The 140,000-nt window shown below is 41.2% G+C and overlaps 6 protein-coding genes across 14 annotated transcripts in view; 2 read left to right on the forward strand and 4 right to left on the reverse strand.

Annotated features, from left to right (window-relative positions):
* The first annotated feature begins 23,902 nt into the window (after positions 1–23,902).
* Positions 23,903–28,679, forward strand: d2hgdh (D-2-hydroxyglutarate dehydrogenase). Of its 5 annotated transcripts, none has more exons than XM_069152580.1 (11): positions 23,903–24,031; positions 24,421–24,490; positions 24,591–24,944; positions 25,060–25,117; positions 25,203–25,342; positions 25,469–25,662; positions 25,805–25,973; positions 26,062–26,205; positions 26,299–26,441; positions 27,262–27,427; positions 27,542–28,679. In XM_069152580.1, the coding sequence occupies exons 2-11, from the start codon at positions 24,457–24,459 to the stop codon at positions 27,814–27,816; spliced, it is 1,677 nt and encodes a 558-aa protein (XP_069008681.1). In that variant the 5' UTR covers positions 23,903–24,031; positions 24,421–24,456; the 3' UTR covers positions 27,817–28,679. The 5 variants fall into 5 exon arrangements, with proteins under 5 accessions (XP_069008681.1, XP_069008682.1, XP_069008684.1 ...); XM_069152581.1 differs by having other exon boundaries at positions 24,424–24,490; XM_069152583.1 differs by having other exon boundaries at positions 23,904–24,031; positions 24,421–24,482.
* Positions 28,520–35,893, reverse strand: acvr1l (activin A receptor, type 1 like). Of its 2 annotated transcripts, none has more exons than XM_069152586.1 (10): positions 35,739–35,893; positions 34,964–35,047; positions 34,037–34,288; positions 33,710–33,921; positions 33,337–33,436; positions 32,421–32,567; positions 31,742–32,017; positions 30,877–31,074; positions 30,492–30,622; positions 28,520–29,980 (listed from the first exon to the last, which is right to left on the reverse strand). In XM_069152586.1, the coding sequence occupies exons 2-10, from the start codon at positions 35,034–35,036 to the stop codon at positions 29,849–29,851; spliced, it is 1,521 nt and encodes a 506-aa protein (XP_069008687.1). In that variant the 5' UTR covers positions 35,037–35,047; positions 35,739–35,893; the 3' UTR covers positions 28,520–29,848. The 2 variants fall into 2 exon arrangements, with proteins under 2 accessions (XP_069008687.1, XP_069008688.1); XM_069152587.1 differs by lacking the exon at positions 35,739–35,893 and adding an exon at positions 35,161–35,358.
* A 2,191-nt stretch (positions 35,894–38,084) lies between these two features.
* LOC138200117 (RNA polymerase II elongation factor ELL-like) lies at positions 38,085–46,818 on the reverse strand. Its single transcript, XM_069152589.1, has 12 exons — positions 46,559–46,818; positions 44,394–44,438; positions 44,145–44,266; positions 43,354–43,514; positions 41,969–42,273; positions 41,555–41,679; positions 40,784–41,261; positions 40,601–40,688; positions 40,449–40,515; positions 40,139–40,310; positions 39,185–39,226; positions 38,085–39,065 (listed from the first exon to the last, which is right to left on the reverse strand). Exons 1-12 carry the CDS (start codon positions 46,691–46,693, stop codon positions 38,937–38,939), a joined length of 1,869 nt encoding a protein of 622 aa, XP_069008690.1. The 5' UTR covers positions 46,694–46,818; the 3' UTR covers positions 38,085–38,936.
* A 2,583-nt stretch (positions 46,819–49,401) lies between these two features.
* On the forward strand, positions 49,402–54,070 carry LOC138200280 (ankyrin repeat domain-containing protein 34C). Its single transcript, XM_069152860.1, has 5 exons — positions 49,402–49,482; positions 50,015–50,238; positions 50,726–50,908; positions 51,492–51,708; positions 52,905–54,070. The coding sequence occupies exons 2-5, from the start codon at positions 50,026–50,028 to the stop codon at positions 53,741–53,743; spliced, it is 1,452 nt and encodes a 483-aa protein (XP_069008961.1). The 5' UTR covers positions 49,402–49,482; positions 50,015–50,025; the 3' UTR covers positions 53,744–54,070.
* A 705-nt stretch (positions 54,071–54,775) lies between these two features.
* Positions 54,776–93,675, reverse strand: LOC138200118 (single-stranded DNA-binding protein 3). Of its 3 annotated transcripts, none has more exons than XM_069152591.1 (18): positions 93,393–93,675; positions 85,645–85,717; positions 84,823–84,884; positions 81,335–81,419; positions 68,695–68,784; positions 64,678–64,761; positions 63,240–63,299; positions 63,052–63,118; positions 62,396–62,460; positions 62,107–62,168; positions 61,598–61,643; positions 61,065–61,100; positions 60,895–60,946; positions 60,588–60,658; positions 60,100–60,178; positions 59,964–59,992; positions 59,693–59,794; positions 54,776–58,096 (listed from the first exon to the last, which is right to left on the reverse strand). In XM_069152591.1, the coding sequence occupies exons 1-18, from the start codon at positions 93,446–93,448 to the stop codon at positions 58,067–58,069; spliced, it is 1,149 nt and encodes a 382-aa protein (XP_069008692.1). In that variant the 5' UTR covers positions 93,449–93,675; the 3' UTR covers positions 54,776–58,066. The 3 variants fall into 3 exon arrangements, with proteins under 3 accessions (XP_069008692.1, XP_069008691.1, XP_069008693.1); XM_069152590.1 differs by having other exon boundaries at positions 60,892–60,946; XM_069152592.1 differs by lacking the exon at positions 64,678–64,761 and having other exon boundaries at positions 60,892–60,946.
* Positions 93,676–118,333: 24,658 nt separating this feature from the next.
* keap1a (kelch-like ECH-associated protein 1a) overlaps positions 118,334–140,000 on the reverse strand; it is a 21,699-nt gene continuing 32 nt past the window's right edge. Inside the window, exons 1-13 of one of the 2 annotated variants that reach the window (XM_069152593.1) lie at positions 139,945–140,000; positions 135,187–135,815; positions 128,069–128,955; positions 127,068–127,267; positions 126,763–126,919; positions 125,839–125,931; positions 125,254–125,400; positions 124,926–125,032; positions 123,963–124,092; positions 123,059–123,255; positions 120,477–120,682; positions 119,880–120,056; positions 118,334–119,087 (exon numbers count right to left, since the gene is read on the reverse strand). The exon at positions 139,945–140,000 is cut by the window's right edge and continues 32 nt beyond it. In XM_069152593.1, coding sequence (XP_069008694.1) covers positions 118,906–119,087; positions 119,880–120,056; positions 120,477–120,682; positions 123,059–123,255; positions 123,963–124,092; positions 124,926–125,032; positions 125,254–125,400; positions 125,839–125,931; positions 126,763–126,919; positions 127,068–127,267; positions 128,069–128,281 — 1,809 coding nt within the window. In that variant the 5' untranslated portion in view covers positions 128,282–128,955; positions 135,187–135,815; positions 139,945–140,000 and the 3' untranslated portion in view covers positions 118,334–118,905. Of the gene's footprint in view, positions 119,088–119,879; positions 120,057–120,476; positions 122,911–123,058; positions 123,256–123,962; positions 124,093–124,925; positions 125,033–125,253; positions 125,401–125,838; positions 125,932–126,762; positions 126,920–127,067; positions 127,268–128,068; positions 128,956–135,186; positions 135,816–139,944 lie in introns of those variants that run through there. The other variant, XM_069152594.1, reaches the window with a different exon arrangement.

Here is a 140,000-nt window from a genome sequence, read left to right on the forward strand (position 1 = left end):
GAATGACTTTTTGGCCATTTTTGGGACGACATGCTATAGTATGACATTTTGGCCATTTTTGGGACGACATGCTATAGTATGACTTTTTGGCCATATTTCGGACGACATGCTATAGTATGACTTTTTGGCCATTTTTGGGACGACATGCTATAGTATGACTTTTTGGCCATATTTCGGACGACATGCTATAGTATGACTTTTTGGCCATTTTTGGGACGACATGCTATAGAATGACTTTTTGGCCATTTTTGGGACGACATGCTATAGTATGACATTTTGGCCATATTTCGGACGACATGCTATAGAATGACTTTTTGGCCATTTTTGGGACGACATGCTATAGTATGACATTTTGGCCATTTTTGGGACGACATGCTATAGTATGACTTTTTGGCCATTTTTGGGACGACATGCTATAGTATGACTTTTTGGCCATATTTCGGACGACATGCTACAGTATGACTTTTTGGCCATTTTTGGGACGACATGCTATAGTATGACATTTTGGCAATTTTTGGGACGACATGCTATAGTATGACTTTTTGGCCATTTTTGGGACGACATGCTATATAGTATGACTTTTTGGCCATATTTCGGACGACATGCTATAGTCTGACTTTTTGGCCATTTTTGGGACGACATGCTATACAGTATGACTTTTTGGCCATTTTTGGGACGACATGCTATATAGTATGACTTTTTGGCCATATTTCGGACGACATGCTATAGTATGACTTTTTGGCCATTTTTGGGACGACATGCTATAGTATGACTTTTTGGCCATTTTTCGGACGACATGCTATAGTATGACTTTTTGGCCATATTTCGGACGACATGCTATAGTATGACTTTTTGGCCATATTTCGGACGACATGCTATAGTATGACTTTTTGGCCATATTTTAGACGACATGCTATAGTATGACTTTTTGGCCATATTTCGGACGACATGCTATAGTATGACTTTTTGGCCATATTTCGGACGACATGCTATAGATTGACATTTTGGCCATATTTCGGACGACATGCTATAGTATGACTTTTTGGCCATTTTTGGGACGACATGCTATAGTCTGACTTTTTGGCCATATTTCGGACGACATGCTATAGTATGACTTTTTGGCCATTTTTGGGACGACATGCTATAGTATGACTTTTTGGCCATTTTTGGGACGACATGCTATAGTATGACTTTTTGGCCATTTTTGGGACGACATGCTATAGTATGACATTTTGGCCATTTTTGGGACGACATGCTATAGTATGACATTTTGGCCATTTTTGGGACGACATGCTAAAGTATGACTTTTTGGCCATTTTTGGGACGACATGCTATAGTATGACTTTTTGGCCATTTTTGGGACGACATGCTATAGTGTGACTTTTTGGCCATATTTCGGACGACATGCTATAGTATGACTTTTTGGCCATTTTTCGGACGACATGCTATAGTATGACTCTTTTTATCACTTTTGGGACGACATGCCATAAGTATGACTTCCGTTTAAATTATTTCAGGCAACACAACAGTGCAGTTGTCAGCGTTGTCGTCTTACAGTCTAAAGGTCCGTGGTTCGATCCCCGCCTGGGACTTTCTATGTGGAATTTGCATGTTCCTGCATAGGTAATATGTAAATTAAAATATGTCATCCATAATATGGATGACTATCTTATGCATGTTATCATGCATATAGTCCATGATGTAAAACAAACATCATGTAGTCGTAATTGTGACAAAGTCACACTCCAAGCAAGAACATGCAATCCTCCACAGACAGAGTTCCAAGCCCCTGATCGAACCGAGTACTTCCTGACTGTGAGATGACAACGCTAGCAACTGCAAAGTTGTGCTGCCTCTATTGCATTTTCGTCTGATTTATATTACTTATATGACTTTTAAAAATTTTCTTGAAGGAAGCACAGTGGTGCAGCGGTTAGTGTTGTTGACTCCCACTCAGAGAGTTCCAGGTTCAATTCTTGCCCTTGACATGGCTTTTCATCAGAGATGTTGAATTCATCCTTTCCAGGACGGGTCTTGAACCTGCAACCTTCTGACTGGAAGGCAACAAAGCCAACCACTGCACCGTTGATTGCTCTTCCCTAAAATGTTTAAAAGTTATATAAGTCAGACAAGAATGCAATAAAGACATCAAAATGGTTGTCATTTCACAATCAGGAGCTTCTCGGTTTGATAGTGGGCCTGAAACTTAGTATGGAGGATTGCATGTTCTTGATTGAATGTAATGTTTTACATTATGGACAACGTGCATAAGTTAGTCATCATTATTATTATGGATGACAAACTTTACTTTTAGGTTATTAGTTTTGCACATGGAAAGTCAAAGGCAGGACTCGAACCCTGGACCTTTAGACTGGGAGACAACAACGCTGACAGCTGCACCACTGTGTTAGCTTCCATAAATTGAACGGAAGTCATACTTGTTAAATGTTTTGAAAAACGAAAAAAATAGATCATGCTATAGTATGACTTTTTTTTTTTCACTTTTGGGACGACATGTTATAGTATGACTTTTTTGTCACATTTTGGACGACATTCACTTTTCGGACGACATGCTATAGTATGACTTTTTTGGCCAGTTTTCCGACGACATGCTATAGTATGACTTTTTGGCCATTTTTGGGACGACATGCTATAGTATGACATTTTGGCCATATTTCGGACGACATGCTATAGTATGACTTTTTGGCCATATTTCGTACGACATGCTATAGTATGACTTTTTGGCCATTTTTGGGACGACATGCTATAGTATGACTTTTTGGCCATTTTTGGGACGACATGCTATAGTATGACTTTTTGGCCATATTTCGGACGACATGCTATAGTATGACTTTTTGGCCATTTTTGGGACGACATGCTATAGTATGACTTTTTGGCCATTTTTGGGACGACATGCTATAGTATGACTTTTTGGCCATATTTCGGACGACATGCTATAGTATGACATTTTGGCCATTTTTGGGACGACATGCTATAGTATGACATTTTGGCCATTTTTGGGACGACATGCTATAGTATGACTTTTTGGCCATTTTTGGGACGACATGCTATAGTCTGACTTTTTGGCCATTTTTGGGACGACATGCTATAGAATGACTTTTTGGCCATATTTCGGACGACATGCTATAGTATGACTTTTTGGCCATTTTTGGGACGACATGCTATAGTATGACTTTTTGGCCATATTTCGGACGACATGCTATAGTATGACTTTTTGGCCATTTTTGGGACGACATGCTATAGTATGACTTTTTGGCCATATTTCGGACGACATGCTATAGTATGACTTTTTGGCCATTTTTGGGACGACATGCTATAGTATGACTTTTTGGCCATTTTTGGGACGACATGCTATAGTATGACATTTTGGCCATATTTCGGACGACATGCTATAGTATGACTTTTTGGCCATATTTCGGACGACATGCTATAGTATGACTTTTTGGCCATTTTTGGGACGACATGCTATAGTATGACTTTTTGGCCATTTTTCGGACGACATGCTATAGTATGACATTTTGGCCATATTTCGGACGACATGCTATAGTATGACTCTTTTTATCACTTTTGGGACGACATGCCATAAGTATGACTTCCGTTTAAATTATTTCAGGCAACACAACAGTGCAGTTGTCAGCGTTGTCGTCTTACAGTCTAAAGGTCCGTGGTTCGATCCCCGCCTGGGACTTTCTATGTGGAATTTGCATGTTCCTGCATAGGTAATATGTAAATTAAAATATGTCATCCATAATATGGATGACTATCTTATGCATGTTATCATGCATATAGTCCATGATGTAAAACAAACATCATGTAGTCGTAATTGTGACAAAGTCACACTCCAAGCAAGAACATGCAATCCTCCACAGACAGAGTTCCAAGCCCCTGATCGAACCGAGTACTTCCTGACTGTGAGATGACAACGCTAGCAACTGCAAAGTTGTGCTGCCTCTATTGCATTTTCGTCTGATTTATATTACTTATATGACTTTTAAAAATTTTCTTGAAGGAAGCACAGTGGTGCAGCGGTTAGTGTTGTTGACTCCCACTCAGAGAGTTCCAGGTTCAATTCTTGCCCTTGACATGGCTTTTCATCAGAGATGTTGAATTCATCCTTTCCAGGACGGGTCTTGAACCTGCAACCTTCTGACTGGAAGGCAACAAAGCCAACCACTGCACCGTTGATTGCTCTTCCCTAAAATGTTTAAAAGTTATATAAGTCAGACAAGAATGCAATAAAGACATCAAAATGGTTGTCATTTCACAATCAGGAGCTTCTCGGTTTGATAGTGGGCCTGAAACTTAGTATGGAGGATTGCATGTTATTGATTGAATGTAATGTTTTATATTATGGACAACGTGCATAAGTTAGTCATCATTATTATTATGGATGACAAACTTTACTTTTAGGTTATTAGTTTTGCACATGGAAAGTCAAAGGGAGGACTCGAACCCTGGACCTTTAGACTGGGAGACAACAACGCTGACAGCTGCACCACTGTGTTAGCTTCCATAAATTGAACGGAAGTCATACTTGTTAAATGTTTTGAAAAACGAAAAAAATAGATCATGCTATAGTATGACTTTTTTTTTATCACATTTCGGACGACATGCTATAGTATGACTTCTTTATCACTTTTGGGACGACATGTTATAGTATGACTTTTTTGTCAAATTTTGGACGACATTCACTTTTCGGACGACATGCTATAGTATGACTTTTTTGGCCAGTTTTCCGACGACATGCTATAGTATGACTTTTTGGCCATTTTTGGGACGACATGCTATAGTATGACTTTTTGGCCATTTTTGGGACGACATGCTATAGTATGACTTTTTGGCCATTTTTGGGACGACATGCTATAGTATGACATTTTGGCCATATTTCGGACGACATGCTATAGTATGACTTTTTGGCCATATTTCGGACGACATGCTATAGTATGACTTTTTGGCCATTTTTGGGACGACATGCTATAGTATGACTTTTTGGCCATTTTTCGGACGACATGCTATAGTATGACATTTTGGCCATATTTCGGACGACATGCTATAGTATGACTCTTTTTATCACTTTTGGGACGACATGCCATAAGTATGACTTCCGTTTAAATTATTTCAGGCAACACAACAGTGCAGTTGTCAGCGTTGTCGTCTTACAGTCTAAAGGTCCGTGGTTCGATCCCCGCCTGGGACTTTCTATGTGGAATTTGCATGTTCCTGCATAGGTAATATGTAAATTAAAATATGTCATCCATAATATGGATGACTATCTTATGCATGTTATCATGCATATAGTCCATGATGTAAAACAAACATCATGTAGTCGTAATTGTGACAAAGTCACACTCCAAGCAAGAACATGCAATCCTCCACAGACAGAGTTCCAAGCCCCTGATCGAACCGAGTACTTCCTGACTGTGAGATGACAACGCTAGCAACTGCAAAGTTGTGCTGCCTCTATTGCATTTTCGTCTGATTTATATTACTTATATGACTTTTAAAAATTTTCTTGAAGGAAGCACAGTGGTGCAGCGGTTAGTGTTGTTGACTCCCACTCAGAGAGTTCCAGGTTCAATTCTTGCCCTTGACATGGCTTTTCATCAGAGATGTTGAATTCATCCTTTCCAGGACGGGTCTTGAACCTGCAACCTTCTGACTGGAAGGCAACAAAGCCAACCACTGCACCGTTGATTGCTCTTCCCTAAAATGTTTAAAAGTTATATAAGTCAGACAAGAATGCAATAAAGACATCAAATGGTTGTCATTTCACAATCAGGAGCTTCTCGGTTTGATAGTGGGCCTGAAACTTAGTATGGAGGATTGCATGTTATTGATTGAATGTAATGTTTTATATTATGGACAACGTGCATAAGTTAGTCATCATTATTATTATGGATGACAAACTTTACTTTTAGGTTATTAGTTTTGCACATGGAAAGTCAAAGGGAGGACTCGAACCCTGGACCTTTAGACTGGGAGACAACAACGCTGACAGCTGCACCACTGTGTTAGCTTCCATAAATTGAACGGAAGTCATACTTGTTAAATGTTTTGGAAAACGAAAAAAATAGATCATGCTATAGTATGACTTTTTTTTTTTATCACATTTCGGACGACATGCTATAGTATGACTTCTTTATCACTTTTGGGACGACATGTTATAGTATGACTTTTTTGTCAAATTTTGGACGACATTCACTTTTCGGACGACATGCTATAGTATGACATTTTTGGCCAGTTTTCCGACGACATGCTATAGTATGACTTTTTGGCCATTTTTGGGACGACATGCTATAGTATGACTTTTTGGCCATTTTTGGGACGACATGCTATAGTATGACATTTTGGCCATTTTTGGGACGACATGCTATAGTATGACTTTTTGGCCATTTTTGGGACGACATGCTATATAGTATGACATTTTGGCAATTTTTGGGACGACATGCTATAGTATGACTTTTTGGCCATTTTTGGGACGACATGCTACAGTATGACTTTTTGGCCATTTTTCGGACGACATGCTATAGTATGACTTTTTGGCCATATTTCGGACGACATGCTATAGTATGACTTTTTGGCCATTTTTGGGACGACATGCTATAGTATGACATTTTGGCCATTTTTGGGACGACATGCTATAGTATGACTTTTTGGCCATATTTCGGACGACATGCTATAGTATGACTTTTTGGCCATTTTTGGGACGACATGCTATAGAATGACTTTTTGGCCATTTTTGGGACGACATGCTATAGTATGACTTTTTGGCCATTTTTGGGACGACATGCTATAGTATGACTTTTTGGCCATTTTTGGGACGACATGCTATAGAATGACTTTTTGGCCATTTTTGGGACGACATGCTATAGTATGACATTTTGGCCATTTTTGGGACGACATGCTATAGTATGACTTTTTGGCCATATTTCGGACGACATGCTATAGTATGACTTTTTGGCCATTTTTGGGACGACATGCTATAGTATGACTTTTTGGCCATATTTCGGACGACATGCTATAGTATGACTTTTTGGCCATTTTTGGGACGACATGCTATAGAATGACTTTTTGGCCATTTTTGGGACGACATGCTATAGTATGACATTTTGGCCATATTTCGGACGACATGCTATAGTATGACTTTTTGGCCATTTTTGGGACGACATGCTATAGAATGACTTTTTGGCCATTTTTGGGACGACATGCTATAGTATGACATTTTGGCCATTTTTGGGACGACATGCTATAGTATGACTTTTTGGCCATATTTCGGACGACATGCTACAGTATGACTTTTTGGCCATTTTTGGGACGACATGCTATAGTATGACTTTTTGGCCATTTTTGGGACGACATGCTACAGTATGACTTTTTGGCCATTTTTGGGACGACATGCTATAGTATGACATTTTGGCAATTTTTGGGACGACATGCTATAGTATGACTTTTTGGCCATTTTTGGGACGACATGCTATATAGTATGACTTTTTGGCCATATTTCGGACGACATGCTATAGTCTGACTTTTTGGCCATTTTTGGGGACGACATGCTATAGTATGACATTTTGGCAATTTTTGGGACGACATGCTATAGTATGACTTTTTGGCCATTTTTGGTACGACATGCTATAGTATGACTTTTTGGCCATATTTCGGACGACATGCTATAGTATGACTTTTTGGCCATATTTCGGACGACATGCTATAGTCTGACTTTTTGGCCATATTTCGGACGACATGCTATAGTATGACTTTTTGGCCATTTTTGGGACGACATGCTATAGTATGACTTTTTGGCCATTTTTGGGACGACATGCTATAGTATGACTTTTTGGCCATTTTTGGGACGACATGCTATATAGTATGAGTTTTTGGCCATATTTCGGACGACATGCTATAGTCTGACTTTTTGGCCATTTTTGGGACGACATGCTATAGTATGACTTTTTGGCCATTTTTCGGACGACATGATGATGAACCAAATGTCCTCATCAAACAAAAACAGTTTCTATTTATAGTCACCATGTTTTGTGTCAACACAGACAGCATCTCTCTTTATAACAAGGAAGGACACTGCGCTGACAGATACTTAATAATTACGGGCTTTTAAGTGCTGTTGAATGATAATCTTGTATCTCCACAAACACCAGCTATTTGAATGTTTTAACCGCAGTTTGTTTATTTGGCCTATTTGGTTTTATTTTATCACTTTTGGGACGACATGCCATAAGTATGACTTTTTGGCCATTTTTGGGACGACATGCTATAGTATGACATTTTGGCCATTTTTGGGACGACATGCTATAGTATGACATTTTGGCCATTTTTGGGACGACATGCTAAAGTATGACTTTTTGGCCATTTTTGGGACGACATGCTATAGTATGACTTTTTATCACTTTTGGGACGACATGCCATAAGTATGACTTCCGTTTAAATTATTTCAGGCAACACAACAGTGCAGTTGTCAGCGTTGTCGTCTTACAGTCTAAAGGTCCGTGGTTCGATCCCCGCCTGGGACTTTCTATGTGGAATTTGCATGTTCCTGCATAGGTAATATGTAAATTAAAATATGTCATCCATAATATGGATGACTATCTTATGCATGTTATCATGCATATAGTCCATGATGTAAAACAAACATCATGTAGTCGTAATTGTGACAAAGTCACACTCCAAGCAAGAACATGCAATCCTCCACAGACAGAGTTCCAAGCCCCTGATCGAACCGAGTACTTCCTGACTGTGAGATGACAACGCTAGCAACTGCAAAGTTGTGCTGCCTCTATTGCATTTTCGTCTGATTTATATTACTTATATGACTTTTAAAAATTTTCTTGAAGGAAGCACAGTGGTGCAGCGGTTAGTGTTGTTGACTCCCACTCAGAGAGTTCCAGGTTCAATTCTTGCCCTTGACATGGCTTTTCATCAGAGATGTTGAATTCATCCTTTCCAGGACGGGTCTTGAACCTGCAACCTTCTGACTGGAAGGCAACAAAGCCAACCACTGCACCGTTGATTGCTCTTCCCTAAAATGTTTAAAAGTTATATAAGTCAGACAAGAATGCAATAAAGACATCAAAATGGTTGTCATTTCACAATCAGGAGCTTCTCGGTTTGATAGTGGGCCTGAAACTTAGTATGGAGGATTGCATGTTCTTGATTGAATGTAATGTTTTACATTATGGACAACGTGCATAAGTTAGTCATCATTATTATTATGGATGACAAACTTTACTTTTAGGTTATTAGTTTTGCACATGGAAAGTCAAAGGCAGGACTCGAACCCTGGACCTTTAGACTGGGAGACAACAACGCTGACAGCTGCACCACTGTGTTAGCTTCCATAAATTGAACGGAAGTCATACTTGTTAAATGTTTTGAAAAACGAAAAAAATAGATCATGCTATAGTATGACTTTTTTTTTATCACTTTTGGGACGACATGTTATAGTATGACTTTTTTGTCACATTTTGGACGACATTCACTTTTCGGACGACATGCTATAGTATGACTTTTTTGGCCAGTTTTCCGACGACATGCTATAGTATGACTTTTTGGCCATTTTTGGGACGACATGCTATAGTATGACATTTTGGCCATATTTCGGACGACATGCTATAGTATGACTTTTTGGCCATATTTCGTACGACATGCTATAGTATGACTTTTTGGCCATATTTCGGACGACATGCTATAGTATGACTTTTTGGCCATTTTTGGGACGACATGCTATAGTATGACTTTTTGGCCATTTTTGGGACGACATGCTACAGTATGACTTTTTGGCCATTTTTGGGACGACATGCTACAGTATGACTTTTTGGCCATTTTTGGGACGACATGCTATAGTATGACTTTTTGGCCATTTTTGGGACGACATGCTATAGTATGACTTTTTGGCCATATTTCGGACGACATGCTATAGTATGACTTTTTGGCCATTTTTGGGACGACATGCTATAGTATGACTTTTTGGCCATTTTTGGGACGACATGCTATCGTATGACTTTTTTATCACTTTTGGGACGACATGCTATAGTATGACTTTTTTGTCATATTTTGGACGACATGCTATCGTATGACTTTTTTATCACTTTTCGGACGACATGCTATAGTATGACTTTTTTATCACTTTTTGGACGACATGCTATCGTATGACTTTTTTATCACTTTTTGGACGACATGCTATAGTATGACTTTTTTGTCATATTTTGGACGACATGCTATAGTATGACTTTTTTATCACTTTTGGGACGACATGCTATAGTATGACTTTTTTGTCATATTTTGGACGACATGCTATAGTATGACTTCTTTATCACTTTTGGGACGACATGCTATAGTATGACTTTTTTGTCATATTTTGGACGACATGCTATTGTATGACTTTTTTATCACGTTTCGGACGACATGCTATAGTATGACTTTTTTGTCATATTTTGGACGACATGCTATAGTATGACTTCTTTATCACTTTTGGGACGACATGCTATAGTATGACTTTTTTATCACTTTTGGGACGACATGCTATAGTATGACTTTTTTATCACTTTTGGGACGACATGCTATTGTATGACTTTTTTGTCATATTTTGGACGACATGCTATAGTATGACTTCTTTATCACTTTTGGGACGACATGCTATAGTATGACTTTTTTGTCATATTTTGGACAACATGCTATAGTATGACTTTTTTATCACTTTTTGGACGACATGCTATAGTATGACTTTTTTGTCACTTTTTGGACGACATGCTATAGTATGACTTTTTTATCACTTTTTGGACGACATGCTATAGTATGACTTTTTTATCACTTTTGGGACGACATGCTATAGTATGACTTTTTTATCACTTTTGGGACGACATGCTATAGTATGACTTTTTTGTCATATTTTGGACGACATGCTATAGTATGACTTTTTTGTCATATTTTGGACGACATGCTATAGTATGACTTCTTTATCACTTTTGGGACGACATGCTATAGTATGACTTTTTTGTCATATTTTGGACGACATGCTATCGTATGACTTTTTTATCACGTTTCGGACGACATGCTATAGTATGACTTCTTTATCACTTTTGGGACGACATGCTATAGTATGACTTCTTTATCACTTTTGGGACGACATGCTATAGTATGACTTTTTTGTCATATTTTGGACGACATGCTATCGTATGACTTTTTTATCACTTTCGGACGACATGCTATAGTATGACTTTTTTATCACTTTTTGGACGACATGCTATCGTATGACTTTTTTATCACTTTTCGGACGACATGCTATAGTATGACTTCTTTATCACTTTTGGGACGACATGCTATAGTATGACTTTTTTATCACTTTTGGGACGACATGCTATAGTATGACTTTTTTGTCATATTTTGGACGACATGCTATAGTATGACTTTTTTGTCATATTTTGGACGACATGCTATAGTATGACTTCTTTATCACTTTTGGGACGACATGCTATCGTATGACTTTTTTATCACTTTTCGGACGACATGCTATAGTATGACTTTTTTATCACTTTTCGGACGACATGCTATAGTATGACTTCTTTAATCACTTTTGGACGACATGCTATAGTATGACTTTTTTATCACTTTTGGGACGACATGCTATAGTATGACTTTTTTGTCATATTTTGGACGACATGCTATAGTATGACTTCTTTATCACTTTTGGGACGACATGCTATAGTATGACTTTTTTATCACTTTTTGGACGACATGCTATAGTATGACTTTTTTGTCATATTTTGGACGACATGCTATCGTATGACTTTTTTATCACGTTTCGGACGACATGCTATAGTAATGACTTTTTTGTCATATTTTGGACGACATGCTATAGTATGACTTTTTTATCACTTTTGGGACGACATGCTATAGTATGACTTTTTTGTCATATTTTGGACGACATGCTATAGTATGGACTTCTTTATCACTTTTGGGACGACATGCTATAGTATGACTTTTTTTGTCATATTTTGGACAACATGCTATAGTATGACTTTTTTATCACTTTTTGGACGACATGCTATAGTATGACTTTTTTATCACTTTTCGGACGACATGCTATAGTATGACTTTTTTATCACTTTTTGGACGACATGCTATAGTATGACTTCTTTTTCACTTTTGGGACGACATGCTATAGTATGACTTTTTTGTCATATTTTGGACGACATGCTATCGTATGACTTTTTTATCACTTTTCGGACGACATGCTATAGTATGACTTTTTTATCACTTTTCGGACGACATGCTATAGTATGACTTCTTTATCACTTTTGGGACGACATGCTATAGTATGACTTTTTTGTCATATTTTGGACGACATGCTGTAGTATGACTTCTTATCACTTTTGGGACGACATGCTATAGTATGACTTCTTTATCACTTTTGGGACGACATGCTATAGTATGACTTTTTTGTCATATTTTGGACGACATGCTATCGTATGACTTTTTTATCACTTTTCGGACGACATGCTATAGTATGACTTTTTTGTCATATTTTGGACGACATGCTGTAGTATGACTTCTTTATCACTTTTGGGACGACATGCTATAGTATGACTTCTTTATCACTTTTGGGACGACATGCTATAGTATGACTTTTTTGTCATATTTTGGACAACATGCTATAGTATGACTTTTTTATCACTTTTTGGACGACATGCTATAGTATGACTTTTTTATCACTTTTCGGACGACATGCTATAGTATGACTTTTTTATCACTTTTTGGACGACATGCTATAGTATGATTTCTTTTTCACTTTTGGGACGACATGCTATAGTATGACTTTTTTTGTCATATTTTGGACGACATGCTATCGTATGACTTTTTTATCACTTTTCGGACGACATGCTATAGTATGACTTTTTTATCACTTTTCGGACGACATGCTATAGTATGACTTCTTTATCACTTTTGGGACGACATGCTATAGTATGACTTTTTTGTCATATTTTGGACGACATGCTGTAGTATGACTTCTTTATCACTTTTGGGACGACATGCTGTAGTATGACTTCTTTATCACTTTTGGGACGACATGCTATAGTATGACTTTTTTGTCATATTTTGGACGACATGCTATCGTATGACTTTTTTATCACTTTTCGGACGACATGCTATAGTATGACTTTTTTATCACTTTTGGGACGACATGCTATAGTATGACTTTTTTGTCATATTTTGGACGACATGCTATAGTATGACTTCTTTATCACTTTTGGGACGACATGCTATAGTATGACTTTTTTGTCATATTTTGGACGACATGCTATAGTATGACTTCTTTATCACTTTTGGGACGACATGCTATAGTATGACTTTTTTATCACTTTTTGGACGACATGCTATAGTATGACTTTTTTGTCATATTTCGGACGACATGCTATAGTATGACTTCTTTATCACTTTTGGGACGACATGCTATAGTATGACTTTTTTGTCATATTTTGGACGACATGCTATCGTATGACTTTTTTATCACGTTTCGGACGACATGCTATAGTATGACTTTTTTGTCATATTTTGGACGACATGCTATAGTATGACTTCTTTATCACTTTTGGGACGACATGCTATAGTATGACTTTTTTATCACTTTTGGGACGACATGCTATAGTATGACTTTTTTATCACTTTTGGGACGACATGCTATAGTATGACTTTTTTGTCATATTTTGGACGACATGCTATAGTATGACTTCTTTATCACTTTTGGGACGACATGCTATAGTATGACTTTTTTGTCATATTTTGGACAACATGCTATAGTATGACTTTTTTATCACTTTTTGGACGACATGCTATAGTATGACTTTTTTGTCACTTTTTGGACGACATGCTATAGTATGACTTTTTTATCACTTTTTGGACGACATGCTATAGTATGACTTTTTTATCACTTTTGGGACGACATGCTATAGTATGACTTTTTTATCACTTTTGGGACGACATGCTATAGTATGACTTTTTTGTCATATTTTGGACGACATGCTATAGTATGACTTTTTTGTCATATTTTGGACGACATGCTATAGTATGACTTCTTTATCACTTTTGGGACGACATGCTATAGTATGACTTTTTTGTCATATTTTGGACGACATGCTATCGTATGACTTTTTTATCACGTTTCGGACGACATGCTATAGTATGACTTCTTTATCACTTTTGGGACGACATGCTATAGTATGACTTCTTTATCACTTTTGGGACGACATGCTATAGTATGACTTTTTTGTCATATTTTGGACGACATGCTATCGTATGACTTTTTTATCACTTTTCGGACGACATGCTATAGTATGACTTTTTTATCACTTTTTGGACGACATGCTATCGTATGACTTTTTTATCACTTTTCGGACGACATGCTATAGTATGACTTCTTTATCACTTTTGGGACGACATGCTATAGTATGACTTTTTTATCACTTTTGGGACGACATGCTATAGTATGACTTTTTTGTCATATTTTGGACGACATGCTATAGTATGACTTTTTTGTCATATTTTGGACGACATGCTATAGTATGACTTCTTTATCACTTTTGGGACGACATGCTATCGTATGACTTTTTTATCACTTTTCGGACGACATGCTATAGTATGACTTTTTTATCACTTTTCGGACGACATGCTATAGTATGACTTCTTTATCACTTTTGGACGACATGCTATAGTATGACTTTTTTATCACTTTTGGGACGACATGCTATAGTATGACTTTTTTGTCATATTTTGGACGACATGCTATAGTATGACTTCTTTATCACTTTTGGGACGACATGCTATAGTATGACTTTTTTATCACTTTTTGGACGACATGCTATAGTATGACTTTTTTGTCATATTTTGGACGACATGCTATCGTATGACTTTTTTATCACGTTTCGGACGACATGCTATAGTATGACTTTTTTGTCATATTTTGGACGACATGCTATAGTATGACTTCTTTATCACTTTTGGGACGACATGCTATAGTATGACTTTTTTATCACTTTTGGGACGACATGCTATAGTATGACTTTTTTATCACTTTTGGGACGACATGCTATAGTATGACTTTTTTGTCATATTTTGGACGACATGCTATAGTATGACTTCTTTATCACTTTTGGGACGACATGCTATAGTATGACTTTTTTGTCATATTTTGGACAACATGCTATAGTATGACTTTTTTATCACTTTTTGGACGACATGCTATAGTATGACTTTTTTATCACTTTTCGGACGACATGCTATAGTATGACTTTTTTATCACTTTTTGGACGACATGCTATAGTATGACTTCTTTTTCACTTTTGGGACGACATGCTATAGTATGACTTTTTTGTCATATTTTGGACGACATGCTATCGTATGACTTTTTTATCACTTTTCGGACGACATGCTATAGTATGACTTCTTTATCACTTTTGGGACGACATGCTATAGTATGACTTTTTTGTCATATTTTGGACGACATGCTGTAGTATGACTTCTTTATCACTTTTGGGACGACATGCTATAGTATGACTTCTTTATCACTTTTGGGACGACATGCTATAGTATGACTTTTTTGTCATATTTTGGACGACATGCTATCGTATGACTTTTTTATCACTTTTCGGACGACATGCTATAGTATGACTTTTTTGTCATATTTTGGACAACATGCTATAGTATGACTTTTTTGTCATATTTTGGACGACATGCTGTAGTATGACTTCTTTATCACTTTTGGGACGACATGCTATAGTATGACTTCTTTATCACTTTTGGGACGACATGCTATAGTATGACTTTTTTGTCATATTTTGGACAACATGCTATAGTATGACTTTTTTATCACTTTTTGGACGACATGCTATAGTATGACTTTTTTATCACTTTTCGGACGACATGCTATAGTATGACTTTTTTATCACTTTTTGGACGACATGCTATAGTATGACTTCTTTTTCACTTTTGGGACGACATGCTATAGTATGACTTTTTTGTCATATTTTGGACGACATGCTATCGTATGACTTTTTTATCACTTTTCGGACGACATGCTATAGTATGACTTTTTTATCACTTTTCGGACGACATGCTATAGTATGACTTCTTTATCACTTTTGGGACGACATGCTATAGTATGACTTTTTTGTCATATTTTGGACGACATGCTGTAGTATGACTTCTTTATCACTTTTGGGACGACATGCTGTAGTATGACTTCTTTATCACTTTTGGGACGACATGCTATAGTATGACTTTTTTGTCATATTTTGGACGACATGCTATCGTATGACTTTTTTATCACTTTTCGGACGACATGCTATAGTATGACTTTTTTATCACTTTTCGGACGACATGCTATAGTATGACTTCTTTATCACTTTTGGGACGACATGCTATAGTATGACTTTTTTGTCATATTTTGGACGACATGCTATAGTATGACTTCTTTATCACTTTTGGGACGACATGCTATAGTATGACTTTTTTGTCATATTTTGGACGACATGCTATAGTATGACTTCTTTATCACTTTTGGGACGACATGCTATAGTATGACTTTTTTATCACTTTTTGGACGACATGCTATAGTATGACTTTTTTGTCATATTTCGGACGACATGCTATAGTATGACTTCTTTATCACTTTTGGGACGACATGCTATAGTATGACTTTTTTGTCATATTTTGGACGACATGCTATAGTATGACTTTTTTATCACTTTTGGGACGACATGCTATAGTATGACTTTTTTATCACTTTTTGGACGACATGCTATAGTATGACTTTTTTATCACTTTTTGGACGACATGCTATAGTATGACTTTTTTATCACTTTTGGGACGACATGCTATAGTATGACTTCTTTATCACTTTTGGGACGACATGCTATAGTATGACTTTTTTGTCATATTTTGGACGACATGCTATCGTATGACTTTTTTATCACGTTTCGGACGACATGCTATAGTATGACTTCTTTATCACTTTTGGGACGACATGCTATAGTATGACTTCTTTATCACTTTTGGGACGACATGCTATAGTATGACTTTTTTGTCATATTTCGGACGACATGCTATAGTATGACTTCTTTATCACTTTTGGGACGACATGCTATAGTATGACTTTTTTGTCATATTTTGGACGACATGCTATAGTATGACTTTTTTGTCATATTTTAGACGACATGCTATAGTATGACTTTTTTGTCATATTTTAGACGACATGCTATAGTATGACTTTTTTATCACTTTTTGGACGACATGCTATAGTATGACTTTTTTATCACTTTTTGGACGACATGCTATAGTATGACTTTTTTGTCATATTTCGGACGACATGCTATAGTATGACTTCTTTATCACTTTTGGGACGACATGCTATAGTATGACTTTTTTGTCATATTTTGGACGACATGCTATAGTATGACTTTTTTATCACTTTTGGGACGACATGCTATAGTATGACTTCTTTATCACTTTTGGGACGACATGCTATAGTATGACTTTTTTATCACTTTTTGGACGACATGCTATAGTATGACTTCTTTATCACTTTTGGGACGACATGCTATAGTATGACTTTTTTATCACTTTTTGGACGACATGCTATAGTATGACTTTTTTGTCATATTTCGGACGACATGCTATAGTATGACTTTTTTATCACTTTTGGGACGACATGCTATAGTATGACTTTTTTGTCATATTTTGGACGACATGCTATAGTATGACTTTTTTATCACTTTTGGGACGACATGCTATAGTATGACTTTTTTGTCATATTTTGGACGACATGCTATAGTATGACTTTTTTGTCATATTTTGGACGACATGCTATAGTATGACTTTTTTATCACTTTTGGGACGACATGCTATAGTATGACTTTTTTATCACTTTTGGGACGACATGCTATAGTATGACTTTTTTGTCATATTTTGGACGACATGCTATAGTATGACTTTTTTATCACTTTTTGGACGACATGCTATAGTATGACTTTTTTATCACTTTTTGGACGACATGCTATAGTATGACTTTTTTGTCATATTTCGGACGACATGCTATAGTATGACTTCTTTATCACTTTTGGGACGACATGCTATAGTATGACTTTTTTATCACTTTTTGGACGACATGCTATAGTATGACTTTTTTGTCATATTTCGGACGACATGCTATAGTATGACTTCTTTATCACTTTTGGGACGACATGCTATAGTATGACTTTTTTGTCATATTTCGGACGACATGCTATAGTATGACTTTTTTGTCATATTTTGGACGACATGCTATAGTATGACTTTTTTATCACTTTTTGGACGACATGCTATAGTATGACTTCTTTATCACTTTTGGGACGACATGCTATAGTATGACTTTTTTATCACTTTTGGGACGACATGCTATAGTATGACTTCTTTATCACTTTTGGGACGACATGGTGCTATATTTACAGATGAGAGCCCCAAAGTCCCATTTGTTCCAAGTACTGACTAAAGATCTGACTCAGCAGGACATAAGTGGTACAATCACTGTTTGACGCTAGGGGGCAGCATATTCCAATCTCTTGCAACAGTAAAGCACAGCGGACTCTCTGGGAAAGAAAATACAGCACTTACTCTTTGTAAAATGCAAAAATGAGGACTTAAGAAAATTAAGACCCACACCATTAATATCAAATTCAAATGACTCCAGAACTTTTCAAAAAGCAAATTTTGAAATAAGCATCTCATCTATCAGAATCCATTTTCTTGTCTCCCACACAGTCCTGCAGGATATTCAGTGACTTTGGTAAGTCCTTCCCAGGTCTCCATCAGTCTTTACAATCATGTCAACGACGTCCCTCCTCGTTCTTCAACAGTACCTGCTGTCCCATTTCTCATCTCCATGGGACGAATAAATAAAATAATTAGAAACACAATACCACAGTTAAAGTAAGACCAAGACAGATATTGCACCATTGATGGCACGTACCAAATGTAATATCTTGGCAAAAGTATCAATGATGCGTACAATACCTGGAAATAAGAAATTTAGCAACACCAATATTCACAAATACAAATCCAACAGATACAGATTGAACAGAATTAGTCAGACGGAACAAATACTTTCGAGGTTGTCTGTAATTGTACCCATCAATAATGCAAAATATATATATGACTCATGCCCTTTGCTCCTGAGTGGTTAAGTGCAATGTGCATTATATATGCTTCCTTTGTTTAAAGAGGAATAGTGTACAACGTTAAGATTATTGGCGTTGGCTTTAGAGTTGGTGCAGTCAGTATTTAGAGTTTTTAATGGCTGAAATACGACCTTCGACTGGCAGCAGCTGTGATTTGTGGTCAGATCCGATTGTTCTTCTTCAGTATCTCCAAGTATTGCTGCGTGGCCCTGCTGACGGGGCCATATTCATATTTCGGACGACATGCTATAGTATGACTTTTTTATCACTTTTTGGACGACATGCTATAGTATGACTTCTTTATCACTTTTGGGACGACATGCTATAGTATGACTTCTTTATCACTTTTGGGACGACATGCTATAGTATGACTTTTTTGTCATATTTTGGACGACATGCTGTAGTATGACTTCTTTATCACTTTTGGGACGACATGCTATAGTATGACTTTTTTATCACTTTTTGGACGACATGCTATAGTATGACTTCTTTATCACTTTTGGGACGACATGCTATAGTATGACTTTTTTATCACTTTTTGGACGACATGCTATAGTATGACTTTTTTGTCATATTTCGGACGACATGCTATAGTATGACTTCTTTATCACTTTTGGGACGACATGCTATAGTATGACTTTTTTGTCATATTTTGGACGACATGCTATAGTATGACTTTTTTGTCATATTTTGGACGACATGCTATAGTATGACTTCTTTATCACTTTTGGGACGACATGCTATAGTATGACTTTTTTGTCATATTTTGGACGACATGCTATAGTATGACTTTTTTGTCATATTTTGGACGACATGCTATAGTATGACTTTTTTGTCATATTTTGGACGACATGCTATAGTATGACTTTTTTGTCATATTTTGGACGACATGCTATAGTATGACTTCTTTATCACTTTTGGGACGACATGCTATAGTATGACTTTTTTATCACTTTTGGGACGACATGCTATAGTATGACTTTTTTGTCATATTTTGGACGACATGCTATAGTATGACTTTTTTATCACTTTTTGGACGACATGCTATAGTATGACTTTTTTATCACTTTTTGGACGACATGCTATAGTATGACTTTTTTGTCATATTTCGGACGACATGCTATAGTATGACTTCTTTATCACTTTTGGGACGACATGCTATAGTATGACTTTTTTATCACTTTTTGGACGACATGCTATAGTATGACTTTTTTGTCATATTTCGGACGACATGCTATAGTATGACTTCTTTATCACTTTTGGGACGACATGCTATAGTATGACTTTTTTGTCATATTTCGGACGACATGCTATAGTATGACTTTTTTGTCATATTTTGGACGACATGCTATAGTATGACTTTTTTATCACTTTTTGGACGACATGCTATAGTATGACTTCTTTATCACTTTTGGGACGACATGCTATAGTATGACTTTTTTATCACTTTTGGGACGACATGCTATAGTATGACTTCTTTATCACTTTTGGGACGACATGGTGCTAAAGAAATTTAGCAACACCAATATTCACAAATACAAATCCAACAGATACAGATTGAACAGAATTAGTCAGCCCCAAAGTCCCATTTGTTCCAAGTACTGACTAAAGATCTGACTCAGCAGGACATAAGTGGTACAATCACTGTTTGACGCTAGGGGGCAGCATATTCCAATCTCTTGCAACAGTAAAGCACAGCGGACTCTCTGGGAAAGAAAATACAGCACTTACTCTTTGTAAAATGCAAAAATGAGGACTTAAGAAAATTAAGACCCACACCATTAATATCAAATTCAAATGACTCCAGAACTTTTCAAAAAGCAAATTTTGAAATAAGCATCTCATCTATCAGAATCCATTTTCTTGTCTCCCACACAGTCCTGCAGGATATTCAGTGACTTTGGTAAGTCCTTCCCAGGTCTCCATCAGTCTTTACAATCATGTCAACGACGTCCCTCCTCGTTCTTCAACAGTACCTGCTGTCCCATTTCTCATCTCCATGGGACGAATAAATAAAATAATTAGAAACACAATACCACAGTTAAAGTAAGACCAAGACAGATATTGCACCATTGATGGCACGTACCAAATGTAATATCTTGGCAAAAGTATCAATGATGCGTACAATACCTGGAAATAAGAAATTTAGCAACACCAATATTCACAAATACAAATCCAACAGATACAGATTGAACAGAATTAGTCAGACGGAACAAATACTTTCGAGGTTGTCTGTAATTGTACCCATCAATAATGCAAAATATATATATGACTCATGCCCTTTGCTCCTGAGTGGTTAAGTGCAATGTGCATTATATATGCTTCCTTTGTTTAAAGAGGAATAGTGTACAACGTTAAGATTATTGGCGTTGGCTTTAGAGTTGGTGCAGTCAGTATTTAGAGTTTTTAATGGCTGAAATACGACCTTCGACTGGCAGCAGCTGTGATTTGTGGTCAGATCCGATTGTTCTTCTTCAGTATCTCCAAGTATTGCTGCGTGGCCCTGCTGACGGGGCCATATTCATATTTCGGACGACATGCTATAGTATGACTTTTTTATCACTTTTTGGACGACATGCTATAGTATGACTTCTTTATCACTTTTGGGACGACATGCTATAGTATGACTTCTTTATCACTTTTGGGACGACATGCTATAGTATGACTTTTTTGTCATATTTTGGACGACATGCTGTAGTATGACTTCTTTATCACTTTTGGGACGACATGCTATAGTATGACTTTTTTATCACTTTTTGGACGACATGCTATAGTATGACTTCTTTGTCATATTTCGGACGACATGCTATAGTATGACTTCTTTATCACTTTTGGGACGACATGCTATAGTATGACTTTTTTGTCATATTTTGGACGACATGCTATAGTATGACTTTTTTGTCATATTTTGGACGACATGCTATAGTATGACTTCTTTATCACTTTTGGGACGACATGCCCCATATTTCATATTTGGTTTCCAGATGTGTTCTTTTTTTTGTTTGTTTTTTTGTCTCATTAGTTGAATTGTTAAAGGGAACTCCCTGTGTACAGTTTGTTTTATGCCTGGAGCATTTTGTATAATTTTTTGTCATATTTTGGACGACATGCTATAGTATGACTTTTTTGTCATATTTTGGACGACATGCTATAGTATGACTTTTTTGTCATATTTTGGACGACATGCTATAGTATGACTTTTTTGTCATATTTTGGACGACATGCTATAGTATGACTTCTTTATCACTTTTTGGACGACATGCTATAGTATGACTTTTTTGTCATATTTTGGACGACATGCTATAGTATGACTTTTTTGTCATATTTTGGACGACATGCTATAGTATGACTTTTTTGTCATATTTTGGACGACATGCTATAGTATGACTTTTTTGTCATATTTTGGACGACATGCTATAGTATGACTTTTTTGTCATATTTTGGACGACATGCTATAGTATGACTTTTTTATCACTTTTGGGACGACATGCTATAGTATGACTTTTTTATCACTTTTGGGACGACATGCTATAGTATGACTTTTTTATCACTTTTGGGACGACATGCTATAGTATGACTTTTTTGTCATATTTTGGACGACATGCTATAGTATGACTTTTTTGTCATATTTTGGACGACATGCTATAGTATGACTTTTTTGTCATATTTTGGACGACATGCTATAGTATGACTTTTTTGTCATATTTTGGACGACATGCTATAGTATGACTTTTTTGTCATATTTTGGACGACATGCTATAGTATGACTTTTTTATCACTTTTTGGACGACATGCTATAGTATGACTTTTTTGTCATATTTTGGACGACATGCTATAGTATGACTTTTTTGTCATATTTTAGACGACATGCTATAGTATGACTTTTTTGTCATATTTTAGACGACATGCTATAGTATGAATTTTTTCAGTCATTTTCGACCACACGGAATAGCTTGTCATCAGCATGGCAAGTCATCTAAAATGTCAAAAAAAATTCCAAAGCATGTAGTGAAATGTTTTAAAAATATTTCCAGTTAGCATTTATGGTCCAAAATGTCCAAATATGTCACAGTACACATGCTGTACTGCGTTGTCTAACGTGTGTACTGTAAGTTTCTTCATGTTACGCCACATACTAATATTGATTAGCATTCGCAAACTCAAGTATTAAACTCCATCTCAAATTCATTTTGCATCTTTTTTTTTTCACCAATTAGAGGTCACTTCCACGAGAGCCTTAAAAGTGTCAATCAGTGCACATATTAAAAATACCTCACACTTATTGAACATCATAAGTTGAATTATTATTAAGTGTGCTGGTTTTCTGACGGAAACACTTCCAGCATCGCTGCATCACGTGACGGGTCACATTTTTCCGTTCACTTTAAGAATTCTGTCCCAATTTAACGAACCATATTACAAGGGAACTTTCCAGTGAAAAAAAATAATATTTTCAGTCAAAATCTACAGTCTGTGGTTTAAAAATCGTCATTTGAGTTTCATTCATTATTCATCAGTCACCTTTGGCTGTTCAAAGATCCAAGAACGGCTGATATCCATCGGGTTGATCTGCAAGCAAGACTTCTGATTGGCCCGCCGTCCTCGCCGTGAACTTTTACCCCTTGACGTCATTAGCTTCCGGCACTAGCCGACAAGCTGTGGTAAACACGGAGGAGCGTGTCGTCCTGAAGTGTCCGAGCTGCCCTTGAACTTCGTGACAGACGTCGCGCTGAATTATGACACGAAAAAGCACACGTGGAACAGAGACACGCGCGACTTAGTGGACGTTCACGGTGAGTTTAAAAAAAAAAAAAAAAAAAAAAAAAAAGATGCACGTCCTGCTAAAATATGATACGTGGTAAACAGGGTAGCTGGGCTCACAGAAATTGCAGCTTCATCGCGTGTTGCGGATTGTTTGGCCGTAAAACGGCTTTAAAACGAGTCTGTTCTTCCTTAATTGCAAGAAGATGTCGTGAGAATAATGAGCCGTATTGTGAAGGCGAGAGATACGTAAATATTCAGCTTTTAGAAAGTGAAAGAGTGTTTCGAGGTTTGTGCTTTATTCTAATTTTCTGGCATCCTTGATGCATAGCTGGATAATTCAACGCCTAATTTTCTTTCCATAACTTTTCAGTATCTAATAAAATACATTTTCTATAAACTAATATTTTTTACTTTATAGCAGGACTGGCTCATTTGAGACTACAGTGGCTCACACATGAACTACAGAGCTGAAGGACAAGAGTTGAGATGTTGGACACACACACACACACACACTTTCCACATACTTCACTTGCAAATCCACTACCAGAAGGCATCTGACCTTTTTATGATCCCTCTTCTCTTCTGCAGCGACCTCTGCAGTCATGGTGGGAATATTCCTGAGGACACTCGGGCTGAGGGCGTCTCCGAGACGCCCGTGGCCCCGCGGCGCCCCGTCGTCCACGACGTCCAGACTTTCACCCGCGGGCTCCCGGAGCCCGTTTCTCGCCCGCCGCCCGGGGCCGTCGGTCGCCTCCGCTCGTAAGCTGCGCGCCGGGGCGGACGGGCCCAGGTCGTCCCCCGCCGGAGCCCCGGAGAGGCTGCCTTTCTCCAGAGTAACCGAGGACGATTTGGCCTTTTTCAGGGAGATCCTGCCAGGCAGAGCCATCACTGACCCCGACCTGATGGAGTCCGGTAACGTGGATTGGCTCAAGTCCGTGAGAGGTGAGCGCCTCACCGGTGACTTAAAACACTTTTTTTTTTTTTTGCTCGATGTATTTCATTGCACTTACTTAGTTTCGCTTTTATCTCAATTCTTCTGTCCGCAAACCTCCTGCAGGTTCGAGTGAACTGTTGCTGAGGCCTCAGACAACGGGGGAAGTTTCTCAAATTCTCAGGTAAACAGCAAGCGGTAAATAAACGGACACAAAGTGGTTTGTCCGGCCCTGCAGCTGCTGAAGTCGTTTCATCTTCCTCCTGCAGGTACTGTCACGGTCGTAACCTGGCCGTGAACCCTCAGGGAGGCAACACCGGGCTGGTTGGCGGCAGTGTGCCAGTTTATGATGAGATCATCCTCTCCACCTCTCTTATGAACAACATCATTAACTTTGATCATATTTCTGGTAAGTTTCATCCTAAACGAGTCGTTTCATAAAATGCTGCAAGACAAATTCTTTTTTTTTTTTTTTTATCCAAAATGTGTGTACATCTTAGCCGAATTATTCTCAAAGACCCGGTCCTCTTCTCAGGTATTCTGACGTGTCAGGCAGGTTGTGTCTTGGAGAACTTGTCCCTCTACGCGGAGGAGCGAGACTACATCATGCCACTGGACCTCGGCGCGAAAGGCAGCTGCCAAATTGGGGGTAACGTAGCAACGAATGCAGGCGGGCTGCGGCTGCTGCGATATGGATCCTTGCACGGGACTGTGCTGGGTCTGGAAGTGGTGAGTGGAGTCATAAATTGACCTCGGCCATCTTCGACAAGTTAAAAAAAAAACAACACGGGAGGGATAGCTTTGCGACTCTTGCGAGAAGAGTTCAAATCACTGACTTTGATACTCGTGTTTACGCGTGTGCCGGGCGTAGGTGTTGGCAGACGGAGAGGCGCTGGACTGCTTGGCCACCCTGCGGAAAGACAATACAGGATATGACCTCAAACAGCTCTTCATAGGTTCAGAGGGGACTTTAGGGGTCATTACTACCGTGTCCATCCTTTGTCCACGGAAACCCAGCTCTGTGAACGTGGTTTTCCTGGGTAGGATTTTCTCCCATCCTTCTCACGTCAAGTTGACAAAGTTGTATTTACCTCTACAACCCTTAATCGTTCACGTTTCTGCTCTCAGGCTGTGAGACTTTCGAGCAGCTGCTGAAGACGTTTCAGCTCTGCAAAGGCATGCTGGGAGAAATTCTGTCGGCCTTCGAGTTCCTGGACAGTGAATGCATGAGGCTGCTGAACACGCACCTAAAACTACCCAATCCCATCTCGGGTATATGTACACACACACGCACGCAATTACTATATGAAACAAGTAAACACACTCTCTCACACACACTTGTACCCTCTTCCCTCTCCTCCGCAGATTGTCCGTTCTACATCGTCATAGAAACATCCGGATCCGACCTGACCCACGACGCAGAGAAACTCCACAACTTTCTGGAGGAGGCGATGACATCATCACTGGTCACTGATGGAACTGTGGCAACGGAGGACTCCAAAATAAAGGTAGCTTGACATTGTTGTGCCTTATTGTCGTATAAAATCTTTGCTGAGAAAGAAAGTGTTTGCACAAACCAGATTCTGTAAAACATCAAAAATGGATGCGCTCCTCAGTTAAAATGCGAAGCCTTGAATGACTCAACCGAGACCAGCAGTCGTGTCTCACAAAATCATAGTTCAGTAGTTTTGAAGATTTATTGAGCCTTTTTTTTTTATATATATATATATTATAAAGTAAACATTTACAAGCATTTTTTATGCTACATATCTCATATCTGTTCCATGTTGCATCGACGTGAAATCTTAGAAATGCCTCGAGAGGATTTCTTTAAATTTAACACAAACATTCATCGAACTTAGTAGTTTAAGTTAGAAGCCATAACTGAAGAAGTCATAAACTACTTATTTCACACAAATGTCTAATAGGATAAAATTATGAAGTGGTGTTATTTTATATCCAAAATATCAAAGCATATATTTACAACTCGTTTTTTTTTTTTTTTTTAAAGATTTACATCTTTCGTGGAAACAAATATGCTGCAGACAGATTAGGGACTTTGTAAAGTTTTGAGAGAGTACCGACATTGCTGGATTGTTTGGTATGTTCGACCACATAAAAAAAATAAATATATATATATATATAGAACGTCACCAGACTCGTTCTTTTGAAATATTTCACTTAAACTTTGTTAAGTCTAAATTACGGTTTGTTAATGAACAATTCTGCATGGGATCATTTCTAACTCTTGTGCAGGTAGAGGGGGGGGGGAAGTTCGCGCAAACAATAATGAAGCAAATCGACCTTTCCATTCCCGCACCTCCTCAGGCTCTGTGGTCGATGCGCGAGCGCGTGACCGAGGCGCTGACTCACGATGGTTTCGTCTACAAGTACGACATCTCGCTTCCGGTGGAGCGGATCTACCGGCTGGTGACGGACATGAGGGAGCGCCTGGGGGACCGGGCCAAGAGCGTGGTGGGATACGGACACGTAGGTAAGACGCGGTGCTAAAAGCATCTGCATCAGGAGACTTGATTTCATAACGCACTTCGAAACATTTTTTTTTTTTTTTAATCAAGTGTTAAAATATGTCCTCTTCGCCCCGGAGGCGACGGTAACCTCCACCTCAACATCACGTCCCCCGCTGAAGATCCCGCGCTCCTGGCCGCCGTCGAGCCGTTCGTCTACGAATGGACAGCCGGCTGTCAGGGCAGCGTCAGCGCAGAGCACGGGCTGGGCCTGAAGAAGAGGAACTACATCTACTACAGCAAACCGAGCCGGGCTGTGGCCCTGATGGGCAACATCAAGGCCATGCTGGACCCCAAAGGCATCCTCAACCCGTACAAGACTTTACCAGATGATCTGAAGAGACTGGCGAGGTAGTGGACACGGATCTCGTGCAGGAGCTGCGCTTTAGCTACGGCCTTGTCGCCACACGGCTCGCCCGGCAGCTTCGCGGGTCTTTTTCACACGAGCAACACCGTTTTCCAGGCAACACGCGAACCCCCCGTGTGACATCTGTTGTGATTCCAGAACGGTGCGCACGAAGCATTAAAACAAGCTGCTGAGGCGAAGTTCCCATTTGAATATTTTCTCTACCTCTGCTACTTGCGCCGACAGAGTAGCCTTCGTCTGACGCGGTCTGTATTCTTAAGAAAATTCAACAAATTAATTACGGACACTTTGAAAAGCACAAAACACATTTTTTTCAGTGTTACTCGAGAGAAAGCAAGAGAGTGATCATGACTATCCTCCGGAGGTACTGTTGTACCTCCTGGTTGCCACTAGAGGGCAGACAGGAAATAAGCAAGTTAATGTCTGGGTATACTGTGAAGATTTGTGTCAATATTTCAAGCGACAACTTGCGATTGTTGGTCAGCCCTGTTTCTGTCGGAGTCCAGATGTTCTGCATTTAAACGCAGTAGAATTGTCATTTGAATACAAACAAATATTGAGTTAACGTCTGGAAAAAGGTAGCTCTACACAGCTGCATTGGAAACACATTTCATCAGCAGCAAATTAAACCTTCAAAATTCAATTTGTATAAAATAATTAAAATCACAACACTCGCTGGCTAATCAGTAGGCAAGAGTGCAGTAAATGTTTTATTACATATAAAAAAAAAAAAGACAAAGCAAAACATTTTTTCCAAAACAAAACCAGCATTTGTGAACAAATTCCTTTGTACAACTAGGCGAGTTTTTAGTTTTAAAACTAATCTTCAGTAAAACAAGTTTCCAAACAAACGTGGAGTGTTTTTGTTTTTCATTATTCAGGCAACTCGTACAGTCAGTCATGACTGGAGACGAGAAGAGCAAAATGGAGGCAACGTTGCCACAAACAAGTCCTCCTCGATTCCTTCTCTGCTTGGCCAAATCTTTTCAAAATCGGCCACGGTGAGTTTATGACGTATGCCAGGCAGAGAGGATCAGTTAATTTCATATTCTTATTATAAGATACAGGCTAATTCCTATTGGCAGGTACTTGGTGTGTCTCTACTCCGCAAACCAGCAGTAGAAACAGTCCTTAGTGTTTTATCCTGGGTTTCTTTTCATACAACAAACAAGCTCAGCGGGAACAGTTTTCCTACCTTTTCCCAATGTTTCTCAACAAATGATTTTTTTTTTTTTTTTTTCCTACTAGATCCAATAATGACAATAAGAGGTACAGAAAGTCCAGTAGAGTAAATTCCTATATATGTGTACAGTCAGTTTCACGCACCATCAGTCTTGCATATCCTCAGTAGTGTGGTAGCAGTGGAGATTCAATACATAAATATCAAGGATTGAAAAGAATTTTGATTCTATTGGCTCTTTTCCTTTTGTGAGTGAACGTATTGTGTGTCTGTGGCGATAGTTGGCATGTTAGAATAAAGCTAAATGAGTGAAATATTTCTTGATTGTCTCTGAGCAGAATGCCACAACCGCATGCCAAAAACGCTTGCCGGAGATCAGAAACCGAATTGCAAGAGACACTCGTGATGTAGTATTTGGTGTGTGTGTGTGTGTGTAGGAAGGCCAAACCCAGAGCAGTCTTGGGCATTAAAGCATTGGGAGAGGGGGGGGGGGGGGGCACTGCAATATGCCAGCCACTCGCACTCAGTAACAGTTCATGTCAGTGGGAACACACTGGCAGAAGGGTTTGTGTCCCGTCGCAGAGGCTGACTTATTCAAGACGGGACAGGTCCGAACGTCTGTGTGGGCTTCAAGTCAAACAGAGGGAAGTCAGTGGAAGGCGACCACAGAGAAAGGAAAGAGAAGGAGGAGGCTGGATGACAAGTTCTTCGAGCCCTCTGTCCGTCCCCCTAATCGCCCTCCCCTCTCGTTTTAACAAAAAAAAAAAAAAAAAAACTGAGCTCTCGCGTTGAAGCCAGTCGCTTGACGTCGGGCGGCTGCTTCTGAAACGTCTCACCTTCTCACGACTCCTTGCCCTTCTCCAGAGAGCTGTGAATCTTGTCCAGGGTCTTCTTGATGCGCAGCGCCGTGAGCCTGGCAGATGGGTTCTGGTACCAACACTCCTTCATCAGTTTCACCAAAGCAGAGAGAGTCTGAGGCGGAAAGAAACAGAATATTAAAAGAGGAGTCCTGCGGTGATGCGCCCACTGAGAAAGGGAACTCGGCAATCAATGTGACTGCAAGAGCTTTCAGATGTAGAAGGCCGTTCTCGGTACAGGCGGTGTTCGGCGAGCTCACGAGCATCGGTGTCGATCTCTCGCGTGTTTATTTTACAGTTTCTGCTGCAAATAAATACAAGGCTGAACTTAAGACACTTTTTTTTTTTTTATCGAATACCTGAATATTTCAGTTGGCATGGATTGTTCTCCAGAGCATCAACAGCTTGCTTGAAAAGGTTTCCATTCCGAATATACTATGAACATTTTTATGTCAAAATGTTTTTTGTTTTTTTTGTAATACCGTCCCTTTAATCACCTTGTACTCACTACGTAGTCTTAAGGATCTTTTTGGAACGCAGCTGGCCATGTTTCTGCAGCACATTTTGACATCACGAAGTGAAATGACTAAATGTACTCGATGACCAAATAAAGATTATTTACTCACGGGATCAGAGAACCAGCGATTAGGAATGAAAGGCCTCTGCTGCTCCACGCACACCACTTTCCTCATGTCCTCGAAGCTGGGGTCGTTTGGCACCTGATCGTAAAACGGAGGCTTGTACTCTTCGACGATACCTGCGGAGTGAAATTTGGATGACCGAAATCAGCGAAAAGAACGGAAGGAACTGTGTTAACCCTGGAAAGACCGCAACACCCTAATGAACCCAGGAGCCACCACCGATCACCACAATGCAAAAAGTCCAGCTGACTCGTTCACGTTGACGTTTAGGCGTTTATCGCGAGACTATCTGGACGCGCGACACCGTTGGCGCGGCGACCGTCACACCGTCGCGCGCCGACAGCAATCCGCTACGCGCGGTGGCACTCACCGTTGCTGTATGTGCGTCTCGCTATCTCCCACAGCACCAGTCCGAAGGCCCATATGTCCACCCTCTTGTAGGCGTCGAAGCAGTCCGTCTGAATGGTTTCGTCCAGCACCTCGGGTGCCATGTAGCGTTTGGTGCCAACCTTCGGATTGTTGCCCACGTCCAGCAGGTTGTCTGCCTGAGAGTGGGTCACAGCCAGCCCTGCAACACGCAGTCACGCAGCATTACGCAACCGTCTGTTCTGAAATGCAAACCGTGTCGCGCGCGACCCTGAATATGCACCGGGCTCAGAGGTCTGACGGGCGGCGACGCCATCGATTTGGGAGGCGTGCAAGAACACTGCAATCCATTACAAACAACGCGGGTTTCAAAGCATTTAAATTGGCCTTGAATACGTTTGCGAGACCTCAGCAACAACAACAACAACGCAGTGCATTTCGGTGCTAAACAAAGATGTGCTTGTTTACAAAGAAACTCACACAGGACACATTTAAAAAAAAAAAAAAGGGGGGGGGCTAGAGTTTGGGAAAAACGCTCTTTAAGAAATAAATGATTACTAATTAATACTTATTATTAAGTGTTATTTACTGAAACACTAAATATTACTTGACACGAGTACCGATTCAAAATAACTTTTTTAAAAACAGGACAAATGTAAATATACAGTCCCTGATGTTGCTTTAAAGTGCACCACTGAAGTGATGTTGGTGTGAAGCAGTGGTTTGAGCAGGCAGCACCTGTCCTTCATGTTGGCCAACGTTGGTCTGAAAACCTGCAGAAAATGTCGAACGAAAGGACCTGAAGCACAACAAGCCGAGAACAACGATAAATAGTTAAAGGGAGACAAAGCAGCAGAAAAGTGACCGACCGAGGTCCGCAATGCAGCAGCGCAGCTCCTTAGTCACGAGGATATTTTTGCTCTTCAGGTCGCGGTGCGCGATTGCCGGTTTCCCCTCCGTGCCGAAGATCTCCGTGTGCAGGTGGACCAGGCCGCACGCTACCGACGCGGCCATCGCCAGGCCCTCCGACGTCTCCACGGCAACCCGCTGCAAGTAGTCATAGAGCGAACCGTTTTCGTGGTAATGGGTGATGAGCCACAGCTGAGTGCTGGAGTTTCGAGAAGTCATGTCAGAGGCCATGAACCCTGAGAGGAAAGACGGGATGAAATCACTTCTTCAGATGCTAGTCAAGTTTCTCTTGCGTGGATATTATTTATTACCGCCCGTTTTTGTTGTACTGCATTGAAATAAACTACACAAGCTGCTTTATTGTTATATTTTCTCTCTGTCAATGCTTTCTACCATAAATATGAGAAGAACTCGGGGGACATTAAAAAAAAAAAAACGAGGTTAAAATAAATTGAAGATGCATTTAGCTGTGCAAAGAAATGATTTCACAAATTTCAAACAATAAAACTTGTTTGATGTTCGGATAACTTCATCCATGTTGTTGTTTTTTTTTTTTTCTCCCAAGTGAAAAAAATAAATTCATTTTCTTTTCATTCTTTTCTTTTGCGCCCACCGGCCAACAAGACCCCACAGACTCACCCAGGATATTGTCGTGTCTCAGCAGCACAGTATTGTAGATCTCTGTTTCTCTGAACCAGGACTTCTCGTCCCTCGAGGAGAAGATTTTCACAGCCACGTTCTCCCCCTGCCACTGGCCTCGCCACACCTCTCCATACCTTCCCTTGCCTGGGAAAAAAAAAAAAAAAGAAATGAGAGAGGAGAAATGAAACGGGAGGTCAGAAAAGGGAATGTACTGATAAAATGTGTTTTAAAAAGGTAATTGCCGTCTGTATTTTGAAATTCATGGGACTACTTTTTGAGAGCAGGTTCCCCTCTACTCGGCTGGAAGAAGTCTGATGTTTGCCCCACAAAGCCCCAAACTTCCCGGTTCCAAACTGCCACCGACGGCACGGTTTGACACAAAACAAAAAAGGATCCCGGGACGTGTGACCGACACACTTTTATTTGAACGCTCAAATTGAATAGTAGCCGTGACGACAAGTAAATTCACATCACCAACGGAAGATAAGTTGCCGAGTTGTTTAACATGATCAACAACACGCAAGACCGGGTGGAAAAAAAGAACTGATGACTTTCTTCAAATAAGTCAGAAAGGATGTGACCCGCACTGTTTCACACCGCTGTCAAGATTTGTATGATAAAAAAAAGGATTACAGCCTAGAAGGCACACTTACAGTCATCCAAGAAGTGAACCGCAAGCTGAAACTGAGCATGACGGACTGCAGTCTGCTGTATGGATGACTCAGGCTTTCTAACACAGCATCCATTTTACTGGGAAACAGATGTCTGAATCGACTTCCTTTTCTTTTGATTATTACGACAGCAACGTTCCATTTGCTCAACTAATGCGCGACGTGCTTTTGGCAACTTTTTTTTTTTTTATCATCGAAGTAATACGAGTCCAACCTGCGCCCGCTCTGCGTGTTCCACCTACCGACGCACTCCATCAGACTAATCTGCCTGGCCACGGTACGCTGGACGAGGAAGGGAAGACCTGAACCGCTGCCCGACGTGCAAGAGTGATCCAACAGGTCCTGGAGACAGAGACGGATGCCGTTTTAGCCGTGGACGTCGTGATCGTTTAAAGGAGCAAAGTTACACACACACAATAAACGCAGGCGGAAGGTTATTGGAATTTTTGTTATTTTTAATACAAAAATGTGTGACTGCGCGACAGAAACTTGAGACCACGATAAAGCTGAAAACACTGAGAAATGCTTGCAAGTCTCTTCAATTAAATTCTCGGGCAATCGGACCCTGAGAATATCAATTGCGACGGTTCCGTCAGCTACGTCCCTTGCTCTTACCGCTAAAGTGCTGTCTCCCACATTGGAGGTGATGAGACCGTCTATGGCTCCCTGCTCGGTGTCAAACTCCTGCAGCCGCTGCAGCCGGCCGTGATGGAGCCTCCTGCAGGCCAACACCGACACCACGGACAGCAGCGCCAGAACCACCACGGGGCCGAGGACGAAGAGCGCCAACGTCTCCACACGATACCGAACGGGCTCGCCTTCTGGCGCTTTGGGCAAAGGAAGACATGGGTGAGGAGTTATTCTACTACTAAAAAAAAAAAAAAAAAAAAAAAAAAAGAATCCCCTTGCCGTCGTGAAGCACGTTTCCGAGCTGCTATCCACCTGATGGAAGCAGAGACATCAGAGAGATCCTGGTGGTGTTGCCGTTGCACCTGTCCTGGGAGCAGCAGAGGATGGCCTGGTGGAAGGACGGCGCCGTGGAGCACTGCAGTTGCATATTCTGCTGCCCCTCCAGGCAGCCGCGCTCAAACACAACCCCGCTGCTACCAACTTTGACAGAGGAGAAACACTGGGTGCCGTGGCACTGGGCGGCCTGGCATTTCGAGCCCTCGCACAGACACTCCAGCTGTCCATCTGTGAAAGACAGGTCGTGAGCTCACCGTACACACTGTGGGTATATTTAAGGCGAGCCGATAAGAGAGACTTCTCCCTCTCGCATTGAAACCGGCAAGTTGCCCCTTCTGCTGGTTTCAACTTCTCAAATGTGCAAATTTTGCTGGCATTCGTGACGGGAAACCGAATTTGTTCACGCTTCGGGCTTTTAACTCAAATAAACGCGCCTTTGACAACAACAACGCACATTGTCCTGTGATGTTTTTGCGCCGATGTTTTATACAGAGCAAATAATCAGTTCATCAAGAGCACAACTCGAAACCCGCCCGATGACGTGAACCGTTTACTGCAGCCCTACTTTAGTGTACATCGGTGGCAGGTTTATCCATTTCTGTGAAATGTTTTGTCCAATCTTCAGAGCTGCGCATTGCAAGGTAACAAAATATTGTATTGTCTCGACTACATTAGGAAACCCTGCTCATCTTCATCTCTTTTACTTTAGCGGTCCCGGGCATTGGTGACAGTTTCTCACTTAAAAAAAAAAAAAAAAAAAAAAAAAAAAATGAACAGCAATATCCAATATGGTGCTCAAGATCTTTTTTTTTTTTTTTTTTTGGCTTGAGTTTACAAGAATAGACAAAAAGGTATCCTAATCCTGACCCAAACTTTTACAACAATAGGTGAGACGACAAGTACCTGAGCCCTCAGCTGATGTCCGCAGAGCCCGCAGCAAGAGCAACAGAAGGACGTGGACACCGCAAGGACCCATGTTTCAGCGCACTGATGGGAGGAAGGACAAGAGGACAGAGTTCAAATGAGTGCTCTCCTGAAAAGTGGATAATTACATTTACCCCCCCCCCCAACAGATCCCGACAAGTGAATTAACACATTACCAACGAGCGAACGAGGTTCTCTTGTTTGTCACAATATTATTACGGATTAAACTGCGGCCATTACGAAAGATCTGGCGTTATTTCTGAATTTTTCTAAAAAAAAATAATAATAATAATTTTTTTTAAAAAAGGTCTACGTCTTGACATAATATAATCATAAGACTAATTACGTTACTAATTAGGCCCGCTGCACGCGTCCCTCTACAAACGCTCGCAAGCTAACACCTTCGGTATCAAAAGTCGCAGCCTTCCGGTTTTTGACGTTAAAAATCTCCGACGTGAAACACCCCGCCGACGACCCCTCCCCCCCCCCCTCCCCACCGAGGTTTGTTTGTTTGTTTGTTTGCCGTGGCTTTAACGGTCCATTAACAGGCGGGGTTGTTGTTGTTTTTTTTTTTTAATTATTATTTATTTTTTATTTTTTTTATCGGCCGTTCACAGGGCGCCTCGGAGGCGCCAGCCAGCTAAAAAAAAAAGCTAACTGCACAGCAAAAGCCGGGCAGCAGGGCGAGGACCGCCGAGAGTGAACGATTAAAAAAAACAACATAAAAACACACACACACACACACAAGGCTTACCTGGCGCACAGGAAACTACAGCTTCTAACTCATCGCGTGAGGGGGCTCTGCGTATCCGTAGATTGGGTTGAAACAACCGTGTCGGCGGCGGGTTTGCGATGTACAACAACAACAACAAAAAAAAAGCCGAAACCCAGCAGCCCACCCACCGCTGGACGCTTCCCCCCCCCGCACACTTCCAGCTACATGTGACGTCACCAAAACACGATGATTCCGAGGTGCATTGTGGGGCGGAAGGAGTCCTTCCTTCCCCCGACAGGTTGTTAAAAAAAAAAAAAATCACCACGAGCGGCATCAAAGTGTAAATTACGCAGGGAGTAACTGGCATTCAATGGGAAACAAAAAACGTTTGTGGGTTGTTTTTTTTTCTGGGTGTTTACTCAACGTTGTGTTTTCTTTATATTCTTTATATATATATATATATTTTTTTTATATCCCTAAACCACATTTACAACAGGATCAAGCACTTAATACTAATAATCAGTAGAGATGCAACGTAAGTAAATAAAGGTACTCGATTATACACTGCTCAAAGGGAACGCTTAAACGACACAACGTAACTCCCGAGTCAAATCAAAACTTCTGGGAAATCAACCTGTCCAGTTAGGAAGCGACACTTGACTGTGAATCAATTTCGCCTGCTGTTGTACAACTGGAACAGACAACAGGTGGAAATGAGGCAATTATCAAGACAACCCCTATAAAGGAACGGTTCTGCAGGTGGTGACCACAGACCATTTTCTCTGTCCTCGTCCTTTCTGGATGATTTTTGGTCACTTTTTGCATTTTGCCAGTGTCCTCACCACTAGAGGTAGCAGCATGAGACGGCGTCTACAACCCACAGAAGTTGCTCAGGTAGCGCAGCTCGTCCAGGATGGCACATCAATGCACGCTGTGGCAAGAAGGTTTGCTGTGTCTGTCGGCACGGTGTCAAGAGCACGGCGGAGATACCAGGAGACAGGCCGGTCCACCCAGGAGACGTGGAGGGGGGCCGTAGGAGGACAACAACCCAGCAGCAGGACCTCTATCTGCTCCTTTGTGCGAGGAGGAACAGGAGGAGCGCTGCCAGAGCCCTACAAAATGACCTCCAGCAGGCCGCTGATGTGCATGTTTCTGCTCAAACTGTCAGAAACAGACTCCATGAGGGTGGTACGAGGGCCCCACGTCCACAGCCCTCCATGTGCTGGCCAGAGGTACCCTGACTGCCATTAGGTACCGGGATGAGATCCTCAGACCCATTGTAAGACCAGATGCTGGTGCAGTGGGCCCCGGGTTCCTTCTGATGCAGGACAATGCTCGGCCTCGTGTGGCTGGAGTGTGTCAGCAGTTCCTGCACGATGAAGGCATTGATGCCCGTTCCCCAGACCTGAATCCAATCCAGCGCATCTGGGACATCGTGTCTCGTTCCGTCCACCGACGCCACGTCGCACCACAGACTGTCCAGGAGTGGACTGATGCTTTGATCCAGGTCTGGGAGGAGATCCCTCAGGAGGACATCCGTCGTCTCATCAGGAGCATGCTCAGGCGTTGTAGGGAGTGATACAGGCACGTGGAGGCCACACACACTACTGAGCCTCATTTTGACTTGTCTTGAGGAATCTCCACAGAAGTTGGATCAGCCTGTGATCTGATTTTTCCACTTTTATTTTGAGTATGATTCTGAATCCAGACCTCCATGGGATGATTTTGATTTCCATTGATCATTCTTATGTTTTTTTGTTCTCAACACATTCCACTATGTAATGAGTAAAGATTTTCAACTGGAATATTTCATTCATTGAGATCTGGGATGTGTTGTTTAAGTGTTCCCTTTTATTTTTTTTTGAGCAGTGTAGTTATGCACAATTGTGAGGCACTTGTTCTTTACTTGAGTATTTTAATTTTAGGCCACTTTATACTGCAGTAGGTACAAGTAAGAAGGAAATATATATTGGCCCTTTTATGACAAATTTCGGACGGTGCCCTTATGTCCTAAAAGCATGAAAAACGTAAGGGGGGACCCTTACGTCTGAAAAGCATGAAGAATGTAAAGAAAAAAAGTTATCAGAAGAAAGCCTTTCAAAATATATTTTAAAAAAAAAGGTCATACTATACCAGCTGGTCCTAAATACGGATAAGAATGTCATCCTAAAGGGTTTCGTCAAATGAGGAATGAAAAACGTCCGAAAATAAAGTCGTATCCAAAAAAAAAATCGTTCAACGTATGGAGGCAGCTCCTCCAAAATATGAAAAAAAAAAGTCCCACCAAAGCAGGTCGTCAAATGAGGCATAAAACACGAGTCCAAAAAAACTTGTGAAACTTGTAAAATGAACAGCACTGAAAATAAGGATAATCATTCCACAAAATCAGTAGAAATGATATTTATTTGAAAGTCAGACAAATTTTCTCAATTTATTCATCATGCTTTCTGTAAAGTACACAGCATGCAACAAAATCTTTTCATTATTTTACCATCTCAGCCCATAGTAACAATACCTTCGTAACTTTCTACCTCCTCCTGACAATCAAAACCCATTTTAATTAACACTTTGACAGAAGTGCACACTGTACATTCCCTGAATACAACATGAAGTTAATGTAACGTTCAACGTGACGGGAAAACCCAGAAGGACACATCCGTTTCCCGGCTGCTATCAAGAGGGAGCCGTCACGTGCCTTTCATACGAGTTGTACGGCGTGCAGTTTTCTCATGCTTCCAGCTTAAAACGTGGACACCGACATGGCAAACAGAACACATTGGCAAATACTAAAAATATTTAAGTCACACAAAAAAAAAAAAAAAAAAAAAAAAATGTCTGATGGGGAATCTACATGTGTTTTTAGGCTTAGCACCTTATCTCTACATCCGTTTTCAGTTTTAAGAGCTTGGTCTTGACCTTGTGAGCTTTTGCTAAGCTACAGCAGCTCTTCGCGCCCGTGGCAGCGTCTTGACGCTGCAGTCCCTTTGGTCAAACCAGTTTCACAGAAAATGTCTCGTCTTGGTAGAAAAAGTCTCATAATATAGGGCTGCGTCGTCCCTCACCGTACCAACTGCTGGCCTGCAACAAAGGACTCACAACTTTGCTGACATTCACAGCAGCTCTGAGGCGCTGTTTAGCCGTAGAGACCAAAGACTGCAGCTCGGTGGCGTCCAGGTCGGCAGCGTGAACCTCCCTTACCTCAGGATATTTTGTCACTCAACTCCCAAGTCGGGCTCTTCAGTTTGGAGAGGAAAGGACGACGCTGAGCTGCTGTCGGTCGTACTCCGATATGAGCTTCTTGATGTGGGCCAGTTTGTTGTGTAGATATTCACAGCGAACCTTGTCCTGGTTGTAGTTTGGGTTGGACTGTACGAACACACACACACACACACACAAAAATTCTTGATGCAACTGCAAGAGAGAGGAGTGGTGTCGTCCCCAAAGGTCTTGGAACAAATATAGGAATGTTTTAAGAAGGTCGTTACCTTTTTAATTTTGCGGTACTCTTGGAGAATTTTATTACGGACCTGGAAGAGAAAATAGAGACATACATATATATATTTTATATCATATTTGAATTTTGATCAAGTTTGTGCATCGTCTAATGTGACAACAATAATGAGGTGGTAGAAAACAAAAGCAAAATGTTTCGTTTAAATCTACTTTTATCACTACTGTGTAAAGCTTGAGAATGATAAAGAGGTCCTTACAGGATTTTACAGTGTTTTTTGGGGATTGTTGAGATAAAAAATGCTTCATTTTGCAGGCGATTTTCTCAAAAATTGCGATGTAGTTTGCAGAGTTTCATGCGGGTTTTTTTTTTGTGGTAACAGAAATTGGCAAAACATAGAAGTAGAGGAAGAAATATTCAAAAAAAAATGTTTAAACTACTATCTAATTAAGAGTCTACTACAATTATAATCTACTTCAACACGTACTGTACGAACGAGCTGATGCAGGGAAGCGAGACGACTGGTACCATAATTCTCATAATAAGAAACTTCCCATAAAGACAAAACCAAAAAACAAACAAATTGAATCCATGACCTTAAAAATTGCCCCAGAATTTTGATAGTTATTGAACTGCGGACTTTGTTCCCCCGCTCGGTATGTTTGAGAAGAGTCACTCTTCAAAAATATCACTGGGGGTTTCTACCTCTGAGGCAGCTTCAGAGCATCATGTAGGCTGATAGCACGAGCAAAAAATTAAAAAAAAAAAAAAATCAGTTGAACAAAGATTCAATCCACAGCAGAGAAGCTGAGAGCGCAGACTATCAGAGCTTCCGATCCCCCATAGAAACTAATTATTATTGGAATATTTTATAAGTGGCGTGAACTCAAGCTGACTTACGAGGCTACGGGACGGGACGGGGGTCTGTTTAAAAGTGCTCTGTGACTAAGCAGTATGGCTGCTGGGTGCAGCACCGCTTGAAGTCTACCTTGTATTTATGGGACTCGTGGTGAAGCTGTTTGAGCTGCGCGTCCAGGTCCATGAACTGCCGCGTCACGCCGTCGATGCGAGCGTGTAAATCTCGGTACTCGCTGTACTCGTTGTTGAAGTCCTGCTTGTAGCTCTGTCTCCGTTTGTGGCTGCAAATCTCTGTGTACTTCCTGTGCAGACAAAATAAAGAAAAACTATTGGTCAGACGCATGACTTCCTAATTCTGTTCTCGCTAAAAAAAAACAAAAAACGGAAGTGGATCCTCTCAGCATTCCTTCTGCAGAATACAACTATAAATGATCACTCACGATAAATAGTCTGCCGTGTCGTTGTCCAGTTGAAGCACATTAGAGTCGAACAAAATTTCGCTCGGCTCTGAAAGAGAGAACGACGTCAATCCGCTGAAAAATACAGAAAAATGCGCCCCTTCAGAATCCGTCACCACCTGTCCGGCCCTCACCTGCGCAGTCCAGGGAGACTTTTTTGTTTGAATCCTCCGAGCTGTGATCTTTTCTCTTTTCTTTCCGTTCTCTCCGCCGATCCTTCTCCTTCAAAAAAAAAAAAACAAGCACAAATCCAAATTACCGACGCATCGCCTGAAATGTAAGAACCGTAAACCAAATAAGGACGCCGTTTTCCTCACGTGGTCTCGGTGTTTGTGTTTGTGTTTCCTCTTCGCCCTTTTGACTGCGTGTCTGGTCCTATCCGGCACGATCGCAGAGGACGGAGGGCGATCAGCGTTAGGCCGAGGACGGTCTTCGGGCTCGTCCTGAGCAGCCCGAGTCGGCTCCAGCCTTTTAGCCACCTCTGCTTCCTGCCGACAGACCGCTGACAGGGAGTCAAAAAGTTTTTGAGGGTCAAGCGAGTTCATCGGCCCGTCATCCGCTCGCGCCTCGCGCCTCTGCGACGCCTGCTCGGATGGCCTCAACCTCGACTTGTCACCGGCTGCTTTGCCCGACAAGTGGGATATCCGGGGCTTCTTGTTGGACAGGGGGTCCGTGTATTCCTCTGGCAGGGGATGTTTTGGACGGTGTGCGGGTGAGGCGTTGGGGGTGTCTCGCAACGGGCTGACCTGGGCCTCGGGGACGGTGAGGAGGTTCTGTTGCGGTTGAAACAGTCTCCTGCAAAGAAAGCGCTGCATATTACCCAAAAAAAAAATTGTATTTCACCAGAATCTATATATTTCTTCTCGCGTATAGTGACTGGCAGAGGAGCCCTGCACATGAACACATACGGGAACAACCTAAGTTTTCTTTTTTGCTTAACACAATAATCTAATTGTTGTCATTTACTCACAAAAAGTGTCAAAATAAAGAAATCCCTTAATGGGTTTTGTCCAAACTTTGAACCGCACCAGTACGCAGACATTTTCACGATATGGATACGGTGGCCGGCACATCCTCATCTGTGTTACCTGACAAGGATGCGTTTAAGGAGCTGCTGGTCCCCTGAGGTGTAGCCCGGCCAGTCCTTCTGCAGATCCTTATACAGACCGTCCTGCAGGACAAAGGTGTTGTCTCTGCTGTTCTGCTGGCCAACCTGCACACACACAGGGGAGGGGAAAAAAAAATTATCTTCAGTGTTTAGAAACCTCATTTCAGCCGTTTTATTTTCTTTGGGGTGAATAAATGTTTGATCTACAAACTATCTGACATCCGTGTGTTTTAAGCGTGTAATTCTTTAGATTTAGACAAAAATGTAACTTGAAATTGAGTCAACAAAAGTGCATGTGCAAAATGGACATTTTAACAGCCTCTCACGCTTCACAATCTTCTATCCCGTGTAGGTAAAGTGTGTGTGTGTGTGTATCCGAGTAAAACAGAATTACCTCCAGCAGCACAGAGTCCAGCACGTCTTTGTCCCCTGCTGTCAGTCCGTCTCTCTGCAGCCTCAGGATCAATTCGGGCCTTTTGTACGGCCGCAGAGCCAGCAGGTGCGAGACCCTCTCCCTGAGCGGCCTCTCCTGCACGTCAACCACACTCTTCCTGCCTGACGTACAGGCACTCTTCTTCAGCCTGGACAAGCCGACCCCCCTCTTCCCGTTGCCGAGGAGGGACGGGGGTGAGGGCGAGGGTTTGGGCTTGGTCAGGCTGGCCAGCGCAGGGGCCGGCGCTCGCACCGTTACCTTCTTGCCTGTAAGGGAGCAGGAGATGTCACATGAAAGAAAGGCCCTCCAAAATAAAACACAAAAAAAACGTCTTCAGTAAGAGATCTTGTGAAGTTCAGAGGGGTTTTACTGAGGTTTCTATCATCAAAGCCTTGTGCTGTCGTCCTTGTTTTTTCTAAAATGTTGCTCATTAGGAAGTGACTGGGTTGGAAATGTGTTTTTAACTGTTGCTATTTCTGGCCAGATGAGGAGTTTCTCCCTCGACTGTCTTTACCAAAAGAAATGTTGATGCAAAGAGAAAAGACCTCATTTCACCCCTTCAGAAATCCGCATGTGGGTTATAAAGAGGCACACGCACACACTGGCACACACACACACACACACACACACACACACACACACACACACACACACACACACACACACACAGACGCCTCAGTGAGCAAAAGCTGCAGTCTAATTTAAGAAATAACCACACAGTTGCACAAACCTGTCCTGAGTAGGGAAGTTGTTTTTTTACGGCTTCCTCTGAATTTACAGAATCATCAAAACGTACGTGTATAAGTGTGTCAGTGTGTGCGCTCACAGAGAGAAGATGACGGTCGCTGACATATCTGTTTAGAGGGAAGTGGTTTGGTGGTTGAAAGTAGAAAAACAGCGGTGGCACCAAAAAAAAAAAAACATGACGCTAAATCATAGGTTTTATCCAGCGTACGTACGTTTTGGTGAGTCGATGTGGAACCCAGTCTGTGTATGTTTGTGGATTATAGAGAAACAGAATCTTTTAAAAACGCCACATTACATACAGTTCGGGTGTGTTCATTAACGTGTGCTGTTGAGTGTGTGTGGATGTACAGTTCCATTTCTTAAAACACAAGAAAACCACAAATGCAGGGGGAAAACAAGACACGCCATTACTGTGCCACCGGTCGCCACGCATGTTGCCAAGGCAACCAGCGCAATATGGCTGACTGTGTTTTCTGGATATTATCAGCACAGTGCACATTTTTGTGATCAGGCCAGTCTTCATCCCGCAGCTGGAGTTGTGTGTTGTGCGACCACGCGGACCCGGTGGACATGCGAGATGAGTTTTCGACTCTCCCTACCCTGGTAGCGCCCGCCGTGTTTGATGACAATGGCCCCCCGGCTGCGCGTCTCCTCCTCGGCTTGGGTCATGCTCTGACGGGCCTTATCGTACGAGTCATCAGTGGCGTTGACCGTCATCTTCTTCTGAATCACCCCGAGACATGACAGCTCCTCGGCAGCTCTGAGAGGAGGAAGGCAGAGCAGTGGGTACAGACGGCGACCCGACAGAGCTTCCAGGACTTCTTCTACACGTCGTACATTCAAATAAAAGATTGCTTTTCAGTACGTAGTTGCTCGACTGATTGTTGTGTTTTGGTCGTGTTCAGTTCGGTGTGTTCTTATGTCAGCCGGACTACTTTACTGCCGAGTGCGTCATCGTGTTTTGGCTTTTTGGCGTGTTTTTGCTTTTGTATGACTGTGTCAGGACTCAACAGCAGATTTGATCAATTATTACTAAACTTTTTCACAACTCCTGACATTTATCAAATTCACTTCTCTCTATTTCATCGATCTCCTCGATGTGTGCAGTCTGGACCACTGGGTTTCCTCTGGCATTTAAAGACGGAGGTGTTACGAGCAGGGTTACTTTCAAACAGACGGAGACATTTTAAAGTATTCAAACTCCATTTAATTCTGTATATAGAATTAAATATAGAAACATGTAATCACTGCGAATAAACAACATGCTTGTGGCATGAAAACTCGGATTTTCCTTGAAATCTTTACAGCTTTCTAGAAACTTTTGTAAAAACTTCAACCTACATTTAAAAAGTGCGGGATATTTGTGTGGTATAAATGAGGGTTTTTTTACCCAGTGCTGAGCTGTTTGACGCAGTCAAAGCTTCCATTTGGATTATCACGGGCAACATTAGTCACGCCAAAGGTGAAAACCCTCAGTTCATCTTTATTCTCTGAACACGGGATGGTGATTTTCTGTAATGTGAGAGAGAGGGAAAAAACAGAATTACAAAATATTTATAACATCATCTTAAAAAAAAAAAAAAGGAAAAGATGGTTTGAATGAATTTCTGTGTCAGCAGTTATGACTCATTTCTCTTACCCCTTGATTTCCACTAAAAGAGATGGTGGGATGGGATGACCAGCCCTGGATAAAAAAAACAAACAAACAAAAAAAACATTTGATTTGCATCCGTTTTGGATTCCTACAGGCGCAGGCGTTCGCACACGCACATGCAAATCTGATAACAGAGCAGCACAGACGTATGTAAAACATTCAACAAAGAGGATGTTTTGTGGTCAGTGCTCTTTGTCTCCAACTTCATTGTGGTTTTGTGACTGCTACAGGTACTTAAAGAACTGCAATGTTTTTGTTTTTTTTTCATAAAAAGATGACTCAAAAAGAGTAATTGATTATTATACAGCTGATAATCCATTTTTTTTTGTCAATCAACTAATTGATTACTTTGTTGCACCTCTATAGCTCATGATCTCATCTTGAGACTAGTGAGTCAGGGAAACATTAGCTGCTACCTCCATAACTCAGCCTAATCTCAAAGCACAAGTTGCTATATGGGTAATGAAGGCGCCAGGATTTCATGAGGATTAATATTACAGTGAATAAAAAGATTAATATCTCTGGTTCTGCTGCATTAAATTTGGATTGGAGTGCAGTGTTAAATCAGCGGAGTACTATTTTATAAGTCAAACTGGCCAAAAAAAACAAAAAAAAACTGTGTCCACTGTGGATTGCTCACATTGTAATCAATACTGAACCCCCTGAATAACCTCAGTTTATCCACACACAATATCAGATTGGTGCATCCAAAGTGGCGATAAATACATCAGAGCTTCTCACAAATTTGTGATCCCGCTGAAGTCCATTTTCCCTCCGGAAACACGTGTAATTTATGTTGGGTTTTTTTTCAAATTAATTGAGCTACTCTTACGATACATCTTTCCCCGTCTCCTATGACAACTGCAGAAGTGGGGGCACTTCAGGACACACGCCATCACATGCCCTTTAAATAAATCTAGCTCGATTTTAAAGAGGGCACCGGCTAAGGTCATTACACCCCGCTGTTCAAACACAGCCGAGGTGTAACGACGGCGGCGGCGGCGTGGTCATCTCTCGCAGGGCCGAGCGAGCCCGCGGGAAAGCACACAAGCGACAGGCCGAAGTGACACGTCCGCGGCACGGACGGGAAGTACGGCGCGACCGTGATCGAGCTGACCTTTTCGTGGAGAGGGTTTGTAAAGTCCACCTGTTGACCAGTGCACAGAGTGGCGAGGTGGCTGCCAGCTCGGCTAAATGTGGAGGTGTTTTCTTTTCATGCGTCCGTGATCAGGCCAAGTAGGTTCTGAATAGCCACACTTAAAGCTAAATAAAGACACTTGGATGTGTACACAGAAACACCGGGTCAGGGTGTTTTCCCCTTCTTCCTGTACCTCGTCAACGCTGAATGACTGAAAGTAGACATGACAGGAACAGTGTGGTTTTCACCTTTCATCGGAAACGAGGCCGCCGTAATTTCTTCAGTGAGGAGTTTCCTATCTATTTTACAAAGAACTACTGAATTGAGGAAGTGCACATGCTTGTTCTCTGCTTAGACTTCCTGCACCCGTCTTATTCATTTGTGACTAACGGGGGGGGTCAAAATGCTTGATTTTTTCATTGTCCATCTGCCTGGCGCTCTCCATCTGTCTCACGAAAACAAACCGGTTGAAAGTCGGTGTCTCGTTTAGCAAAACTGATCAGCACTCCAGTTCTTTAAATTCAATCCAAAATATCCTCCTACTACCAGCCTTATTCCCCCCCCCCCCACCCCCCCCACAAGCCTTTCCTTTCTTCTCTCCTCGACTCCGACACTGATTAGCATTCATAATACTTGCCAGCAGCTTGTAACGACTTGGCCAGGCAGCTTGTTCATCACACAGGGAAGCGTTTCCGCGTTGTTATTATGCAACATGTATTTCCATTTCACAGCTTAAAAAGAGGGGGGGGGGGGGCTTCGTTGGAGACAACAGCCGGGGGAAGGTACTGGTGAACTTCGGCCAAAAAAAAAAAAAAGCAAAGCAAAGCACAAACCCCTAAACCCTTCCAGTAGGCTTGTTTTATCACTTCGTTTGTAAAGTAAAGCCCCCTTCCCTCTCCTCCCCTTATCAAAGTGGTACAACAAATTTGACTCTCAGTGTACGTATTTGGTAAATATTTCAGGAGAAATTACTGGGGAAAAAAAATAAATAAATAAAAATAAAATGACCCACCTTGCCGTTTTGGAAGGTACCAATGGCTCTTGCCGCGCTGTCAGTGAGTTTGACATGAAAAACGGAGATGTTACCGCCGCGGCTCAGTTTACCGCCGGACAGTCCGTAACACTGGTTCTCCTTCAGCGCCGACATCCCGCCCAAAATTCGCCCCCCGCCAGCCTTATCGCGGACCGAACAAAACCGGACATAAATAAACAAAACATTTGGCGACACGACCCGGAGAAAGAGCTTCGGCGGTTCCGTGTGGCTGCTCCTCCGCCGCGCGCTATTCTGGAGTAGATCGCATTACGTCATCACGGCTGAACTCAGAGCAGATTTTTTATTGGCTCAGAGACATAAATAAACCCCTACGTAGGGGTTTACGTAACCACTTCCACTTTTTCTTATCTCCCCTCTCACTATGCTAATTTCCTTTCTCGTAGCAGGGGAATCACACTTCGGTGCGAGTGAACAGGTCCTCCAGTTTCCTCAGTGATTTCTCGGTGACTGAATGGAGGTCGTCTGAGGAACACTAATCCAACTTTTTGAACTAGATTTCTCCATGGAGAAATATTTTTTCATCCAGGGCCGTAAACCAGGATTTAGAACTCGACCCGAGTGCCCCCAATCAATCTCTAAAACAAAAAAATTCTCTCGGTTTTTAAATTTTTTTTTTTTAGTTTATCTCGATTTTTCAAACATTAAATACCAAGAATGAAAAAAAAAAAAAAAAAACGAATAAAAAAAGCCTAATCAATGTGGTTTGATTAAATCTAGACAGTCTGAACAAGATGTGAAGAAGTAGAAAAGAGTTTACCCAACATTTTTTTGTGAGGTGGAACCAGTCCAGGTTCACATGTTTTCTTAACCTGTAATGGATTGAGGACAATTCAGGGTGTGGTCAAAAAGGAAGTACCATTGTTTTTAATGATACTATAATTCTAGCATGAATACCTGCTATTATACTCTGCTGCAACAACAACTGAACATTTTATTGCCACACACTAAAGCGTGGAAAAATCCAACGCCATTCAAATTAAACTAATTATGAAAAAAATAATAAATGTATACACATGTATGCGGTGGTGGAATAAGTTCTTAAATAAATTGATTTAATTTTTTCAGATCTCAACAGAGCACAAAAGACCTCTGAGGTTTGCTCAGGTTAAGCACGATACGTTGCTCAGGTTGGTGTTTAAAAACAAAGTGTTTTGTTAACTTTAAAAGTCAGGCATTTAAAAAGTTACCTGAGTAAAAGCAGAAAAGTAAAAGCCTTAAAATATACTTAAAGTACCAAAAGTAAAAGTACTCATCATACCGAATAGGCCATTTCATATAAACGTACACCATTGAATTATAATTATAGAAGTTTAATGTACATATCACTTTAATATTGGAGCTCGTAAAGGTGAAGCTAATTTAACTACTATAATACTGCTCGGTAGTTTAATCTACATATATGGACAAAAATGTATTGGTGGCAAATTAAAATTAAAATGTTCAGTATACGTCTTTAACAAACACACTGGTTAATGGACACTGTAAATAGTTTACTCATGATCTCTCTACTGTGTCTGATTCTAATTTGCAGGCTGTGCCCCCGATAGCTTTATTACGTTGCTTTTTTTTAATTTGGTTAATTTGAGTTGGGGTTTGGGGAAGGTCCTTTGGCATCCTATGAGACAGCTTAGTTTGGTCAGGTCTGGTTAGTCTATGCACAGATTTATTAGATTCATTCCTGCTTTTGCCTCTTCGCTCGGAGACAGATATAATATGGTCCTAAAAATTCAGATCTTCATTTTGGATGTTAATGATTCATGAAAATATGACTAATTCTGCTTATTGTAGATCTGTACTTTTTGTTATGCTGTAGGTACTGTGTAAGATAGAAAATATATCACCTGCATTTTGCTTGAAAGGCTCTGTTGTGTTTTTTTCTCATTTAATGTTGCTACCTGTTGGTCTGTCCATCTCATATCGATGTAATAAAAGCTCTTCAAAGTGTGACCCCTGGGTTAAATATTGTTCGAAATGACTGGAAATGAGTAACATGACTAGGTTACTGGAATATCATACTTTACTCCCCCTCATTCCTTTGCTGTTGTGGATGTAGAAATTATTTTTTGCTTGTTGCTAATGCCCATTACTAATTTTATAAATTCCAGTAACCTAATTGTAGGTCAGGTATTTTGGGTCTGTTGAAACATTTTTCTGATCTCAGACAGAGATTCTGAGTCTCTCTTACTCTCTCTCGCTCTCTCTTTTTCACTTTGAAATCATTGTAGTCAAATGTATTTACGTAACAGGACACCTGCAGAAGGCTTTGCAGAGAACAAAACACATAAAACTAGAAAAATACAAGAGACAGAACAATTGCATTTGAAATTTTCAAATACAAATGAGCTGCTGTGAGCAAATGTTTGTACATTTAAATTTCAGTGTGTCTCATCTGCCTCTCCGTGCCAGTGTTTGAACACGGATGGTGGTCACAAGGCAGATGAGAACTGTTCAAAGCTGACTCATATCAAAGGGCCTCTGGCTCTTTGTAGTCCAGTGTTTGCAACAGGTGACATTTTGGGCTCAAAATCGCTTAGAACTTTGAACGTTCACCGTGGGCCGAACCTTCCCTCGACTCAGCAGGTAAGTAGGGGACAGATCAGGGCAGACGAGGTGGAGAGGGAGACAGACGGGGAGAGTAGATGAAAGTTCAAACAGCTTCACTTTATGTTCTGCAGCTTGCTGCAGGCCAGCAACATGAGGATGCTTCATCAAAAAAACAAAGCTAAATGGTTTTAAGGATTCGGATAAATTCTGTGGCAAAAATTACGTTTTTTTTTGTTTTTTTTTTTCTTTGCAAGTCTGATTAAATTCAAGATGAGGGCTTTGTTCCTCTTTTTGTAGAAGAGGAATAGGTGGACAACCACTGCAAAGGGAACATCAAGGTGAGTTTTACGGTGTACTGTGGCCGGGTATCCGTTCCTAAATGACTTAATGGCTATTATATATAATGTTTATGTCTATTTCTAACAATTTTGAATGACATTAGCAGTCTGTCAAATGTATATGTAATTTAAATCAACTTGAATGTACAATGAGTGACAAAAGCTGAAATCTCTCCAATTTTGTCTTATTTTTTTATGAAATAAACATTTTAGTGAGAGTTTGAAAAGACATAAAATTTCAAATTTAGTTTCCAGTTTATTTGAGCATCTGAGGCTTCATTTAACCGAATGTATTTTAGTTGGTAGAATTTTGATCAACTTTATGAGCAATAATTACGAAAGGGAAAGTGCTTATGTAAAGGTATGACCATAAGCATAGAAAAAAGACTCTTATTAGGAGAATATCATTAATATCAGAAAGATACCAGCTAAAAGATGTTGAGAACAGGAAGTAAAGGTGTTCTGCTGATTAAACTAAAATATTGTAGCATAGTTGATGACTATAAGTGTAAATAAATGTGACTTTACTTAGCTCTCCAGGTGATGGGCGACCCTCTGTCAGACTGCAGCCCCCTCATCAGCGCAGCATCCTCGGGGAAGCTGCGTCTGGTCCGTCTGCTGGTGGAAGGTGGAGCTCAGGTGAACGGGCGCAACCCCAGAGGAGAGACGGCTCTCCTGGCTGCCTGCAAGGCCCTGAGAGGGGAGCCATCTGGGCCTGAAATGGTTAAACTCCTCACATACCTGCTGCATAACAAGGTCAGTCTGCAGTGACAAATACTTCCCATTGCAAATTGAGAATACATAAACTTGAAAGTAATCTTCTGCATACAAGTTTGCATGGAAGTTCATCCGTTTATTGATTTGAGGTGTACTTCTAATGCATATAAAAAAATCTGTACTTGCTCTAACTTTTAATGCATAGTAAACAGGTTTCTGATGTATCCAGTGCTCCAGTCCACCTATGAAAGTTTTCTGCAATTTGGCCCTGCGGAACACAACACGGTGTACTCTGAGGGATTGGATGCATTGCAAGACTGTTTCATGAAGCGTGTCCTCACTTGAGAGCAACAACTTAAAAGAACAGTGCCACGTTTTACGTAGAGAACATTAAGCGAATTACATGTTTGGCTCTTAATTTGCACACACTGAGCTCTCTGACTGACTCCGAAATTTACCCCGGACCCATCTTAAATTGTCATTTTCTGTCTGAATCTATATCAACATCACCTTTTGTACCAATCAGGCAGATCCTAATGCACAAGACCGGGCTGGCCGTACAGCTCTGATGTACGCCTGTATGGAGCGAGCTGGAGCTCAGGTGGCATCCACCCTCCTGGCTGCAGGAGGTGACCCCGGCATGGAGGACTACTCAGGAGCCTCAGCTTTGGTCTACGCCATCAACGCACAGCACCAGCCCACACTGAAGGTCAGTCAGGGGAAAAGAAAAGAATGAGCCAAGAAAGTCTAATACATTTGGTTATTATGGTGTATAATGATACGCAAGGCAAAAAAATATTCCACTACAAATTAAGGATCTGCGTTTAAAACTTGACTTGAGTAATGTATTCCATTTAACATAAGGAGGTTTATCATTGTTTCTGTGTCATATCAGGGTGGAGCTCATTTCAATTGATTTACATACTTTTATTTACTTCATAAAAGTTACTCATTGGTTTAGTATGTGAAATATTAATTTGAAAGGAAATAGTCACTGTAGCTGTCAAATAACTACAGTGCTAAAGTAAAAATATCCCTCTGCAATAATACAGAGTAAAAGTATAAAGAAGTACAAAATGGAAATGAAAGCAGAAGTTTGTCAACGTTTAGTGAAAGGTTCTAAAAGCTCGTGATGTTTCAGATTTTCAACCAACATAGCAAAAACACTTTTTGTTTTTTTTTATATGATCATTATGACAGTCAAAATGTAAATGTACTGAAAATCAGTATGAAGCACCTTTTAAGATCTCCAGAAAACTAGTATATACCTCACCAGCATTTGGGTACCTCAGGTGCTGATGGATGCCTGCCAGGCCGGTGGTCGTGACATCATCATCATCGCCACGGAGATGGGTGTGAATGGAGGCCCGGTGACCAGGCGTTACTTGAATGTTCCTCCATCCCCGGACACCTCGCCAGTGTCCTGCATGTCGCCATCTGACATCGTCCTTAAGACGGGCCCACCAAACTCACCCGAGGGAGAAAACTTCTTCAACTTCAGAGGAACGAGTGAGTAAAGATGATTGTTTTGACTGACAGGAAGAGAAAAATAATCCCGTTTGGCTTAGTTTAGTTGTGTTAAGGAGGGCTTTACGCCAGCAGTATAAAAACTCAAGATATAAACACCTTGATGTCGTGATCATCACCATCAGCAGTCTTTTTTTTTTTTTTGCGGACACTGTGCTCCTCATGCATATGGCAGAGCAGTGTGTTTAACAAAGGCAAGTCTAGACGGATGAAAATAAATGCCTGGTGGCTGAAATCATTAGCTGCCTTCTCTTTCCTGAGGAGAGAAGATGAAAATGTGTTGCCAAGGTGAAGTCAAGCTCACTCTCGAGGTAGAAAGAAAGAAGCTATATTTCTTGCACAGGAACGGACACTTAATTGATACCATGGAAACAAAGCAAATTAAGTAAGATAGCTGTTGAACGACAGGGTTGATAACAGACTGGGATACACCTGGCTGTTCATTGTTCCATGGGGTCATTTTAGAATTTAAATCACAGGTTATCTACAACAAATATAAATGTGTAGCCTTATAAGGAAGGCTTTGTTGATCAACTTCAGACTGAAATATGTCAGCGCCTACTGGACAGATGGCAATGAAATTTGGTACAGACATGATCCCCAGAGGATGAACCCTAAAAATTTGGGGGATCCTATGATTTTTCCTCTGTATCAGCAAGCTAAAATTGTACTAATTTTGGTGATTCATTACCCAATCAAACTGCGAACTTAGAGTCTGCCAAATAAACGTATAAAACAGATGACAATAAAATGTTGAAGAGTATTTTTAATAGTTCGTTTTTTTCTTAAATGTTTTGTCTTTTTTTTTTACCCTCTGAAGTTCCTGTCCTTTTTCCTTTAAAAACTGTATTGTGGGAAAATCACATATCAATGGATTTTATGGTAAGGCTGTTTTAATAATACTTTCTTGGGAAGTTTCCTCACCACATACTAACAACCTGTTTCATCTTTTTTTTTTTATTATTAAGTATGGAACTGTCTTGTTGTGACATATGACAACTATGTAAGAGTCCAGTCAGTTGTGTACATAAGGGCCGAATCGCAAATAAATGGGAACACATTTTAGGAAACGTTGCAAAAAGCAACAGGGGAGGGATTCAACTCACCTCGGATGTAAAAAGCAATAGTATTTTCATAGGTAATTTTATCTCATGAACTGTCTAATTCACTTGCATCAGGCAAACGAGGGAGCAACAGCTGCAGGAAACATCCCTCCTCTGAGCTGCGCCCACTGAGTCAGTGCAGCACTCCACCTCCCAGACAGAGAATATCATCTGAACCCCGGCACGCCATTCACGACCTGGCCTGTCTGAACAGGGCTTACGAGGAGGGCATGAGGGAGGGAGGCCTGCGGGAGGTGGGAGACGGACAGGATTTAAGGAGGGAGAGAGGACGGAGAGAGGACGAGGAAGGAGAGGATGAAGACGAGGCGTCGCATTTTCATCCATCGAGGATGGAAAAGAGGAGGGAAAGCTTGGTTCAAAGGGGGGAGAGCAGATGTGGAGGAGAGAATTGCTGCCATGAGGGTTTCTCATTGAGAGCTTCTCAGTCAGTCCTGTCGCTCATCGAGATGAACTCATCGCATGCACAGTCAAGCAGTATTGCCCTCAGGAGGTGTCCGACTCCTGGAGGGTCAACCTCGGACTTGAAGCTCCCTCCCTGCACGTCCCCACGCTCTCAGCTCCGCAGGAATACCCTCCCCTCCGTCACGGTGGTCCCGCCTCTGCTTCACCTCCCACCATTAGCGATCCAATCCGACTCTCACCTCCAAGTTGCAGCGCAGGTTTCACCTTCCAAAAGACGGACCGCGGTGTTTCTGCCTCACCCACCCAGCTCTTTTCCTCGTCCTACCTTCTCCGAGGCATCAGCGAGACCAGCAGTACTCCCTCCACTGCCCCTCGCCTCCTCCGTCACCTCCCCGGTTGCTCCTTCTGCCTCCTGCTACGGTGAGAGAGGCAGGAGGCCTCAGCGTCGTCACTCTGTGCAGCTTGAACAGATCAGAGGAGAGCACAGATGAACCATTTAGACTCGTGAGACTTTATTCTACTTAAAGCACAATCGTCCCACCGTAATGTGTTTTTCTTTTTTAAAATGAGAATTCTGCATCAAGTTCAAGCAGGCGCCTGATTCCAGGTCTACAGTAGGGTTTGTTATCTTATTTGGGATGACATCTGGTCAAATCCTTCAACACAGACAAGCTATACATCATTTCAAAACTGTAAAACATTTTAAAATTGCAACTCCTCCATGAAAACAGAAACGTTGCTTGTTTGTAACAGGAATACAAAGCAAAACGGTAAAATACAAAGAATAAAATGAGGAAAAAATTTAAATGTTTTGCCATATTTGGGCCTTTATAAATTTGGTTCAAAATCACTTCGACCAATTCTGACCTCTTGTAAACTCCAGTTACCTTCAGAAAAGATCAATTTTGAGAATTGAAAAAGAGTCAAAAGTTCACCAGTTCCTGGTTTTCTTGTCTTCTGTGATTATGAACTGATGGACTTTGAGTTTTATGCTGACCTAAAAAAAGAAATGCAATTAAGAGATGTTATCTCAAACACACGTTCAATTATCAACTCATTATACAGCAAACAATCAAATAAAAAATTAAATGTAAAAACATATTTTTCAGACTTCTAGATTCACATTCTGCTCTTTTTAAAACGCGTGTGAGCTGTTAAAGCAAATAGAGTTATATATTAATACAAAAAAAATGCAAATATCAAAACATGGAAAAAAAAAATCCTTCTTCCCCCAACTTGATAATCATATTTGGACCCGTCAAAATTGTCATGTGACCTTCGACATGGACCCAAACACCATGCTGGAACCCACCAGATTCTCAGGATATGGACCAATAAATTCTGGAAGCCGTTTTCAAAAACTCTGTACAGAGCATTTTGTATATGAATCAACATTTTGCGCAATGTCACAAGGAATCGATTTCAGCGCAATCATCATCAGTGAAGTCTCACAAAACCAAAATATATTTGACGTTGTTTTGAAGCTCATCACAATCCTTCAGATCCAGAGAAACAAGTGCATGTTCATGGCAAAAGGAGTGAAGTCATTTTATTTGTTTTTAATATGTATCTACAACAAGGGGGACACAGGCAAAAAACGACTGACAACTTGATGAAAATTAAAACAAAACAAAACAAAAAAAATACATTAATTATCAATGCAGATTTCCCACCTTTTTTCCAATAAGCAACATTTTTTTGTCTAAAGAAACTTTACAATATAAAGAAACATACGAAGGAACCTCTTATTTTACTACACGAGACATTTAGGATCTGAAACTACCCTAACATGAGATACAAAGCAACTCCCCAAGGACAGACTGCCTCATATTCAATACTGCTTTGTCATCAAGAGGAAAAATGAGGAACTGAACAGAAAAATCTTTACTCCCACCCCCCAGAAGTCCTCTCTTAACCCTCCCTACCCCTGAATGTTACAGTATTATACATCAGCACAATAGAAATACAGAAATGATCAACGTCGTGACGGCTTTACTTACAGGACAGAAAGATAGAGAGAAGTTGGACTGCATTTTATACAACAGTATTTCATAGTACAGGGGAGGAACCACCTGTTCCTGCACTCTCTCTACCTCTTCTCAGCAACAAAATCTGTCCATGGGTTTCTTTTCTTTTTACTTTCCCAAACATTTCTCCTGCCCCATTTTAAATAGATAAAAAAAAAAAAAAAATTAAAAAAAAAAAAATCCTTCATAGTAAAGTATGTACTCTGGTCCCTGGTGCGTCGGATTGAGAGCCAGTGTCCCGTGTGCCCTGCTTTGTGTTTCACTTGGGTCAAGAGGGTAGAAGCTGAAATGCAGTGTGTCGGAGACGGACACAGAGGGGCAATTTTATTACTAAAAAAAAACCACACAAAAAAAAAACCAACGTCCTCTTTCACTCTGGTCTTGCAAATTCCCCGTCAATTCCAGAGTTTCCAAGAACAGAACCTAGAATGGTGTTTCATTTTAAGATGAGTTTTCCGGGAGATGTGTGTGACAGTGAGTTACCGTGTTCACACACACACACACACGCGCTGGATTACATACAATTTCCTCCCTTGTCCTGCTGGACTGCTCGACGCAGCAGCTCTGACGCACAGTAAAGCTCCACGTTTTTGTCTGTGATGAGGTGAAATAGCATAATAGTCTATAGCAGCTCCAGTTTCTGTTTCTTGCCATTCATATTATTTCTGAGTAAAACACACGCCATCTCCGAACAAATACACACAGTTGCCCGATTCAGCATGTTTCTGATCAACTGTTAAGTTGTGATTTGAAATATCAAAACATGTCAATGATATCAAAATGCATTTTACAGTATTTACAAAAAAAAAATCAAAAAAAAATCAAAATCAAAAGATGGAGAGTTGTACAAAAAAACCGGAGAGAGGGATGGTGTGTGTGTGTGTGTGTGTGTGTGTGTGTGTGTGTGCGCGCGTGTGTGTGTCAATGCTGGCCTGTTGGAAAGGTGAGAAAGGGGTAAAAGGACAGAGGTGAGCCGAGGGAGGGAGGCCACTCATTACAGTCAACAGAGCAGTGCCTTGCTGCTTCCTCACCTGCTGCTCCCCAACTTAAAAACACCAAAGGTCCGATCAGCAGATAGCCAGAAGTCCTTTCACCACAAAGCGACCGTAAAGAGGAAGCACTGCGTGTGTGACGACAAAAAATGTCTGGTGTGTGAAAGCAAGCGAGCACAGACATACATCACAGTGTGTTGAGAACTTATCAGCAAACAAAAACAATCCAAGTGTTCACTACAGGTCAGCAGACAGACGGTAACGCACCTTATGTACACGATGGAGTGAACAGTGACCTATAAGTGTGTGTGTGTGTGTGTGGAGGAGGGGGGGGGGGGGCATTTTGTGGAAGCAGCATGAGTGGGGGTCAAAATGGCCGACACTTGTGATGACTTCAGCACCTTTAGGGCTCGGATAGACGGGTCTAATGATGTCAGACGGAGATGAGGAGACGCTGCTGAGTGGATCTGCATATTTACACAGTTGCTACTAGTTCTGCAGTTGACAAAAAAAAAAAAAAAAAAAGATAACACTTAAAAAAAAAAAAAAAAGTAACAATGATTCATAAGACAAATTAAAAGTACATAAATAAATAGAGCTGTGCATTTCACTGCAGGGAAGCTACTAAAAGCAGGAGACGCTTCTTCTTCTGGTGTGGGTTATTGAGCAAGAAGTCAACATTTTTTTTGATCTTTTAAAAGGAAGTCGCTAACCTCCGAGAAAGTAAAAAAAAAAAATCAAAAAAAATCAAAAAAGGACCAATCAGTACCATGATGGATAAAATCTTGCCTGCAGGGGGCAGTGTGCTCACACAGAGCCACATGTTACACAGCAAACTATTTCTGATGTGCGTGCACATATGCTGTCTTCTTCATAATAATGTGCCCTTAAAAACAACAGAAATTAGAACCTAATCTTAAAATGATCATACCAATATCATTAATAACAATAATACAATAATAAAAATAGCAATGATATAATACATACACAAAAAAAGTGGAGAAAAAAAAAAACAAAAACATGTTCACTGATCATCACAACACCTCTGTTACAAATGTACACACACACAGAGAACAATGGTGGGGGGAGGGAGGGGGGGGAGGGGGCAGAGGGAGTCATTTCCTCTGACCCCTCTACTGAATCCAGCAACAACAACAAAAAAATGATGATTTTAAAAAAAGAAAAAAAGAAGAAAAGTCCAAAGTCGTGGTTGAGAAGCTTCCAGGCAGCTGCTAAGAGACCCGACACTGCGTCCCTGACACTGCGTCCATAGGGGAGGGCTGCGTTATCCAGTCTCCTCTCCCCCTCTCTCTGTTTGTCCTCCTTCCCTCGCTCATTGTCTAGACCCTGACAGGAAGCCAGGGAGGCCGGGGCCGGAGTCAGAGAGGAGGCTCTTCCTGTTGCTCTGTGACGGCTTCCTATTCACACCGGCAGCCATTTTGCATGCTCCGGGAGGGCCCGTCTTAATTAGAGTCCCAGCATGCTCGAGGGCTGTCCCAGAAGGCTGTGTGGCCGAAGAGTTCCCGAGTGAGAAGAGGAAAAAGGGGGGCAGGGGGGAGGTGGCCGGGTTGGGGTGGTGGCGGATCCCGTTTGGGGCGGGAGGGGGATGGGGGGGAGGAGGGGGGGGGGCACAGGGTGTGTGTGTGTGTGTGAGGAGGGGAGGTGGTCCAATCCGAGGTGAAGTAAGGATTGAATTGAAGGGGGGAAAAAAAAAAAAAAAAAAATCAGGTGCAGGGTTATAAAAATAGAGGGGGAAAATAAACAAAAAAATACAAAAAAAAAGGAAAAAATAAAATCACACACTCATCGTCATGTTGGGTGAATACTGAAAAGAGAGAGAGAGGGAAGGGGGAGGGAGGGCACAGATGAGTGGATATGTCACCGACAACATTTAAACACCAGAGGGCGCTCAAATCCAGCCCTGCAAAGCTAGAGGAAGCACAGACTTCGGTTCCAGCCAGGCTCTAATACACCAGACTCAAGCAATCAGGACCATAATAATTCAGATACATTTCCAACGTTTAGTATTTGGATAAGGACTGAAATTTGTCTGTCGAAAAAGCACTGAAAAGTGGCACGACACACTCGGATTTACAGACATAGGGTAGGTTTCTTGTTCGTGTACAATTTTAACCAGATATGTTGTGATTTAAAAGATAATTTTGCTCATATGAGTTTTATCCGCATGGATACCCAGCCCTGCTGCTGATTAGTTGAATCTAGTTATTTAGGGCTCGGCGACAATTCCAGCCTGCGCGACCCGTGGCTCTCCAGGCCGAGGGTAGGAGACCGTCAGTTTTACCCAACACAAAGAACAGTACCTCCCTTCACCTGCTGTAATCCTTACACAACAGATATTGTCCCACGTGTTTACTTTAGCGAGTGTTTAAAATATAAAAATCACGAATTATCTCGTTCGATATAACAATTAAAGTACAGTGGGCATTTATCTCAACTGACAGTAATCACATCACCGATACAGAGGGTATAGAATGAACTGCTAAGTGATTAGCAAGCGGCTACAATGCAAGCAGAACACAAGCTGTTGGTCCATTGTGGAAAATATGTTTTTGCTCTTCAAATTTAACAGTGCTGTGTCCCAAGTTAACGTGTATTTAATGATGTAGTATTCAACTTTATGAAGACTTTGTGTTTAAGCAAGAGCGCTGCACTTAAGACTGGTGGTTTTCACAGGTCTGCTTGGTTCTTCGTAACCAACACCTGATCGGGAAATCGAGTTGGGAAATGATGTGTTGCAACGAGCCTCCTGTTCTGTGTGTGTAATACCCGAGTGCATCTTGGCAGGTTTGCTCTAAGTGATGCATCATAACTGTCACAGTTATGAAGGTATAAAATGTGTTTTTTTGTTGCAATTCCTGGTATATTTTACTAAATTTCCCCACTGTGGGATTAATAAAGTCAAATTTAATCCAATATCACACTTCTTGTCATATTACTGATCTCTCCTCCATTAGGTCCATTTATAACCACATTTTGGATTGGGTCTCCTTATCCGTCTTGTTGGACTTGGGTAGGTTTGCCAAAAGTTATTAGTGGATCGGACCCGTGAAAACTTCCACTTCAAACTGCTATTTAACGATTGCTCTTATAAACATCTCTTTAATTCCTGGAAAACAAAGTAGGACCTTCAAAGTGAAGGTATCAGTTGAAAAGCAACACTACTACCTCTATATTCAAATAGTGTGATGTGTTTTACTATAACTAATACAGCAAAAATAAATAAATACAAAATATTTAAAATAGGGACAAAACACAAATTGTACCAGAACGTTCTCAATTATTTCAGCTCAATATTGAAAAACTAGGCCAACCCTCTGCTTGCATTCTCCCACTGGTTTATGTCGGGACGTCAAGGATAACTGTTAAGGGTTGTGAGATGTCATTCACGCACTCTACTTACACTTTCGCTTTGGAATGGGTTCAAGAAGTTGCCGCCCATTTCGCCGTCATCTCTCGGCGTTCCAGGAGGGTTGTTCATGCCCCCCATGTTATTAGGAGAGCTCTGCAGGGAGAGAGAGAGAGAGAGAGAGACAGGAAAATAAACAAACTATTAAACCTATCCTTCTTAGTCACAGCATCACTGAAGTGCAGACGGTTATAAATCAAATGTTTTCGTTTCCAAAAAACACTGAGCAAACGAGAGGTTTATAGAAAATCTGAAATTTCCTCACCTTTGGCAACCCATCCATATCTCCAGACCCTGAGGAAGTAAAAGGAAAGGTGAGCTTTATCCAAAATAATGCCTTGTTTATTAGTACTCATATCAGCCATCAATGATTTGCAGAGCCGCACTGTGTTTGAACGCACCTAGTGATCCATTCATGTGGTGTGGTTCCATGGCTCCCATAGCTCCCATCGGCCCGTCAGGACCAGGTCCCATAGGGAACTGGTGAAAAGATGTGGAACAAGTTTTATGAGCAATGGTAACATTCATCTCGACCTCTTTGATATAACTCATCTTTTCAGCTCGGGGTAAGGCTGAAATTATTTCATTTCTTCTCCGTGCTTCATTTCCAGTCAATTCCTATTGAGCTCAGTGTGGCAGCATTATGCTCCTCTAATGCCGAGTTGCACTGGTGCCCAGTGATGTGGTTATAAGCCCTATTTGAGCTGGGTTATATTTTGTGGGCAAGACTGTGTAATTTTAATCATTACAACCACATCCATTATTTTAACCTAGAATCAATCTGCAGCGTCCGAAACTGGAAAAAGCCTGGAAAGGAAAACTTTTTATAAAACAACACAAGAGCTTCTGGTTGAATAACGAAGTGAAGTCAAATCGTTCTGATACTCACATTGGGTCTGTTGCCTCCTGGTCCGATAGGATTCATCATTGTATAGATGTTTTCACTGGAGTTAGTTGAGTCTAAAGACAGGACAAAACAAAAACTTTAATAACACGATGTCAGAGAGATGACGTAAAACTCAATCATAAAGATATTATCAAGCAGTGAATTAAATACGACAATAAAAGGTGAACAATGAGAACACTTGGTTGGTGAGGGGACAAAGTCATGCTTGTTTAGTGAGGAAAAATGGGACAGACATCTATATCAGAGACACAAGTGTTAGTGCTGGGGACATAGTCAGGTGACGCACCACCTGGGCTGGGCATGATGGGAGTTCCAGGTGGACCTCCTCCGCCCGGAGGACCCTGCCGAACAATCGATGACGAAGATTTAAAACGGAACTCATCAGAACATAAACTGAGCATATAAAAACTATAACTGCATCTGGGAAGGTAGCCTTGCATCCGATAGATCTGAACTCACCACGTAGTTTCCTGGAGATGAGGAGGAGTAGGCTATCTGCAGGGGCGACGAGGAAACAAATGTTCAGCTATACAAGGTGGAATTCAATCAAAGGCATGCAGTCTAATAAAACCCAATGCAGCGGGCCATTTGTGAAGCTTATAAATGTCAAGTTTCTGTTGAGCCTGAGCCAGGGAGTTGTAGTTTAAAGTGCATAGAACGGTTTTGATTCACTGTCGAGCAAAAGACCTTCGAAACATCTATCATAGAAACGGACCAAGTCGCGAGAACCATTCGCCAAAACTGACTGTTGGAAAACAACGAATTACAACATCTCTCTGACGTCTCTCTTTTAACCAAAACTGGACGTCCTAACTGCTGTGAAGATCTTTGTAAAGCTATTGAGTACCATAGGAATGAAGTTGTTATTATTATAATACACTTAAATTATAAAACATAAAGCTGGCGTGACACAGATCGAGTGTTTCTTTTACTTTGCCCACCACCTACAGTGTATGTGTTCAGTGTGCACATAAAAAGGGCTTCTGACTCACAGAGTTAGCGTTAGGTCCTGGCCAAGGCCCTCTTCCTCCGGGACCCCTGAGGGAAAGACAAAGAGATAGAGCGTGAGAGTGACACACCAATGAAGGGAAACAGGAAAATATGGGAAGGTGACAACAGTGTGGAGATGGCACATAAATAACTTCAAGAAGATACAGCAAAAGATAAGAGATAAAGCTGCTTTGAGACAATGATAAAGTCCTTGCAAAGGTGGAAGCCGGGGGGGGGGGGGGGGGGGGGGATAGATTTTACATTCAAACCTATTTCTTAATACCTCTAAACGCTTAATAATGGATGGTTCTGTAGTTTGTCAAACAAACAAAAATCTAAATAAACAAAAACAACTTCAGCAGCTTGAACTTGAGATAAGAAGCAAAGCAGTGGAGACGACGGAACAACGTTTTTGACTGAGGAGGAGAAGTGTCGATGCCGGCTGCTGAAGCTACCTGTAAGCTAATGCCGGGACGCTAATGCTACGGATGAAGCAATTCACGGGACTTACATGTTCATTCCTGGCATGGGACCGCCCATTGAGTTGGGAGGAGGCCTCATGCCGCCATAATTCTGAAAAACAATACATTAAAGACCCGCTGTCAGAATATGCCAAGCGAAAGTTACTGATTCTCAAAAAGAGAACGGTTTGACTGGATTTCTGTGACTGCAAAAGCAGAAGTCGCAAGCATGACACGCACGTCATTGAACTGGAAAAAAAAAAAAATCTATCTTTATTCTAATATATCTACAAGATGTGTGTGTGTGTGTGTGTGTGTGTTTTGTTAATTTCATCGTACCTGTGGGCCCATGGCCATTCCTCGAGGAGGGTTCATTCTCATTGGTCCACCCATGTTAGGATGTCCTGCAAGAACAGACCCCGGGAGTCACACACGGACTGCGACGCACCTCACACTCATACCCGTGTAAATCCCCGTCTCGTCTCTTAAAGTCAGGAATTAAGACGGGCCACAGACAATGCTTCATCCTAATCCCATTAGTTGTAACCTTCTGGCCCCTGAAGCTGTAATCTGCTGCTAAACTCACCAAAGACCCCTCGTGAGCCGCGCACGTGTCCGGTGGACACCGGGGAAAGGAAATAATCACAGCAACAAAACTTTGTTGGTAGAGTTTAGTTTTTTGCATTACTCATTAATTTATTTACCAAAAAAAAAAGTCAATAAATGGTTAATATTTTTAGGTTCTGGATTCCCCAATATGAGGGTGTGTTACTTTTTGAAAACCTCTTATCACTACAGAATATATTCCTTCGGTGTTTTTTTTTTTTTTTTATGTCAAACTTACAGACTGACAAAATCATTGTTTAGCTGAAACTCTACTGAAAGATTCAGCAATCGCGAAAATAATAGTTACAGAATGAATGAGCAAAATGAGCATATTTTATACCAAGTCACCCAACTCGGGCCTCTGACTATGACCGTCACTCCAACCTTACCTTGCGGTCTTGTTGGGTCCAAACTGTTTGGCAGGAGAGGCTGAGATCCTGGTATTCCTCCAGGAGGCTGACAAGAAAACAAACATGGAGAGTGATCAAAATACTGGCGTACCATGGCAACATGGACTCTCAAGAGTTGTCAAAATTAACATAAAACTGAATAAACACTGAAAAATCAATATCGGTACCTGGTTTGGCATTCGGAGTGCGGGGCGCGGTCCACCTGGATACCGCGGTGACATGAAAGGCTGCAGAGAGAGAAATGGGGGAAGGAGGAAGAGAAGGAGGAATCGAGGGTGGCGGGAGAAATGGGGGAAAGAGGGACGCAGAGAAAACGACATTTCCATTATTGATGAGTCCAAAAGCACCCAAACACGGCCAGCGCTGAGGACACACAGATGGACACAGTGGGGTTGGAGAATGGAGGATGGCGCTGAAAAAACTGCAAATTCAGCAACATATCAGCTCGAAACCCCAAAAAATACACAAGCACAAGAGTCTGTGCATTATGATTTTTCACGGTATACCAACAATATGCACTCAAAGCATGGATTTGTGCGTATGCGTGCGCGCACGTTCTTCTGTGTGTAAAGGCAGTGCTCACACAGCTCCCTGCACGGCCTGCCTGCTCTCGCTGTGGTGTAAGCTGATTCGGCCTGTGGTCGGCCTGGCGTAGTTAGAAACACCTCAGGCCAACAACACCGTTCAAAACCGTACCGGAAGCATGTCCACACTCTCTCGCACACAAGACGGAAACCAGAAACCACAAGAATGAAGAGCTGAGCTGCCGCAGTTAATGGGCAAGGGTTAGCTTTACCTCCACAGTGGCATCTGTAGCTACCGTTCTGGATAAGTGCTGAAACACACAACGGACTGAGGACGAAAGTTTTACGGGCTGGATAGATGTGAACACGCCTCGTCGGCAATTTCAGCAACCCAAACCTCTGACTGTCATAAATGTGTGGAAAGTGTCACTGCATGGACGTACCCATGTGCTCTGTACGTATACGTGACGTGTTTATAGTACCTATCCCGTTTTATTTATAAGGTTCTCGAACAAGTAAGCAGGGGGGGGGAGGGAGGAGAGAGAGACAGAGAGTGAAGTGCGTGTGCGTTTGTGCAAGTGTGTGTGTGTGTGTGTGTGTGTGTGTGTTAAGAGTGGAGGAGAAGATAAGTGTGCAACCCCCCACAAGCTGCTCCGGGGGAGGGGCAAGGAGTGAATTATTCATCCCGCACAGGGACAGATGATTCTGGGCCTTGAAGAGGAGCGGGCCCTGCTGCCTCTGGATGCTCGGCTTTCATTAAAAAAAAAAAAAAAAAAAAAAAAAAAAAAAAAAGGAGCTGGCAACTGGAGGGGCCGACATCTACGGGGAGTTAGCCAGAACAAAACTAGAGCTCGCAGGGCTCAAGGGCAGGAGAGGAAGAAGAAGAAGATGGTGTTGCAAGTGGTGAATGGAAAGAACAAGCTTGTGTGTGGGTGAGGGGTCGGGTGTGTGTGTGTGTGTGTGTGTGTGTGTGTGTGTGTGTGTGTGTGTGTGTGTGTGTGTGTGTGTGCGTGTGGAGGGGGGGATTTAGAAGGGAATGGAAGAGGAGAGGGGTGTTTGAGAGAAAGTGTTTGTATCTTACCTGGCCATGGGGTCCCATCATGGGGTTGCTGGGGTTGTGTGGGGGGGGCTGTGCGTGAGGGGACTGCTGAGAGCCGGGTGGTCCCTTTAAGAAAGAAGAGCGATATCAGAGGGGAGGGGGGGCAAAATGGGGGTTTACACCTGGAGGAATTACCCAATCAAAATTATAAGAAAGAGGAAGACGATGGGGGAGGGGAGGGGGGGGGGCAGTGACGAGTCTTTAGTTCGAGGAGGAAGAAGAGAAGCAGGAAAGTGGAAAAAAACGCTGGACATTTTGGGCAAATCCTCTCAAATCTGCGGTTAAGTAAGGGACTCCTGAACAAAAAAACACAATTAAAAGTCCTTGAGTCCAACCGAGCTGCTAGAAATCATTGCTATCTTGCTGGACAGCCTTCATCATGTGTGGCTACACCAGGAGAGGTGATCCTCGGGACACTTTAGTCAGTGGATTAGATGTTTTCCTCTGAACCACATGGGGGCAGTGTTACCAAAGGCTCGCTGCAACAGAAGTGGCCGCAGCAGGACAGACACTAGAGGCAACTTCAAACCAGAGAGATGACAAAAACAAGTAAAGGTTGGAAGTTTTTCCTGCTCATTGTAAGCCGACTTCAACATAAAACCATGTTCCTGTGAGCAAACGCTCCGCTTCTCTGACACACTGCCGCCTTATTGCCGACTTTTCACCCCGGGACAAGAGGTTAACGACCTCTAATAAATAAGTTATTATGCAACAGTCTCTTTTCTGCTCTATCACCGGCCGCTGCCTTCATTGCTTTACATATTTCCTTTTCCAGTTGTCCGAAGAAAACAAAAGCTGGCTGATTTACAGATGGACAATGGAATTTTCCATGGATCCCTCTTAGGCATCCGGACACACACAAAGACTACACACATTGATTAGTGAGTCTGGGAGCATATGTACTTACAGTTAGCCAGTGAAAGCATGCGTGTGGTTCTGACAGCATAAACTATACTGACATTTGTCGGAAAAGGCCTTAATAATTAACACCATTGTTGTGGCAGCCAGGTAGAATCCAAGCACATGTCAAAAAGATCAAGTCTGAGCAGCCACATCTTTAATATTCAGCAATAATACTAAATATAAACACTTAATGTGTGAGTAGGGATGGCTATCGAATCTCAATACTTCCCTGGTAATGTGGTAATGTGTGTGGTAAGATTAGTCAATTAACCAATTAGCTGACCAAGAGAATATGAATGAGCTGCTGAAAAAGTGATCGCAACGATTACTCTTGTTGTCCAGAGTCACTCGTTCCACCAGAGTTTAGGCTGGTCGGACAACCAATTTTCTGATACTATGTAGATCTAATAATTGATAGACAAACTAAACGACAGATTAAACAGCAATCAAACGTATTGAAAGTATTGACAAGTTAACTGTCAAGTATCAAAAGCCCACATCAAATATCTATCTGGTTTGTAATAGGGATTCACCTAATATTTTCTTATGTCAACTGAATGGATGAAACCTTTAGCAATAGCTATCGGCCTATAGTCACACTGCTGTAGGCTTGGGTTGTTACTTTTTTTAATATTGTCATTTTTAATAAGGCTTCTCTCATGCTTCCTTGCTGCGTGTTCATTTATGACTGTAAAGTGTTTTGGGATCATGTCACATGGTGATTTTACAAATAAAATTGAATTGAATTCTAATCGGACTGATCTGATGTCAGTTCTCTCTTTTAACCACATGTAAAGTGTGCAGACTTTCTGTCCTGCTAAAAGTTGAGTCAGTTAAATTAATGACACTCTATGATGACAGAATTGAGGAAGAAACCGTTTTCAATGCTACTTGACTAACATAATAAGGTCAGTATCACAAAAGAAAACTCACCAAGAAAATATTAAATCAACAACTATTTTGAGTATCAAAAAATTCAGCTTTTTTTTTGGGGCCAAACCTTTGTTGATTCCAACGTCTTAACTGTGAGGACTTGCTGCCTCTTCTGAGGTATGATTAGAAATTGTAATATCTTTTGATTTTGAGCTGCTGGTCAGACAAAACAGGATATGTCCTCTGCATAACTGTCATGACGATTTGTCATTATTTTCTGACATTTTAAAGACAAAGCCACTCATTTGAATACAAAAAAAAAATAGAAAACAGATTTATTGGTAACAAAACAAATCTTTGCAGTGGCAGCTCTGATCTTGTTTTTTCATTCTTTGATCAGACAAGACGCTTGTGTTTCAATGGCACCTAACATTTGCGCATGTGGCCTCTGTTAAATGATAAAGAGTTTGTAAAAAAAAACAAAAAAAACCATACATTTTTCAGAGTGGAGCAACAGAAGAGGTATTGTTTAGGTGTCAGGTCTGACATTCACAACAGCATTGCTAGCAAAAATAATTCAAACAACACTGCCTTAAAGATGAGCACGAGCCATATTTGCAGCAAACAACCAAAGCTTTGTGTTACAATAAGGTCCCTTGAACACAACATGCACACAAACACACACACAAACCTTCGCCCAATCTCACTCCCCCACCAATGTTAAAAATAGCATTTCCATGTGTCTCTCGTCACTCCCCCCTCCCACCCCCCATCCCCTTGCTTATTCATAGTCGTATTCTCACTAGTCCCCCCCCCCCCACACCACCACTACCGTCCTCGCTCTCAGCCAGCAAACAATGGGGTGGTAGGTAGCCACAGACACAAACACTGGGCCACAATCCTGGTGGTACTGATCTTTCTCATTTCCCTCTCTTCTTCTACTTCTTCCTCCTCCTCCTCTTCCTCCACTCACCCCTCTTCCTCCCTCTCTCTTATAGTGTCACTCGCTTTTTTTGCCGCTACTCTTCTCCACTACCTTATCGTGCCGCCTGCCAAATGCCAGTGCTGTCCATCACACCACTGCCTCACGGAGCAGATGTGTGTGTGTGTGTGTGTGTGTGTGTGTGTGTGTGTGTGTGTGTGTGTGTGTGTGTGTGTGTGTGTGCGTGTTTGTTTGTTTGTGTACGTGTGCACGCATGCTTGTATGTGTATCTGTGTGCGTTTGTGTGTCTCATTCTCTTCATTCTCTTCAGACAGCCATCTCCCACACTAAAACCTTTCCCTTCACAGAGCCGGGACAGGTCAGAGACAGACGGAGATGGTGATGGAGGAGTGGAGAGAGGATGAATACGGGACGGCTGAATCACAAATGGGTTGAACAGCAGCTCGGCGAGAGCAGAGCCACAGATGAATGAACAGTGTGAGCTTCAGAAGCGCTGGTGGGTGTAAATATCAAGAGTGGTATAAACAGCGTTTGGGAAAATGTGGGGGAAAAAAGGGAAGAGAAGTGGCAGGGTCGGAGACCCAAACTGTAACTGTGGAATCATCTGATCAAACTCCATTATTGATTTTACAGTTAAAGACTTAATTAGTAGAGACCCAACTGATACTGGATTGTCTTATAACAATATATTAGCAAATATTATGGGTTGCTTTTCATTAATATGATAAAAATGTGTGATCAGTTGAACAATAAACTATTTTATCAGATCATAACAATCATATAATAGCACTGTGGTCCAGTGAGAGCCACATATCTCAAAATTCAGAAAACCTTCAGTTCTCGAAAAATTCTCTCTTCTCAAATTAAATAAATCATTTAAAACACAGGATTATTTAAAACATGCAAAGTCACTGAGGAAACAAAGCTGGTTTTCTTTGGTCGTTTTGGCTGTTTTCACAGAATATCAGTAAAGTGTGGTTCGAAAAAGATCGTAATTACAGTAATAACGATAAACATGAATGAAAAAGTATAAAGAAGAATCAGAATAACTACTCTAATTCTAGTGATTTTCATCTTAAAACCGAAGAACTAAGTGGTTATCGGTAGGAGGATGAATTCTCCACCATCTATTACTGCTGGAAATCAAATTGAAAGAATATTCAAAACTTTGGATTATTTGTTTTTTTGGGAGTCGGACATGGACGGATGAGAGACAGAGGCAAGGTAAGACATAAAGAGAAGTGTGTTTGGAGGTGAAGGACAGAGAGGGTGGGTCATACCTGGAAGAAGCCCGGGGGCATGGGACCGCCTGGCATGGCGTCGTTGGGGGGCATGTTGCCCATCACTGGGCTGGGCGCTGCTGCAGCGCTCTGAAACACACAGATAAAACAGTTAAAATATGGTGTTTTATGTGCGAATGCCAGTGTGTGCGTGTCGTACTGCTCTACAGTCATATTCATGTATAATGCACTGACCACCAGATTACTACAGGGGGCAGTGTCTGCACCGGCAATCATTGCAAACTAACCCCCTCTCACCCCACTCCATTTAAAGTTTAAATTGTTAATTCAAAGGAAGTATCTTCTATTGCAACCTTTAAACTGTTAACTCCACTCTCTTCTCCTCTCTCTACGCTACAGAGATGTGTTAGCCACCTCCTCTCTTTCTGTAGACAACGAAAGAGGTGAACAAGTGTTCAGGGAAAATACCACCAGAATGTTACTCACATACTCGGCAGAAGAAAAGTTTCAGTGTGAAGGGAGCAGACTGCATCGGTCCTGCGATCTACGCTATGATATAAATTACTGTGTATTGAGGAGTATTAGGGGTGTATTAGGGAGGCTGCAGCTCAGTCGGTAGAGTGGGTTGCACACTAATCGGAAGGTTGGTCGTTCGATCCCAGCTCCTCCTGTCCACACGCCTAAGTGTCCTTGAGCAAGACACTGAACACACACACAAAAAAAAATTGCTCCCGATGGTGTACCATCAGTGTGTTGTAAGTCCCTTTGGATAAAAGCGTCAGCGAAATGAAATGTAATGTCCTGACCAACATTGTACATTGATATGATGACTGATAGGATTATATTCAGTTTGCATTTTTTTCATTATTGCCCATCTCCTACAAAAAAAACGGTTATTTTTTCCATTTTATTGGTTATATAATGAACAACGGAAGTTTAACCTCTGAGATGTTATGTTTCCACCAAACTCTGGGATTGGTTACTTGTAAAAATATCGGATTAATATTGACAGACACCTTCCATGGACCTTGATAATATGGTAATGTATGGTTGATGACTCAGGAACACTACATTGGGAGTTTCCAGTTTGGTAGCATAGACTGTATGAAAAGGTGGACGACGTGCCTCCACTTCTACCCACCGTACAAAAGTAAAGCCAAAATATCCCAAACACTGGCGCAGCCACTCTGTGAGGGTGACATAATGTTTAACCGAAGTCTGCGCAGTAGTGATCGAGGGGTAACGCCAGTGTATCGAGTTCCAGCTCTTACCAAACTTGTCATAAAAATTAACACTTCAACAAACATCAATGTGATAAGAACTACCTAAAATTACAGAAACTATCTTGAGGAAAAATGTATTTGAGGTGTACTTTTTTGGGACAGACTTTTTGGTACAGAGTTTTTGGTTTGGCATGTCCCACTTATGAGGGGGCGGGGCTTATGACCTATACTACAATCAGCCACCAGGGGGTGATCAAAATGTTGTGTTTGTTTGTTACAGCTCAGCAATCATGGCAAAACACATCCAAAAATCTAAATTGTTGAAAATATTTTTCTTACTTGGTGTACATAAACATAAACAGGGATATATAATGCGTTGCGTAGCACTGGCTATATCAGAAAAAAAAAAAATCTGATTAGTACCAGGCTACCATTCAACATCGAAATATGATTTACATCGAGTTATTTAGAAAATAATCAGTTAAACTGCTCAAGAAACTCATCTATTAGAATTAAGTTGTCTAATAAGTATTAAATGTTTAAATATAGTAACAAGCCATCTGCAAATAAGTAGAGTTTGTACTGTTTCGTACCCATTAAATGCTGCTTTAAGAAAGAGGGACAGCATAGAGCTAATGCTTCTTTTGTTTTGCAAAGTAATGTCTAACCTATTACTGTATAATTAAAGACATCAAAATGTTTTATATTATCAATTAAAAATGACTAATTATTTACCATTACAGATCATTCACACAAAAAACCCCAATATATTTAGCTCTGAGTTCATAATGTCGAACAGTACGACATCAATTAATAGGTTTTCATTAAGTATCTGCTAATTTTATAATTAAGGAGATCAAAGGCAGAATTGTTTTAAAGCAACAAACATCTGTAAAAGTTGAACCTGATGAGAGCAGCTGCTTAATTAATGTTAATCCTACTACCACGTGCAACACCAGCACCGTCTCCAGCCTTCTGTGTGTCAGTCAAACAGTATGGAAGAACAAAACTAGAATCTAGGATAGAAAAGGGGGGGCGAATGATTCAGCCCGGGAGTTAAATATGATATAACTGTATTCTTGTCAACACACATAGAAGGAGACGCATGTTCAGAGTGCTTACATAAGCAAGCCGGAACAAACACACGCATGCACGCAACCGCATGGACGCGCTGTCTCGCACACGCAGACACACAAAGAGTTGCATCACAGACTCATAAAGTGCAGCCCTTCAGTACAGAACGGCAGACAGGGGAGAACCGCAGGCTACAGGACAGAACAGGGAGGGGGTTTAAGACCCAGAGGAGGGAGTCGCTCTCACAAATACACAAGACACACACACACACACACTCTTGCACATCCACCTATCCACCAGCACGCACACCTAACGAACACACTGCATCCATGTGACACATACTGTATGCTTGGACAACAACGACCAATTACACGCGTGTATACAAATACCCTCGCTGCCCTTCGTCTCCTATCTGAAACCAACATACATAAAAACTGGGGGGGAAAAAAAAAAAAAAAATCACACACCTCCCCCCATCTTTATGCTAATTCTGCTAGTGAACATGAGCAGGCCACCGAGTCCCTGGGGAAGAAGCAGGGTCGGCTGCCTCTTTTTCTCCTTCTCCATCCTCCCTCCCTTCTTCTGCACACTTTTCTCTCCATCTTCTCTTCTATCCGTGACCCTCCACGTTCATTTTCTTGGCACTGGCACACGCACAATCACGCGCACGCACGCAGACAGACGCACACACACACAGAAACACACACACACACACACACACACACACACACACACACACACACACACACACACACACACACACACACACACACACACACACACACACACACACACCTTCCCTGTGCCCCAACCCTTGTACTATTCCTCCCCAACACAACCTCTCCTCCCCTCAGTCCCCCCAGTAGGGTGTCAGCAGCTTGCAGAAGCTGTTGCTATGGAGACAGGTCCTATCTGCACTCTGTCCCCCTGGCATCCCCCGCTCCAGGAACGCAGAGAGAGAGAGAGGGAGAGAGAGAGAGAGAGAGAGAGAGAGAGAGAGAGAGAGAGAGAGAGAGAGAGAGAGAGAGAACAAGAAGATGTAAGAGAGAGAGAGAGAGAGAGAGAGAGAGAAGATGTAAGAGAGAGTGAGATCCAGAGAGTGAGTTAGAAGATACAAGAGTGAGACAGAAGAGAAACAAATTTAACAGAGAGATTTTTCTGTTTACAATTAATCACTCCGTTACATTATTGTTATGGACTATTAATGGATAATTTATCTGCTCCCATGTTCTTCAATTTGCTGATAGAAAATGAACGCAAGCTGAAGGCATGCAGACTGAGCAGTTGCCACCAGCAAAGAGGAAGGTAGATTTAGTATGCAGTTGGACTTTATTAAAACCAACTTGCCTGGGGAAATACAAAAAGATCCAACAGTGCTTTTTATTTTTTATTTTTTTTGTAGTGGCACACACAGCACTGTCTATATCTACCTTTCCATTTCAACTCCTGCCTCAGAAGTGTCGGAAAATCTTGCAAAATAAGAGTAACGTGATTGAAAAAAGTAAATCTACGGGATTTTTTTTTTTCTTTCTTCTTTGTGCAGGTAAACAATGACTGCTAATGCAGAAAGAACATGCAGGTATGTAAAGACACAAGTCCGAGAAGACAGAAGACTCCACGGCAGACACACATGCTGCACTAATTAGTGGATGTTTTAGTTCAGTTTCAGGCATGATGTATGGAAAAGTCTGTAAATAAGGGAGTGCGTAAAAGAAGCACTGGGTGGCAGCACAAATTGAAAGCGCTTTAGTGCCTGACATGCAGCAGAAAGGAGAAGAATATGTTTCTTTCATTGAAGCTGGCTGAAAGTTCAACAAAACCCACGGGACACATTTTCAAATGCCTGGGAATATTTACACTGTTTAAACTGTAAACTATATTTTAATGGCCTTCCTCGGCAGTGCAGCACAAACACTGTGCCAAAGCGTCCTGGAGCCACGTCTGCACAGAAAAAATATGAGGTATGTTTTTAATGTTACCTGGCTATCAATAAAAACAGTATCTGGACCACAGACCTGAACTGTAAGTCATCATTGTGGCTGCCGTAAGTTTGGATAGAGAACTGCTAACTTTAGCATATTTTACAGCGTCATATAACCGCCAGCCTCTTTGAATCACATTTAAAGATCTAATGACTGACTCAGTTTATGAAGAAAAACTACACAATAAACGGGTATAAAAAATAATCAATTACTCAAATTCAACCGCCTAACCATCCATGAATTATGATTTTCTTTGCCCACACAAAAATTGCAGCAAGACAGTTCAGTGAATTCATTAGTTCAACCTGTACAGGCAGAGATTGGAGTTTACAGTCAAGAAATCCACAACAATAATACTAATATACTATATAAATACAAAATATATGTAATTCTAGCAAATTAGAATGAAAATGTCTGACTGTGGGCTCCTCTGATGAGTACATGCACGGTTTATGGATATTTTGACAAGACAGCATCCACTGGTTTCCCGTTCTGTAACGACACCTCAGACCAACACATTGATTGGGCGCCTTGGTGGTCAGAGAGCTTTGTGGTGCTCTCCCACCGTCTGTCCTCATGCTTCCACCTTCCTACTGCACATCTACTCGTTATTAGGCATCCTGGTGGTTTTAATGTAAATGCAGCTTCCCTGTTTTGATGGTCCTTTGTTGCAAGTCTTTCTCTCTCCTGTGCTTCCTGTCACCTAATAATAATAATAACAATAATAATAATAATGTCACTGATCCCGTCTTCTAATCTATGAACATATTATGTACCAAGCGCCACCTGAAGATGCTATCTACGGCTCTGCAGTTTTCAGTGATTTCTAACATTTTGTAGACCAAGTAATTGAGCAAGGGAGAGAAAGCAGATTCATTGATGAAAATCTTGATAGGACACAGAAGCAGGTTTCAGTTGGCTGGTGGTAGCAAGCTCGGCTGATAATTTTACTGAAGCTACTTTGTCTGGGTCGGTCCGAGTGGCGTTATCTGCTTTAGTCTGTGGTTTAGATCTCACTTTGGGCAGAAAACTACAATCTTTGATTCCTATGATAAACATTAGCAACATGGCGTCTTTGTGGCAAAACATTTCAAACTCTGATGTCTTAATCCAGAGTTTGGATCCCCAAGAGGACACCATGTCCTGCTTGCTTTGCGTCCTCAGTACAAACCCACATTGTTGATGAATAATCCATCAGAGAACAAAAGACTAATGATCTGATTGGCTGCTATAGTACAGTATGTAGATGGCCTATACAGAATAGCATTGATCCCTCCCTCTCCGTTTCCCTCGCCCATAGGACCTACTGGACAGATCAATAGTGCTCAACACATTATTGACCTCTGCCTGATACCTTTCACAGGGATAAAGACAGAGACATAAACACTGGACGGAGAGAGGGGAACGGTAGGAAGAGACGGTGTATGTATCTGCACGCGTGCGTGTGTATACGCGTGTATGCGCGCACGTGTGTGTGTGTGTGTGTGTGTGTGTGTGTGTGTGTGTGTGTGTGTGTGCACGCGTGTGTGCGTGTGTCTGTATTTATGCGTGTCCCTGCCCGGAGAGGTACTAATCTACATTCTGGTTCACACTGATATGTACCTCATCACTGTCTCCTTGACCTGCTGTCCTTAGTGCACAGAGAGAGGTAGAGGAAAGAGATGGAAGTGGGGGTGGGGGGTGGGGGGTGGGGGGTGAAGGAGTGAGGACGGTGAGACGGTGTGGATGTGAAGGAAAAATAGCTGACTGTGGTGATCTGGCTAATTTATCAGCCCAGTCAAAACAGTGTGTTTTGCTCTAGAGCAACAGGATATGGCTGCTACTCTCACCGTCACATCTGACAAACAAATACACACACACACACACACACACACACACACACACACACACACACACACTGGAATTGCAGCTGGTCCTCAAAACTGGCACAAACACACACTACCCAAAAAGCTGATGCCAAGGTAGCAGTACTGAACCAGACAGGCAGACTTGCACGCGCGCGCGCGCACACACACACACACACACACACACACACACACACACACACACACACACACACACACACACACACACACACACACACACACACACCGGATGACAGCACTAATACACGCTGCAGACACAACATCCACTTAGCCGACGCTCCAGAGAGAAGGCAGAGGGATCAAAAGACAAGAAACATGAGGATGAAAACAACTGTGGACCCAGATATAGCCTGAAATCAAGGAGAGAGGAATTTATCAAACATGATTATGGATGTTTCTGGTTTATTTTCTGAATACAAAAATCCAGTGCCCCTTAGCTGATTTGAAATCAGTGTACCATTTATTTCCATTGGATAGCTATTGGTGGAAAAAGAGCACATATTTCTTTTTCTTCCGGGGACTCTGTCTTTTACATAGAAATGCAGCTACACAACTAATGTTTTACCGTGTTGGTTTATATTTAGGTATTAACAAAGGTGAGACCCGATGCAGGACCGTCCTAACTTGGGTCACTCAATTGTCAAACACACTTCTCTTGTTAGAAGGGATGTACATTCATTTTCTCTAACTTCTATAAAGTTTGAGGAGTTATGAGGTACAGATTTTCTAAATTTAGTCAAAAAAAAAAAAAGTTTCAAATTGCATTCACTTTCACAATAGATTAAGCTGTTGAATGTTTTATCTTGCATTTTGTTTTTAAAATGTCAGAAATGCCGATACAAAATTCAGAAGTTTTCAGTTTGTTTGTTTTATCTGACTAATAGAACCCAAAGATAGTCAGGTTGCTGATAATGCTGCAAGAAGAAGAGGCAAACCAGAAGCTAACGAGGAACGCGTTTTGCAGAACAGACGTTATTTGGAATCTAGTTTGCAGTTGAGAGGACTTCGACTTAAACTGATGAGACTAAAACACATCCCAGGTTGTTTAAAATGCTGGATGTGAGCTGGTTTGAATGGCTTTCTAAAGATAAAATGTAATTTTCTTAAAATAGCCAGCCTCAGAATTTCACATAAAGTGGTTTATAGTGTTGTGGTTTTAGATTTACATGGTGTAAAAAATTTTAAATAAACTACAGGCCCATCTTCCATTCCCCCTCAATCTCCATCCAGATTGACATTTGCACACCTAGCTCCATTTTCAAATACCTCAACTGTCTCTTGGTTGTGTCTTTATGCCGTCTACACTGCCCTCTCCTCCTCAGCGCTACTAGGCATTGTGGGTAAACAGCTAGATTAGCCAATCAATCTTCTCTCGGGAACACGGGTACTAGTGGTGGTGAGGGAGGAGGGGGTCAAGGAGGAGATATGGAAAGAGAGACGAAAAGAGGAGGGGAGTTGGAGAGAGGGAGTGAGCGATAAGCCGAGTGAGACGAGAAGGGGGGCGGACTGGTGTGTTGGGTGAAGGAGAGAGTGAGAGATATAGAAAAGAAGAATGGGAGGGGGAAAAAAAGAGGTGTGGGGATAATGGGGATGGAGAAGAAGGGGAGGGAGGGAAAAAAAAAAGATGCAGATGTGGGGGTGTCGCAGAAAAACCTCAAGCTGCAAGAAAACATGACGCAAATAGGCGGAAGTTGCACAGACAGAAGGAGAGCAGAGAAGGAGTGTGAGAAAAGTAACAGATGTAGGTAGATGTGTAAAGAAAGAGTGCAAAGAAAAATGGAGGAAGATCTTCCAGAGGGACTCAATAAGTAAATTGGAAACAACATACCTGCAGATTGACGCAGAGCATTTACTGTCGGCAGCACTGATTTGTACTTCCACACAGACTTTTTAAAAAAAAATTTTATATTGCTTCCATTTTATCCAGCCCTGGCACGTCACTGCTTTTTGTCATGCGATTGTTTATAGCCAAGCACTCGTGACCTCTCCCTCCCAGATCGAATTCACCCATAACCCTGTTCACACCTCGCATCAAGATGCATCTTGGATGATCCGATCAGAAGTGGACAGCTTAAAGTACGTCAGTTCACACCTGGTATGAGAACGCGTCTCCAGTGACCACTTGCGATCACACTTCTCCGCTCTATATGCAAACGAAAACTTATATATGACTTAAATGAATAAGTAAATAAACAGTTATGTGGAGAGGAGTGTCGAAGCAACAGGAATAATAATAATTAAAAAAAAAGATAAATCCTCACTTATCCGTGCCTCATTTTTAACGTGTCGTCAATTAGCCTACTTATGATGTATTTCACCTTTCCAAGTTATTACTGTCAATTATTCTACCATATTGTTGTCATAAATTTAAAGAGCCCTTAAAGAAGTACAGTAAATCCTCCCACATCCTGACTGCGCTTCTTTTACTTATTTCTACTTTGCTGTGAAGCAAGACAGGTTTTATTTGACGTTACGGTGACGTTGCCTGACCTGATCTATTACATAGGACAAATGCTCTCTAGTGAGTGAATAGTTGCACATTATTACACCGGCATGGTTGCAGCAAATGCATGTCGCACCGCAAATAATCTGATGAGAGTGAATTTGGCCCAGATTGTTTGCCTTTTTTAATTTGGTGCTCAAACAAAGTTAAAAACCATTCTTAAACTTTTGAAGGCCTGAACACTAGAGTTTGTAAATCTCAACCCGAACCTCGTCAGGCTCAAACAGATCACATTGGCTCAGGCTTATATTCATTATTCCAGCGAGGTTGAGAAGGTCTGGCTCTGCGCTGCAGTGGAAATCCAGCCAACTGCTAAAAGAATGTGACCGTACGAGTCCCAGAACATCTTCAAATTTGGCCTGAGTGGATCCGATCTCAATATATCCTCAATGCGCCTTGCGTGGTTTCACACCTGTACTTGGTTCTGTCCACTTGAGATCGGCTCATCTGGAATGTATATCAATGGCTGGTGTGAACAGAGCCTGTGGCCTCTGAGCAGTTCAACAAAGAGTGATGCTCCCACATCAGAAAGTGAAGGAAACTCATCTCAAATAAAAATTGCCTCCATAAAAGCCAGAAAAAAATGATTGCCACTTTTAGCAGAAATGTTAATTTACACTGCAACATATTTAAGAAGTGAGTCAACCATTTACACCACCTTCTACTAACTGATTGGATCCAGCATCTGGCTGGCAGCACTGACTTCTACCGCTAACTAAGTTCCTGGGGAAACCCTGTAAACTTTCTCGAATTTCACAACAAACAGCTGAAAATAGGACATGACAATTCACCGATCAAAATGTAAGAATTTCCAAAGCCTACACGGTGCTTTGACACTTTTACTTCTAATCAAACCAGCACATTAATTAATGTACAACATGATGTTTGAATAATGTAATGCATTGTATAATTAAAGCAGGAGATAACATGCATGCCAGTTGGAATTAATAGAGCATAAAAGAAGGCATCCAAGTAATACATCACAACTAAAACAGACAAAAGTAACACTACTCTTTGTCTAATTGACATGTTTTTATCAATGGATGTAATTCATACCGTTCCCACGTGTCAATATTACAGACGAATCACAATTGAATGCTAAGACTCTGTGTTTAAGAAACTCTGCATTTAAGATATATTAAGCCATTTAATCCTTAATTAAAAGCCTGTAAAAAGAGATCAATGAAAAACACATTAAAATAATGATATGAATCTCTACATGAGGGACAAGTTGCCTCAATCTATTCTCCAAATGCAAAGCCCAGTAAATCTGCCTCTTTGGTGAATCAGATATTGAAAAGAACTGGATATTTATAAGTATTGATAACACCAAAAACTTTCTTACAAAAACTAACAACCTATCAACAGTATCAACACCCCTACCAGGGTTTTCTATTCAGTGTCCGCACGTGTGCAAACGTTTCCTGGACAGTAACCAAAAACCTCTGCTGTGTCTCGGCATCCAGTGGAGAGAACTGTGATAATGTTTCTGAAATGCTGCCTTGCAATCTAGAAATCCTCAAAAGACTAAGAAACTCTTTTGAGGTAAGGTGAAATTTCTTTTTTGCTTCCGATGCCTCTAACCGGCTCATTCTTTTGAAAGCAGTAGAGAGGACCTGTGCTCAGAGACTAGCCTCAGGGGGCTGGAGCCAAAATTAAACCGGTCCCGTCTCCTCCGCTTTATCACTGTTAGGAGCAGACAGCAAGCAAGCATGCAGCACGCCCATCTACATTTATACACAGGGTTAACTAGAAGGAGGGTGTGAGCCCATCCACCCTCCTTCTATGGGCTGGTTGCCAAAGATGCCCCCCATCCGAACACACACACACACACACACACACACACACACACACACACACACACACACAAATCCCTGGCTTAGCCTCGGCCCAGTGCTGGGATTACCGGATTAGAACTCTATTCCATTATCTCCCCACACTATACAGTGCGCGCGCGCGCGCGCGCACACACACACACACACACCCACACACACACACACACACACACTGTCTTGACCAGAGAGGACAGGCTGAAGACAGACACACAGTGTCAATCACATCACAACAGATGACTTTTACACACAAGAGGCTACAGTTGCAGTTTTTTTTTTTGTTTGTTTGTTTTTTAATCTCACGGGGGGGAAAAAAACAACCCAACCTCTTTACATTATTGTTCGACAGAATGCTGGAAATGTTATTAACGCAGCAAAAGATGTAAACCTGTGACAACAAGCAGTCGCCCCTTTGAGCACAACACTGAATCCTTACAAACTCTGGAAAGGCACCTGACAATGACCTTTGACCTTCATGTGCAGAAAGACAAGAGCAGAGCTGAATTTCTTGTTTACCTCTCAAAGGGATCGCCTTGAGACTGCATACGATGTAAACACAATTTAGAGCTGCAAGATTCAGAATTGAAAAAAATCCCAATAGCCATAATTTTCGCAATTCACGTCAGGCCACTTTCATTTTATGTAGAGAAAAAAAAATATTTTACAAATTTTAAAATTCAATAGTCTCTCAAGATTCCTAGAGAAACAGTTGAGTTATGAAGTGGGAGGAGTGTTTTTGGGTCTCCCTGGTTCTGGAAGTCCCATTCATTTTCTCACTTGACTATTGTAGAGGCAGTACTTCCAAGGCTTTGATGGAAACGCTCCCAGCTGAATCATCAGTACAAAAGATGAAAAACTGTATTATAAAATGCTTGGTTCTTTGATAACAAGTGAAATAATTAAAATTGTGGGGCACTGCATAAACCTAAATAATCATTAAATTCCCAGTGGAGTCCTATGATTCTGTGTTAAGTAATATTAAATATATCATTAAAATAAAAAATAAAATAATAGAAATACAGAATGGTGGAAAACACTTCCAGAACTGGCGTCCTCCCACTGCACAGCTCAATCTTATTCTGTGTGCAGTAAGCTGGTCATTTTCATGGCATCGACAGCTTCAACATTTTTTCCTTTGATGACGTTTCAGGTGGTTGAAAAACGTAGTGCTGAACATCGTAACAAAAGAGAAACACTGATTGCAATGTAGCCACATTGGGTCCTCTTCACTGTCATCAGTGTCTTTGAATCAGCAAAACATAATAATAATAAGAATAAGAATTTTGGGTTTTTTTTTGTCGTTTCTCAAGCATTTCCCTTTTCTACTCTTCTGGAAGCTCTTCCAAGGAAGGTTTGGTTTGATACAGCACTTTGTCCTGCATTAAGCTGAACTGATGACTGATTTGAAGTCCTAAAACGCTTCACTCACCCTTTATCAGTTTAAGACATGTACAGAACATTCGACCATATGCGATATGGGAACTTAAAAAACCCACTGCAGATGGACTGAGAATGGACTTAGAGTAAAGCAGGTGAATCCTGTGTTCAACATTTTTGATGAAATTTCATGTAAATTTTTGAATTTTTCAACAAGCTAATTAAAAGATTTTATTCTTTCAAGGTTTTTGTTAGTCATTTTACCTGTATTCAATAGCATCGGTGGAGTAGGCAGAGCAATTTCATGTCTTGAAACATGTAGAGCTGGTGATTTTTAGTCTAAAAAAATGTGACTTTTTTTTTGTTTGTCAGAATAAAATTTCAGGGCAACTGACTAATCAAAAAAATAATCCATTGATTACTTGATAATTGAATAGTCCTTATTTAGAGCACTACACGCTGCGAACACAAATATGGACGATTTGTGAAAACAGAGTGAAATACAATTTAATAAAATATATAAACGATTATTTGTGCATTCAAAATAGCTTCTGATCAGCTGGTATCTTGAGTTGCTAGAGAAACAATCCCAATCACAAAAAATGATTATATTCCCTGTTCAGACGTCTTTGAACAAGACGCTTTTGTCTACCTGTCGTCGTGGTTTCCACTTCAAGATTCTTTTGAACACTTGACTTCACTATTAAAAAAAAAAAACATACAGTATTTACCCGTGTCTCGGCAGACAAATAAAAGATCAAATGCCTCCACAGTGTGCAAAGACAGTGATTGCTGCTGTGTTGGTAGCCCGTCTGTTACTTACATAGTCATGGAAGGCCTTTGCCTCACTGGAGTGTTCACATGTCTCCCTTCGGTCTGGTGCTGCACAATACAAATCCCAGAATACACTGAAATGGAAGGGGGGGGAGGGGGAGGGGAGAGAGAGAGCGAGAGAAGAGGTCAGAGGTTACCAAACAGAGCAATACAAGCGAATGTGTAACAGCTATTCATAACCCATTCACACACTCTCACTATCTCCCTAGCGCTCTTAAACTACCTCTCACACACTTGAGCATCGTTGTAAGAGGGACACAACGGCAGTGTTGGCCCCTCAATCAACCTCTCACTCACTCAAAATACGCACACACTTACATTACTATACTTACATGGACCTTTCATTACTTGCATCTATTTCTTGACCCTGCACTTTAAATGTCCCATATTGTATAAACGCAGATTTCCATTTCTTATGTGATTATATAGCAGGTTTAAGTGCTTTAGAAATACAGCGAAAGCGTCAAAATGCGCAGCCCACCGAGAATTGCTCACCGGTCGTATTCAGCAACCGCACCATTTGGATTTCAATAAGTTTGTGATGCCACAAACTCAAGTCATATAGCCGCACTTAACACAGTCCACCGTCCAACCTTTCATTAGGAAGACATTCTATCGCAGAGATAGCGAGCTACAAGCCTGGACGCGTGTCATTCAGAACGGAGTCCACCAATCAGAAGAGAGCGCAATTGATATCAATACGCTTCAAAGACAGACATAAAACAGCCTGGTCTTGAAGGAACTCTGGAGAGAAGCTCAAGAGAGGAAATGCGAAACTATACTGGAGGTAGTTTTTGATATTTAAAAACACAAAAATACAATCTTATGGATGCCCGATGGTGTAATTGTGAAGAAACTTGCTCATCATTTGATACTGATCGGTACGTGCAAAAACAGTCTTTCAAACAAATTTCTTTTAGGAGCCTATTTGGGCACCATAATCATACGCAAACACACAGATAACAAGCACGCTAACTGTCTGTGTGTTACCCGTCTGAGAGGTCCTGACTGAATCATTCATTGTGCATTGATTTCATGCGCGTGCTATAAACCCAGCGAAACAGCAACACAGCTAACGAGAGCACTAATCAAACAACCGCTTCACATGTCCTGGTAGACACGCTGAATCCCAAAGGTCTGGATGCTTTGACACACTCCTGTGCTTCTTAAGATAAAGTTAGAATTGTTGGCTACGGACGGTTCAATGTTGAAATCACAAGGTCATCTTGAGCTTCAGTATTTGATCAGAATGAAGTCGATTATGTTGATCCCATCTCTAATTTAACATCATTCCACGAGAAAGTCTGAGTGAGTGTGTGAGTTACAGAGATGTACATGATAAGAATGTCGGTGTGTTGCTGAAGGACACATCAACTGGGGAATGTTTTAAAGTCATAAATTTTTTTTGCTTCTGTCAATAAAAGCTGAAATAAGGAGAAGAACAACAAAAAGGACAAACTATGCTTCCAAAAATCCTGACTAGTTTACCCACAGTTAAAAGCTGAAGTGTGTATTCAAAGAATAAAATTCACTTTGCTTCTTGTCTACATAATTCTATACTTGCAGTTATTATTAAAAAAAAACAAAAAAAACCTCTAGATTTAAGTTAAGTTCCTATTTGAACAAAACAAAAATTTTATTATTTAGATTTATTGTGTTTTTATGCTTTCAAATTATTATTCTGTTCCTTCATTTTCTTATTAAAACATGTCCTTGGTCACATATTGGCCTGATGTTCCTTCTTCTGACTCAGTAGAGCCAGTGTGTTGTCATTAAGGTGAACAGGGACAGTGAACTTAATTTTAACTGAGGCCCACATTCACCATCCTGCTGCTGTAATAACTCAGTCGTGGACCAAATCCAACGCTCAATAGCCTCATCAAATTCACCATTTAGGTTAGGTTAGGTAGTTACTTTATTAATCCCCGAGGGGAATTTTTTTTAAAATTTAATACTGTTTGAACAACATTTGATTGAACTTTTCAATACAAACGGCTGACTTTAAGGATGTATGTCTTCAGTAAGAACTAATGTCACAGAAAACGATGGGGTAGAAAAACCTGAGGGACAGACTAATTCATTGTGGGTTCTGGTCTTTTCATGAGATTGGTTGACAATGAGAAAAATAAAGAATATTTCCATGCAAATAACTGTTAAACTGCTGAGAAAAAGCTGTCTAAGTCTGGTTAAAAAACAGCACCTGTTTGGTTTGAGTAAAGCCTTTCAGTAGCTCCCTTTTCTGCTTAGATTATCTTCTGACCTGGCTCAGACTTTTGCTCCCTCTCCAGCTCTGTAAGCTTAAGAATTGTTTCAGGGAAGTCCAAAAAGGATTGATTTACATCTCAGTAGTCTAAGACACAGAGTGGACCCTACTCATTTTAACCTTTATGATTTTACAATCTGCTAAAGGTAAAAAGGATTTAACACCATTACATTGGAACCATAAAATGTTCCCCAGCATTTACATCTATTGGGTCTGCAGAAAGCACGCATATCAATAACACATCTAGGATATGTCAGTCTGTGTTTAAAATCGTGCAGTAAGTAGAGGAGAAATCTGATTCATCTACATGTAAACTTGGGTTTTACAGTGATACATATTGTAGTGCCTGTAAACGTGAACCACGGGTGACAGAAACATTCAGAAACAAGTGAAACTGCTGATCAGTACTTAAGAGGTTGACCCTAAAGGTCAAACCTTAGCCAGGGGCAAAAATGACAGGGGGGGGGGGGAGGGGGGGGGGGCACGGACAGTGGAAGGAGAGGTGACACAAAGGAAGCTGGAATGCAACGGGTTAATCTGCTAAGAATCCCTCTCCCACGTGAACAAAGGGGGGAAAAAGTGGGAGGTGGGAGGGGACACACAAAGGGTGAGGAGGGGGTGGGGAGAGTGTGTATGTGTGCGTGAAGGAGGGGGTCCATTCCCTAACCATCTGGATCTATTGTTTCAGATACCGGGGTGAAGGTTGGAGAGCTGGAGGAGGGGAGAGGGGAGAAGACTGGGAGGGAGGGGTCACGCCCTCGGTGAGTCTGGTCAACCCCAGGGCTGTGACTCTCGGACCTCTCACCTACGGAAGTCATTTTGAATCACGAACAACGAGGAGCACCTTCGATTACATTAACATACGAGATTTTTCAAGCAGGCGAAACGTCTGAATGTTTATGAGTGTTATTAATTGAATACATTTAAAAACGGGATTAAGGCTCTTTCAGGCAAAGACAGCTCAAATGAAGCTACTGTTTGTGCGCATATTACAGTAATGAATTATGTAGGGTCAAGATAGACACCGGAGCCATATCAAGTGTGTGTATATATATGCAGGGAGGGGGGGGGAATACACAGCTTAAGACATGTACTGTAAAATGTGTTTACACAGCCAAGCAAATAAAATGGACACGCTTATCAAAACAAACATGGCTAAAAAAGAGAGAAGTAGCTGCTCATAGTGGGGGAAAAAAAGGGAAAGCAACACTTACCACCACCATGAATGGAGGAATCCGGGGGGCTCTCCTAATGTAATATTCTTCTCCCATCGAATCTGAAGAGAAGAGAAGAGAAGAGAAGAGAAGAGAAGAGAAGAGAAGAGAAGAGAAGAGAAGAGAAGAGAAGAGAAGAGAAGAGATGTCACTTGTGGCCTGTAGAGAGGATTATGTTTGCAGGTCCAGGGGTTAAGAACATATAATCAGTCAGTCTCAAACTGTCAATGGCCTCAGACGTGAAGATAGGCATCTTTCTAGCTCTGTCGATCTCCATCTTGCAAACTCTCTTCCTTCTATTACTCCCATTACTTTCCCCGTCATGTTCGCCCCCCTTTTTTTTTTTTTTTCTAAATGTGAAGTACATTTATGAATCCTCGGTGGAACTTCACCGTTTTGCTTTGCTTCACAACCGCACAAGGCTTACAAATGTCTTCAGTGTCCACAATGACATCAATTGGTTACCACCACTTCACTAAGATTCACCATGGTGGACAGTGAGCACGATCTGGTGTAACTTTATAGGATTTCCTCATGAAAAATGTATGTAACACCTTGCACTCTAATCATGTTTAGCATGTTTGCACTGACGATGTATGTGTGAGCGGGTTGCTGTAAGCATGAAGTACAGCAGGCATATATTTATGTAAAGGTTAGAAATAAAGAAAGTTGTTTTGCATTCATAAGTAATTAAGCCCGTTTCAGATAGCGTGTATTTCAACAAGAGCTGGTAGAAGTTGATCTGAACAGGATAATGAAGACGGTCTTTCAGTTTGAGCTCATTATTTTCTAGACTTGTTTGAGTCCTGGATGCCATCTTACCTCAGACAGGAAGGTCTGTGCTGACTTCTGTGCTCCCACATGTAGCAGGTACTCGTACACATATAACGCTAACCTGAAATCAAAAAGGAAAAAAAAACAAAAACATTTCAGAGACCAAATTCAGTATTTGTCAAGACAAATGTAATTTCAGACTCGTCCGTATTCCTTTTGCATCTTTGCCGCATCGCACAAGGACCATGAAGATCAGATATTAACACACCAGCGATGGATGGAAAAGGGGCATCATCGTTCGAACTTATAACAACAACAGAGTCACACAGTTTTTCTCAAACGTACCATAGTGTGCTACGATGTTGGAGTGAATGCAACTTGCAGAAGACGGGACGGGGACCAAGTACCAAAAGGCAAAATGTCCGTCTCCAAAGTCAGGAGGGTGAATCTATGTTCTTATGCACATGACCCACTGAAATGAATGAGTTGCCTTTGGTTCTTCATGCTTGTTCACTTGTTTACTCAGTCAATAGAAAAGTTTGCTACATAACTGTCATCTAAACATTTGTGACATTTCAAAACATTTTCATCCCTCTTCCTAATATTCATACTGGTAACTGCTGCTTGCTTGCAGACTGAATGAAGGCTTAGAGAAGTTGTTGCAGTATAAATGTTTGTGTTTAACCAGTAAGCAGCAGTATAAATGTTTGTGTTTAACCAGTAAGCAGCATCAGCTAAATTTCCACCGCTGGAACCAGGGCCCAAATTAGGTCCCAGGGACAGTATTTTACTCCTGAAATGTCCCTGTAGTGGGGCAGAACTTTCAAAAGGTTCAGGAATTTTTGGGGTGTGACTTGGATCACCGAACACTGTGGAATAATTAAATATGCCAGTATTTTCTGGAGCACTTTAAAGCCATCATTTTTAAAAAGTTAATTTGGCTAATATTAGTTATGCTTTGAGACAAAAACATCAAGCAACGAAAGACTGAATCAACAGTGAGGTCCAGTGGGAATCTGAGACGAGCACAACGATGAGAAGAACCACATTAAGATTTTGTAAAAAAAAAAAAAAAAAAAAAAAAAGAAGACAAAGTTAAAACGCTTTTAGAATCATCAGTTGACCAACTTGCTCAATCTTTGAGAGGCTTTGCATTGCAGGGGAAACGCTGCTAACAAGAGGGCTGAAGGAACCTTTAGTTCCTTGGAAAATTAGTGTACATTAGTTCCTGGAGCTAAACGTTCCGGAGACTTTTGGGGGGGGAAAGGCGGCTATTCAGCACCGTTACCTTCACTTTGATAGAACTACCTCAAGAACAGGAGCTTTTTTTTTTAGGAGGCAGAAACTATTAAAACAAAAACTACAATTGGATCAATATTTCTGTGACTGAAATGCAGGTGAAGCCTCAGAGTATCTCGGTTTGAATAAACCAAAAAAAAAAAAAAAACCAAAAAAAAAACCACTTAAAGGGTCTGGGTTCCAGGTGGCCTGGAAAGTTTTTTCCACCACTACTTCTGTACATCTTATCAAGCCTAATCCTCCAATGTGCTCTGACTAAAGGCACCACATACAAACAGAAATAGCTGCATTAGACAGGCATTCCCACCAATTCCAACAATATTTGAAAAGCTCTCATCAGACCTTTTTAAATCGCTGCTATTATAACAGGCCAGCAACACTTGAAAATGGCAATCCACCAGGGTCTATTAACAGACAGAAGAACCATGCTGTGGAGTGGGAAACCCCCATTGGCCCAACATTGTACTCCTAACTCCTTCACTTAGTCATGTTTAATAGGCTGTTAATGGACCATCAATCGACCGGCAGCGTGGATATGACAGTGCCCCGTGTGCCCAGAGCAGACAGTCCTCTGACAGGCCAATAAGGTCCTAATGAGAAGGACAGTAGCTCAGTGTCATAGTCCCCATCATTAGTCAATGAACTGATCAATGAAAGATGGTTTTGAGATAATCAGACTTGTGCAGTTTGTTTTTAAAAACACTGACCGCTCTTTTGCTTTTCCAATGTTGACTTGCTTTGAACGGAGAGATGGAATCAATGTCCGTTTAAACACTTGTGCACTTAAGCCTCGTGAGATGATACACAACTGGACAAGACAAAAAAAAAATGGACAGGAAGTTAATAAGCTTCATCAACATGGTTTAAAAAATTTTGGAAAATTAGGATGCAGTTTAATAATGACACTAAAGTTGCAAATGCTGAATTCATCATTACATATCAGCGTCACCGTGTTACCAAAGATCTCAGTGATGAGGTGCAACCTTCTACAACCACGCTATTCTCTATTAAATGTTTAAAGTGGACTTTTCTGGCAAATATGCCAAACCTGTAATGAATCCAGGTCAAAGTGGGACTTTGCTGCATCTCTTGGCCATGCAATATACCAAACTGAATATTTGCTCACACTAATCAAGACACTTCATTGTGTCACCCTTTTCTTTGGGATATTGGGATGACTAATTGATTGATCAATGAATATGACGAGCAGATTAATTGTTAATAAAAAACAATTATTAGCTGCGGAACTACTTGGCAAGATAGTGGAAATCTTTAGCAAGCTCACGATTTGATTTGAATCCAGTTCTCGTTGTCACAATTTCATTCAGAAGCAGAGTGCTCCATTGTGTTTCTGTTAATGTTTTGTCTCCAGCAGAGGAGAACAGCTTCTGTGCTGCAACGCTAGCAGAGGAAAGTCATTAAATCCAAAATCTGCCTGAACGCTTGCCTTTGCTTTTGAAGATGAGCTACAAGATAACGCCGGTGCGTGCATGTTTTACGCTATCTGGGTGCTGCCTCTGTATTTGACTTCAGTTCATCAATATAAAGTTATTGCCAAAAATTTAAAAAAAAAAAAAAAAAAGTTTACATTTGTGAGTGAATTCAGAATCTTGAAGCTAAAGGGAAGTGCAATTCCTTTGTGAATCAATTCTTTTCATCTTTCAAGACTCTGAAGCAACCCTACTTTTATTTTGATGTGCACATGTTTTTTTTTGTGTGTGTTTTTTTAGGAATGCCATTTTAGGAACAAGTTTTGCAAATCAACTAAGGCTATAAATGCCACACTTACTCTCCTGATGGGAAATAAATAAATGTGCAAAATGTAAATGTCCACACGGAGGTTCGTAAAGCAATGCATACTTTTCTGAGGATCAAGGCTAAAATGCATTCATGTTTAGCTACTATTTCTGCTGAGGGAGGGGGGGGGAGAGAGAAGAGAAATGACAACAACTGCCGTAGTGTGTTACGATAGAGATATGATCGGTGCCTGGCTTGTTCTTACTACTAATGGTATGCAAATGTTTAAAATATCCATTGTTGGTATGCAAATGTAGTCTGTAAAAGATATGAATAGGCAAATAGACAGTAACCGTAGTACGGAGCCGACGGTCCCTACATGATCTTACCCTGTCCTTCACACAGAAACACACATTTTCAAAGCCGGTCGGAACATCTTAATGCACGTTTCTTTTAGGATGGCACGTGATCAACGTGTTTTTAATATGAAATCAGAAGGAAACTGAGCTGTCATTTAGGTGTCCGACATGACCAGCGTGCAAATCACAGTCCTTAAAGTGGAACGTGGCACAATCTGACCTCCTCGTATTACTGAGCGCGCACTAATATAATGTAGTATTTCACACGTGTCGCCAAGAAAACACCACGACGCTAATAATTCAGACGCAGCTGAAGGCGAGCCACGATTGCATCCAATTTGCCAGCGTTGGGACGTTCCGCCACCCGAAAGCTTTCAAGACCGTTCACAACGTCGGATGCACCGCAGGCACCGAACGAGCCACCCGGGCTCCGTCCGGCCCGTAACTGTCGCCGCGCCTCCCGTGTCCACGTTCAGTTTGCACCCCCGAGACTGGAACGGAGCGTCTAACCGCGTCGACGCGAGGCACCGCACCCGCCCTCCTCCCGACCCAAACTGAACGGTGTTTTAAACGTTACGCGCGGGACATTTGAATTAAAGCCGTCGGCTTTTAAAATCGTTAAATGACTCGCCCGACTTGTCAAAAGAAGCTGGGGGTGCGACAACGAGGGGCCGAGCGATTCCTGCGTCTCTACGTGTACAGCAGCCGTCCTGCTCGGAGAGGCAACAAACAGCGGAGGGTGTTTCCGTCTCGCGGATAGTCGCCCGAGATAAGAAAACGTAGATGAGCAAGCAAGATGCGCCGACGGAACAAACAAACAGAGCGGCTTCCTGGAGTGATTTGCGCCGATTAGCGATATTTAACTGTAAATAAGTCCATCAATAGCATATCCAACAGCAAGGATTCCTCCTGGCCGGATCCATTTAATTAATCCAACGCAGACAGCGGGACAGATTGAGTGTTGTGCGAATGAGCGGTGCTCTTAAGAGGCTAAAAGTCTGCACTTCTGCTGAGACGCGCGCACGCTTGACCACTTTTAAGCCGGGGGGAATCTGACCACTTTCTGAGGCTCCTGGCAATTTGTAGGTCACAAAGCTCTCTGTGACCGCTGGTGTAGAGTGTAAGTCACTCTGCCACTTGCGGGTCGGTCAAAGTATTGGGCCACACACACACACACACACACACACACAACACACACCCTACCTACCTACCTACCTACCGACGAAGCACGCACGCGCAGCTTTTTCCTCCTGCACTTTGTCGTTTACCTGATCGCACCCGAACCGCCTATAGGTTTCCTCGGGTCTGAACTGATTGTTAAGACTTTTGAAACGACTGGCGACGGTTCACAGGAAGCTTCGGGATACAGCGAGTGCTTGAAATATTGATACGGTTTGCACCTCCCCTGTACACGGCGCGCTTTGCGGGCTCGCCTCGGCGCATGTGCGCGTCCTTACGTGGGAGTTTTGACCGGCGGTGAGAAATGGTTACGGGCTTGGTCTTGTGTCTGGGGATAGGAGGATCACGCTGCAGATTGCCGCCCCCCCCCCCCCCGTCCGAGAGGCACTTCAATGAAATTTGTATGTGTGGGTTCCAAAAGGGGCGGCCTGTGCGCGCACCTGGCCTACTGCATTATTAAAGCTCAGAGGCTAGCTCATAGAAAAGGAAGCGAAGTTTCAGGAGTGGAGCCGCGATTGGATGGTGGCGTGCGGGGTGGGGTGGGGGGGGGGGGGGAAGGTTCGCTTTGACTGGGACGTAAGCAGGGGCATACCCCGATTTTCTAAAGCGGAAGAAACAGTAGGTGGTGCAGGGGGATCAGAGGAGCAGTCAAGTTATGACTGGAGAGGTAAAGAGGGCGGCGGCGGCGGCGGCGGTCGGTCTCGACGGACCGAAAGTTCAATTATATTCACCAGGAAAGGTAAGAAAAGAGAAAAAAAAGAAAGGTTGAAAGATAGCCCCGGCAACCTTTACTCCCCAGTTCTTAAGGTCGCACGGCCCGGTGACACCCAACTTTGCGCGCGCTGTTGCCGAAACCGCACTCTTACTTGCTCGGGATTTCGGCACGTCCCCCCCCCCCCCCCCCCCCCATTCTCCTTCGTGCTCAAACAAAATCCTCCGTCGCGCCGCGCGAGGTGACCCCTGACCTCCCCGCCCTCCGTGTCCCCTTAAACGTTCCAAGTTGGGACATCGAGTGCGCGCGCGCTTACTTTTTTTAGACCGAGAAATGTCCCTGATGTACACCGTCGGCACACCTGACATCCTGCCCGAGGCTCCCGACAAAAACCCCCTCTTTAAACATGGATGAGTCGGCCCACCAAATCTCCCCTCTTCTCCCGTCTCTCCTGTCTCTCTCTCCGCTCTGACGCAAAGCCGAGAGCAGCTGCTTCAGTCTGTCTCAATAATTCAACACCGAAGTGAGGGATGAGGACTTTGAAGATGGGAAGCGAGAGTTGGGAGGCAGATGAAGGAAAGACATTAGAAGAGCCGCGCATAAAGGCAGACCAAAGACTATGGGGGGGAGTGGGGGGGGAGGGGGGGGGGTTCCCAAGCAGAAGCGAAAGGAGGTGCGAGGTCATGCGGTGCCTGCTGAGCTCCACGCAAACACTCACGTCAGTGCGAACAATACTGTCCCACTTCAAGTCCCCTAACAGGAGGACACGGTCCCGCAAAGTCAAGCTGGAGGGGATAAAGCCGTGAGCATTCACCTGTGCGGGGCGGGCGGGCGGGCGGGCTCTTACCGCTCCTTTTTACCTCTTTTAAGTTATGGGAACAGAAACTATTGTGAACACGGCAACGGCACTGTCAAACAGCTCAAATCCTACCAAGTTTTAATGAAAGCCTGTATCGGTCTGAGAAGGCTTTGTTTTAACTCTTTTGACTATCGGCGAAGGAAGTCGACTGAAGATAGCGGCTTTCCATTTCGAAACGAAAATGCACCGGGGGGGGCTCGTGAAATGAATACGTGAGGTTGATTTGAACGCTTCGTGGCTTGTTTAAAAAAGTGGAGGTATCCGCGCCGCACGTATCTCCTGAGCGAACAACAGGCAGCGAGACAGAGGCGTGCAGACAAAGGGACTGTGGAGGGCTACGGCTCTTCTCCCCCCCCCCCCCCCCCCCCCCCCCCCCCCCCCAAGCTAACACCATCGAAGTTTCCGGACAAATCCAACCACTGAAAAGCGTGTCTTTTTTGGGGGGGGGGGGCTCCAGGAGCGAGCGGTTGGGAGCAGTCTGTCCCCCCCTCCCTCCCCCCCCCCAAAAAAAAACCTCACACCCCCCCAACGATGGTTCGCACAGGCTCGGGGGTGACTGGGGGGTAGGTGGGAGGGGGGGAGGGAGGGGGGGGGGGAATCTGTACGGGCCACAAAAAGTTACGAGGCGCAAGCTCTCCTCGCTTCGCGCAAGACGCGCGCACCGCGCGAGCCGCTTCTCAAAAGCTGACCGAACGCGGATACAAATGTAGCGAGCGCGTTCGAGGTCCGGTCTGTATCCGTGCGGAACGTGGAACAATTCCGGAACGCGTTCACGGGCGCTATTTTGTAACAAAAGCCCCCCCCCACCTTCAAACAGCTGTATTCTATTTTTACCTGCTGCTGCCGCTTTCAGCGGGGCGACACGCGCACGCACGCGCGCGCGCGCACACACACCACACACACACACACGCGCGCGCCACAAAAATAAAGCCAGCTAAGCTACAACGCACGGCGTCGCTCCGAATGCATTGTTCCTCACACCGTAGGGGCGAGATACCGAGCTGAAAGTGGGGGACGGGGGACTGGGGACGGGGATCCCCCCCCACCCCCCCCCCCCCCAATCATCATCAATGCTCCTCGCAGACAAAACGCAGCCACGAGTACACATTTTACGCATTATTGCTGGAAAACACGTGCAAGAAAACGGTCCGCGCAAAGCGGGGCGCAACTTTCAGTCGCCCCCCCCCCCCCCACCCCCAAAAATAAAAACAAAACTCCCACTCGCTTTTTTCTTTTCGCGTTAGAAAAGAAACGAGAAAGAGTGAAACTGGCGGCGCGGCTAGCCGCTCGGGCTAACTTAGCAGCCATGCCTGTAGTTGGAAAGGGGGGGTTGGGGGAGGAGGAGGGGGGGTTGGGGATGCAGGAGAAGAAGAAGAAGAAAGGTAGAGAGAGGCAAAGCAGTAACACACAAAAGTGAGAGAACGCAACGGATAAAACTATCGCCGCATCACTTTTTTGCAAGCTCGTATGGTTAAAAAAAAAAAAAAAAAAACACAACAAAAACAAACGAAGAGCTCGGTTAACGTGCGTGACTCTGCTGAAGTGACTGAACTGCTTCACATCAGTTAGCAACTTTAGCCACCTAGCCCCCACCCCCCCCCCCTCCACTCTTTGCTGGATTTCTGTTGTGACAGTGCAATAATGTACTTACTTTTCTCTTGCTTGGCTATCGGAGGGGACCACAGCTCCTTTACCCTTGCCGTACATCTTGGAGGCTGTTCTTGATACTTTATTTTTTTTTTATCCCACTCGACACCTGTCAAAGAAAGCGACCAGGAAAACCTACTATCTCCATAGCTACCCAGTTAGTGTTGTCTCCCTATCTCTCCCTTGCGCTCTCTTTGCTCCGGTTTCCTTTTTTTTTTTTTTTTTTTTTTTTTTTTTTTCTTTTTTTTTTTTCTACATCCCCAACATTGCCCACAAATCAGGCAGGGTTTCAGCCGGGGGGGGGGAACTTGAAACAGTCCACTGGTGGAGCGTTTTTTTTTTTTTTTTTTTTTTTTTTTTTTTCAATCGCTGTTCCTGGATTCAGCTCACGCCCCCCCCTGTTGTGAGACGGTGGGGGCTTCTTAAAGCCACAGTGTCTCCGTTTTTGTCGACTTCGGCTCAAGTTCGAGTTCTCTTTTCGGAGGCCTTCAAGTTCAGACCTGACATTACATTTATGTTATGTACGGCATCAAAATATTAAAACTACCAGCCGAGACTATTTAAAAAAAAAAAAAAAAAAAAAAAAATCTAAATATGGTTATGCATGTATGCATCCTACTGGTATAATTTAATGGTTCAGTTTTGCCCTAATGTCACTTGAAAGTCCCCCTTGTTGTCGTGTGTACCTCCAAAGTTACCTTGTGTTCAGTTCAAGTACTGGACCTGCAGTGGCACCTCGTAGGGCAACCATGCATCCCAATCCTGACTGCACTCACAGAAAAGGGTGTCCCTTGTTATTTTGAACCGCTGACACCTTAGACACTCTGTGCACGCCACTGACCGATGCTATTATTTTATCTGATGATGTTACCTGATTACACACCTGTAAATAGGAGGCCCGTACGTAATTTCGTTTCTTTTTTTTCCATGTAATACTAGGACATTGGTTCCCAAACTGGGGTTGAGGGACCACAAGGGTCTTAACGAGGGTGTAGGAGGCCCACAACTAACTAAAGAAAAGTCTAATTTTGCGATAATTTAATTGCTTTATTTTATGCTGTTTGTATACTTTGTAAGCACAGCTGCTTAAAGCAAATATTTCACTCTTTGTGTATCTAAATTAGGTCTGAGATGTTTTGGAAGACAGAGATGTTTCAGGATCTCCAGCAGACAAACACAGATAAAATGAGCATGCAAACAAAAAGATTACGCCACTTGCAGATTTAGAGCAGCATTTCTTTAGGTGGACTTACCAAATTTAAACATATCATAAATACTGGTCACTTACATCACAGTATCTTTATGGTCTCGGGCATAGCATCCTTAAAATGTAGTAAAGCACTCATTTCAATTAAATTGTAAGCATACCATTTGATAAGCAGAATGATGAGAGAATAATGCATTCTGTAAAATTTTGGAAATATTAACAGTTGACATTATTTTCCAGTTTTTTTCGTAATAAACTCTGAGTTGCACAAACTCACTCACAAGAGCATTAAATGTTCCTGTTTTGTTGCCTCTGTTAAAAACAGAATGATTTAATTTTTTATGTGTCAGCCTCTCCCAAACAATTCTTGACTCTTCGCTCTCGTTCACCCTTCAAATAGTTTACCGGTCTTATAATCACGGACACATTACCTTTTATAATATTTGTATGATAATAAAGGACAATACAGCTCTCGCTCATGTACGTATTTCATTTCCAGGTATGGAGCTGGCACTTGATAGCGATGGATAAGTTTGTGTCATGTCCCTTTAAGAGTGTGTAGAGGGCCGTTGCAGAGAGTTTGTGTGTGCACATGTGTGTGTATATGTGTGTGTAAATGTGTGTATATGTGTGTGTATATGTGTGTGTATATGTGTGTAAGGCAGGGACAGGCAGTGTGTTCTGTTTTCGTGCTACTTGCTGTGGGAAGGGCACAGCTGACTGTCTGTGTGCGTGTATGTTTGTGCGCACGCCGGTGTGTGTGTGTGTGTGTGTGTGTGTGTGTGTGTGTGTGTGTGCGTGTGTGTGTGTGTGCAGACGAGCGCATGTATTTCTGTGTGCGTGAGAGAGTGATGACAGAGAGGCAAGAGGGGAATAGAGAGAGAGAGAGATAGAGAGAGATAGAGAGAGAGAGAGAGAGAGAGAGAGAGAAAGAGAGAGAGAGAGAGAGAGAGAGAAAATACATTTCTGTATGTGTGGTAAGTACTGTTTTGTTTTTTTTACATGTGAATAAAAACACCTCATGATGAACAGACGTATTATAAAAGAAAAGCAGAACCAGAGTCAGGAAAAAAGACAAAGAACGGGAGTGAGGACCATTATTTCTATGACAGACCAAAATTTTCTTTGGTGAACCAGTGTGTGTAACATACAGTAAAGCAACACAGGATCACTATATGGTGCAGTCGACATAAACGTATTGGGATTTTAAAAGCGATACATTGTATACATGAACAATATACATCAACTAATTTGTTCCTAAACTCAGTTGAAACAAAAATGCTACGGAATTTCCTCTCCCTTCTGCAACTGTTTATGTTTCAGTGATAGCTTTTGTATTTGGATTTACTTGCAGGATTACACATGCACACACAATAAATAACCATCCTGGTCTGGTTGTGCGTTGTTATTTCTTTCATCTTTAATCTTAATCTTTTTATATTCGAATGTCTTTCCAACTACATCCACACTACATTTCAAAACGCTGTTGGCATGTGAAAACAACATGTGACCACGCCAGCATTTTCGGGGTTGTTTAAGTAATTAACTCCATCTACACTAAAATGCCAAAACAAGTCGAAAATGGTTAAATTTCCTCTTCTTTGCCCGAACTAAATGGTGAAGTAGTCGCACCAGGTAAACCTCTGCTGCCTCCATCATCACATCTACGTTTAATGCAACTGATGATTTAGTTGGTCTCGTTTTTGTCTGTTTTGGAAAACAGCATTGATCAAATAAAAGATTGGCCTTTTCAGATTTTTCCATTCTGGAAAGCACCTTAGAGAAACAACACATCCTCGTACCAAAACAATACATAAGCTTATGTCCAATAACTCCCAAAACAACGTATGAGTTTTTGAAACGCCCTTTGTAGGATCAACATGTCCTCACACCTAATGGAAGAATAGAGCGGAAGCAATAATGCACCAGACCTTCGTCGTCATGGAAACAATAATGAACACGTGGTTAACTTTATGACACGGTAGCAGTTTGGTTGAGTTTAGGAAACAAAACCACTTGATTAGGTTTAGGAGAAGATCATGGCTTCGGATTAAATACATTCGGATTAAATAAATTACTTACCTACTTACTAAAGTTGCATACCTCACGTGAAGTTGCGTATGTTAAACACATTACGTAAGTAAAAATATGTCAAGGTTGACTTTTCACATGGTACACAAACAGTGACCTCTGGTGAAATTCGTATGTTTGATAAATTCTACTACTTTGTTACTTATTCTACTCAATAACCTGACTTAATGCGTTGGACCAGTTGTAAGTGCTACAACCACTAGAGTTACCAATATGCGTAAATATAGACCTTTGTTTGACAATCTCCAACAGCTGACTACTGTTGTCATATTCGGTGTGAGGACGCATTCTAAAAGAAGCTTGAACAGTGTTGACAAAGAGCCAAAACATTACCAACATGATGCATTTTCAAATTTAGCCCGCTCAGACTGCACATACTCCCAGAGAGACAGAAAATGAGAGAAAATGATGGTGCAGGTATCTTTTAAGCTCGAGACCACAAACTCTATCACTGTCTCATCATAGCACCAGTATTGATCTAAGAACCCAATGATCCCCGGGAACACTGGCTCTTCCTCTTTTGCACGGAATAAACACAACCAGCATTGTGGTGGACTCTCCCACATTGTCGTCCTCTCCTCTGACTCACTTTAATGCCTTCTCGCCACTATCTCCCTCTATTCCTCCTCATGCACCCACATCCTCCATCTCTATCTCTGTCTCTCTATCTCTCTCGCTTTCTCCTCCCCCCTTCCTGTTCTTCCTCCGTTTCACTTCTCCTCCGTTCATGCTTCTCCACCCTCCTTGACATCTCCAATGTCTGTTCCTTCTACTGCTTCTTCTCTCCTCCAAGTCTTCCTCTCCTCTTCACCTTCACTCTCCCCCAAGCATCTCCATCCCTACATACTTATGCAGCCTTGGAATATTCTCAGCTTCGCTACTTCTTCTGCATTTTTGTTCTTCATCACTCCTACTCTTTTCTCTTCTCTCTCATCCTCCAACTTCTCCCTTTTCCCTCGCCCTTCTGCCCTTCTCCCTCATCTTTCCACCTTGTCTTTTACTCCTGCTACCCCCCCCATACACACATACACACACACACACACACACACACACACCTCTTCCTCCTCCTCCCTTCTCCTCTTTTCTCCTTCCACCATGAGTCATTTCGAGCTCTCTCTGCTCCCCTCACTATAAGCCACAGAGCCATTCAGGACAGACATTCATCAGCGGCCTGAGATGATAGATGCTGTTCACCACAGCCCCAGCAGCCAGTTAGCCCTGGGTGATGCCTTATGCATACAGATATCACCTGGCTAGCTGTAGTCTACCACCTCAACCATGATTGAATACACACAAACGCACTCAAGTTTACACACACACACACACACACACACACACACACACACACACACACACACACACACACACACACACACACTGCGCTGCCGGGTGTCTCTGTGCTGAATGGAAAAGTTTGGTGCATGGAAGAATTCATTATATTAGTATATTTGCACTTTAATAAAGTGTATACAAGTGTGCACGCAATAATGTTGTATTGGATTTTGTCTGTGTGTTCACATGTGTGTGTGTACTGGAGATTGTTAGGTATGTAAATTCCTGGGGAGTTAGGTTAATTGGGTCTGAAAAAGAGGTGGGTGTGTCTCTCTCCTCTATGACAAGCTTATTTACATAGCAAAGCTGTAATTACCCTAACGAAGCCCCTATCCTATCGGGGAGAGCGCATGCACGCATGCACGCATGTACTCACGCACACTGGCACGCACGCACGCACGCACGCACGCACGCACGCACACACACACACACACACACACACACACACACACACACACACGTGCAAGCCCCAAACAGGTTTGAGCTCAATCATACCAAACCTGTATTTTTCATCACTCCAGATCCCTCTCTGAAGCATTCCATTCACATGTTCATTTCTAATTGAATAGCATCCTTTGCGGTGCCAATCAGTCGATTTGTTAAAATTTCTCTATCAGAGCTCATTGGCTTCTAAGAGAGATGTGGGACTCCTTCCAGCACTTAGCAATCACTTCCTTCCTTCTCCCCCTCTGTATTCTTTTGTAAAAAAAAAAAAAAAAAAAACACACACAAAAAAAAAACACGCTTTCCCTTTGTGAGCTCAGATTAATACAGCAAAGAATATTTTCTTTGTGTAATATCAATTTAAATCACAATTCCAAACCATTGTTACAGAAAATGAGAAGATGTAAGAACAGCTTTGACATTCAGGGGATCATTATCCATCAAACCAGCTGAAAGTAAATTAAAACATATATTGCGCTTGTGGTGAGACATGTTCAGACAGTTTGTTGACAGAACAATTCAACCACAAACCTTTGACAGTTTTTTTTTTTATTATCAGTGTGCTATGTCAACCTGTTCTCATCCCAGGGCCTAAAATATGGCGATTTTGTCACAGCAGAGATGCCACAGTGGTTAGGGTTGGGAAAGATCATGGTTTGACAACACTGGTGTCCCTGGTGAAAGTCCTGTGTTTGTTTCATCCAACCACCCCTAACCTCCTCTCTATGGGGACTTTTTCACTCTTTCTGCTCCATCACATGACCTCTCTCTTCAGCCTAAGTCGACATGATGCCAACACCAAAGAGCAACTTGTGTGACACCAATGGCTTTGACAAAACATCGGTATCTGACGCTTCTGGAATAAACACTGGCTGGTTATTTCTGAATGATGTCTTAGCAGATGAAAGATATTTCAGTGGTTCTCGTCCAGGAAGTCAGGACCCCACAAAACTAAATAAAACTGAGGGGCTGTGAGAAGATATAGCCTGATTTTTTTTCTCACAAATTACTGTTAAAATGTAAGAAAAAAATGCAATCCGTACAACAATCTGTTGACATAAGCAACTTGTGACAAGCTAAAGAGGGTTTGGAGCCACTGTGTCAACCCTGAGATAATGTGCATGAACGTTTGGAGATCAGTGCATGTGAGGAGATCAGCAGTAACAAAATAAGAGCAAAAACACAAGTTTTTCTTGTGAAGATACCAAAACCTTAACATGTTGCAGCATTATACGATAATCTTCTACTGAAAGCCAATGTCAGTGTAAAAAACAGCATCTCTGTATGATGTCTTTCTTTATGAATGTTAAATATTGGTGCAAAAACATTGATCATAGAGATGCAGTTGCCTTTTGTTTTGGAAAAAAAATTCAAAACCAGATGTTTATCCTTTACTAATTTAGGTAGTTAAAGTGTTGGTTTACTCAAATAACAACAACAACAAAAAAACTTTTCTAACTTTATTAGTATTTAACCAAAGAGATAGCTTCATTAATGAAGCAATGCTTTTTTTATGAGATGAGACTTTAAATGAACTGTCATTGCGAAACATGAGGGGACATGAATGAATACAAATTCACCCTGTATGGTGAAAGTTGAGACTTGTCATGTGGGCTCCACCCCCTGTTTTATGACTCCACCTCTGAAGTACAGTGGAGAGACACAAAGAAAAAGTAGTGAGACTGGGAAAAGAAATATCAGAAAGAATCAAAACCAATCCTGGTGAATCTGAGCAGACACACAAACTCACACAGTCACTCTACAGGTGAATTATCAGCTGATTACAGCAAGCATCTATACTGTCTGTTCAATAACTGTTTGGGGCAAGTCAACACGGGCAGGCTAAATTTAATGAATTTCACAGGGAAAACAAATCATGACATGTTCATTCTGAATTTCTGAAACCACAAAGGACATAGATGCAATTATATTTGTGGGCTGCAAAGATTAACAAATTAAATATAAAAAAAAAGCCATGTAACTCCATTTTATTGGAGGCATTAGATGAATATATCTGAAAATTTCAATTCCTACCAGTCTGCATGGATGAATACCACCAGCTGCAAATGAAGAAACACATTTTTTTCAGTATTTGTTGTAATTTTTATTTAAGGTGATCGTTCTGCTTCCGGTGTGCTAGAGTAGCTGTGCTGGGAATCACATCAAGGCATTTGCCGAGCTGTTAACTGATACCCATGCATCCAACGTCGTTAGCGGTACGGGCAATTTATTGCGGATTTTTCCTTGACATGATGTACACCAGAGCCAAAACCAGTACCTTCACCCAGTAGTCCCATTGCCTCCCTCAGTATCTGCCCTTCCCTCTCTCGCTCTGCACTTCCTATTCCAAAAGGAATTTAATCTCTCAAGCCATCGTTGTTTTTCCTCTCCCCTATTTTTACTGCTGCTGCTGCTGCTGCTTGGAAGACCACAGACTGCCTCTGTATGCTGATGCCCCCCCCCCAACCACCGCCCCCACCCTCTCCTTCTCTTAGCCTGTCTTTCTCTTTCTTTCTGTATCTCTATTTGTCTAACTCTCATGCTCATGTCTTTCTCTCTCTTTCTGTCTCTCTTCCTCTGCTCTCTGTCCTCATCTCTCCCCTTTCTCTTCCTCCTCCTCCACCTCCTCACTTGTTCTCTTCTCTACTTCTTTTCTCCTTCTCACCCTCCTGCTCCCCCCACCACCACACACACACACACACACACACACACACACACACACACACACACACACACACACACACACACACACACACACACACACACACACACAGATTTTTTTTCTTCTCTTTTCTCCCTCCTGTCTGTCTATCTGCTGTTTCGTAGCTCTGTTGTACGTGCCACAGATTCAGATGGCAGTCAAATGGTAGACGGAGACAAACACGGAGACACATGCATGCAATTACATGCTCACAGACACACACACACGCACACACGCAAATGCATACACCCACTGGTAACTTGCACGCATGGACAGAGACTCTCACACACATCTGTGTCTTTGACACACACCTGCATGCACACACTAACATGCACACGTTTACAAAACCATAATGTGGTGTCATATAATTTCAAGAATTTCAGTCACCTTTCTCCCTCAGTTTAGTGAAAGAATATTACTCTTGGAGCACAAAGCTATCAAAAACAGAATGCAGGAAATATTAATGAGAACGGAGACTTTTGTGAGAGATTAAAAATGAAGAAAGAGCAGAAGTTGGAATATGCTGCAGTGAAAAGAAATCAGTATGAAAAGTAGACTGCTCAGGTGTCAGTGTGCATATCGTCGTAAAAATATATGATCCCATTTTTACATTGACTATTCTAATGTTTAGGTGAGAGGGAGACGGCGACACTAAGAGGAATAGAAAAGAACGGGAGTTGGGGGTGGCGGGTGGGGGTGGCAGAGAGGGAGAAATCGAGAGGAAGGAGGTCAGTCTAAGCTTATGAAACATTTGCTAACCTAACCCGGCCTATTTCTGACAAGGCAGGACTGTGGACTTACAGTCAGACACAAGTTCCCATGGTTGACAGCAACATGCCTTCAGGGATCGACACATAAAAGATTCACATTGTAACCGGGAATGTATGAGTTAACAACCTTACACCTTATTCAGATGTAGGTGCCTTTTTCTGATACTCTCATCCGAGTTTGGAAAACAAAGAAAATGCTCCAACGGCTTCTGTTTGTTTATCACTGAGATTTTTGCAATGTGTGCTAAGTGCCATATTGCAACATTTAACTTTGTCTTTAGGAGAACAATAACTGAGCTTAAGTCTCTGTTCCAAATATGGAGCTGAAGCCACAGTGGCGGTGACCAGCTTAGTTTAACTTATTTTAGTTTAGCTTAGTTTAGCTTAGCTTCATGTAGAGTAGCAGGTAGAAACAGCTAACCTACTGTCCAAAGTGCTAAGAGCTACCAGTTCCTCTCAAAATAGCAATTTATAAATTTTCTTGAAATCTCTATGCAAAACGATTTTAGGTTTCTTCTTACATAATGCATCTAAAAGCAAACGAAAGCTATAAGTATGTTTCAAACTGACAAAAAGGAAATTGTGTGGAAATGAAACTTTTTTGGGGGATATAAAAGCTTTAAAAATGATGTAAAAAGTTCACTGTTACTTTTGTTTTGCCTGCAAATTCATACTTTTCTCTTTTTTAAATGGTCACGTACAGCCACTGTGGCAAACAAGGGAAAGAGGCAAAGCAACAACTAGATTCTGAACAGACTCTGAGACCCGCTTTACTTAAGTTTGGTGTAGGAATAAAATATTTGTCAGTGCAGTTTGTTAGGAGGGTAAAAGCTGCTACAAAGTAAACTAACATTTTAGTGCTTTATAGTGCTGAATCATACCCAACACAAATTACCTCATGGTCTAACATGTCACTGTTACCACAAACAGTTACCGCGTTTACTGCCAAATACATTCCAGTTGCTGTCTTTTATTTGTCAGCCCCTTCAATGAATAATAAATTCACAGTTCAGTCTACTAGCCTTTAGACTGTATTTCTAATTTAGCTGGTCATCAGAGTGAACAAAGGCATGTGTGTGAAAATGATGTAGATTGTAAGTGCAACATATTCACATGCTGATGGACTCAATAACTGCCTGTTGCCACGGCTTGAGTTGTCACTGAGACACTGCCAAGAGTTCCCTCTCTGTAGCTAGTCGCTCAGTCAGTTTATAGCTCCTGACAGCAACATTTTAGTCCAAAACTGCTGTGGATTTAGATGCCTCGTCAAAATCAGTATTCAGCACGATTATACTGCAATAATGATTTTATGTTTGTTACATAAGGAATTGATAGGCAATGTTCCAGTAGTTCTAGCACAACAGAATTTAATGCATTAGTGTCCTGTAATTCCCATTTGTAATTGCAGAGGCTGCTTTTTCTGTGGCTCAGAAGATGTTAGGTTCACTTTGACTTATATTTATAGAAAAATATAATTTGTTTCCGATATCTAGTATTTGCTTACTATTTGTCTATTTGTTGCATGAAAACCTCAATACCAATCTTACTTCCATGCTTCAATTATGGAGTTGGAGTATAGGGACTGAACATTTAAAGGTTCAGTGTGTTGGATTTAAGGGGATCTATGGCTTTCTGAATAGGCCAACCAGGCACTGGCTCAGGAGCCCAAGAGGTTAGGGGACACAAAATGACCACTTTGGGGAATCATGATGGAATATGCATGGTCATGGTTTGATGAGATGTTTTATCTATCTGTCCAGTACTTTGGTACAGAGCATCTCCAGCACTGTTTGGATGGAAACCTCTTTGTGGCAGCAAAACTATGAGAACCCATGCTGTGTTGACAAGAAGTAGCTACAGTTTACAGGTACTCTTAAAACAAAAAAGGAAAGAGGAAGTGTTGATCATGTGCCAATAAGTCATATTGTCTTTTAGATTTTTCTTTCTCATGTTTAATTTCATTGATGTGAAAAACTGTTCCTTCCTGTGCTGTCAGCAGTGTCCAACTCATGCAAGAGCAAAAACCAAAAACGAAAGGACTGGAATGTTTGCAAACCAAAATAGAGCGTAATCAGATGATGCTGATTTTAACTGATAATTCGATGGTACGGTGGCTCTAACTGACTGATGTGTTGGATGATGTTTAAGTTAGTACCTGCTACTATGTGAAAACAATGTGGTGTTTGTATCTGACAGTACCTGTAATTCAGTGTGAAACCTGTCAAATAATACAGCAGGAAGTCTAAAAAAAAATCTACTCTCTAGTTACCAAATGGAAAAGAACATCTAAGTTTTCACCTACACAGGAGGGCAACACTTCATTCAACACCCCACAAAGGTATAAGTTGTACATTTGGAATGAATTCAGCAATGTGGCAATTTTTTTTTTCTTTTTCTTTTGTGTGAAGAATTCACAACATGAAGTGCTCACAGTCTTTTATTTACATTTGACCCGAAAGCTCGCGACAGAAACATATGTTGACTTGGATGTCAAATTGGATCCAGATTGTGTGTCCTCTCAAAAACGTTTGAACAGTTACAAGACCTTTTTTCCCCCCTTTTATCAGACTCAAAAATGAGTGTGTGGTGGTATAATTGGCTGCACAGACAGTCTACAGATGTTATTTTCTTTCAACTAGTAGAGTAATTTCAGATGCTGTTTTTCTGTCACCTTCTGAGATTGAGAATGGCTGCTCTGCGCTTGTTTCCGATGTGACCGTGGCGATGTCGCCCTTCACAGGCCTTTAACAGCTTTTAATAGATTAACAACTGCTACTGTAGCAGCGTTTTGATGATGAGATTTTCTTTTCTGCGCGTTTTGTGATTGTCATAGCTAAAGGAACATGTATTCACCTGGTAAACGAGAAAAAGTCACAAACTGGGAAGGGCCGCTGATAGCATGTTCCCCACTGTACTTCTCATTGAAATGGTTTCTTTTTGTAAAATCTTCACACGTCCAGATCACAGGACATGTTCTGGATAATCTGCATTTATGTTTCAGTCAACAGCTCTAATGATCGCTTTTGTTTGGTATGCTAGATAGCTCTAAATACTACAACGCCCATGAGCCTCATCTGCTGTTGCTATGGAGATGAAGCAAATCAGAGGCACAAAACTGTAGAGAATTCATAATACTTCATTGTTGGAGATTGATACACCTAGTCACTGAATTCATTTGAAATGGACTCAGATTTGCAAAAGTAACCACATTTTAACTGCTGAATATTTTATCAAGTTTCCAAAAAGTGTCATCTTTAGCTTCTGCTCAATGTTAGTAAATATTTCTTTCAGTTCACCTGACCTCAGTGGTTTTTATTACACAGGGAAAACCACAACACCACCCAGGATAACGACTCCCCCTTTGCAAATTGACAAAACTAAACCTGCACGAGTCCATATTTTTATACAAAAAATGGCTCAGATCACTACATGTAAGGTGAAAGGAGTTGCTCATACGGACAACCCCACAGTGAATACTCATCCCTTTTCCTCAGCTCTAAGGCATGTTTTAGGATCTTTTACCTCGTTGTTTTGATTTAAAGGTTTCGGTCCACATCCCGGCTGGACCAGGTTCCTTTTTTCAGCAAAAGAGTTCTAATAATCCCACAGCACACTTCCTGCTCAGTGCCAGATATACAAAGTTTGCAATTAGCTTGTGAACAAAGTGGAGACTGAGCAGCTATAGAACTATTCTTATTTCATAAAAAATAAAAGAGGTGAATATTGGACTTAATTTAGTTTGGTAGCCAGTTACATTTCTCCAAATGAATTGTTTAAATAGGCTAAGCTATGAACATTATATGGTCATATTATCTATCTATCTATCTATCTATCTATCTATCTATCTATCTATCTATCTATCTATCTATCTATCTATCTATCTATCTATCTATCTATCTATCTATCTATCTATCTATCTATCTATCTACGTGAAACATGTTCAGCTTTAAATCTAAAACTTAAATCTTTAAACTAAAACGCACCAATTTTAGACATGAAAGTCTGTTTGCAGTTCTCGGGGAGTATGACTGTTTATGCCTAAAAAAGGGTTAGAGAGCCTTTTGTGGCAGGGAGCTGCACAAAATCAGATAAATTGCCTCAAGTGACATCATTTGAGTCAGCGTCAGTAAGGGCCAATTCAGACCAAAGATTCACAACGAAATGATTTAAAACTTGCAACTACTCTCAACTCACTAATCTGTGATATTATAAACTTGCAACTTTACACCAAATAAAGTAGGCGAGATGGAGTAACATCTCCACAGCAACGACTTTCTGTACCTACATTTTAACTGCTGGCGACATCAGCAGCTGACGGGACAGTTCACACTGCTGCAACCTTTCCAGCAACATTCTTGGACAGTTTTGTGTCATTAACAATCTTTGGTCGGAACTGGGCCCAAAGGGTCTAAAGAATACAACTTTGAAAGTGAAAAAAAAATCAGAGTGAGACAGAAACTTACCAGCCTACTGTAGCGTACTTCTGGTGTCTGCTTGAGCCGTTGCATTGTGGGTAATGTAGGCACCTTGAAAAGAAAGAAACAGAGGAAGACAGACAAATGCGTGCAATGAAATCATACAATAATTCTTATTCGTTTCAAACCATCCATTGCAAGTCTGACAATGTTATGTTAGTCTAACTCTAAATTGATGAAGTAAAACTTTTTTTTTTTTTTTTTTTTAACAGGGACTATAGTCTATAATAAAAAATTGTTGAAGCCTATCAATGAAAAACTGAAGTGGCCTTAGACTTTTTGGTTGCCCACAGCAGTGTTTCTGGTCGAGGGGGCAGGCCTGCTTGATTGTTACTTAGAAATAATTTTCCCGGCTATCTACACTGTTTTGAACATTGATTTTATTTTGGGAGCATCAAAATTGCTCCAGGATGTGTGGAAGTCATTGATCAAACCGCTGATCATTCACAGTGTATTCAGATCCCCATTACAATGGTGGCACTGATGCTTCGAAGGGTCAACAGTAAACATCCACATTATCAGGAATGGACAGAAATGATGAAGCTGTGTTGATTACAGACATGCAGAGCGGCTTTATGAGCATCATCGTTCTTGCTCTCTGCTATTGTCCTCGATGAAGAGGTTTGTGTGAAGGTTTGGATACATGTGTTGTTGACTGTCTTGCCCCTTGGCCAAAACTACAGGGCCTCCTCTCCCCCCTGCGCAGGGCCCCTCAACCTCTCCCCCTTTCTCTCTTTCTCTTATTCTCAGCCATTCACTCTATCCTCCCTGTCGATCTTCTACCTTCTCTCCCTCTCCACTCGCTTTCCTTCTCTTTCTCTGCTCAGCCACACACACACACACACCCACACACACACACACACACACCCATTCCATCCTTTTGCCTTTGCTCACTGCCCATATCTTTCTCTTTTCTCTCTTAGCCCCCCTTCACATTCCCTCCCCTCCCCCTTAGCGTTCCTTCCCCCCACCATCCCCCATCCTTCTGAAACAGAGTGTGTGTTCTGACACTCTCTCTCTCTCTCTCTCTCTCTCTCTCTCTCTCTCTCTCTCTCTCTCTCACACACACACACACACACACACACACACACACACACACACACACAGAAACTGGTGCTTTACCTCCCCTAGGAGTTGTTCTTAACTCGCTGACTGAGGCAGGCTCTGTGTGCGTATGTGTGTGTGTGCGTATGTGTGTGTGCGTATGTGTGTGTGCGTGTGTGTGTGTTCGCGTGCACATGCGTGTTAATGCGGAACGTGCATGGGGGGTGGGGGTTAGCATGTTTTTGTGTGTCTGCGCTGCTGACTCCACACATGATCTCCATTAAAGGCTGGCGGGAGTAGACACAACACACACACACACACACACACACACACACACACACACACACACACACACACACACACACACTTTCATCTGTACCCGCACACTCAAATTCATGCACATACATACACACACACACGCGCTCTCATGCACACGTGTACATATAAGTACATGTGCATCTACCAAATACACACACACACACACCGTGGGGTTCAGTGGGGCCTGATCCTGTTTCACCCCTGAGGCTTTTCCACCGACAAGGGGCCAATGTTGGAATCGGTTTCTGATCTATTGTTTTTAGCATTTTCATTGTAAAAAAAAAAAAAGAAAAAGCAGGTTCTCTAACATTAAAATTGACCTTGTTCTGGCCACTTAAACCTGCTTTTCTGGAGCCACAGCAACACTGAGGATTGGGGGAGTAGGGGTGGGGGGGGGTGGGGTGATGTCATCATGTAAAACCTAACATCATTCCTAGGCAACCACAAGTGTCCAAGGAAACCAGATGTGTCGTGAGCAGGAAGGAGAGTTTTGAGGCTTGGTTTAGTAAATATGATAGAATGAATAGTAAAAGTGTCATTCATCAGCCCACTTGATGAATGACACTGACAAGGTCGACGCTTTAGTGGCAACGTAATTCTGATGGAATCCCAAAGACTGAAAGGTTTGCAAAGACAAGCTCAAAATGCTAAGAAAAAAAAAAATGTCTGGACAATTCCAGGTTCTGCAGAACAATGGAAATGCAATGGAATACATCACTCACAAGTGACTCCAAAAAAGACAAGTGACCACAGACAAAAACAGCTGAGTGAATTTCTGTTTGCTCAATTCTGTGGTCAGACATAAACTAACAGACAAAATGTCTGTGGAATTGGTTGTAGCAACTACAATATTTGAGACAATGTTGCTACCTACTACCTGAGATGAATCGTACACATTGTTGCTAAAAGTTATGATATAACAACAATAACAATTCTACTTGAATGGTTGATGTGTGACAATGGCTGCAAAGAGAAATTAATAATTAATGTGATTTTTAGGGTCAGGTTTAGGGTCTGTCCAATCAGAGCCATTTGAGGGCGTCACAATGTAACGACTTTGCTTTGGAAAGGAACTATGCCTTATCAGATTGTAAGTAGGGGGAAAATTGGCCATGATTGCTGCAATTATGATTATATTCTATACATACACTATGTTGTAAAATGACTGAAAACTGTGCATACTCCAGAGAGATTTATCTACCTCTGTCCATCAGCAACAACTGGAGATATGCCAAGAGTTGGCAACAGAAACATAACCTTGCAACTTTCGATCCCAATCTGAAGAGAGCATAGACCTCACTCAACCTGTTCAACATTTAACTTGTCATAACTCATGTTGAAGTTGTTTTTTTGTACAGAAATCGGCTCTACTAGATTCGTTATGGTAGAAATATTTTAATTGTTTTCATTATTTTGAATCTGTGTGGTGAAACGATAAGAACACCAGCACAAAATGTAGCTGTCCACAGCAGTACACTAGTAATCTGTTGGCTCATTTTAGGAGAGAACTGCTGGCAAAAGAGCATGAATGATGGCGGCATTGCATTAGGGCTAAGTTAACATGTGTTTTTGATTGGATGTGCAGCAAGCTAACACTGCAAGACATTAGGAGACTTGTTTCAGGCTGTGTAATTGAGAAGGGATACCAACACAAGTGAAATCACAGTCTTAATAATCGGCCATCCTGATAATGCACTTCGATCTTGTCCTGTTCGAAGCCAGTAATAACTTAGAACTTATGTTCTAAGCTTGTGTTTGCTTGGAACTTTTCTTATTGAGTGAAGTCGTCTCATTAATATTTAAAGTTATAAACCTTAAAATTTTCATGAAATCAAACCCAGTTTTTTTTTTTTATTATTGCATTAAAAGTCAGCATATACTGTATATACAGTGTCCCCCTGTATAGATATACAGTTTAAAGTAAAGACTAAAACATATTTGGATACTAAATACTGACTTCACTTGATCACAGTACAGTGTTTTAGGGTGTTTTGGTAGTTTTTAATTATTTAGTTTGCAGAACTGCTTGACAATATCTGGGCATGGAATCAACCAGTTTCTGTAGTAGCTGTGATGAAGGTTTCTGCCATGTTTCATCCAGATGACACTTTTTTTCACCATGGTACATCATCAGTGCTGTAGGGGATATATTTAGGTCAGGGCTTTAGGAAGACCATTCCAAGACTGATTTTCTCCAGGTCAAAATATTCTTCCAACGGGAAGCTGGTATGCTTTGGATCACCTGCTGAAAGATCCACTTCTGTCACCTGAATACATTTTTGGCTGATTTCCTTAAGACTGCATCTAAAATTCCTCGGCACACTTCAGAGGTCATGATTCCATCAATAAGTACAAGTTCACCAACACCCTTGTAAGGAGAATAGCCTCAGACTTTGACATTCTCACCTCCATTCGTTATCATACCATAAGTGCAATCTAGTTGGACTTCTTTTCTTGGCTTTCTCTAAACAAACTTTCTACCATCAGAGTCATGTTGACTGAATTTGGAGTCATCTGAAAATAAAACACATCCCCAAAACCTCTGTCTGTGAATATTCTTTGCAAATTCATTCCCAGCTGTTTTATTCTTTGAGCTTCTGAATGGTTTCCACTATATCACTTTTGCTCGGTAGACATACTTATTGATTCTATTTTGAATGCTGCTTTATTTGCCTGTTTTTCCAATCTGCCGCTGGTCTTTCCGGGTCTGACAGTTCTCTTTCCTTCTTTCATTATGTTATAAGCCACAAGTCCTCCTTTTTAAAAAAATTTTTTTAAACAAGAGATAACATTGGCGTTATAGCCACATCAGGGGGCCGGTTAACTGTCAAAAAAAGGGGTTTTACATGACCTGTCTGTCTCTTTACTGGTCTTCTCTGTGCGCCTGTCATTCAGGGTGCACATGACAGCATGCTGTAGGCAGTCCAGACCCAGCAGATATTTTCAAGGCTAAATTTCTTTTTCAGCCAACCTTTGTAAAATGTTACTGACTTTAATGTTTGCCAAGTGTTCTATTTGTAAGTACATGGTTGAGACCAGTTATAACAGCTGTATGTGACTATCTTAAGTAGCTTGTGTCATCTAGATATCTCAAACAGGGGTAATTTTATGTAGCTAAGAAACTAGGTGTGCTATCCTTGTTTGGACAATTCTAAACAGATCTATAGGGCAGCTAATGACAACACAAACTGTACTGAAACCATTCCAAATAGCATTGCTATGCTATTGCTGAAGCCAAAAACTGTAGCTGTAGCTAAAAACAGAGCTTAGTAATGTATTCATTTTATATTTGCTTATTGTGTGCTAAATGCATTTTCCTGTGGATTAAAATACCAGTTTATCTAACATTTTTAGAAATTAATGTCATGAAAGTTTGCTTATATTTTAACAGTCCTATTTGGGGACACTGTAATTTTTAGTAGAAGTAGCAATACCATAGTAGTATAACATTCCTGTGCAGGATTTAAATTTGTTTTACATGCACAGAGAGAGAAAGCGATGCAGCATGTAATACAATGTTACCGTTTGTAATTGTATCTCCTTGATATCACCCTCACTGTATACTGTTCACTCTCCTAATGCTTTGTCAGAGCTGCATTCAGTTACTATACAGCAACCCACATTTCCAGCTGCGGCTGCTTTACAATAAAAGCGTTCAATCGGTTAAACATGGTAACAGGAAATGCAACGTATTTGTCACTGAGGTTTGCACTGATTGTAAACACCAATTTACATTCTCTGTTGTATTTCTGACAAAGCAGCTGTTCAAGGAGTGTTCGCTGAAGTAATAAACGCCACCACTGACAACTAGTTTCACTAAATCAACCAGGATTTAAATCTTAAGGATTAGAACTTTAGGGATGGCTAATTAGTGACAAAGATTACTTTTCCTGGAACAAGTTGCCCATGACAATGCTGATTCATGCAGTACTCTTCCAACCCTGAAACAACATCTTGTTAATTGGCAAACTAGTTGAAGTATGGGACAATTTGTAAAGGAGTTTCATTGGTTCTGGTCCAGCACCGCCACCAGTGTCACCCCAAGTTGGTGAAAAACTCCACCTCAAGGATGACTTGATTGGAGAGCTATATTTGCTGTCTTTTCTTCTTTTTAATGAAAACAATAATAAGCAAAGACATATTCTATCAAATAAAATAAAAACTGCTTGTACTGGATTGGTAAGACATAACCATGCAAACTTCTAGCAGCAAATATTATATATAAGTGATTTCTTATCGTGCACAATAACATTTGAACTCAATTCATACACGCTCATATACCTTCAGGGCTAAAACTTCATCCTATGTGTTACACACACTGTCAAATGAAATCACTATACAGTATATGTACACTGAAGTGTGCAGATTCCAAATTATTTAGGTCTCAACAAAAGTAGAACAAAGAATACAGAGTTGGCAGGTAAGTAGAGCACATCGCCTGCTGTGTGCCAAAGATATTGTTATCTTGTTGGCTGTGAGCACCGCTGTTTAAGTGTCATTACTTCATAAACATTAATTTTATGGCATTTCTGCATCACTGGGTCGGATACAGTGGATAGCGACAAGGGAGGAGGAAGGACAGATGTGATCTCAGAAGCCAGATCCACACCTAAAGCGTTACAATTACAGAGTAAATAACTTCATTTTTATACTGTCATTGTCATTACTTTTTTGCTTACTTAATAAAACAATAGCCATCCCTTTGTCCTAACGTGGGGAAGTAAAAAAAAAAAAAAAAAAAAAGCTGGATCATTTCATATTGTTCATTGGTTCCACAGCTTATAAGTCTAAAGAAGATTAAATAGGATATGAAGATCATGAAGTCATAATAAAGAAAGCAACCACTGAATTCATAACAATGAGTCGCTTAACACAAACATCAGAGAAGATGTTTTCCAATATGTGACATATAACAATTTGGAAAAGGTACTTCTATTGAAATAAATGTGGGCGTTTTGTTATGGTATGCCAAACCATATACTCAAATATTAAATAATAAACCCACATACATGTTTGACAAAAATAATGATTAAAACTTATTTTCATAAGATATTAAGCAGCTCCAGACAAACACGCTGCTTAACACACAGTTCAATCAGAAATGGAATCAGTATCCGAATCAGAGTTGCAACAACTAGAGCACAGAAATATTGACCTGGTTAATTGGTGCTGACACATTGCAAGAAGTATGGGAGTGACACTCGAGGTCCCGGGCATACCATAACAGTAGCTCATATATTATAGCATAGATAAGACAGGCTACATGACGGCAGACTAAACATAAACAATCGGCAGGTATACATTCAGAGCTGATGACTCTTTCCACTGCGGCAGCAAATTTGGTAACAGCTGATGTTCGGCATAAGACTCAACACATATGGGAAAAATACAACCACACTGATTTGCAGACTGAATGGCTAATACCTACTTCACTGCTAACATGTACAGTATGCAAATTTCCATAGACTGTACAGTATTACCCATATACGCAACAGTAGCTGCAAAAACAAAGGCAGCATGAGAGATAATCAGTCTTAAGTCCTCATCTAAACTACACCCAGTCTGTCCAATGCCTGCCGGCCCTGGGGATTGTGCTGGAGTTTTAATCCACTTAAAAGCAGAGGACCTCTGCTGCTGTTTCCAAGGGGCTTGACCCACGTTCAATGTGCACGCACACAGACACACATGCACAAAAACAATCAGCAGTACACGTATGCGGCTCTGTGCACACATTCAGCCACTCCTCATAAACAAACACAATGCTTTTTCTTTTTTTCCCACACATACAGTATTAAGGTGAACGCACAAATGGAAGAATGCAATCCACACATTAATCTATGTACAAATTTAAAAAGCCCTCTGGGGGTCTGAAATGTATTAATCATATTTACAATAACCATAATAAGGAGCCAAGTCTGGACAGATCTTTGAATTGTCTACTTCAACAACAAGGGCCAGAGTGAGAACTCAAATTTAAACCTGTATAGAAGGCTGATGGATTGTCAAAGCCCAGCCTTACGTTGACCGGATTTATTGAAGAGAGGTCAACAGTCATTCCAGCACTGTTCAATTCCACTTTCTACTGTAGCTCTGTTACAGTGTGTGTGTGTGTGTGTGTGTGTGTGTGTGTGTGTGTGTGTTTGTGCGTGTGCGTGTGCGAGTTCACATCACAAGAATGTTAAAAAAGATACATGTTCTCTCCCTTGTACTAATACAACTGCAAAAATATAAACAACACACACACACACACACACACACACACACACACACACACACACAACCTTGTTCATATTAATGTGCTGAAAATCAACTGTGCAAAAAACTGTTTTTGTTTGGCAATAAAAAATATTTTTGCTTAAGTTGATATGGTTTATTCTGTGCAGCGGACACATTGTCATACTTTTTCTCTTCTTGCACCAACGTTTGTCGTTATCTAATTTGAAATGTACTAATTCCTTATTCTTGCGGAGGGAGGATGAACCACTGACTTGAACAGCTGCTTCATGACCCAAAAAACTGTCAGTCTTTCCCTGGAATAAATTGTGGAATATACCATCTTTGGGTACAGGGGGGAGTTGGAAACGTGCATTTTCAGGGAAGCAGACGTCACCAGCGAGTGCGTGCGTTTGGGCGCGATCACAAATTGCATCACAAGAATATAAACTTCAATTCGTTAAAAGTGGCCTGTTTAAAGTGTCGAAAGAGGTAAAAATAAAGAATAGCTTGGAGTTAAGCTCCCCTGTGTTTCAGAGCGGTGTTTCTAGAGGACCCATAGTAGAATCAATTCAGCGAGAGGGGAGCTTGAAACTGCCCACTCATGCTTTCCTCTGAGTCTGAGAGAAACACAGTTGAAGGGAACACACAGACCAGTCGGCCGCACTACATGCTCACAACAGGCAGGCTCCCATCACTAACGGAAAAACAACAGCAGTCTCTCTGCATATAATTACAATAATACTCTAAACACTATGCAAAGCAAAGATCTCAGAAATACTACATTCAACTCCTGGGATGATATGGAGGAATTTCATAGTGATACTACATTATCTTTAAAGTCACCATGGACTCACTGTAGAGTGCCTGTGTAAACACCCAAAGGAATATATTCAAATACCATTTTAAAATTGCATTACGTGTTTGATCTGTCAACAAACAAACAAACGTGAAATTTAGTTTGTATGCAAAGCTTCTGCTGATTTCAGTTTTAGGGATTGTTATTGGTCGACTCCACGTCCTGCAGATGTTATGAATGCAGATGATACCCTAACCTTCATCAGGTGAAGCGACTGTTAATGTGATGCCTCAGATGTGGGTGGGGAGCCACAATAGTTCTGTGGGTGTGCATGCGTAAAGGCGCGCATGTGCGTGCAAGCGTGAAGGCTCGCAGGTACGTGTATGCGTCCGAGTATTTGCCTCCGCCAGGGCCATAAAGGTAACAAAACAACATTTTCTCAAACTCAGTCTGTAAGTATACAAATTAAAACAGGAAATTAAATTAGATACATAAACGATAGGGGTCTGAGCGTCAAATATTGAAGATTAATTTCAGCTAATGCCACTCAAGAACTGTTTCTTCTCTGGTATTAAATGGAGTGTGTAACTGCTTGACAAACGTATGCAATTGTGTATTGGCTCAGTACATAACGCATATATGCTCAGCTTCCCACTCATTCTGCTCACAAGCAAACCTAACAGCTTTGCCAGTCTGTCTTCTGTTGGTTGCTCTTCACTCATCTGCTCAGCTGCATCAGCTGGATGTGCCTAGCTCAAGGGCATCTGTTGACAGAGAAGAAGGCAAGGATGCACATACTATAAGAAGATGCTGTCATAAATGGTAGTGTCATAGCTAAAGTTACCCAGTTTATCTAAGGCAGCAACTGCTGTGAGCTTTCGAGGACTCTTGAGGTGTTAGGTGCTTCCCAAATATGTCAAACTATTCTACATGAATAGGAAAAGGTTGTTGAGTCAGAACATTTCCCCGACAAATAAATAAAGGTAAATACAAATGTGCAAAATTTCATGTGTTGGCCTCAGATTGTAAAATCTGCAACATTTGGGGTCAGATTAGAGAAAGCAGTCTGACCTTTTAACCACCATCGTGCTGAAACACCTGCTGCAGGCATCTGGGTCAACAGCTGATGTAAACCAAAAGGTTTTACATCACAACTTTCATGCAGTTGCAGCCGGTTCAGTAAAAGTGTGCACACGAATCTGTGTCCACGTCAAATGACTCACATTATTTGCATTCATGTACAGTACTCACATACATTTGTGCGCTTGCAATTCTCATTTGAATGTGTTTGCGTGTGCCTTGTCGAGGGGTGTGTTTCCACGCCACCAGCCCACTCACCAATGTCACCTTCATGGGTGGCTCCATCGTAGGAGCATCCTTCAGAATGCAACAGATTAGCTTTGCAGGCAGGGATGTTGATGAGGTCATCACTTCCCAAGGTCACACCTACCTACATCTAGCTATAGACCCACTGGCGTTAAAGCCCCCCCACCTCTTCAGATCCTATAGAGCCTTGATTCTACCTCCTGCCTGCGTGTAGATCTGAATAAGGCAGAATAAGCTATATCCAACAGGATAAGCCTTATTGTAATACTCAGTGATGGAACAGGCTGCTTCGGCCCCTTCAGGCTTCCTTCACCCACAACAGTCTTGAAACAGGCTTCAACAGCTACGTGTTACAACATACTGTACGTTACTCACAGCATCTCTAAGCTCCTATAGCCTTTTTAATCTCCACATGCACATTTCAGCAGGCTGTGTTGTTGTAAGCCCTGTTACGCAATGATTGATGATCAGATCAGCTCTTTGAGATTCTGTCACTTCCCCATGACCACACATCTGAATATAGATGGGCATAACATATGCATTCTCAACAAGTGTTTTTTAGCCTCCTTTTTGTTCTTTTCTGTCAGTTTGTGCAACTGTGCAACACTATGCACTATAGTAATGACTTATTTGACATTATAAAGTCCCTGTTTGACAATCTGTTTTTTTTTTTGGTGTTTTTTTTTTTTTTTTGGGGGGGGGGGGGGGTGTTTTGTGGACCAAATAATTAATATAGCAAAATTGTTTTTACAGTTCTCATAAATGGCAGCAGCCTTTTTTTCAGTCCCTGCGTCTCTTCTGCTCTGTCAGAGGAGGATTCTCTCCTGCAGCAGTTCCCCTTGGGGTTGTGCAACTGTTCAGCGTTAGTGCAGTGAGCATGCAAAAGATGGACTTGTACAACGGCTACATCTGTGTGTGTACTAATTTTCCTCCACTGATTCTCTGTGGAAGGCAAATTTCCCTGCTGTACAGTGCTACATCTCTTTCTTTATTCCCCTCCCCTTGTGAGACAATGAACACATTGAGGCAAATCTGTTTCCACAGCCTGTGAATAAGAGACAGACAGCTTTGTTTTGCACAAGTGTGCGCGCGCACGCGCACACGCACACGCACACGCACACACACACATATATGCGAGCATGTTTTGCATGTGACAGATAAAGAACAAATGTGTTTGTGTATGGACACACGTATACTCGTGTATCCATGTGCAAACGTGTATGAGAAGCCTGCGTCATGCATTCGCCATGTGAGTCACTTGCTCTTGTGCAGGGCTCTAAGTAGTGAGTAAGAGCCCTCTACTACCGTCGCCCGTCTCCACTCACACTCTCTGGGGCCCAAACACACACACAAAAAAAACAGAACTCTGCCATTTCCTCCTTTCTGCTCATCGCCCAACAGGTTGCTGTGTCAATAATGAATGCAATGAATGCTCATTAGTTTGAAATCTGAGACACATTCAAAGGCAAAGACAAACAGGAGACCATAATCACCTGCCAGCCTATTATTCCAGAAAAGCAAAAAAACCCCAAAACAAAACAAAAAAACATGAAATCTTTTCCTCCTCCATGTTGGTTTCGCTTTCTCCGTCAGAAATCTCATCAGAAGACGTGATGAGATGACTGAGGCACTATTTGAATAATAGCTCTGTCCAGGACTGTCTTCTGTGGAGGCCTGCTGGGATAATTGCAGGTGAGACATGGAGGAGAAACAGAACAGCAGTGCAGACAGGGAGGTTGGTAAACACACAAGTGACGTGTGCAGTTGATGACTAACACCGTAGTGACTCCAGTACCCTCTATGTTTCTCACGTACTGCTGGACTATAAGCTTCTGCGAGGGCTCGGCTGGTTAACTCCAACTATTCTGAGCCACAAAACATGGAGAAATATTCCTTATCCAAGCAGGATATCACTGTATGTTATATCATTTTGGGAACTGAGATGTGAAAAGATTTAGAGCCCTTATTCTTTTGCTTTATTATTTTTAAGCTGTCAGAGTGACAGGAGTTTTTTTTACACAGCGAACCAAAAAACACAGGCAAAATATTTTTTTGTTGCAGTGTGCAGATGTTTTTGGACTTCTTCCACCATCTAGTGGTCGTGCATATGCTGTTACATACTCGACATTGAGGATGCGTCCCAATAACTGAGATCACAAGAGGTCAGTAAAACACATCTGCATATGAGAGCATGTTGAATTGCAATGCTGAACAAACGCTGCAGATAAAATGTTTATAATTTACATATTTTATTCAATTTATTTTCAGACACAAAATATAATGATTGCACACAAAAAAAAGATCAATACAATTTATAAAATGGCAGCTTTGGGTGAAACTATATTGGCACAAAATGAGGAGGACACATGAGAAAAGTGCTCAAACAGATGTGTAGATACAGATGTAATCCAGAGAGACGAACTGGAAATTAGGACACTAAAGTTCACTTTGTAAATAAAACTGAACACTAAATTTTGGACTTTATTAGTCCCACGGTGGGGAAATTTAGAAAAACATTTCATTAAATAATCCTATTATTTGAGATTACATCTGTAGCACCTTGTTCATTGTGAGGTCACACTCATGCTTCCAATTGTTCACTTGATCCCGGAGCAAATGTAGAAATACATTTCTTCCTCTTCAAAGTTCCCATACAGACAAAATCTGTAGTTCTCCACGATGCGATACGAACGAGATCCATGAGGGCAAGAAGTTCTTATTTTGGAATGTTTTTATTTCATGCACTCTTTAGAAAAACAGCACCGCTTTGTGTGTTCAACCAGTTTGGTCCTCACCCCTATGTGGCTCCATCCTCGTCCTCTTCCTCTTGCTCTGGCAGGCTGCCGGGACAGGGCTCCATGGTAACAGCTAAGCCCATGCCACTGCGTCCGATGGGCATGTCGGTGACACACGTCCATTCATTTCTGTCTGGACAGTAACACTCAACGCTGGACAGGAAGCCATGCTGGTTAAAACCTCCTAAATACACACACACACACACACACACACACACACACACACACACACACACACACACACATACACATACACACAGAGTAAAGTTAATGAAGCTGTTAAACAAATTAGGGAGCTGGTCAACAGATGTTTCAATGATTAATGGAATTCAAATAATCCGTTAGTAAGCAATTATTTCTCAGTTTATCAATAGATTAGTAAAATTATTTTATAAAAATTCTAATTTTACTTTTTGATTTGCAGTTGATTTAATTTACTAATGTGGTTTGTTACTTCTACCTCTGCATATCCGTTTACTCTAAACATTTGAACCATACTTACTCTATTAAATTATACAACACTGAGTTATTGAGCCACATTATAAATAGAGCGCAGTCCAAACTGTAGTAACAGACAATCACATATACCAACTTGTCTACTCGTCAATCATAATTATTTAATCATCTAATAAATCTGTATTATTATTCTTCGACATGTCTGCAATAGAACTGCAAGTGTCATGGCATTTACAAAAAATCTTAAAGGTTTTTCTAGTATAAATATCTGACCTAACAGATGTGAATAACATTTTTCCCTCAGACTCGTGAAAAGGTAGAATGGGTTTAAATATATGGAACAGTTCATGTGCTGATTCAGAACATACCAGGTGGTCAGTGGTCATCAACATAAGTGTCCTCAAAAATAGTACACAAAACACGACCACGAACTCTTATGGTTTATTTTCTGACTACATGTCCAGCTCCCATTGACTACTCAAGCTCTCATAATATTATTGTGATGAGTAATGTAACTGACCGAGGACAAAGATGCGTCCCTGATGGACTGCGACTCCATGTGCACTGCGACAGTGCTGCATGGAGGCCCTGGGCTCCCAAATGTTCCTGGCTGCATTGTAGCGTTCCACAGAGCACAGCTGGCTCCGCCCATCATAGCCTCCGACAGCATACAGGTAAGAGTTCACACACACCAATCCTGCGGAAACGAAGCGAGAGGGAAATAGTATGAGAGGGATGCAATATATTAATTTGTTAAATCTGTGTAAAAAGTGTAAAAAAAATGGTAACTCCGAAAATTACATGTTAAATGGTGAACTTCAGCGGTATTGATAGGTCAGATTTTACTTTGTTGGGACAACACAAGACTAGCTGTTTCCACCCGTTTCCAGCTAAGCACACAAGAAGCACAAAAAAAACCTGCATACACTCAATTTAAAACCATTATTTTAATTGAACTAAACAAAGCACTAAAATGTCCACATTTAGTTCTGCTAAGTCCCTAACAGGCTCTCATAAAGAGAGAGGCTCGCACGCACACACGCACGCACGCACGCACGCACGCACGCACGCACGCACACACACACACACACACACACACACACACACACACACTCACCCAGTCCGCTGCGTATAGTGTTCATGGGAGCCAGCTGGTGCCAGGTGTTCGTGTCCGGCTGGTATTTCTCTGCAGTGTTCCAGCGATTCTGTCCATCATACCCCCCCACCACATACAGAGCCCCCCCACACGCTGCCACGCCGGCTCCCAGGCGAGCCACCGACATCGGACAAACAAAGGACCATCGATTAGATTCTGGATCCCACCTGCAAACCAGGTAGCAGTTGTGCAGTGCAAGGACAGTAGTCAGAACACTGGTAATCTGTTGACACATCCTAATGAATACATGTTAGTCAATTAAAATAATCAAATTAATGTGTAAGTGCTGCAAACTTTAAACAGAGCCAGAGGAGAGCGGATATGTGCAGTAACCTTCTCAATCTACACCAGCCAGTCAATTTTAAGTGGATTAGGTTAAGCTGGCAACCGTGCTTGGTAACTATCGACAAGCTTTATTTGAAGCCAAAGATGTTGTCACACCAGTGACAGCAGACGGAGATAAGAAAGTCCACATGTAGTCCAGCAGACATCTCAAAAGACATCAAGTTTTCACTGTGAACATGGTGTCTTTGGAAAAAAAAACTGGGCTTTAAGAACTAGTTTGTCATAAAGACCGGAGGCAGGAGGAGACAGCTAGCCTGACTCGGCCAAAGATTAAAAAAAAAAAAAAAAAAAAAAAAAAAAAATCTTCCGAGCAGGACATCTTCAGTTTACAAATCAACACATAATCTTTTTATTTAATTGTAGAAAAATTCTGTGTAAAAAGAAGCAGTGGATTTACAGAAAAACAACCCTCTTGTAAATCCACAATGTGTAGCTTTTACACTTGTTTTTTTTTGGACAGAAAGTATAACATGTTCATTTTACCATTAGACTGAGAAATACTGACTTCTCCTCTGTTATCAAGTGTTTATCCTTAGCCTTCCAGCCTGGTCTTACCAGAACTAAATTGAACTCATGAATACACAGGTCTATCCATGCTCCATTGGAGCTTGTTTCCATTCATTGCATCCTAATGAGCGTAGACCTCTGGTTAATTTTAAAACTACTGGAGCAGCCTCTAACCAATCTGCATTGACAACATGCGTCATCAGTGTTGTGCACCAGAACTCATCAAGCTTTAAACAACAGAGACCCTCACCCAGTGTGAACAGGGTTCAACACCATATTTGTAGTGGCCATTGCAGACGTCATAAAGTAAATTTGAGAATACCAGAAGCATTGTTCTCACTCTGGCTTCAATTCATTAATATTTGCTTGTGTTGGTAAAACTTTTCGCATTGCTTCATGTAGTTCTAACTCCACTGCAATTGTTGGAACTACATTTTTAAACGCTTCACTTCATCATCCTCATCATCATCACACTTTGCAACCCCACTGTACACTGATTGGTCCACCCTTCAGAGTGGCTGAGCAAACCTTAATGCGAGCAAATACGTGTATTTCCTGAAACAATGACTTGGTGTCGGTATGACAAGGTATGACAATGACAACAAGGAGTTGGATCATGATGAGGCAGGTTGGACTGAATGTACTCTGACTCGTTAATGATTAAAAGCATGTTGGCTCAGTTGTTAGCACAGTGTATTTCAGCTCTAAACTGCTGATAGGAGACTGGCTGATATTACATCACCTGCCCTCCAATGATGGCGAAGTGCCCTCCAGAAAAGCAGAAAAATTAAAGTCCTGGGTCATCATGCTGACAATAACCCTGCGCTCTGAACACTGAAATTATTACATATGCATCTGCAGCAAAGGCAGTCAGTCAGTCAGTCAGTAACAAATTATAAAGCCCAATCTCTATTTAGCAGGAAGGTACAACTCCCCGCTGACTCTCCTGCACGTTGCTGGGATTCATTTGGGAAGCACCCTAAGGAGAAGAGCCTTTTCTGCCAACTATTATTACTATAAATGCTCTAATCTCCTTTGATGGGTTTCATGTTGAATTTTCATTTTAATCGTTTTATTGGCTTTTATTATATTTAGCAGCTTCTTGTGAGAAGACTTTCAGATAGCCTGTGATGAGTTCTAATAATTCTCTTGTGACTCGCATCTTTTAGAAATCTATACCTTTTAATTTCAATAGGGATCGAGGTTGCATTTGAAGCACAGTTCTTTAGATATAGAAAAGAAAGCTAATAATATCAAAACAAACTGTCATTCTCAGGACTTCTCTTTTTTGTTAATTCACTGATTAAATCTGATTTATAACAGCATTGAAACTATTTCTGTCAGCAGCAAGATGCAAAACATTCCCTACAAAATTGACATTCCTTGGAAGTTTGTCTCAACATGTTTTTAAAGAGCTCATGTTTCTGTCTAATTAGGCAAATGCCTGCAAACTTCTTGACTGCTCCTTGGGCTGAATGGCAGCTATTCACTTCAGCTCTCTCGTGCCATTATCCATACTCACACTGAGGTAACTGCACTTAACCTAACAAAGTGTGTACAGGAGAGAAAATATGGGCTCATTACCTTCATCCTCGGAAATAAAATGTCATTAAAATCAAATTATTTTTTGAGTACCTACTTAAATAAGTAGATCCTCAAACATATCCGTTGAGCACCTCAAAATGCCTCACCTCTCCACCGTGTTGTGATGTATCGAGCCCTGGGAACCTCCGACTGCGTAGATGCAGCCGTCCACCACGTCCACGCCGACTCTGTTCCTGGGGATGTTGAGGGAGGCTCGCTGGCTCCACTGGTTGGTCATGGGGTTGTAGCAGCACAGGGCGTTGGACTCCGTGTTGTTTTGAAGTGACAGGTTCCTGCCTCCAACCTTGGTTAATAAAAAAAAATTACCAACAGTGACATCAACCATTTGTTTCTGAACTACCATTATGGAGTTTGGATGAGGTCGGATTTCGTCCGCTGCTATCTTGCCAGTTCGGAGTGGTTTGGAGCCAGAAGTGACCATGTTTGGACGAGCTGGGGGAGTGAGCGGCAGATCTGACTCAATCTGATTGGAAAACCGACAATACTATGTCCCGCCCACCGATAGCGGAAACCTGGCTGCACCACAGGCCTGTCAATCAAACAGACACGCCGCCAAAAACACATCTTTTTGAGGTCTTTTTTCTAATTAATGACGGGATTATTTTCAGATGGACCGCCAGAAAACTACCAAGAAGGGGGGACTTTAGCTAACATCACCAAAAGAACTTTTATCAAAATTTATTGACTTTGTATTTCATGAAAGAAGTTGAATGGGAGTCTATGGAGACGGAGGCTTTTTGGAGCCAACCCTTAGTGGCCCTCGGTGGTATTGCAGTTTATGGCACTTCGACATTGGCCTAATTTTTCAGACCCGGAAGCTACGTCCACTTTTATATGCAGTCAATAAACTAAACTACTATTTCTCCCTTTTGTATATCTCATATATTATATAACTGTATTGGAGTTTATTGCATTGTGCCCCGTATTTGAGTATTACTCAGAGATTACAATTTATTTCAATGGTGGTGTGACAGAACGAATGCAACCTACAGTGTAGAGCAGTCCAAACAGCGCGCAGGCTCCAAGACCACTGCACGGAATTCCCATGTCAGCCAGTTTCAGCCAGACATTCCTCCTGGGATCATAAGCCTCCATGAGGGCCAGTGAATGCTGCCGGTATCTGAGCATAGGAAAGGAAACAGTGAGCGGGTCGTTAACCAGAAGAATGCCCAGTGAGAATGAAGAGATTTTACAATGAAAAACTTTGCTTTATTTTTCTTTAAAAATAATATAAACCCTTTCAGATAGAGGGCGAAGGGGATAGTGACATTATATGCTGATTCATGAATGGACACAAACTTTGCTTCAGAAAGTAATTCAGGTGAAAATAAAAAATCTTCTCCTCCATGTCAACCAAAAACACACTGAACACCCTGTTTGTTTCTGCGCTTTTACAACAGTATCATCCTATAAAACAGGTCTATAAAACAGAACATGACCGCTAATTACGTAAAGACAGTTTAAGGGACAAAGTTTGAGTTAAAAAACATTTTACCGCTAGTTTTAATATCACCACATTAGTTACAAAAACCTAAAGATGTGGTGAAAACTTTGTCACGTCCATTTAGATTTCTCAGATTTGCTCTTCTTTGTATCTTTAAAACTTTAACACAAAACTGTGAGCATACTTTTTTGCTTTTGAGAAAACTAAGTCAACATACAGTTTGAAAAGCTTTAAAGAATAGGAGGATCCAGAAATTAGGGCACCTCTGTAAGACAGAGTGTGTAACCTGCTAAAAGCCACTGGATGGCAGACTGCATCACTTTCTGGATTCATGATGTGCATTCAACATGATAAAATGCAGTCTGAGCTCATCACCACGACAAAGTGTTGTCTTGTAATTACTTTGTGACTATTAATATCAGAGATAGCTCTCAAAATATTTTCTGTAGCCTGCAGAGTATCTGAGAATTAGCGTGCAGCATTGTTTGCTGAGGACATATGATAACTACCCGCCGGCCACATAGATGAGTTGGGTTCCTCGGTTTGGTGCAGGTGGAAGCTTCCTCAGTGTCATTTCCTGGAAGATTTTAGACAGGAAGTCTTTACAGGAGTTTGCCTGGAGTTAAAAGAAAGGCCAAAAAATTTAAACCTTCAAAAAGTAGGTAACGGAGTAGATAATTATTAAGGGAAGCAAACATTTTTTTCATATATCACTTACATTTTTGGACACTACCAGGATGAAATACCAACAGCGAATGTTCGCTTTCTTTTGCGAGTACAAATCTGACTGACATTTACGTAACAAGACAGCAAACATCCTCTGAGGCTGCAGTTTACCTTACTGAGGATGGGGCAGGACAGGAGCTGGTTCTTCAGGAACTTGGGAGGCAGCGCATAAATATGAACAGCATTCAGGAGGGCATGGAGGTACTGGGCTCTGCCCTCCATATCCCAGCGGACCCAGTCTGTACAGGCCTTATACACCTGCATAAGGATTATATTGAAACATATCAATATGCGATTTGTTAATCTACAGGCAGTCTTGTCAGATCAGGAATCATTTGAGCACATTCATTTAGGTGTATTTTTCTCATATAGCTTGAGATAATAACAGATCATTTATGATGACAGAAAATCTAAACTTTACAGCTCAAATTCACTATTTGGGCACATTTCTGTGACTTGTTATGTTACTGTAATGGTTTGACATTTACAAACGCCTACAATTGAAACATCACAGTGCAAAATACACATTACGCTTATATTTTACCAAACAGTACAATCACCTATTGAAAAAAATTCTAAAAACAAAACATGTATTGAAAGTATGCGATGATACGAATTCAAACATACTGTGATTGAAATATTTTTTGTTAAAGGGATGCCAAGCAAGTTTTAGCTAGTAATTTGAATGCCACACACCTCAGACTCACAGAGCACCTTGAGACTGTCCTGACTGATGAGCTCCAGCAGCTGGCAGTGAGACAGGCTGAAGAACTCGTCCTCTTTGGTCACCTAGGACAGACAGACATTTCAGACTTTTCAAATCAAAGCATCACTTCCATTAATCCGAGTCGACAGATTTAAGATTAAAAAAAATATAGATGAGACACAAACTCAGAGATTCACACACTTAAAAAAGGTAGTGATTCCATGATGTTCATGACAAAAAGTGACGTGGAAATACTGCTATCACGAATATGTGCAATATCGGTAAAACACAAGTATGAAGTAGTCGCACTGATCAAGTGCGAAGTTTGTCCAAGACAGATCAGCGGTCTTGGAAAACCAGTAAACTTTTCCCAGTTATCATAACATATGAGTACAGCATGTAATGTGACATAATTCTGTTTGAAAAGTTGTGACTAATTAACTATGCATTAAAAAACATAAAAACTGCAATGTTCTGGAGCTTCTTTGGTGATTTATTTAAATAAAATGGCCATTTTATTCTGAATAGATCAAAGTTGCAATTGATTGCAATTGATATTTTGCTTAATGAGACCGAACAATCCAGCTGCCAGCCATAAGGCCACAACTATTACCCGGTGCGAGTCAAGATGATAAACAAAAGACATTTGTGCAGCAGAAACTCCGCAGTGCAGAGTTGCCACATGTACGTTTCATGCCACATTTTCACAGATGGACCCAATGTGGCCATCTCTCTGGCTTGACAGGAAATATGGGGCCCTTAGAAGTAGAAACCGCACGGGTCAAACATCAGCACTAACATCAACAATGCTTACAACACGTCCACAGGTATGTGTGTGAACATGCATTACTTCGAGTATGAATACTCGTGGTCTCTCTCACGTTGTTGTAGTGCACACGTGTCATGGGCCTTACCTCACTGAAGTGTGTATTGATGTACTCTCGGCTCCGCTGGTGCAGTTCTGTGCAGCAGATCTCTTCTGCGAAGCGGGCGATGCCGATAACGTTAGCCGGCTCCAGGTGCTTAGTGAGGAAATCACAACATGCTTTGGCCACGTCCTCCATCTGATACCTTGTAGAATATAACATACAAGAAGGGAAAATTCTTACTGCCCTTTATATTCTCAATCTAAAAGTATAACTGAACTGTTATTTAAGGCATTTCACTCTCCAAACATGTGTTTTCAACGTGTTTTCACTGTGCTGCTGTTTATGTTTACCTCATGGCAGCCAAAAGAACGTGCAGCACACACTTCTCTCCCACTATGATGTGGGCGGTGTAGGCAAAGTCAATAAGTCTTCCCACCACCTGGGGGCAGACATCTCGCAAGGTGACCTCAGAGGCGAAGCACTCTTTAAAGCTGCTGGTGAACATGGCTCTAAAGTAGGGGCTGCAGGAGGCCAGAACCACTTTGTGCACCTGGAAAAAAAAAAGTGTGTTTAGTGACAATGGACAATGACTGACTGACAAACAGATGTCTGCTTTGGGGCCCCGGAACTGACAGATTGTAGTAAATAGATTATTTTTGACGACGAAAGTACAGGTTAAACTAAATAATTAAAATGAAGTTAAAAAAAAACAACCATAAAGCTTTATATTTTCCTTTCACAAAATCATGAATATTATGTTCCATTTCTACCAAAATAATCCCCCTAAATTCGACACATGGAAACTTGAAAGTTCCTTTTGTCTTCAAGATAGTATATTCATCTTCAAATGGAAATAAATCCTGTGACTACAAGGAGTGTGTGTCAGAGTGTGCATGTGTAAAGGCAAAGTACTCTTTTAATTAGACTTAACAATAATGACCGAATCTGGTATTTTTTTCTCAGTCTCGGGCCTTGGTACTGTTCTGCTAGTTTGTAAGTTTAATACATGCAAATTTACAAACTCACAAAATTTTGAATATTTAAAGAAATAATGGGAAAAAAAAGTCTGAGACGCTGGTGTGAGAGGATCTTGCTGCTGTTTGTTCACTTCTTTTTTCAGTAGCTTTTAATGGACTTTTGTTGTATTTACTGCAGCTTGATGTCAGTCTCCTTTTAACCCACTCAACTAAAGTTTACTTGCTCACAGTTCTTATTTTTCATTATTGCAATTTTTCACTTGTTTTCTGTACAGAAAATGTCCTGGGGTTATACAATGCTCAAAATTAAATTCATTCTGATCATTCTTGACACAAACTGCATTACGATTTTAATAGTTCAGACTACCGGTTACCTTGAAGTCCACTGTCCTCTCCTTGTAAGTGACATGTAGCACCAGGTCACACAACAATTCCTGCTGTCTGAACTCGTCCATGACCTGCAGGGATCTGGAAGCGTGGCTCTCCACGGTGTAGTCCAGATACCCAGACCCATGCATGGAGGGAACCACGATAGCTGAGAAATCTGAGTCACGTGTGGGACGTTTCTTCCTCATGGGGCAATGCATTCTGGGATAACTATATGGGTCACTCCAGCTTCAGTTTTTCATTGACGAGGGCTTGTTCCCTGTTCAGTCATACAGTCCTCTACAGTTCAGGGTTTGTAGTTCTTATCCCACTGGGGTTAAACTTCCAACAGAGGAAATTCTTTTGGTCTTCAACTCATCAATATAAAAGCGACACTGAGCAGATGTCCTCAGTTGCTCCATTATTGCCGACAGTTTAACACATAAATCCTTTTAGTATGTCGACATTTCCCAAGAAATTAGGGACGTGAACCACTTGATAGAACCATCCATCAGTGATCACACCCAGCAGGGAGAACATACAATCCACAGAAAAAGATAGTTGCTGCAACAAATATGCTTAGATCATGCATTTCTCTGCACATGTACAGGGGAGAAACAAACTCACGGCCACATAATACTCGCTCATCCTCATATCCAGGCTGCGACATGACTGACAGCACTTGTGTCAAGATCAGACAGCTCCCGAAGCACGAGTCAAACTATAATCATTACATTGCTGTTGGTCCAGACTTTACGTTTTGGGTTTTTGAAAGTAATCCATGCTGACATTTCAGAGAGTCCTCTGCCATTTAGTGCTCCACAGGAGAAAGGGAAGCTGTTGACGAATGCGTGTAACAGGGATTTCCTTGACTCTGTCTGTTGGGATGTTTATTCTGAAAAGAAGACAAAACAGAGAAAGTTTAATAAAACTCTTAATTTTTAGAGGCTACAAAAGAAGTTAATAGCATCAAAATATCACATGAATATGCTGTTATTCCCTTGTGTAAGTAATTTGTATGCGGGTGTGTGAGTCACACACTTCAAGTTTCACTTCCTTGCTACTAAAGAGTAAAGATGTACACTGTTGAAGTGTATCATGCCACAGCTTTCACCGAAGGAAACGGTCACTTTATTTTCAGTTTGACTTCTTAGGGGAAGTGATTTTCTTCAACAACCTGTACAAGCAAGAGATTGTCATGTCCAGTCTCCAAACAGATAATTTATAATGAAGGTTGTAAAATCTTTAGGTTACTTAAATTCTCCTGAGCAGCTTAATTGACTCCCTTTGGCTTCAACCTGAGGCATGATAAAGGAGTTTATCTTTATAAACTGAATTCTGGAAAAAGGGGTACTTCTTCGGACAAATGTTGTTTGAAATCCCTTTTTGACACTTATTTAGACAGAGTGGATAAATGCCATTTTTCAAATTAGGCCAAAAACTATGGCTTTAAATAACTATTTAATATTTCTATTATCAATGAATCTGCTGATTAATGTCTTGATTAATGAAGCAGCTGAAACCAGAGGATATGAGCAAAACAATGAATTGATTATCAAAGTATCTAATAATCCATTAATTAAATAATCATTGCAGTTCTACCTCAATCAGTTATTTCTCCCTTTGATAAGTTCTCGAGTTTAAACTCTTTTATTTTCCTCTCTGCTCACTTTAAAAGGCTCAGCCAAACTTCAGACCGTTACACTCAGTGCGTGAGTCACAGAGAAGTGACTGAGATTCTGCAGACAGCAGCCGGCTGATAAACATACACAGAACACACATTCACACTATTTAAAGCAACAGAGGGTATGAATGAATTCCTGCCAGACACCAGAAGCTGCCACTCACCAAACACCCGACTGTTTTTTTCTGAATCACATTCACTTCTATGTTCCCACTTACTCAATGGGAGCATCTGTCATGATACATGTCGCTGAATGTCACTTGACAGGTTAGTGTTGGTAGTGAAAATGAGATGTACTAGCTCTGAAAATAAAGTAAAATAGCCACACTCTGTTAGCCGAGCCTACCTAGTTAGCTGGCTGTGTTACATGTTAAAAATGCGTACAAATGTAGTGTGTAAATAATGTTGAGCTCCATTTCCTTCCTGAAGACGCTGTTTCTTCCTTCTCCATATTCTGACTGCACAAATTGAGCAGATTTTCAGGGGGCAGGCATGTTGCCTGTTTGTTGTCCTCACGGGAACGTTCTCAAATAGGAAGTAGGATGTTCCCAAATGGAAAATTTCCCAATTCTCAGCTGCCTGAATGCACAGTCAGCACTGTATGTCAGTTTAAATAATTATACGGGTTATAAACGATGCACCTGTCTCTAATAAAGCTAAATTAAGAGTCTTGTTATATTATACAGTTAATATGCCCCTCAGGTAGAAGTATTTATCACGGAGGCAAATATCTGATTCACGACTACAACCTGACCATCAATCAACCATCAATTTGAGGAAATTCAACAACAACAAAAATCAGATAACGCTACATCTATCACTTAATATCTGTTTTCTTAAAGCAATTTGTCGATATGGGGAACATGCATAAATCTTTCTTACCAAGTGTTAGGTGAGAGGATCGACACCATTTTCATATCTGATAAATATGAAACCACAACCAGTAAGCAACCTATAATAAAACCCATTACTAAAACGATAAGTTGTGTTTTCAGGGCACTCTATAGGACCATACGTCCTAAGGTAGGCATTGTCTTCCCATTTTAACGCTCGACATGAAAGCGAAAAGACATTTTTGCCATTTATCTGTAATGTAATGTAGTAAGTCAGGCTCCATTAAAGAAAGAAAAGGTGAACTGTTAGCGTTCAAATGTTAGTCTGAGAGGCACTACATCTTTGACCACGTTGCCAGAAGGAATAGAAACGGTGGATGACTGCTCAGTAAGGTCCAACAGTCACAATGTGTGTAATAATGTTGGACTTCTTTATCTCCCTATTCTGATTTTCATTACTAACCTCAGAGTAGCTGCTGATACAAAGTGCTAAAAGTCATTGAGAGCATTTGTATGCAAGATGACAGAAAACCAGGGATTACTGTGGCCCTAAAAAGAGTGGGCAGTTCGCCCAATAGTGTGAACACAGGTTTTCATAAATAAATTGTGGTTTATTTGAATCAGTTACATTTGGCTAATAACCAATGTGCGCACCTAGTTTTAAGAAAAATATGCAGTACATTTCTGTAACAAGTGTCTGAAAATGATCAAGATAAAACTCCCAAACATTATTCTATTCACTTGCACTCTTGTACCAATCTCTAATTCAATTCAAAGGTATTTGCAATTATTTCACATTTGCAAGGCTGTAGAATTCCCTAGAAATAGAAGGATATCGACGTGTATTGTGCCTCTTTATACTAAACAGCAAACTTAGACCAACTGATTGTCCAGCAAACATTAAATCTCTGCATTCCACAGCGTCACTCGCTGCCGCAGCTTGAAGCAGAACAAATCAGCTCTCGAGTTAGAGAGCAAGAAAAGACTTCTGTTATGCTGCCTGTTAGCTACAGTGCCTTTATCTGAGTAAAAAAGGACCTTAGACTCAATAGACATCTAAGTAGTAGATCCATTTCTAGCATGAAAGAGACAAACCTTGATCCTGCTATGACAAAACAATGCAGACCCTTTGATATCTATTCACAGAACATCACAGTTTGGTGCTTTTCTGTCTGAATAAAATTTTAAAAAATGTACCCACATTTTGGGGGTGTTCTACTGATCAAAAGCAAAAGGGTAGTTTTGGAGTAAAAGAGTGCAGCTTTGCAGAGTTGCACAATCAAATCCACTCAGCCTGGGGCTGCCTCGTATCTCACCCTGCAGCCAGCCAGCCAGCCAGCTTGTTTGCTGGTCATATGACCAAAAGTGTCAGACAGAGAAGGAGAGAGAGCAGCACAAAGAGATTTTCAGGGGAACATAGAGTGAGTAAGAGAAAGAAAAACAAAGTGGGAGAGGAGAGATGACGGGAGTAGAATGGCTGCATTCAGATGAAGAAAGATATAGGACGGAGAGAGATCAGTTTGAGGAATCTTTAATTCCGTGGAGCTACGTAGTTTTCCATAAAGGGGCATTGTTCTTGAATACTCCAGCCCTGCCTTGTCTGTTGATCAGACTTTACGGGGGTTAACAGTGAATTACTGTGTAAACAGTGCGTGAAGCTTGATTACTATATAAAGCATTGCTTAAGGTCACATTAAAACTGCTAGAACAATGGCACTACAGCTGACCAGTTTATTGATTTCACACAGATTTTGAAAGGGTAGTTTGACCAAGGTCCTGACCACTAAACTCACAGGTGGTAGTACTGTTTGGTTTAGTCGCATTTATTTCTCAAATGGCTGCCTGAAAGGAAGAAGTATGCAGATTACTGGAAAAAAAAAATAGCTTCAGTGATTTAAAAAAGGCGATCTACGGTGTTTATCTACTAAAATGTTTTTACTTTTAACATCGAAAACAAAGAGAGAATCATTGGAACATTGATTTTAGCATCGGAGTCGTTTTTCATAAATCAGAGGCCTGGCTTTGTGCCGAATATGTAAAGACGAAACAAGCGAGGCAGAGAAAAGGAGTTAACCATTAACAGGCTGTTCCTGTTGGCCAGTTGCATACAGGACAGCACAGTAATCAGCTGACTCCAGCTTGTGCAGTCAGCTTTTGACCCGCACATACGACATGTTATGTAGCACGTTGTATAAGGAGTGAAGCTTCTCTCGTTTAACCTTTAAAAGCAAGATGTCTAAAAGTGCTAAGCTGTAATGGTCACACGTCTTTTGAAAGGTTTTTGTAACAGCTGTGACACAAAGTCTTCTGGCATGTCATCCTTCATACCATCTTAGCCGATTTGGGTCAAAGGTTGCTGATGACAAAAGCTCTTTTCTATTGCTCTGAAAAAGCTCCATTAGAGGAGGGATGAAGTGACATAGAAGCACTAAGTTAAAGATTTAAAGATACACACATTTAAAAAATAATAGCTGATCACGTTGAGGTGTTGATATTTAGGAAATAAACAGTGTCCCCTGAAGACACTTAATAAACAGATACTACTGCCAAGTGTTGCTTAGTACACAGCTTAAAACAACATTTGAGAATTTGGAGCTACAGTTATTCAATAAAACCTCCTGACTGAAGGCATGCCATATCAGAATCAATAAATACACAGTGCTCCAAATAAACAAAGACAATACCTCCTCATCTTAAAAAGTGTGTGCACAAACACATTTGGGAGCACACTGCACTGATGACTGACTGATGATGTGCTGATAAATGCAAGACAACCTCAAAAAAGGTTATAATATTCTTAGTGTTCTTCAGCAGCTTGATCTGGATTCTTTCCAGGCCTTTAAGCAATCACTATTTTTAATCTTGAATAATGTGCCACTTATTTTCTCAAACTCAAATCATAAACTATTTTGTCTATAACATGTCAGAAAATTGTTAAAAAACAAGAGAAAACTAAAGTATAATAGGACATAAAGTTAAACTATAATAAAAAAAAAAAAATTAATAGTCACGTCATTTTTCAAGCAAAAAAACCTCAAATTTGATGGTTGCAGCTAATCAAATCGAATACTTTTCTCTTAGTTTCTATTTTATATGATTGTAAAAGTAGCTGTGGGATGGTTTTGATACATGTTTGACACTTGGATTTTTAAGGCAATGACCTGGAGATTCAAGTTTGACACAGTTGGACAACTAAGCTATCTGAATGTTTTACTTGGTTTCAAGAAGTTATGATGGTTCCAATCATGAGTAACTTGAGATATGCAGATGACACAGTCAACCGAAGAAGACCTACAAGCACTTCTCAACTGTGTTGCAAAAATCTCTGCCGAGTTTGGATTGTTGATACATGTCAAAAGTTATGGTGGCAAGGAAAACTGCAGTATAAGCTTAAGTCTACATCAAACAAGTATATTTTTTTCACATAGCTTGGTGCAGAACTAAATGACAAAAATAAATGCTGTAGGGAAATAAGGCCACCAAGATACGCAGCCTCAAGAGATTCGTCTGGCCAGCAGCATTGCATGGCTGAAAGACATAAACCCTTAAAGTAACTGATGAAAAGAAGCTGACAGCATTTGAGATGTAGACAAATGGATTCTTAGGATACTATAGCCTGATAGGAAATCCAACAATTTCATAAAAAAAAAAAAAAAAAAAGATTGGGACAAAACCAATACTTCTGGAAACAGTTATCAAAAAAGGAAATTTTGCTATTTTGGGCACATCTTAGGAACTGATGACACACTGGAACACCTTGTGCTTGAAAGAAATGTAGAAGGAAGTCATTCAACCTGGATTGACAACATCAAGTAATGGACCAGACAAGCAAGAAGTCTGACAGTCATAAGATTTCAAGGAAGAAAGTGGTTGCTGAGGCACATGATAATAAGTTTTCTTTATATCTACATTTTTTTTCTTATTTAACTAAGTAATCAAGAAAATATTCAACAGATGAATGGAGATTAATGACAAATTTATATAATTTTTTTGTTGACAAAAAAAGCAAAATTTTTTTTTTTGTTGACAGCCTAAAGAGACGTTCTTAAAAGGTTTGCTTGCTTGCCACAAACACTCAAAAACCACCAATTCATTAAACAATAACATACAGAAGCCCAAACCAGAAAATGGGTCACACTGGAGCAGCTGGGTGTGAAGAATGTTTGGCATTTTTACTTGAAAACCGTTTATTGATTGAAGTCTTTCAGGACTTTATATACTTCATTCTTGAATTCACGAGGAGGTTTCTAAAACACAACAAATGAGAGCAGCTTAAACTGTGGCAAAAAAAACAACAACAAAAAAAACCACCACACAGCAGCTCCATTCGGCACTCAGCCCTCAGTTACAGAATATACACAAAACAGAAAACCAGTTTCAATTCCGTTAGGAGTCTGCGCACGAGGGAGGAAATAAACTAATGGTCAACGACAAACTCACAAACTACGAGAGGCTTTTGTGCAAGAATGTTGTTCCCATAGTGTCACAAGTGCTGCTGTAAGACTACAAACGCACGAGAATCGTCTTGGATCAGAGATTTTTCTCAAAAGGGCGCGTCCACCCAGCGTGTGAAACTGTTTTAAATCCGAACAGCTGCAGATTCACTCACCTGAACGACAGCTGTTCAAACTCCGAACCACACGAGTACACGGAGCAGAAACCACCTCGGGGGGAGTTTTACGCAAGAGTCGTCCAACCGTAGGATGTGTTTCTCCGCTCTCTGTCTTCTCCGGAAACCAGCAAATCTGTCGTCCCCCACGTCAAAGCGAGAAATGTGCCGAGTTGTTGTGAATGTCGTCGGAGCTCTGCGTCGCTGCGGGCAGACGTCCAAAGGCTGCTGTGATGGTGGCGTTGAGGAATTTCTGCACCAACATGACTCTGCAACTCTTTACACTGCAAACACCGTGCGCGTAATACGCATGTACAGAGACCTACATGGCAACAAGTCAGGAGCAGCATTCCTCAAACTGAAACTGAACCTCGGCCGGTCGCGGGACAGGACAGCTCCGGGATTTATGTAATAGTTCCACAGCTGAGAAGAAGAATCCATTCATCCACCCAGAACACACATTCACACTCTCAGAAGAGCTACAGAGGAAATCCACAACAGTCCCTGCGAAGTTTGATGGATGAGTCATTGAAGAAAAAAAAAAAGAAAGACCGATTCTGGATCTGCCCTTTTCATTTCCGTATTCTGTCCTGATGAATCATCGTGGCTCGTGGCGTTTCTTGTCTTTCCTAAAAATGAAATCCAATAATAACACAAAGCATTCAGAGGATCATGTAAAATACATTATATCAACTTCTAGCAATAGCTACATGCCATGAGAATGTTATGAGATTAAACAGACCTGCCAAAACCTTCAATTTAAATAAGAAAAAAAGTTTTCTTTGGAATAAAATTAAACTGAAGTGATTGGAACCCACTATCCTTTATCCCATATGTAATATAACAGACACATTGCTTTTGATTTTGGATGTCACTTATTTCAAATTTTTTTTAAAAAAATGGACCTTAAACATAAAATGTTGCCCCCTTTTGAGACAATCACTGTCGTGTTTCACCTAATAAGACTTCATCTCAGCTGATGGTTTCTTCTTGAACAAACTGCTCCGGCTCTCAGGTTTGATGGATGCCTTCAGCAAGATTTGACTCTTTTGATCAGTTGCATTAAGATCAGAGTGGTCCAGTGTTGTCTTCTCATTGTTGGCTTTTAGATGCGTGATTAAGATCAGTGTGCTATTGGAGCAGCTGATGTTGTGACATACAGAAAACATTCTTCCTTTTATCCATGCAAAGGACATTTTATGACAGGTCAACATGCATCTAAACAGATTGTAGTCAGGCTTTTTAATGTTTCTCTTTCAAACGTGGAGTCTTCCTGCATTTATCTTAGACATCTTGTACCTGCTTTGAAGTTCTCCTTGGGACTGATGAGTCAATCTAGCCCTCTGTTTAATCTTATGCATTATATGACTGTGGTCACACAGCTTGATGTTCCATCAAGCTGCTTGGAGTCTTTACCTTGGCAAGTATTTTCTTCCTTATCTCGTTAGGCAACTCCTTGTTTTTTCCTCTGATCCATGTTCAGTGTGATTCACACAATGACACCAAACACCTCATTTATGTCTTTTAAAAGGGCTGAGTGAAATATTATACGATTTAGACACCTGTGGCACTGATTGAACACGATAGTCTGCTTGAAATACTACTTCAATCACTACTTATAAGGTGTCAATTATTTTGTCCAGCCCATTTTAGAAGCTCTTTGCAGAATTAGCAGGAATTCAGCTCTTTCCACAGCTTCCTCATTTCATTCAAAGGTGTGCATGTATGCATGAAGAAAGGGCTTCCAGTTTCAACACTTTTCAAGAAGAATAAAGCATTGTTTTATGGAGGTGTAAGGCAACATGCAGGAAGACACATGTCATCACATGTTATTCAGGAGTCCTATTCACTGTAAATTAAATGCATGCCACCCGCCATCTGCTGCTGCTGTCTCTATGCTGACACGATGGGTCTTATCAGTTGAGGAGACCCCTGACATGTCACTGATGACCCCTGACTCACTCATGACTGATGCACGACTGACACTTGGGCCTGATAATTACACAAAACCAATACTCCTACTGACTGAGCATAAAAGTTTATATTTGAGTATACAGATATATGTGAGTATTGAACAAAATCGACCACAGTGGCAAAACCACCTCCATTTGCAACCCTTAAGGGCTCTAATCTAATTTTTTTTGGGTTCGAGCAAGGACAAGCAAACTGTTTGACAAAGAAAATCCAAGCCATGGTTCACTTACTTTTTCTGGAGCTCTCGACAGCATTTGCTGTCTTCATCAGAATTCGCTCAGTTGTGATGGAGTTTGATGCTGAATTGAGATAATTCTCCCACTTCTGTAGCTAAAAACCTATCTGGAATATCTGAAAAATGCATTGTCACAGCTGAAAATGGAGTGTTTTTTATCAGCTCATAAAAAGTTGATGTTTCTGACATATGCGATTTTTTCTTCAGTTCCACGGTCCACTGCAAACACTAAAGCACTCCAGATGATCCTCTCACTATTGACTCATCATATTAAGTAAACGAGTTGGTCCAACAGTCTTATAGTCAACATACATACAGAACTGCCTTAAAACCAAAGAATTTAATAAGATTATCCAGAATAAAGAGAAGCTTAAAGGTTTATTTCTATGGTGCTCCCTTGCATGATCTTTTTGTCCCTAAGGTACACAAAGCCTTCCACTTGGAGTAACTTCCTTCTCTTCCCTCCACTGGGACCTTTTTCTGTCTGGGACCTCAGTCTTAGACATGTCATTGTTCATCCTGACCACATCAAACACAACCAGGCCTTATCGGTGCCTTGATATCCCTTTCATCAATATCTCAGGCAACACCAGGGGTGAGAAGCCGCACCCTTGGCAGGTGGCCACATTGGCCGTGTTTGACTTAATTCCAAGAAACGAAGTGCTCCATATGGACATAGGGTTTAATTAATGACTTGCAAAAGCAATCAAGGAACTCCCTTGTAAAAAAAAGATAGTGAGTGTAACACAAACTTCTTGCAAACCATGCAGACCTGTTCAGCAACTTACCATGACTCTTTGATTATCTGCGATAAGAGAAGACAAGTTAATTATAGCTGCCCTTTATTCTCTGTCTTCCATAATCAAGTTTATAATGATGATAGAAATTAAAGTACAAACATTGTAATTGAAGTGCGGGTCGAATCCTGAATATGTAGAGACGTGTATCTTACTGTCGGCTCTTGTATGATTGTTTAGTATAGACTAAGTACATGATTGCTTTCAAACTTCATTACAGTTTTCTCATCTGACTGGCGGTTACAGATGGGTGTGTTTTTCCATGGCTGCATATTTCTGACAGTGTCAACAGAGGTGACATCCAGGAAGTCTGCATGTTCTTATGGTGACATTAGTATCCACGCTTGGTAGCACCGCACCCAGCAATGCCAAGCACACAAAAACAAAAATTATTTACAGATAGGATGCCTGGATGGGATCACATTATGACAGCCCGCCAGGTGGCCGGCAGTCAGCCGGTTGCTTCACTAGAATAGTGCGCAGAAAAGTTTCTGTTTCTCATTAAAGACATAACAAATCATCCATAATGATGTGAAAGAGTTTGGTAGTCATACCAACAACTGCTAAACAGCTCTTTTTAATTGTGATACATTTAATATTGACAGCTCAATTCACTCATATCTATTAGTATAGGCTTGAATCAGTCTTCTTGTACTTTGAGTTTTTTTTTTACCTTTATCTTCCTGACTCATGAAGATTTTTTACACATACAACAAGGAATTTGTTTTGTCATGAATTCTTAATCCTTATCTCATTTTTCGTAAAGTTGTTAAAGTTGGAAATGCTCTTCCCTAAGCTTAAACTAAATGTATTCCCAGTGCAATAAAGGTCTTCTCTTAACCCTAGTTATGGAGAACAGACATAATAGTAAATCTCATTCAAAGGAAGATGCCTTTCCTGCCTATAAACACATTATGGAAAATGATTCACATCTGATGACTACTTTTGTGACACAGAATAAGCAATTAAAGGTGTGGTAAGTACATTTACCGGAATCCCTGCATGTGCACGTGTACCTATAAATATTTTACATTTACACTTTTTTAGCTGTTAAATTCTCCACTATGTTCACCAGCTATAGTTGCTAACTTTTTCAATTAAATTTAAAGTTACAATGTTTGATTGTTGTAGATTAGTAGTAGAAAGTAGATTTTAAATCAGCTTTGTAAGGTTAAAGGGAAAAATAAATGTTTAGGTTAGGGGATCTTTGTTATCATGCATAGATAAACTTAAAGTAAAGGTTATAAAACATGTCATGGTTAAAAGAACGTTGACTGTTGCTTTGAAATGTGAAACAAGACGTTGTCTCCTGTATTTAACCATTTTGCTCCCGGCATATTTAAAATGACCACTGGAGGGCGTTGACATTTGTATGTAAACATATCGCACGTAGTATTATGATTAAGGTTGCATGACTGTCAGAAATCACTTAAAAAGAAATGAAAGCCCGGGTCGTAATAAATAGCATGCACAAACAACCTGAGGTAATTTTCTATGGGAGGACAGTCTTGTCATGGTCGTATGTTTTCTTTATAAAATGGTCATTTGTAGTTAACCATAAGTAATTGGAATGAAATAATAAAATGTAAACTTTCAAGCAAACTCATTCAAATATATGTGCATAGTATTAAGTAATACATGCTCTACGTGACCATGCTTTGAACTCAAGTCTATTTTACAACTACAAAAAAGTAATAAAATAAAGTACAACAGCATGGTGACACAGCACAAAGTTGGTCACGTTTCACTTACTCTGGCAGTAAGCTCACTTCTCTTCTTTCTTCTTTCCTCTTTCGTTTCAGCTTCTG

Source organism: Embiotoca jacksoni, unplaced genomic scaffold (genome assembly GCF_022577435.1).
Source record: "Embiotoca jacksoni isolate LCO1_2020_lvr unplaced genomic scaffold, fEmbJac1.0.p SCAF_18, whole genome shotgun sequence".
NCBI lineage: Eukaryota > Metazoa > Chordata > Actinopteri > Embiotocidae > Embiotoca > Embiotoca jacksoni.

Bases quoted from the DNA above. Each gene is read 5' to 3' on its own strand.
- acvr1l (XM_069152586.1), bottom strand. From the start codon at position 35,036: ATGGGTCCTTGCGGTGTCCACGTCCTTCTGTTGCTCTTGCTGCGGGCT. The intron at 32,018-32,420 runs GTGAGTCTGTGG...CTTTCCTCTCAG, and splicing joins GAGACACGACAATATCCTGG to GGTTCATGGCCTCTGACATG. The intron at 30,623-30,876 runs GTGAGTGCCACC...TTCACTCCGCAG, and splicing joins GAGACGCACATACAGCAACG to GTATCGTCGAAGAGTACAAG.
- LOC138200118 (XM_069152590.1), bottom strand. From the start codon at position 93,448: ATGTACGGCAAGGGTAAAGGAGCTGTGGTCCCCTCCGATAGCCAAGCA. The intron at 81,420-84,822 runs GTAAGTGTTGCT...CTTCCATTTCAG, and splicing joins TTCCTCCATTCATGGTGGTG to TGTATTCTGGGATTTGTATT. The intron at 62,169-62,395 runs GTACGATGAAAT...ATTGTTTTTCAG, and splicing joins GAATGGCCATGGGCCCACAG to AATTATGGCGGCATGAGGCC.
- LOC138200117 (XM_069152589.1), bottom strand. From the start codon at position 46,693: ATGTCGGCGCTGAAGGAGAACCAGTGTTACGGACTGTCCGGCGGTAAA. The intron at 43,515-44,144 runs GTAAAAAAACCC...TCCTCCTCTCAG, and splicing joins GTCAAACAGCTCAGCACTGG to AGCTGCCGAGGAGCTGTCAT. The intron at 40,689-40,783 runs GTGAGGAAAACG...TTTTTTTTGAAG, and splicing joins AACACAAACACCGAGACCAC to GAGAAGGATCGGCGGAGAGA.
- LOC138200280 (XM_069152860.1), top strand. From the start codon at position 50,026: ATGGGCGACCCTCTGTCAGACTGCAGCCCCCTCATCAGCGCAGCATCC. The intron at 50,239-50,725 runs GTCAGTCTGCAG...TGTACCAATCAG, and splicing joins CATACCTGCTGCATAACAAG to GCAGATCCTAATGCACAAGA. The intron at 51,709-52,904 runs GTGAGTAAAGAT...CACTTGCATCAG, and splicing joins CTTCAACTTCAGAGGAACGA to GCAAACGAGGGAGCAACAGC.
- d2hgdh (XM_069152580.1), top strand. From the start codon at position 24,457: ATGAACTACAGAGCTGAAGGACAAGAGTTGAGAT. The intron at 25,974-26,061 runs GTAGGATTTTCT...TTCTGCTCTCAG, and splicing joins TGTGAACGTGGTTTTCCTGG to GCTGTGAGACTTTCGAGCAG. The intron at 26,206-26,298 runs GTATATGTACAC...TCTCCTCCGCAG, and splicing joins ACTACCCAATCCCATCTCGG to ATTGTCCGTTCTACATCGTC.